The sequence below is a fragment of the Leucopleurus acutus genome (genome assembly GCF_964270905.1).
Source record: "Leucopleurus acutus genome assembly, chromosome: 1".
Lineage (NCBI taxonomy): Eukaryota > Metazoa > Chordata > Mammalia > Artiodactyla > Delphinidae > Leucopleurus > Leucopleurus acutus.
The window spans coordinates 47,145,402-47,281,970 of record NC_139142.1 but is presented as its reverse complement, the minus strand read 5'-3'; the positions used below and the strand labels follow the sequence as shown (position 1 = coordinate 47,281,970).

General features: G+C 39.8%; 1 protein-coding gene across 1 annotated transcript; it reads right to left on the bottom strand.

Annotated features, from left to right (window-relative positions):
- Positions 1–25,807: 25,807 nt before the first annotated feature.
- FERMT2 (FERM domain containing kindlin 2) lies at positions 25,808–97,252 on the bottom strand. The gene is made up of 15 exons (XM_082848976.1): positions 97,087–97,252; positions 96,529–96,694; positions 75,764–75,997; positions 56,503–56,637; positions 46,467–46,692; positions 45,834–45,936; positions 44,356–44,463; positions 40,630–40,764; positions 39,869–39,918; positions 38,571–38,695; positions 32,306–32,412; positions 31,947–32,168; positions 28,571–28,695; positions 28,101–28,242; positions 25,808–27,099 (listed from the first exon to the last, which is right to left on the bottom strand). The coding sequence occupies exons 2-15, from the start codon at positions 96,683–96,685 to the stop codon at positions 26,926–26,928; spliced, it is 2,043 nt and encodes a 680-aa protein (XP_082705102.1). The 5' UTR covers positions 96,686–96,694; positions 97,087–97,252; the 3' UTR covers positions 25,808–26,925.
- Between the last annotated feature and the right edge of the window lie 39,317 nt (positions 97,253–136,569).

Here is a 136,569-nt window from a genome sequence, read left to right as displayed (position 1 = left end):
GCTTGACTTTCTTTGCACATGCAAAATAATATAAGAAGACTCCTCCATGAGTCCATTGACTTATTAAGTAGCTGCAGATTTTAATGCGGGTTTTTTTTTTTAACATCTTTATTGGAGTATAATTGCTTTACAATGGTGTGTTAGTTTCTGCTTTATAACAAAGTGAATCAGTTATACATATACATATGTTCCCATATCTCTTCCCTCTTGCGTCTCCCTGCCTCCCACCCTCCCTATCCCACCCCTCTAGGTGGTCACAAAGCACCAAGCTGATCTCCCTGTGCTATGCGGCTGCTTCCCACTAGCTATCTGTTTTACGTTTGGTAGTGTATGTATGTCCATGCCACTCTCTCGCTTTGTCACAGCTTACCCTTCCCCCGCCCCATATCCTCAAGTCCATTGTCTAGTAGGTCTGTGCTTTATTCCTGTCTTACCCCTAGGTTCTTCGTGACATTTTTTTTTTCTTAAATTCCATATATATGTGTTAGCATACGGTATTTGAATTTCTCTTTCTGACTTACTTCACTCTGTATGACAGACTCTAGGTCCATCCACCTCATTACAAATAGCTCAATTTCGTTTCTTTTTATGGCTGAGTAAAATATTCAATATTCCATGGTATATATGTGCCACATCTTCTTTATCCATTTATCCAATGATGGACACTTAGGTTGTTTCCATCTCTGGGCTATTGTAAATAGAGCTGCAATGAACATTTTGGTACATGAGTCTTTTTGAATTATGGTTTTCTCAGGGTATATGCCCAGTAGTGGGATTGCTGGGTCATATGGTAGTTCTATTTGTAGTTTTTTAAGGAACCTCCATACTGTTCTCCATAGTGGCTGTACCAATTCACATTCCCACCAGCAGTGCAAGAGTGTTCCCTTTTCTCCACACCCTCTCCAGCATTTATTGTTTCTAGATTTTTTGATGTTGGCCATTCTGACTGGTGTGAGATGATATCTCATTGTAGTTTTGATTTGCATTTCTCTACTGATTAATGATGTTGAGCATTCTTTCATGTGTTTGTTGGCAGTCTGTATATCTTCTTTGGAGAAATGTCTATTTAGGTCTTCTGCCCATTTTTGGATTGGGTTGTTTGTTTTTTTTGTTATTGAGCTGCATGAGCTACTTATACATTTTGGAGATTAATCCTTTGTCAGTTGCTTCATTTGCAACTATTTTCTCCCATTCTGAGGGTTGTCTTTTCGTCTTGTTTATGGTTTCCTTTGCTGTGCAAAAGATTTGAAGTTTCATTAGGTCCCATTTGTTTATTTTTGTTTTTATTTCCATTTCTCTAGGAGGTGGGTCAAAAAGGATCTTGCTGTGATTTATGTCATAGAGTGTTCTGCCTATGTTTTCCTCTAAGAGTTTGATAGTTTCTGGCCTTACATTTAGGTCTTTAATCCATTTTGAGTTTATTTTTGTGTATGGTGTTAGGGAGTGATCTAATCTCATACTTTTACATGTAGCTGTCCAGTTTTCCCAGCACCACTTATTGAAGAGGCTGTCCTTTCTCCACTGTACATTCCTGCCTCCTTTATCAAAGATAAGGTGACCATATGTGCGTGGGTTTATCTCTGGGCTTTATATCCTGTTCCATTGATCTATCTTTCTGGTTTTGTGCCAGTACCATACTTTCTTGATTACTGTAGCTTTGTAGTATAATCTGAAGTCAGGGAGCCTGATTCCTCCAGCTCCGTTTTTCGTTCTCAAGATTGCTTTGGCTCTTCGGGGTCTTTTGTGTTTCCATACAAATTGTGAAATTTTTTGTTCTAGTTCTGTGAAAAATGCCAGTGGTAGTTTGATAGGGATTGCATTGAATCTGTAGATTGCTTTGTGTAGTATAGTCATTTTCACAATGTTGATTCTTCCAATCCAAGAACATGGTATATCTCTCCATCTCTTTGTATCATCCTTAATTTCTTTCATCACTGTCTTATAATTTTCTGCATACAGGTCTTTTGTCTCCTTAGGTAGGTTTATTCCTAGATATTTTATTCTTTTTGTTGCAATGGTAAATGGGAGTGTTTTCTTGATTTCACTTTCAGATTTTTCATCATTAGTGTATAGGAATGCCAGAGATTTCTGTGTATTAATTTTGTATCCTGCTACTTTACCAAATTCATTGATTAGCTCTAGTAGTTTTCTGGTAGCATCTTTAGGATTCTCTATGTATAGTATCATGTCATCTGCAAAGAGTGACAGCTTTACTTCTTCTTTTCCGATTTGGATTCCTTTTATTTCCTTTTCTCCTCTGATTGCTGTGGCTAAAACTTCCAAAACTATGTTGAATAAGAGTGGTGAGAGTGGGCAACCTTGTCTTGTTCCTGATCTTAGTGGAAATGCTTTCAGTTTTTCACCATTGAGGATGATGTTGGCTGTGGGTTTGTCATATATGACCTTTATTATGTTGAGGAAAGTTCCCTCTATGCCTACGTTCTGCAGGGTTTTTATCATAAATGGATGTTGAATTTTGTCAAAAGCTTTCTCTGCATCTATTGAGATGATCATATGGTTTTTCTCCTTCAATTTGTTAATATGGTGTATCACGTTGATTGATTTGTGTATATTGAAGAATCCTTGCATACCTGGAATAAACCCCACTTGATCATGGTGTATAATCCTTTTTTTTTTTTGATCCTTTTAATGTGCTGTTGGATTCTGTTTGGTAGTATTTTGTTGAGGATTTTTGCATCTATGTTCATCAGTGATATTGGCCTGTAGTTTTCTTTCTTTGTGACATCCTTGTCTGGTTTTGGTATCAGGGTGATGGTGGCCTTGTAGAATGAGTTTGGGAGTGTTCCTCCCTCTGCTATATTTTGGAAGAGTTTGAGAAGGCTAGGTGTTAGCTCTTCTCTAAATGTTTGATAGAATTCACCTGTGAAGCCATCTGGTCCTGGGCTTTTGTTTGTTGGAAGATTTTTAATCACAGTTTCTGTTCATATTTTCTATTTTTTCCTGATTCAGTGTTGGCAGGTTCTCCATTTCTAAGAATTTTAGTGAGGGTTTGATGTCTCCTATAGAGTCAAAAAATTTTGTTTCTGTTGTGGAAGAGCTATTTGTGTTAATAACAACAGAAAAAGGAGTCAAAGGCCACTCTGAAATTTTTCCTGATATTTAACGACTGCGTTTACGAAGGTATTCTGGAAAGTTAACATGGCTTATTAAGCTGAAATTTTAAAAAGGGTTTCTTTAATGACATAAGCTTCTTTCAACTCCAGCTGTTCTAAATGGCAGCTTCCTGTCCAGAGTCATTATTTTTAAAAGTCATATTTAAGGTAACTGAAATAAAACTCTTTTAGTAATTAGATATAGTGATTAGATTCTCTTTTAAAATTATGCTTGGATTTTCTATTAGGAAAACCATGGCAAAGTCATAAAATCATAGATCCATAATAAAGTTTCAAAGGTCTGAAAACTTTTATGGGCTAAAAAACACTGAATTTTCAAAATTGAATTCTGTGGCTTTCATATTAAAGGCAAGCAGAAGTTTCCCACATCTTTAAATAATTAAGACAATTAGAAAACTGTAAACCAAACTTTGAATTCTATAGCCCTTCAGAGTATGAAACCTCAGTTGTAAATCTGGTGGATTTATTAACTGGGGATGCTCATTGAGTAGGGCATAAGCCATATCACATAATGCTACCTACTGAAGGCTTGTTTTGTTCCTTTGTTGAAACACTTCCCCAAAGTAAAAAGACTGGGAAGAGAAAAGAGTTAATTGAGTTCATCTGAAAGAACCTCCCTTCCCATCCCCAATCAAAAACTTCTCACCCTTAAATCCAGCCTCCTTTGACTCTGAGCCCTGCCCCTTTCCAGGCCCTTCTCACCTGCTTTGAATCCCTGTGCTCTGTACCTTGGCATGGAGCCTTTCATTCTATCATTTTTTAATTATTCTACAGTGATTTCTGGGGTACTTAGTACAGGTTTGTCCCTACAGTTTACTCTTCTTGAAGACAGGGTCCACTCTATGCTTTGTCTCCATTTTCTCACAGGAGTTTAACCTATGCTGATCACTGAACTCTCTGTTTCCAGAACTGTGATGGTTAATTTCATGTCAACTTGGCTAGGCTGTGGTGGCCAGTTGTTCGGTCAAACACTGGTCAAGATGTTTCTGTGAAGAAATTTTTTTTAGACGTGATTAACTCTTAAATCAGTGGACATTGAGTAAAGCAGATTGCTCTCCACAGTGTGAATGGGCCTCATCTAATTAGTTGAAGGCCTTAAGGGCAAAGACTGAAGCTCCCTGAAATAGAGCGCATTCTCCTCAAGACTGCAGCCTAGAAACCCTGCCTGAATTTCCAGCCCACTGCCCTATGGATCACACTCCAGATGCAATATCCACTCTCCCCTGAATTTCGACTTCAGACTTGCCAGCCCCTGCAGTCACATGAGCCAATTCCTTAAAATGGCATTCTCTCCTAGTGGTTCCGCTTCTCTGGAGAGCCCTGACTGACACAAGAATTAAAAACCTACATTAAACAATAGATACAATTATAAGAGATTTCAGTGGGCTGTATCATTTTTATAGTAATTCTCTGAAGAAAGTACCTTCTGGCTCTCAGTTTACAAAAGTGATACGTCTTGAAGGAGCCTTAAAAACGTAGCCACTCAACATTGTCCCTGTCCCCAAATCATGCTACCCTCATGCCTCATTGATGTTTTTTAACTTTTGATTTGGAAGTAATTTCAAATTTACAGAAGTGTTGCAAGAGTAGGAAGAGTGCAAAGAAAACTCACATATACTCTCCCTGACTTCATCTAGTTGACCCATTTACTTTATCACTGTGCATACACTGTCTTTCCCCGTATGCGCGTGCGTGCACACACATTTGAGTGTAAGTTATATATAACATAACTCTTTACTTCTAAATGCTTCAGTGTGTGTTTCCTAAGAAGAGGGACACTCTTACTAACTCAGTACAGTTATCAACTAAGAGAAATTTATTACTGATATAATACTTATATCTATTCCATTATCTGTATTCCAGTTGTATCCATTGGTCTGACATTGTCCTTTAAAGCATTTTAAAATTCTTTCCCATTATAGAGTATTACAAGGTATTGAATATAATTCCCTGTGCTATACAGTAGGATCTTGTTGTTTATCTATTTTATATAGAGTAGCTTGCATCTGCCAATCCCAAACTCCTCATTTATCCCTCCTCTCCCCCAGCATTCTGCTTTGGTATCCATAAGTTTGCTTTCTACGTCCATGAGTCTGTTTTCATGTTGTAAGTAGGTTCATTTGTATCATATTTGAGACTCCACATATAAGTGATATCGTATGATAGTTGTCTTCCTCTATCTGACTTAACTTCATGTAGTATGATTAGGTCCGTCCATGTTGCTGCAAATGGCATTATTTCATTCTTTTTTATGGCTGAGTAATATTCCATTACACACACACACACACACACACACACACACACACACACACTGCATCTTCTTTATCCATTCATCCGTCGAAGGACACTTAGGTTGCTTCCATGTCTTGGCTATTGTAAATAGCACTGCTGTGAACATTGAGGTGCATGTATCTTTTCAAATAAGAGTTTCGTCCAGATATATGCCCAGGGGTGGGATTGCTAGATCATATTGTAACTCTAGTTTTTTAAGGAACCTCCATACTGTTTTCCATAGTGGCTGCACCAATTTACATTCCCACTAACAGTGTAGGAGGGTTCCCTTTTCTCCACACCCTCTGCAGCATTTATTATTTGTAGACTTTTTAATGATGGCCATTCTGACTGGTGTGAGGTGATACCTCTTTGTAGTTTTGGTTTGCATTTCTCTAATAATTAGCAAAGTTGAGCATCTTTTCATGTGCTTATTGGCCCTCTGTATGTCTTCTTTGGAGAATTTCTATTTAGTTCTTCTGCCCATTTTTGATTGGGTTGTTTTTTTGTTTGTTTGATATTGAGTTGTATGAGCCGTTTGTATGTTTTGGAAATTAAGCCCTTGCCAGTTGCATTGTTTGCAAATATTTTCTCCCATTCTGTGGGTTGTCTTTTTGTTTTGTTTATGGTTTCCTTTGCTGTGCAAAAGCTTAAAGCATTTTTTTTCTTTACTATAGGATCCAGTCTCTAATCTGGAACATTTCCACAGCCTTTCTTTGTCTCGTATGACATAGTAGCCATCAATTTTGATGCAAAATTTCCAGGGAAATTGATTGTTTAGCTAATGCTAGTTTTAGCAAAACTCAGAGTCAGAGATAAATGAATTTAAGATGTAATTTTCCTCTTAGGAGTTCATAAGGATCACACAGAATTCTGGATATGAAACACATACCCTAGTAATGCCTGACTAAATCACTTGATGTCCCATTGCTCTCTATTACACTTTCCTAACCTAGGTTTTCCTCTGCCCTGGGCGCAGTCAGTGGGTAAGGCAGACTTTGTGCCTGAAGTCCTATGCCTAAAAGCTTATTCTCAATTAGATCTGGGTTTGGAAATTAGAACCAGATCTGGTTTTCAGTTAATTAATTCATAAGAGAAAACTAAGGGCTTGAGATTAAAAAAAAAAATTAATGAGAAAACATTGAAGTCACCGGGAATAGGCTTTTCCAAAATCTGCTCCCTTCAGCTTTATTTAATATATTTTATAAACAAACTAATATAATTAAGCTAGATTTAGCCCATAACAAGCTCTGGCTTCTTTCTTTCTTTCTTTTTAAACAGAGGGGAACATTTGATTAAATTACTATTCATCTGAAAATATTATTCGATGGGAAAAACCCATTAGATGTATAAAGACAGATAACATTAAACAGTTAATTGTGAATAAAGACTCATGTGATTTAACATAGATGACTGAGAAAAAAGAGTTCTTGGTTTTGAAATACATTTTTATGCAATGTCATATAGTTAAAATCACTGTCATGCTACCTTCTGCTCCAAAACTGGAAGCCATACAGTACATCATGTAACATCCTCATTCTGGCTGACTCGCTGTCTTGGCATGGTTTTTGCTGCAGATGAGTATAGAGACGTTTCTTGTCATACTTTAGAGAAATGTCATTGTTTAGTAGAGTAGAAGCACAAGTGAGTAAACTTCTGAATTGTTAGATATTTTAAAATAGAGAATTTAAAGATATATTCTTATGACAAGTGAAAACTATTGTTTTTAAACAGGAAAAATATTAAATTAGAATTTGATGGGGGGGAGTGGGGCAGAGTGGAGAGGGTCGTGCATGTTTTAGGTGGTTAACAGCTAGCTGACTATCAGTCAGAAATCCCCCCCAGAGTAGATATTACTTTTGTGAAGAAAGCTTTTTTGTTTGTTTTATTTATAGAACTTGATAAATAAGATGATGGCCATTAAAAAAAAACCGAATACCATTCTCATTTAGAGACCAACTAATTGTGGGACCTATAACCAAGGTCAGGAAGTTAGTAATAAAGTTTAAGACAGATGGCTCAGTTACCTAATTCAGTGAACACCCCTTGCTCTGGAAACCAGAATGGCCTTGGGCCTAAGGAAGATCTTCCCATACTAAGTATAAAGCATCTCTGATGAAGCAAAGGTTTCCAGACGCATTTCTACAACATTTTCCATTATTTACCACACAGGAGGTTAGGTGTGATGCAGATGAAAGGTAGTTATTTTCTGTTTGTGAGAGCCACCCACACTTCCCTGGGACACCTTGACAAAGGACAAAGACACTGGTTTCTCATCATGTAAAGGGAATAAATTGTTTTGGTCTGAATGGGTCTGTACCCATTTGGCTCAATGCAGAAGCAGTCCTGTGCCCAGGGATGAGTTCTGGCCTTTGCCTTCCAGCTTCTTCAAGTGGTTTTCCACCGCTTAATGTACCTAAATGGAATACAGGGAGGCTGCTCCCTACTCCCTCCCAGAGAGACAGCTCCTCCAGTGAGTCATGCAGACAGACACGCTCCAGCGTCCTGGGCGTTTTCTCTCTAAGCAGACTGGCTTGCGTCGCACCAGCATCCCGTGTTGCCTACAGCGTCAGCTGTTTCCCAGACGACACTGCCGACTCTGCCTAATGCCACCGCCCTGAGAAACCAAGGCCTGGGTCTAAGGATCCTACAGAGTGGGAGGGAAAGGGGGTAACTGATGCCCATTTCACAGGAGCAGCAAGGGCTGAGGTGGACTGGTGGACATAGTAAATGGGTCCAGACTTTGGAGTGCCTGCAACAGTATTTCAAGCCCTAGGCACTGCTTTTTAAATCACCATGAATAATTTTTTTCCATTCTCCCAAGAGAGCTCAGATGTGAGCATTAAATTTTCCTCGCTTTTAGAAGATTATGAACCTCTGGGCTCAACCACTGTTGTGTTTTATTTACCAGCACACAATTAGATGATTGAATAAATTATTGGTTACTTTGCCAGTAACTGTGACCCCCATGGGATTATTGCTTTTGAAATGCTAAAATGTTTTTAAACTTCCAAGATTCCTGCTGATATGTGTTAAAGAAAAAATTATTCTGATACTTGTTAAATCAGTAAGGAAAACTTTTCCAGGACTCTTGTAAATCAGAGCATTGCAGTAGGGGAGAGAGAAGAGGCTCAACTCCAAACACAATAGACAGCCGGGGATTACAGCCAAACAGCAGAGGGAGCGGGGTCAGTGGATGGAAAACTACTAAGAGGATCAAGGGTAGGGAGATTTGCTAAACCTACTTAACAGGATTCTTGCTGAAGGCAGGTCAAGGACACGTATGTCAAATGTGAGGGATGAGGAACTTGATCCCAGCAAGGATGAGGGCCGAGGTCGAGGCCTGGTAGACCGGAGTCTGACCCAAGTTTGGTCAAGGAGAGTATGTTTGTGATGTGTACTGAATCAGGGTTTCTACTGCAGAGAGGGGAGGAGGGGCTCTGGTGCAGTTGACCTGAGAGGGGAAAGGCCCTTCTCAGACTTGTGCTTGGCAGGTAATACACACAGGGTTGCTCTGCCCAGGACTTCCGTTCTGGGCCAGCAGGGTCACCAGTTGGGCCGATGGTTCTCAGGGCCAGACAGAGCTTCCAGGCCGCTGCCCCCTATGCCCCATCCCCACCCAGTCCAGCCAAGCAATCTACTGTTAAACTGGGTCCAGGGAGACTTAGAAGTTTTTATTGTGCTATGTTCCAGAGTCAAAATGGAAGAATCAGATCACCTTTTATTAGTTTTATGTATTAAAAATATTGGAAACACACTTTTATTTGTTTATTTATTTATTTTTATTTATTTATTTATTTTTGGCTGTGTTGGGTCTTCGTTGCTGCGCACGGACTTTCTCTAGTTGTGGCGAGCGGGGCTACTCTTCGTGGAGGTGCATGGGCTTCTCATTGCAGTGGCTTCTCTTGTTGCAGAGCATGGGCTCTAGGCACGTGGGCTTCAGTAATTGTGGTACACGGTCTCAGTAGTTGTGGCTTGTGGGCTCTAGAACTCAGGCTCAGTAGTTGTGGCTCGTGGGCTTAGCTGCTCCGCAGCATGTGGGATCTTCCCAGACCAGGGCTCGAACCCATGTCCCCTGCATTGGCAGGCGGATTCTTAGCTACTGCGCCACAAGGGAAGCCCTGGAAACACAATTTTAGATTATAAACTTGACCTTGTCAAGTACAGTTTATTCAGTTTTTTAAAGTTGGGGTAAAATAGACATAGAATAAAATTTACCATTTTAACCCTTTTTGAGTGTACAAGTCAGTGGCATTAAAGTATGTTCACATTCATCGCTATCCATTTCCAGAAGTTTTCCATTATCCCAAACTGAAACTCTATCCCCATTAAACACTAATTCCCCGTCCCCTCCCTCCCCTTAGTCCTGGGCGAACATTGTTCTACTTTTTGTGTCTATGAGTTTCTGTCCTCTGTGAGTGCCTCTAGGTACCTCATGTAAATGAAATCATACAATATTTGTCCTTTTGTGACTAGCTTATTTCTTATTTCACTTAGCATAATGTCTTCAAGTTTCCTCCATGTTGTAGCATACGTCAGAATTTCCTTCCTTTTAAAGGCTGAATAATATTCCATTGTATGTATATACCACATTTTGTTTATCCACTTATCTGTCAATGGACACTTGGGTTGCTTCCAACTTTTGGCTACTGTGAATAATGCTGTTATGAGCATGGGTGTACAAATATCTGTTTGAGTCCCTGCTTTCAATTCTTTTGGGTGTATACTAGATCATTTGGTAATTCCATTGTTAATTTTTTGAGGAACCATCATACTGTTTTCCACAGCGGCTATACCATTTACATTCCCACCAGCAATGCACAAGAATTCCAAATTCTCCATATCCTCGCCAACATTTATCTTCTGTTTTCTTTTATAGTAGCCTTCCTAACGGGTATGAAGTGGTATTTCATTGTGGTTTTGATTTGCATTTCCCTCAAAATTGATGATATAAAGCATCTTTTCATGTGACTGTGGCCATTTGTATATCTTCTTTGGAGAAATGTGTATTCAAATCCTTTGCCTATTTTTAAATTGGGTCATTTGTTTTTTCGTTGTTGAGTTGTTAAGAGTTCCTTATATTTTCTGGATATTAATGGCTTATCAGATATATGATTTGTAAATATTTTCTCCCATTCTGTAGACTACCTTTTCACTCTGTTAATAGCGTCCTTTGATACAGACAAGTTTTGAATTTTGACAAGGTCCAATTTATTTATTTGTCTTTTGTGGTCTGTGTTTTGGTGTCATACCTAAGAATTCATTGCCAAATCCAGTGTCATGAAGCTTTTCTCCTATGTTTTCTTCTAAGAGTTTTATAGTTTTTAGCTCTCACATTTAGGTCTTTGACCCATTTAGAGTTAATTTTTATGGATGGTGTAAGGCGTGGGTCCAGTTTCATTCTTTTGCATGTGGTTATTCAGTTTGCAAGCACCATTTATTGAAAAGACTGTCCTTTCCCCATTGAATGGTCTTGGCACCCTCGTTGATCATTCACTTTTATTTTACATTGAGAAGAGGAAACTGTTAGAATTACATTTCATCTTTTAGATTTACATTTCACTTTTTGATAGGTTTTCAAAATCTATCCATCTGCCACATTTTTTTTACCAGCCCTTTGCACGAGAGTCAATGCGGGTAGTGACTTTACCTCAATTAGGGACAACAAAACTCTGCCAGTCTGATGGTACTTGGATGGTTTGGGGAATCCGGACTGCTCCACATTTTCTCTGTTGGGTATCCTACAGATTGAGCTCTCCTCCTAAGGAACGTATTAACAAACTTCTGGAATGCCAGTGCACATGGGAGGAATAAAAAGTCTTAGTCACTCACATGCAAGTGTGAATTCATTTATATTACTTGCCTCCCAGTTGATTACTGAGAAGAAGGCAATTTTCACTTTAACTTGATTAGAGGGTTGGGGAGAAGTAGGAGAGGGAGAAACACTATTTTAAGGACAAGGCAACATTTCAAGAAGGGCAGGCCCAGGTGTGGTGCTACCCCAGACAAATGAGGCATCGAGCACTGTGGATGGACCCACAGAGAGGACCATGGCCCAGACAGGGAAGTAGGAGACTTATCTAAAGATAAATTCTGCATACTCCACAGCTGTGCCAGGGAGGGACTGTGGGAGTGAGCATGAGTAACCCAGAGATGTGCAGAGCCAAGGCCCAGCTCCTTCATCGTTATTTTAAGGCAGTAGCCCATATTTCTCTAGGCCTGGAGACATTTCTTTTAGGTATTGTCTGTCTAATCCTACTTTTAAGGGAAAAATGAAAAGAGCGCAGTGCTGAAGAACATCTTACTGGGGGAGTGGGAGCTCTCAGACAGCTAATGTGTCTGTGACCCTCGCCTCCACCTCCAAAACACACACACACACACACACACACACACACACACACACACACACACACACACACACCTCTCGGGAATCTGTGCTCATTTTGTAATGATTCTAATTTGAGTTGATTGCACATATTTACATAACAGATATTTAAAATGTGGACTATATTGTTGATGCTGGTGTACCTCTGGTGGGTACTGGGTATTTTATTTAATTTATTTATTTATTTTTAAAAATAAATTTATTTATTTATTTATTTTTGGCTGTGTTGGGTCTTCGTTTCTGTGCGAGAGCTTTTCCAGTTGCAGCGAGCGGGGGGCCACTCTTCATCGCGGTGCACAGGCCTCTCACTGTTGCGGCCTCTCTCGTTGCGGAGCACAGGCTTCAGACGCGCAGACTCAGTAGTTGTGGCTCACGGGCCTAGTTGCTCCGCAGCGTGTGGGATCTTCCCAGACCAGGGCTCGAACCCGTGTCCCCTGCACTGGCAGGCAGATTCTCAACCACTGCGCCACCAGGGAAGCCCACTGGGTATTTTAAAAGTTCCATTCGTACGTTTCGAGAATTAGGATGATTTGTAAATTATTAAAGGTCCACAGTTTGTCCTGTAAGCTCCTGTTTCTAGTCAAAATCACCCCTGCTACACAGTAGAGAAAAGTAGTTTTACAATTTGGTTCTGTTATCTTTAAAGCATCTTTTATTCACAAAGGGAAAGATGTATCTAGATCACATTCAAAATTTCACTAATGCCTCATGGATCTAATTAATTTGGCCACATAAGACTTGACCATTGCTGGGAGTTAGTCCCATAGAAAAGTATCACAAAGGTCACACCCTTAGCAGGGAGCTAAGGGTTTTCCCTTTTCTATTACAGAACTACTTATCTCTCACTTCTTGATCTTTGTACTGTTACAAGAGAGTTGACTTGTGACACTAGAGTGCAGGATATCACAAAGCACTCCAGCCAATGCTTTTTCTCTTTAACAAATCACACTTGACCGTTAAGTTAACAAGAGAGGCTATCTTATGCTATCATTAGGAAGCTGGGGCTTCCACTTTCCATTATCTTTCCATCAGCATCTACTTTCTTTTTTTTTTTTTTCCACTTATGTTGTCCAACAGTTCAGGCCCTCAAATTGTGTGACTAATTTCCCCTACTTTCAGGTAGACTATGTGACCATCCCCTTAGCTGCAAATATATATATACGCCAAACAAACAAAAATATATTTTAACACAGTAGTAGATATCTTGCTTGATTAGCTCTTATATATTTCCTTTATTTACATTTTGGGGAACACATTTTTTTCCTATTTGGAATTATTACTATTATTTGAGGTAATCTCTGACTAAAATAGCTAGAAAGTTGTTTTGTTTTGTTTTGTTTTTGCAGTACGCGAGCCTCTCACTGTTGTGGCCTCTCCCGTTGCGGAGCACAGGCTCCGGACGCGCAGGCTCAGCAGCCATGGCTCACGGGCCCAGCCGCTCCGCGGCACGTGGGATCTTTCCGGACCGGGGCACGAACCCGTGTCCCCTGCATCGGCAGGCGGACTCTTAACCACTGCGCCATCAGGGAAACCCCTAGAAAGCTTTTGAATAGGGTAGAATAGAATAGAAAGCACCTTTAACCTTGGAATAAGATTTTTCTGATAACAATTTTTTCTTTTAACGATTCCAGTGTGGGGACTTCCCTGGTGGCACAGTGGTTAAGAACCCGCCTGCCAATGCAGGGGACACGGGTTCGAGCCCTGGTCTGGGAAGATCCCACATGCGGCGGAGCAACTAAGCCCGTGTGCCACAACTACTGAGCCTGTGCTCTAGAGCCCACGAGCCACAACTACTGAGCCCATGTGCCACAACTACTGAAGCCCGTGTGCCTGGAGCCCGTGCTCCGCAACAAGAGAAGCCACTGCAATGAGAAGCCCACGCACTGCATTGAAGAGTAGCCCTCGCTTGTCACAACTAGACAAAGCCCACACACAACAACAAAGATCGAACGCAGCCAAAAATAAATAAATAGATAGATAGATAAATAAATAAATAAATATTTTTTAAAATAAAAAAATAAAAATAAAGATTCCAGTGTGGTATCATGGGTGTATGCATATGTCCAAACTCATCAAATTGCAACATTAAATATGTACAGGGTTTTTTGTCTATCATTTATGTATCAATTAAGCTGCTTTAAAAAAAATAGCTTTGTTTCTGTCAGGTAAATAGAGACTCAGTCTTGCCAAAAAAAAAAAAAGTTTCCAATAAATGGAAAGAGATACCATATTAATTGATTGGAAGACTCAATATTGTTAAAATGTCAGTTCTCTCCAACGTAGTGTAAAGATTCAATGTAATCTCAGTAGGCTTTTTAATGTGTTAGAAATTAACAAGATAATTGTAAAATCTATATGGAAATGCAAAGGACCTAGACTTGTCAAAACAGTCTTTAAGAAGAATAAAGCTAGGAAATAAAGAGGAAAGTATGGAGTAAGGACATAACAGAAAGCCCAGAAATAGATCCTCACTTATGTGGTCAGCTGATTTTTGTCAAAGGGTCAAGGTAATTCAATCCAGGAAACAATAGTGTTTTCAACAAATGGTGCAGGAATAACTGGACAACCGCATGTATAAAAATGAACCTCAACCAGTACCTCACAGCATATACAAAACTTAAGATGGATCCTAGACATAAATATAAAAGCTAAAACTATAAAGCGCTAGAAAGAGAACATAAGAGAAAGCATTCATGAAGTGGGGGTAGGCAACTATTCAGACAGGACTCAGAAAGCAATAACCATGAAAGAAAAAATTTATAGATCAGATTTCTTCCAAATTAAGTATTTGTTTATTAGAAACACTATTAAGAAAATAAGCAATCCATGGCCTGGAAGAAGACAGTGGCAAATGTATATCTAATTAAGGAGTTGTATCCAGAAGATACAAGGAACTCCACAATTCAATAATAAAGACAACCCACTTCTTCTTTTAACCTCATCAACATTTATTGAATTGTGAACCGTTGCAAATACTGCTGAAATCTCAGACTCACTCACTCCAATCCCTCTCTCAGTTTCCGCTTGAAAAGGAAGCCTAGAGAAGGCACCCCAAACACCAGAGGGTAGAAGGGAGACATGGGGGAATGCAGGGAGATGGGACATAGGGGGAAGAGGAAGGAAGGAGCAGGACCAGCCTGCATGGTTAGCCTCCTGGGACACACACACACACACACACACACACACACACACACACACACACACACACACAGGCAAAGACCAGGGGTGTCCATCTACGCCCCACCCGGTGGCCGTGAGGACATCAGGGAAGGATCAGGCATCTGTGAGACATTTCAGTCCTTCCTGTCATGAAGCAAAAGCCCACCTTTTAAAAGATGGACAGAAATCTTAAACCCATACTTCACAAAGGAAGATACATGAATGGTCAGCAAACACATGGAAAGATGCTCAACATAATTAGTCATCAGAGAAATGCAAATTCAAACCACAATGAACTAGGACTACACACCCATTAAAATGGCTAAAATTAAGAAGACTGACAACATCAAATGTTGGTGAGGCTGTAAGCAACTCCTGTGCAATGCTAGTAGAAATATAGAAGAGTATATCCACTTTGGGAAAAGGTTTAGCAGTTTCAGATAAAAATCAAACATACACTACGCTTTGACTTGGAAATTCCACTCCCAGAGAGAAATGAAACACATGTTCACAAAAAGGCTTGTACAAGAATGTTCATAGGAGCTTTATTCATAATAGCTCGAGAATGGACACATCCCACACGTGCCTCAGTAGGAGAACGGAGAGACAAATTGTGGTGTATTCATACAAAGAATGAACTACTGATATATCCAACAGCATTGGATAAATCTCAGAAACACACGGAGCAAAGGAAGCCAGACACAAGAGGACGTGCTGTGTGATTCCATTTATGGAAATTCTAGAAGAGGCAAACTAAGGTGGGAAAAACAACAGCAACAAAGCAGCGGTTGCCTCTGAGGGTGGGGAGGAACTGGGAAGACATAGAGGCACTTTCTGGGGAGACGGAATGTTCTGAATCGAATGAGGAGTGTGGATTACAGGTGTGTATCCATTTGTCAAGTTGTACAGCTGAGATCTGTGCATGTCAGTGGATGTAATTTTTACCTCAAAAAAGCTGCAAAAACATAATAACTGAGTGAGGAGTAGGAAGACATAAAGGTGATGCAAGAATGTCAGGATAGGGCTTCCCTGGTGGTGCAGTGGTTGAGAGTCCGCCTGCCGATGCAGGGGACACGGGTTCATACCCCGGTCTGGGAAGATCCCACATGCCGCGGAGCGGCTGGGCCCGTGAGCCATGGCCACTGAGCCTGCACGTCCGGAGCCTGTGCTCCGTAACGGGAGAGGCCACAACAGTGAGAGGCCCGCGTACCACAAAAAAAAAAAAAAAAGAATGTCAGGATATTGGTAATTGTTAAATGTGTGTGATGGATACGTGGAGGTTCATTATACGGTTCTCTTTATATGTGTTTGAAATTTTCCATAATAAGTTTTGAAAGTGTGTATGAAATTAAAAAGTGAATTGATGGATGGATCATGGGTTGCTCTGGTTGCCATACTTTTCTGGGCAATGTTCAGTTATCCATATTAATGGGGGAGGACAGTGGTTGAAGATTACAAGCTTTGGAACCATTTACTAGCTCCATGACTTGGAGAAAACTTGATTTCTCCATAGTTCAGGTCTGCCATAGGGCTTTGTGCGGTTTAAATGAGACGAAATATGTGTAAAGTGCTTTGCTAAGTCCTTGCTCAATAAATATTAGCTATCACGATTAGCGGAGGGAAGATGCGGCAGAGATCACTTTAAAAATTTATTTTTACCTGGCTTTGAAGAAATCCTTTTCTGTGTTATTTGAGTGTGACTGTTTCTGATATTTGAGGGATCGATATGATGGGATCCCACTGGGGAAGGTTTGGCTGAGAAGAAATTAGAAAAGCGCTCCTGCCCTTGCAGTGAACTTGGAAATTAACACCTAAACTTTATCTCCATGAGGTTGTCTTCAAATTCCTAACATGAAACGATGACGTAGACAATCGCAAAATCTTTTTTTCTTATTTGTTCGCTTTTCGAATTTGAACTTTTTTTTTCTTTTCTTTTGGTAGCACCTGTCTCTGGGATGTTTTGCTTGGGCCAGTATTTAAATTGGCCGTTTTGTAACTTCAGAACAGCTAGTGGTAGGGAGAGAAGGCTAAGATGTTGGGACCTAAAAATAGCAAAATAAATAATCCCCAGCTGGCTGATAAAAAACCAAGTATATAACCGTATTCACTCTCCGACCTGGAGAACACTTGATTCAGCGTCTTTGGTTAGCAGCTTCTAACTCCAAGCCTTCACATTGTTATAGGAAATCGTTTCCTTTATAGCTGGAATTCGTAACCTCATTCATTCAGGGAAAACATTTTGAGCACCTTGTTCATCCCGGCCGTCAGGCGCTGGGGAGGCGAGGCCGAGCACGGCCCTTGGCTCTAAGGCTGGGACACACTCAGTAAATAAGGATGATCTCACAGGGACACAGGAAGGGTTGTCAGGGAAGGTGTCTCCGAGACTCATGGGTGCACGTCCTGTCGGATGAGAAGGGCTCTGTTGGTCTCTTTTTCTTGCTTTACATACTGTTGGGTTTTGGTGTCATTTTTCTTTAAAGGACCTAAATGGAATTTGCCAGACAGAGCTGGCTTTGAAGACTGATTTGTGGTGACCCTCTTTCCACGTCACATTAGTTTCTCTGAGTACCACACATATTTCGTTGTAGAAAAGCAGATTTCAGCCCATCTGCTCAGGGTCAAAGTTCTCCACACACCCTCACGTGTAGCAGAGAGGTTCCCACGCTTGGGCTCTGGGCGCCGGCCTGTGATTCCCTCCTTCCCTCGGCCCCTGAGGATGCTCACACGCTCTGATTCGTTTCCGCCATCTCCCTCCTTGTCCTGAAATGGAAGGAGCGTCTTTGCAAATGGAATTTGGCCTTCCCAGGAGTCTTCTCCAGGACATCTTGTTTTGGAAGCTTCAGTGTGCTATCCCCCTTTATCTTGCATTTTTATAAAACGTCTTTTGTTGTTGCTTTGTCATCTTTTTTCCTCCGCTTTTTAAAAATAGAGGCATTTATACTAATTAAGGTTATAGCTGTGGCTTTACGTGTGTGTATTCTTTTCCACGTTTCTTCAGGATGATTTTGAAGGGCTTGTCTCCCTCACATTCTGGTTTCCCCAGCTGTACTTCTGAAATAATTGGCTAAATTTAGCTTCGTTTGAATAACTCAAACACATATCACATTACTCCACACGATTTCTCTGAGTATTTTAATCAGTTATTGTTTTTTTTAATCCCTCTTTTAGGTTTTCACAAATATTTATTGAGCACCTACCATTTCCTCATGTCAGGATCGGGATTTTCTCAGTAACCTCGACCCTTGCTTCTCACTCTCCTGCCTTCAGACACCCCCCAACACATACACACACACACACACACACACACACACACACACACACACACACACACACACACACACACACACACACACACACACACACACACACACACACACACACACACACACACACACACACACTTCTCTCCGTGTCCTTCCGGGCCTCGCCGCTCCGGTGTTCCCGCGGTCAGGCGGTGCTTCTGGGCTGCTCTGGCCCGCGGCCTTCTCTGCCTCGTGAGCGCTTATCACCTCCATCACTGGCTTGGCAGTTAGTCATAAACAGCCATGTGACATGTACCAAACTTCTCCTGTACTGTCTTCCACGATTACTAGAGTCTTTTCATCTCTGGGTCCTACATCACTTAATATAGTCCTCTCTTCCTCCTGAGTGTTCAGAATTTTAGATTTTTTTAAAAAGATGAACAGCTCCTTGCCTTCTACTTCTCCAACTTTAGCTTCAGGCACCTACTTTGGTTTTCAGATGACCGAGAAAAGTTTCTCCCTTTCTCCAAAGAACAGTCAACCAGGCAGCTTTACCTGCGTCACTGAGGAACTCATCTGAATTTATAGATGTGTTGGAACAAAATGAGCTGACTGGCCTCCAGTGATTTGTGACCTCTTACTTAGAGACAGAACTCAATTAGGTATTACACCACCAGCAACCCCCCTTTAAATAGTTGCCTAACAGATTGCAAAAGACTGTGCCCCGGGCTTTTATGGAGCACAGCTTCTTAGTGCAGTTTCTCAGAATATAAATCAAGGGCAAGGTTTATAATCAAATCTCATAGGTTTAAGAATCATTTTTGCTTAGAAATCAACATAATTTGATCTCAAACAGTTCTTGGGACTAGAGGAAATATTTTAAATTCATTTTGTCTGCCTAAAAATCAAAAGACAAAAACCCTCTAGAATTTCTACATTCCACAGATTTGTCTTAACCAGTGAAGATGAAAGGAAACATCTGTTCAGTTCCCCTCTTTAAAGATCTTCATAGGAGGAATGCTGGGCATGTGAAAGGAGTCAAGGTCACAGTATAGGCTTCCATCTACAGTACAGCCAGGTCTGGCTAGGGCGTTGCAAGGAACTCAGTTCTGGCTTCCTGCTAAGGATAAGTAGAAGGCATTTACTCTTCATTATGTGGCTGCTTTCAACAAAATTTATGAGAAAGCAAAAGGAAGTTTCTAAACTACTGCCATATGGCAAGTACTTGGAGCACTGAAATGAGACTAAAACCCAATCAGAAAGAAGCATAACCTATTTAGGACAAGACATCCAGGCCTCTTTTGAAACTGAAGCATTTCCAGACCTTCTGTAAAGACATATAGGCTGATTATACAAAGTTATTTCTTGAGTATAACATTTAGAAATAAAAGTCAAACTTGAGTGACAAAGATGACCTCAAAACAGTCTATTTGCTGTCTGTTCTTTGCTCTTGTTAAGTAAGTTTCTTCCCTGTTAAAGCTACTTTTGAAGCTTCTTTTTCCCCATCTTCTGTACAGAACAGCTGGTATCATCACCCCCTGGTACAAATGATGGCTTTTCAAAATGTACCCTTGTAAGAACACTTGATATGTATCTTGTTTAGTCCATGATTCTATGTGTCTTTTTCCATTCTCACTGAAGCCATGCTGAGCTAGTCTTACTAATCCATTATTTTTAACCTTCTGACAGTTTTACTTACTTGCATCACTCCTTATTCTGGTACTTTCTGTATGAACGGGGACATTTTTAAAACAAACAAATCAAAATAGATTCCAGCTATTTTCAAGATTGCCCTGCTCTGTAAGCAGTGGCTTTTATCTATCGTTCCTATCCTGTTGACTTTCTGTTCATATATTTATAAAGCACTTTCAAATCATGAAAGCCTAATTTCTTGAGAGTCAACATTTTGTTCAGAATTCCTCTCTTATAAAGTCAGCGTCTGTAGAAGGCTGGATCTGAAGGACACACTTTAATACTAAGGTGGGCAGCAAGGGAAGGTGTCAAATAAGTTCCCTGACTCCTCTGCTATGACCTGGATGGTTTAATGAGATCTGAGTTGACATCCTCACAAAGGCTTATAAGTAACAATGCTGTGATTTGTATATTGACCAGAGCCTTGAGCTTTTTTTAAAAATTTATTTATTTAATTAATTTATTTTTGTCTGCGTTGGGTCTTCGTTGCTGCACGCGGACTTTCTCTAGTTGTGCTGAGCAGGGGCTACTCTTCGTTGCGGTGGTTTCTCTTGTTGCGGAGCAGACTCTAGGTGTGCGGGCTCAGTAGTTGTGGCGCACAGGCTTAGCTGTCCCGCGGCATGTGGGATCTTCCCGGACCAGGGCTCAAACCCATGTCCCGTGCACTGGCAGGCGGATTCTTAACCACTGCACCACCAGGGAAGCCCTGAGCCTTGAGCTTTAAGTTGATTTTCTGATTGAGCTGATAGATCTTTTCTTATCCAGTCCTTCATGTGACTAAGCCTGCCTGTTCACAGAATAGTGGTGACGCCCGTGAGCATGAAACAGAGCAAAACCAACTGGACCACAAGGGGAATGAACCCCTGACCCTGGGCTCATTAGCTCCATTCGTAAACCAGGGCAGCCCAACAGTCAGCCAATTAGTGATTCACTTGGCAGGATGGGCCAGACCCATGTGCTGATCCAGTCCAGATCCAGGAAAGTCTATCAGAAGAATAGAGTGGCAGCTGTCAAGAGCAAGACTCGCTTACTTCCGTTTTTAATGTTAAAAAAATCTTGTACATTTTAAAACTTGAATCATACTATGTGTTCTGCAAGCTAGATTGTTGATTCATCATTAGGTTGAGATTGATCTATGTTGTTCTGTATTGGAATTTATTCACTATTTTGATTGCATTTTATGACTATTATATTTGGTCCGTTCTACCGTGATGGACACTTGATTTCCGGTTTTTTGCTATTATAAGTAGTTCTGCTGTGCATATTCACGTTTGTGTCTTCTGGATTGCACGTGCAAGAGTTTCTCCAGGTTCTATACATACCTAGGAGTGGAACTGCTGGCCTATGGGATACATCTTTCATTTTACCATTTGATATCAAAGTGTTTGTGCAGGGCTCTGTTCCAGTTTATATTCCCACCAACAAGTATTCCAGTGATTACACATCCTGGCCAATACTTGATATTGTCAGACTTTAAACATTTTTCCAGTGTGGCATGTGTGAAGCTGTATTTTAGTTGTATTTAAAATTTGTTTCTTCCTCCATTTTCTAGAATCCTGGCAGAGTTGTACAGTTTTTTGTAGATTTACTGGCCATTCAGCCTTCCTCTTTTGTGAAGTACCCGTTCCAGTCTTCTGTCCATTTTTCTTTTGGCTTCATCAGTGAGCATGTGTACCAGATGGTAATGCTCTGTCAATTATGTGTTGCAAATATCTCTCCCAGTTTGATTTGCCTTTTTACACTTTATCATATCTTTATAGTTCTCATTTGGACAGAACTGGTTTGTACTTTTTGTCTTATTAATACACAAGCTCTTTCCCCACTGTCATATAAATGCTCTCTTACGTTATCTTTGAAAAGTTTTATTCTTTCCCTATTTAAGTATTTAATCCATCTGGAGTTGACTTGGACTACTACATTCATAGATGAGGTTAGTGGTCTAAATTCCTTCCATAAAGATAAACACCAGCACCGTTTGGTGGGCAGTCCTTGTGTTTCATGCTGATGTGCAAGGCTGGCTTTTGGAAATCAAGTTTCCTTACGTGGGCGTGTTTGCTTCTGGGGTGTGTTTGGGATCTTTGATTATCCTATTTATCTCTGTGCCAACACCACACTTTCCGTCTAGTGTTAAACGACTTCTTGCTGTCTGGTAAGGCCTCACCTGTTGTTCTCTAGGAGCATCTTAGCTATTCTTGGCCCTTTGTGCTCCTGGAATAGAAGAAATGCTGTTTTCTAAATGTTCCTTCTAAGAGCTAACTGAATTTGCAGTTAGACAAGGAAGACAGAAACAAGGTTTAGATGTTCTGAACAGTAAATATCAGAGTAAATGTGTTCACTTGAATTTTACTTGGTCATAAAAATTAAGTTCATGAAATTGATTTGAGATGAGAATTTATGCTCAGAAGGTGTTTTTTTAAAAAATTGTCCAATATCTACAAACCATATTAATACAGATATGTTAAACCTGTCTGGTTGGTCGTGCTGTTTTTATCACAAATTTAATTAACATTGAACTTGGACTACTTCCCTGAGCAGTAATATAGATAGTGCTTGGCCAATGAAGCCACATGAGACTATAACTAGAGATCAGGAAATAGTGGTCTCAAATTATTTTAAGTGCTTATAATTTTTAGTAATATGCAGGCCCAGGCCCAGATATCAAAAGGGAAACTCAACTAGGGGTGTGTGTGTGTGTGTGCGTGCGTGTAAGCGTGTGAGCGTGCGCGCGTGTGTGTGCACACTCTGGTAACTGTTCAGTAAGGGAATAAATAGAGAATTTTAATGTACACATTCAGCCTGGGAAACTTTGTATTGTTTATTAAATAAAGCAGAGAAAGCAAGAGAGGAGTCAGCACAGCGGGAAATAAGGTCACCAGATAAGGCTTCTTTGCTACCGTTTCCTGTTCTGGATGGCTCCGCCGTCCACTCGGAGTTCCATTTCTCTTACCCAGCTTGACAATTTCCCATTTCCTGTCACTCTCTCTGTCACCTCCCCCATTCTTGAGCTGCCAAACCAAAGCAGTTCACACAGATGAAGACACAGTTAATTTGTTGAAGAGCTTTCAGTAAACACCTTCTTCCTGCATAGTACTGTGTAGAGATGACAGGAGCTTTATCAGCAGAATGAGAACTGGATCAACTTCGTACTGTACATGTCTATTAGGTCTACACCCAGATAGCAAGTCAGCTCACCTCTGCCTTTGTTTGCAACTGTATAGCTGCAAAAAGAGGGAATGGCTACAGTAGCCACAAAAATGTTTTGGGAGGGGGTGGCAGGATTTTTTGGAATCAGTGTCTGCATTTTTAGAGTAAAGCAGAGCATAGACGGCAGCTGTGCAGGGTCATGTGTGGAGGAGAGGCATTCAGGAAGTATCAGTGATGATACTCTGTCACAAAGGGATGGATTTCAGAAAGCCCTGTTCTTATTTTCTGAATTATCAAAGTGGTGAAGACATTACCATGTTTTGATTGATGGTCTAAGAACAGCAGCAGCCCTTGTCAAACTTAATTATAGGGGGTAGAAAGAATTATGAAAGGTATAGGATAAGGATGCATTCCAGAGAATCAAAAAAGTTTTGAGTTTAAAACAACCTAACATTTTACTAAGAAACTACTACATTCAGTGTAGGTACAGTTAACTCTGTGTGGTTTTTCCTGCATAAATTAAGAGTCAGGAATCTAGGTTGGTCTGATCCCACTACATCACTGATAACTAAAGCACCTTAATAAGACTTTTAACATTAAAAAAACAACTATGGAATACGAAATGAAATACGCACTGTCTGCTACAGTGTTGCCTTTTGTCCTGTGTAAGAGCAAGTCAAGAACTGCCAAGTGGCTTTCCTTCTACAAAGTTCATGTCTCTGGGGTTATGGATGTGTTAATTAGCTAGGTGGTGGGAATCCTTTCATAGTGTGTACCTACAGCAAATCACAATGTACACTTTAAATATCTTACAGTTTTGTCAATTATACCTCAGTAATACCGGGGAAAAATAAGTTCACGTCTCTAGGTACCTGACTTGAAGTTCAAGGTTTTGTAAAAAATAATTTGTACAAAGTGAAGATTACTGACTTAACTACATCAGGGGCTTCCAGCTGGTCTCTAACCTCCTGATTGAAGAGTCAGAAGGGAGCTTAGTCTCCCATCCCCTGAGCCTTCACGTCCACTTAAAGCTGAGTCACTGAGCAGAAACCAGAAACTGTGTTGCTGCAGGCCCTGCCAGTGTTCTTTTCATGGACTGGTATCATCTCTGTAGAGAGATCACCACCAATAGTGTTCCCCAGGATTCATGAAGGCTTTGTTTTTAATACCACTGGACAGGGAGATGGAAACCAGGGTTCCACTTCTAGCTCTGCCTTGGCACTTGTCAGTTATAGCTGTGTGACTTCAAACAGGTCACTTGGCCTCTCTGAGCTTCACCTATAAAATGAGGTTGAATTGCACGAATCTTTAGATAACGTATGTGAAAGCACTTAGCATGCCTCTTAGTGCACAGTTGGTGTGCCAAAAATGTTTGTTTCCTCCGTACTAAACTATGCCGAGGCTGAAAAATTCTAAGATGTAATAATTCCTTGATTTCCAAGATGGCCATCACTATATTCAATAAACAAATGTATGTTAACTGATCCTAGGTAGAAACCATGAGGCTCAGATCCAGTCCTCAAGGAAGTAATCATTTATTAGGGGCAATAGGATATACTCAATAAAGATGATTGCTCTTAAGTTCCAAAAAGGACCAAATTCAACGGCAGTTCAGAGTTAACGGAAAATTTTTGGCTACAGGGAAACTTGGAAGTATTCATGGAAGAAAGAACACTTGAGCTCTTTCTAAAATGCTACAGAATGCTGAGATTTGGACAGGTGGAGACTAGAAGGTTTGGGGATGAAGACATCCCAGGTTTGGGGAATGACATGGAGATGGGCAAGTGCAAAGTGTGTCTGCAGCCGCCCAGTTTGAGTGAAGTATGCAGAAGACTGTTGGGAGATAAGGGTGAAAAAATGTGACCTGGGAAACAGGCCACAGAAGACCTCTGAGCACTTAACTGGGGACTTTTAGCTTTTATGCTGTAAGCAACCAAGAGTTATTAGAGCATAACCTGTTGCTGTGCTGGGGCTAAATTAATCTTGATATCACTGGGAGGGCAGTGGGGCAACCAGAGGCAGGGAAGTCAGCACAGAGGCTCCTCGCTCCCTTGTGGGGAGGCCGTGGGACCATCAACGACTCGGGCACGCCATAGACTAAATGTATTTTAGGGCTTTTAGCAAGAGACTGTACAAGTTGGTGATCTGTACTTAAGGGAACATATTATTACTTTTTTTTTTTTTAATGGGAAGGAGCTCTTAAATTTATGTTATGACCTGGCCTTAGAGTACAAAGAAAAGCCATGGAGAATGTGACACAGACCAAAGACCTGAATTCAGGGGATGGTGAGAGCAATGACAAATGAAAGACACTGGGCTGCATGAGGGAAATATCAACAGGGCTTGGCCTGATTAACTGCACGGGGTAAAGGAGAAAAGTCCAGAACTGAAGTTCTGAGTCTGAATGATGATGCGATAGCAGTAACAATAACGGAGTAAATTCATAAAAATGGTAGTTTTTGAAACTGAGTCATTTTGTTGTTTAAAACCAGTTCTGCCCAAGTCAACAGTGCAGTTCATCTGTCATATTTCTGTTTATAGCTACATGTCTAACACATAAATATTTTACAGTTCATTCCTAAGTAGTAGGAAAAATGAGGGGTTTCTATTTAAGTGGAAGACTCCATCTTAGAGATTAAGTATGTCTGTCTGGTGACACTACAGAATACTAAGCAAGCTGTTCTCACAAGATGCAGGTAGAGCACTTCCAAAAGGCAAAAGATCACTTCTACAAAGTTAATGCCATGTAAACAGTAAAAACAAGAAGTACAAAAGAAACATTAAATAAAAGATTTTGCTTTTATTTAAAATAAAATGCATTTATACAGTCTTTAAACCATGGATTATTGAACAATACTGGTAACCTACCCCCTCCCTGGCACCCTTTTGGGCTACGTGAGCTAGGAATTTTCTGACTAGCACCAATGCGGATTGTAACAGCGCAACAGACTAGAACACAGCCAGTCCAGGCATTCGAGTTAAGGACACTGTGGCAAATCATGACTATAATGAAGTCATCCTTAATTTAGCAGATATTAAAACTGCACATTAATTATATTTTAAAGAGCATTTAATTAATTGCAAAGATGCAACATCCAAGCCATTTGCTAGTTGTGAGTAGTTTTTTAAAAAACTGTACAATCTTATAAAATTTGTGTTTGTACATTAGTTACACAAAATGCATACTTCATAGACCTTTACTTCATATTGTAATGCAAAGGTTGCATATTTTAGGCAGACAGTGAATATGCTGGTGAATACTAAAAGTGTTGTAATACAATATGGTGTAAAAATAAAAACACAAGACAATATACATACATGCTTATTCAAGGACAAAAACAAACCAGGCATGACGACTAACAGCTATTCCTTCAAGATCAAACAACGACAGTATTAAATAGCAGGCACCTTCTGCAGGCCTGATTTATTTTGGGGGGGTTGGGAGCAGACAGACGACAAATGGCGACCAGAAGTATAGGCTGTTTGAAAAATACGAGGTCAAATTAAACATACATTAAAACACATGCATTAAACATGATAAATAGACTTCATATAGTTTAAGCCCTGGATAGCTTTAAAGTAGATGGCTTGAGTTTCTTACATACAGTTTGGCTAGCTTGAATCAGTGATGTTTTGTCTCTGACTTGCCCACTACTTCAGTTTTCAATTCATGGCCCTAAGGAACGTGTGCCATATTCAAGTCCATACATTGTATCATGACAGCGATTAATAGTCGTGCTTGTTAGTGCACAGATTAACTGGTCTGGTAAGGCAAAGATGTTTTCATGATAAAATAATAAATTTCAAGCTTACTTTATTAAGCAGCATATAACAAACAACAGCTTTTAAACTTAAATAACTGTTATGGCCGTGGAGCTTCATTACACAGCGTTTCTGTTCACACCCAACCACTGGTAAGTTTGTAGAACATCTCTTCATCTAAACTCTCATTTTGGTCTTTTGCACGTGTTGAGAGAAATATGTAGCCACCAATGAATTCATGAACCACTTTGCAATCTACTTCAGTACAAATGAAGGACAATCGTACTTCATCTGCAAACTCTACAGTGACCTAGAACAAAGACAGAGAACGATCAGTCCCTGCAAAACTCCAGATGGTTGGGTCCAAGTGAAGCTACTGTGCTTAAGGTCTGTCCTTATCACAAAATACTTGCCGGGTCCTCAAATACTTTTTTAATCCCAAACTAATAATGCCTTTAAGTCCAAAAGCATAACTAAAGTTTACTAGCCCCTCCCCTCCTCCTCTTTAGTTTTCTTGTTCTGAAAAGGAAGACTGAATGCAAGGGGGCTTAGGTCATTAGGTTCCCAAATGGTCTCTGGTGATTCAATTAATGAGAATGTCTCTCTTGAAGTCCTGGGAGAAAACCTACTTCCTGTGTTTAATATCTGCTTTAGATATTTAACCTTTAGGTTTCATGTTTGAATATTTCAGAAATACAAGGTTCCATGAAGTAACTGAAATCGATACAACAAACCCAGCGACCCTAAAACAGATGACTTACTAGTAAAACATCCTGTTTATTTTAAATGATAATCATGTACTCCAAGGCTAGGGGCAGCATGATGTGCCAGGCTTTAGAGCCCTAAGTATCCCAGTTTGAATCCTGATTCTGTTACTAAGTGTGTGGTCACGGACAGTGACGGCCCTCAGTCCTCTAAATTCTAGCGTCCTCATTTGTCAAGTGGGGATAATCCATCAACCTTACAGGGCTGAGGTGAGGTTTAGAATACGGTACAAACATAAAACATCTAGTATCATGCCTGGCACAGGCATTCAATAAAGAGTAGCTGCTTTTGTGAGTGGAAATATTTATTTCCACTCACAAATACTTACCTAAAGAGAAATATTTATCCGTTATAGAAAGATAACCTTAAAGATGAGGCAATGGTGTAACATATAATTATGTTCTTAGAATTTAATATCTAGGCTAGTTATGAGATAGGCAAGTTTAAGTAGGAAATGAATAGAATTTATAGGCCTTTTTCTTCTTAATTCATTCATTTTTAGCAGACGGACTACATACGCATTCAAGTAGCATAGTTACAGCTTACCATTTTTATTTCCCAGTTTACATTCCACTGTTTCATGTTGCTGAAACGCCAGGTTTTAATTGCATCTCCTGTGCTGGCGTCCATCCTAATCAGTCTGTTGTATGCAATTCCAATAAGTTCTTCTTTTTTGCCCCCTTGGAATCTACAGCATTAAAAACATAAATAAATGTTTTAAAACATGTTGGGGGTGGGAGGGGGACATGTTGGTCTGTTTTTCTTCAAGACACGTGTGTTTTAATTCTAAAAGAAGTGCTATTCTTGCACAAACAGAAATGCAATCATTTTGAATTTCTGATGAAACAATTTTAAGTATAGAAAATACATTCCAACATTCTTTAAATTTTACTGTGTAACAGGTTAATGGGTCTCAGGAGGTAGCTTTAAATGTTCAATATCTAATTATATGAAGTAGATTAAGTAAAAAGGCACAGATTATGGTTTACACATAGGTGCTTAGTAGAACCACTGACCTTGCAATAAAGTGTGTGATGCCGAATTCTGGTAATGACTGCCAAGCTTGAATAAATCTCATCTTGGCTTCAATTAGACTCATCTGAGCTACATTCTGATGGGCCTCCAAGATTCTTGCTGTTATCTAAACATGATTAAACATCATCTTTACCATTAGATATTATTCTTTCATGGTAGAATCAAGGCAAAAAAGATTAAAACATTGAATTATGTGCCCCACCCAAAATTATGTATTGCAAGAGTTGGAATTAGAAAATATCTGAAGCTACATTTGGGAATTTTAGTAAAATAATGACTTTCCAAAATAAACCTCAATATATATTTTTTCTTAATTTTAGTTTCCATATGTCAAGAAACAGTGAACTATTAGGACTGCATAACTGCCATTCTTGAGACATATTCAAGTACACATACATATGATACTGCATTATAAAACTGTATTTTCTAATCCTCATATACATGACGGGTTTTAAATTCAGCACCAGGATAATATGATCAGAATGAGGACCTGGCATACAAGTTTCTAGCAGGAATAATATATATTTTTAGCAGCTTTAAAGTACTTGAAATCACTGTAATAACTTTAAAATTTTTCTAAAGGAATCATTAGAAAGGTTAATTTTTTAATTTAAATTATACTCACTTTGGGATGACTATTCCCTCAAAGAGTAGAAGGAAATTAATCCATGAGGGGAGATTGTAGCTAGGGCTTTAAATATTTTTAGTTATTTCTTTTCTTTTTCTTTCTTTTTTTTGTAAATATGGAGAACTTACCAAATCTCTTATATAGCCTGGCTGTAGATGGCAATGCGAGGAAAAGAAAAAGGAAGCAGAAAGAAAAAAAGGCAATCAGAAAAAATGGCAATGAAGCAAAGAAAAAGTTGCGGTAACCTGCAAACCAAAATTCCAGCCAAAAACCATGCAAAAAATTACTTTAGATGGAAACCAAGCAAAGTAAATGCAAGCATGAAAATGAAAATGAGAAAGCAGCGATTACTTTCCATTTAGAATACTGAGAAACACCTCCCATTATTTTAGATTGTTAAGTGTTACTAAAATTAAGGGTAGAAGTTTGTAGGGAGAAAATTAAGAGCAAATAACCTTTCCCCCTTCACGTACCAGTTCTTACTGGTTAGGGTAAAAGCTAATTATTTTAGTAGCAAAATAAAAATTAATATTCAAAAGCCTTTAATGTTGTCTCATATTGAGTCAGATAATATGTCCATGCACCGCTTTTCAGAAATAAGCTGAAGGCATAAAATAAGTGCAGTGACCATACTGTTTTCTTATTTACACAAGAAAAGCAAATCCCTCAATTACCATCTGTTTTTTGCATCCTTTTTCCTGGAAGGGAAAATAAAAATATGCCGTACACTACAGTAGGAGTGGTGGCTATAAACATATTGGTCCATTTCAATTTGGATTAACATGGATAAGACGTAGAACAATTCTTTCCTTTAAAATGTTAAAATCCAGTTTGGGAGACATCTATGTAAAAAATATCCATAGCAAATTTAATTAATAGATAGTTTTTAGGAATTAAAGTAGATCAACTATAACAAAGGCTATATTGATGGACCCAAAGACTTCATGCCCTGGTAGGGCTGAATGACCCCATGGCCTGCACGTCTTAGACCTACCTGAGCCCGGAGCGCCACTGGATCATACAGTTTAACAAACAATTACTGAGCAATATGTCCAACGACTAGTACACACCTGACACAACTAAACTAAACTAAACTAAACTCCTGCTTATCAGCACTTACTAGGTGTCAGGGCAATAATATGACTCAACCTCCAAGTCTAGTTAGGGAAAGGAGAACTCAAAAAGAATGTGCATTTGATAAGATGCCAATGTGGAAGACAGGGCTAGAAAGATCCTTAATCTCAGACCACACACATACTGCCATCCTGCCAGTTAAAGACAGTCACACATTCTCTGTTCTCAAGAGAATTTTCAGCTGACATCTATTCAAGAACTCACCAACAGAAAAGTACCTTTTTAAAGCAAAAACTATCATTTTAAAGGCTTCTGAGAAAACAATACCTGTCTGACAACTAAACCAACATTTGGCAGTCTTCACAATTATACTTTAAGATCTTTTTTTCCTAATACCTGATAGTGAAATGAGATTGCTGAAGATCTGAAACTATTCATTGACTTTGAAGGCAAATGAATCCACTTTTAGAAACAAGTCTCTTTATAAATAATTTTTAAATGAATTAACTAAGAATAAAAAATGAAATTAGAACTCGATTCACTTTCCCTTTTTAACTTACAATCTACATTCCACAAAGCTCCCCAGGGCAGCATTTCCTCCATTCCTCACTACTCCCACTTCATATGACCGTGGGACAGACCATTTCCATGCAGTTTACACAACCTCTGCAACTTAAAGATGAATACTTGGTGATTAAAACTTCTGAACATCTCTAGCTAAGTGATTTCAGATCCATATGATAAAGACCGTATTTAAAGTTAAGAATTAGTAAATGTTCTGGATATATCATTGGGCCTTTCCAGTAATGTTTTAAAATTACTCCTTAACAAAAATAAAAATGAAACTAGATAAAAATGAAATATTTATTTCAAAGTTCTTCTTCACTCCCCTCCTAAACTGGAACCTTTTCCTTTTATGGCATGATGCTGGGTGTAGAGAATACTGGGGGCTATCCCAAGTGAAACTCCCCTGGCAAAGAACCTTTTACGTTGTACCAAAGAAACTTTTTCCTAAATAACAATCCTCTTATGGTATTAATTGTCAGGAAAGGAATTCTAGACAGACGGAACAAAAGCAGTGAGTTTCAATGAAAATTTACCAAACTTTGTCACATTACGCAAATGTTGCCTAGGTTTTGCCTGTTAATTTTAGTTAAGAAAAGACAATGTTCAACGTGGACTCTATCTACCCTCGTAAAGTTTATTTCCAAAGCTGAAAAAGTCAATTTTGACAGCAAGAAGAGTCATCACAGATTTGGTTGGGAAATGCTGGCTGTGCTTTATATCAGACTTACTTTATATAAGGAGTAAAGCTGCATGAATTAAGGAACACAATGCAGTAAGACCATATTCAATTTCCTGAAAGAACATCCTGTTAGCAGAGTGATTTCCTCAGGCTGTTTAGAATAAATATGCTCCCAATATTCCACCTCATTATCTTTCATATTAAAATAATAAGGCTTTTCTTAAACGACCAATTTAAACTGACTGAAAGCTATTTATTTCTTATGTTATGTTTTAACCACCTGATACGAAACTAAGACTACCAATTAAAATGAAAAAGTTGGGTTTAAGAGGGGGAAACTAAAGTATATGTAGAAAGTTATAAAACAAATCAGCAGAAAATAGCAGATGAAGTAGAATGAATCAAGTACCTGCTTGTTCTTGTACTTTTTTAGATAGCGAGGGGACACCAAACATTCAGGATTTATATCGGTTGTGATCTGCTCTGGTATTAACTGAGGATCTGGATTTAAATGCTGCATCTTCAGAAAGGAAAGAATATTCTGAACTTCTAAGTTATAGGAACTGTCCGCCATGGTCTTGCCTTTGGAGGCCAACCTGCAGGCTGCCATCCAGTGTGCATACTGTTTTTCCTGTTGAAAAGAAATACTGAGGTTTGAAATCTATCCCATGATGGGGTCCTTTGAGTATAAAATATAAGAATGAATGGTCAACTCACTAAGTAAGGAAGCAAAGAACACTGAGTTTTACTTTTAATCAGAAAACTTACATTGTCACAACGAAGCCAGATTTCATTCATGCCCTCTGCAACTGGAATGAGGAGTTTAATGTTAAATTTTTGGCCTGAAATGTTCACATCTGGGGTAACTTCACACCCTGTAGTAAAAAAATTATTAAAATGATCAAATTTACTCTTAAGAAATCCCAAGCCAATATATAGGTAGCCCTCATTTTATGCCATCTTAACATGTTGAATTTGCTGTCGTGGAATCTATAAATCAGGGAATAAATTCTTTATGCTCAGTAATTTTGTCTGGGGGTGGAGCAAAGAATCAGATCTATATGATATACAAGAGATTTAACTGCACAGAGTTTGTGGCCCTTGATTGAGAAGAGAAGCAAAGAGTCCTATTAAAAGGATATTTTACCAAAAACACTTGCACTCCATCCCACAAGTTTTATATGTATTGTTTTAGTATCATTCAGTTCTTTGAATCTTAAGTTATTTGGGATTTTTCCCCTAGGTTTCTAAATGTACAGGGATTTTTAAATATCTTTCTATAATTAAATTCTAACTTAATTGTGTTTGGGTCAGAATAAATGACTTTTATGATGCTTTTAAAAAAAGGCATGTTTCGGGTGGATTACCCAGTTTGAGCTAGAGTCCTATCATAAGGGCCTCCTTAGGACCCCACTGCTCCCTAACTCAACTGCTCTCCTCTCCTATTCCTGTGTGGAAGCAAGAAGCTTAATGGCACAGGGGAGGGGAGGCACAGGATCTCCTGATTCAACTGAATGCTCCTGGGCACAGGCCTCCTTCCAAAACTCCAGGGTGTTGGAATACTTAACAAGTAGTTCGATTCAGAGGGTGATCATTTGAACAAAAATAGTTTCTTAAGCATTTCTTTGTACATATGAGAGATTAACTGTAAGCACAATATATTAGGAGTCCATCTGGTATAGAAGGTAACATAAACTTATATACATGGGAAGTCAGTATGAAAATAAGTGGCATGCAGAATTTCACTCTACTGGCAAGTTTTCAGGAATACATACATTTATGGATTATAAAAATCCATGTAATCAACTCTGTTAACCATGAGCTGGTGGCTTTACAGAAGACAACACAGATTTATTGAATGTATATACCCAGTTAGATAACGGGACAATGGTCAGCATAAATTAGTAACCAGTATAATATAGTGAAGAAGAGCTCTGCAAGCAGACAGATTTGGGTTCCAGACCCTTCTCAACCACTTCATAATCATGTCCAATTTATTTATGCCAAATATCCTGACCTTAAACTCGACCTCACAGGGATGCTGTAAGGATCAATAAGATAATGAAGATGCCAAAGCTCCCTAAAGAGTATTCCAAGTGTTAGTACTTAGGTCATGTCACCCTCAATACGTGTTAAGACCATCCAGTAGGCTCTATGAGGAAGAATGTAAACTGTTAGCAGGGCCTGCTGTTGCCTTTCTCCTTGTACTGGAGCAACTTCTCCCGGCACAGAGAGTACAAGGAACAAGATAATAAACCTCTATGCATCTATCACACGAAAAGAACATATGTTTAAATTGTCATTTTTTTCCCCATCACATAAATGTTTTAAGTATCATATAAAAGAAACACAACATGTCAGATAAAGGAGAGATCCTCTCTTCTCCAGAATTAACTTCAATCATTAATTTGATGGACCTTCTCCCCTCTTTGCTTTCTTTTTAGAATATTTACTCCACATAAATAGCTACCACATTAACTCCTATACAGTCATTAGAAACAATTAGGAAGTTGTGTGGCAATATGTTTAACCTGCAAAGTTAAAACAAAGAGATGTCTGAAGATACACAATCTTTGCCACAAATTTCATTAATCATGCAAGTAGATTTAAAGTACCCAAGCCCATATTAATTAGACCTCTTTTTAAAGTAAAATGCCAAAAAAAACTTAAAAAGGAGAGACCAAGCGAGTGGTAACTCAGGCACTAGTGTAAGCACAGAGGCACTCAGTAGCCACATTTCAGACAGTATTCACCCCACGCCTCCTCCAAGCACAGGCTACCTGCTTCCACGGTAACATGCTGGACCTCACTGTAACCCAATTACTAGTTCTCTGAAGCATTAAATGCAAACAGCCCACTGTGATCACAATCTTCCATTGAGAGACCCAATCCTGTGACCCCATCACTTTCTCCCCATCATGTTTCCACCTCTTCCTTCTCTGCAGTCCAGCCTGGACCCCGCTGCACCAGCTGTCACCTCCAGCTCCCCAGACTCACTGTCCTTCCATTACACACACTCAGCAAACCCTTAACCCTAGCTCAACCCAGCCATCCACCACTTACTTGCCTCTGCTCTGGCTGCTGAGCACTCTATGAGGGAAAGGGGGAGAAAAAAAAAAAATCACAAAACTGAGCAGATAAGTTTCACCAGAAATTCGCAAATTCCCAACCTTAGCCTGCCCCTTGACACTGGCAAGCCTTCTGTGTTAGCAGACATTCTCAACAATGTTTATTTCACATCTTCTCAGGCCTCCTATGCCACTCACTCTCAGGGGACAACCTCACATGTTACTTTCCCAAGAAGACGAAAGCCATCAAAAGTGAGGTGCCCCAACTTCCTGCCACCAAAGCAGATAAACCTGGCTGCCCTTGCTTCCACACAGTGGAAGAGGTGTCTCTCCTCCCAAGGCTCTTACGTCCGAGTGGGCTGAATTTTCTACCACCCGTCAGGAGCCTTGCTCCATCACAGAGATCTTCTCCTCCCACCTCCCTTCCTTTCCTTCTACTGTGACGTTTCCATCAGCATTTAACTTCCTTGAGTCTCTCATCTTAAACCATAAAACGCCTCTCTCCTCTACCTTATACCTCTCTCTTCTATTACTGCCCTCTTTCCTCCTTCTCTGTCACAGATAAGGTTCATCAAAAAGCTATCTTTGTTTCCTATTTACCTCTCAATGACTGTACTTTGGCGCCCATTGAAATCTGCTGAATCTGTTCTTAATCACGGTTACTAACCACCTCCATGTAGCTAAATCCTATGGAAGCTTAATCTTACTTTTCTGTAGCATCTGACACTATTGACTACACTGTCCTTTTCGAAACACCTTTTACCTTAACTTGCATCATGCCTCATTTCCATGGTCTTCCTATATATTATTTTTTTGTGGTTTATTTCCCTTGCAAGTTCCTCCTCCTCTAATCTGCCCTGTCCCTTAAACATGGGTGTCCTGCAAGGTTCTGCTCTTAGCCTTTTCATATTGTAGACAACTATTCCAATGGCTACATCTACCATTAATACTAACTGCTACCACATTGCTATCTGCAGCATGGATCTCGCCCATGCTCCAAACAGATATCCCACCGGCACCTCAAATTTAAAATAACCCAGTTAAATTAAGCTCATCTTCCTCCCCAAACTCATCTCTTCTATAGTCTCAATCTCAATACCACCCTATCCACCCAGCTATACAAGCCAGAATCAAGTCCCTCCCCGAGCCTCTCCCAGGTCAATCACCCAGTCTGTTGATCGAACTTCCTCAGAATCTGATGAAGTTGCGCCCTTTTCTCCACCCATGTTGATAAACGTGATTTGGATCACTATCACTGCTCTAAAATTACTCCTCTACACTGTAGCCAATATAAGTATGATAGATCCCATCATTTTCATAATAATCTTTCAGTGTCACTTCATTGCTGCCAGTTTAAAAAACGTAACCATTTTATCCTCCAATTCCTGCCAATTTCTTCTGCTATTACCTCTCATAGCTAGCAGGAATGGACTCGACAGCTAATAAGGAAGGGTTCATCCTCCCCGCTTGAACTCCATATTCCGGAAGCACAACCGCCCTGTGGCTGCGGAGGCTTCTCTCCCCGCATCTGCACACCAGTCTCTTTTACCAGCTCTCCTCCTTCCTTCCACAGATCACAATTTTCTCCTTTGGATCGTAACTGTGACATTATTTCCCCCATGAAGTCTCTCCTAATTGTCTCCAATGTCACTGAAGACTAACTGGTACAGCACCCTTTCCTCTTTGCTCCTCTAATCTATTGCTTACTTTTTAAAGTACTATTTACTGCCCGAATTGTAGCTGTTTATCTCCTGACATGCTCTAAAACATCTTGAAGGATGCGACTGTAATCTGTTCTTGCTCCTGTCTCTACCTGGCACAGTTCATGGCAGGAGATCAATCAGCATCTGCTGAACTGCACTTTTTAGAACTGTGCATTTTAGATATCTTAGGGGCCTTAGAGAGCATCCAGTTCAACACTCTTATTACTCAGAGGAAGACACTAAGGTCCAGATAGGCTACTTTTCCAAAATCACAGAGCAGAACAGAATCTAGGCCATTTGATTTAGTTTACTGGCAGAGCAGAATCTAGGCCGTTTGATTCTTAGTCTAGTGTTACCTTCACCAGTGTGATGTGCTAGAAAAGTGCTCCTTGGGAGGACTTGGGAGAAGTGCGATTAGGACACCCTGTAGGCTGTTCTCCATACCGGGACTTAACTTCTCAGTTATAGAAGGAGAAGACTAAGGATGTAATAGGGACAGAGAAGACAGGGCCCAGAAAACAGATTAAGTCTCTAAATCAAGAGTGGACAATTGCAGCTGGTCCTGAGCAGCTACAAAGGAAAGCAAGAGGACAGCTGCAATAGATTTTGAGAGTAAAAAATAATGGTAAAGACTCAAAAGTTAAACTCGTGACTTAGAGAAAAAGACAGTGAGTCCAACTAAAAGTTTTAGGAAAATTACAGAATTTCAACACATGGGCACAGCAATCATCTACCCAGGGCAGAGGTCCTTCTATTTATTAAAATGTGTGTAACTACACAGCAATAGTTCGGATGACTACTGGGCAGAATAGAGATAGGGGAGAGATTTGGACATCGTGTTGAAATATACTAAAAATATACTAATGCACAATTTACTAAGAAAAATTAAGAATACAGATCTACAGATGTAACTCCAGAGCCCGGAAGCACCTAACTCCTTTCTTAACTGCCTCTCCAACCCCTTAACTCAGGAATTCAATTCTCACAAGAATGCATCTGGCTGGAATCTAAATCCCACTGGAAATGAGTCTGGAAGATGTATTTCAGTCTTGCAGCTTTGCTGTAAGGGAAGGCACAGTAGAAGGAGTGTGGAGCAGCGAGAAGCCAACCTGCTGCGTCCCCCACCAAGCATGCTGGGTGCCCGGGGCAGCGAGTGCTGGGGAGCCTGTGGGGAGCAGGCTTCCTGGAGGAAGTGGTATCTACACCGGAAGTGAGCTGGCAGTTTTAAGTAACGTCACCGCGAGTGAGAGGCTCATGAACAATCTGCAAGACCAGATGAAGGCTGCAGAGAATCACAGAAAGAGGCAGCAGGATGTCCTCCAGCCACAGAAGAACGAGACCAACCTGGAGAGGGAACTCTCCTACCACCTGAACCACTGCATCCAACAGATGAGAGTGGTGAAGGAGCAGTGTGAAGGACCAACAGAACTCACTAAAACCAAATGAAGCTGTAACTCCACAGACCTGAACAGAAAAAAAAAAAAGACCAAAACCAGCAGCTCTGACCCTTGGCCAGGCTCAGTCTGGGCCACAGGAAGCAAGCCCACCACAGCTGCCACAGGACCGCAGAAACAGGTCCAGCAATGTGTGCCTCAAGTACCAGCCCCTGTTCTGAGACAGCTTTGGATCTGAAGAAATAAGAGGAAACCAATGAGATTCAGGTTGTCAGCTAGGAGGAGCCTCAGAGGGGTGTCCTGGGGCTGCCCCAGGGGCCAGGACGAGAGCAGTGTTGAAGATGACGAAAATGTGCAGGGAAGAGGTGTTGGGAAAGGGAAAGAACTCAGCTAAACCCTGCAGGTGGCTAACCCACTGGTGAGCCAGAAAACCAAGAGACTGGGGGCCTGAGCTGGACCAGCTTGTGAGCAGTGAAGGTCAGGAGGATGCTGATGAGGAAGGGAGACCCCAGCAAAAACTGGGAGGAGGTGTGACTACAGCACAGGTGAGAATGAGGCAGACCCTGAAAATTAAGTGGGCAGCTCCTGCAGAATGAGGAAAACCTAAATGTCCTAATACTGAAGAACAGAAAAGAGACATCATACATTTACTTGGGATAAAAGTAGAATCACACACTTCAAGTGAGGACTGCACAGAGATTACCACAAAACATTCATGTGAAATTGAATACTAAACATAAAAAAGTACCTAAAGCAGTTAAGAAACTAAAAAACTAAACAACTTTATCCCCCAGCAAAACAAAGTTTATTGAATATTAGCTAACAGATATTCCACCATCAATATTGGTCATTCCAAGGCTTTCCTTACCTCTTAGGTTCATCTGATGAGCTGGTGTGCCACTGGATTCTTCTTTGCTCTTATAGCAAGAAATAGATGTGTCTTTAAAGGTGCACCAGTACTGCTTGTAACCTTTTAGAGTCAGCTTTTTTGGCCTATGTGTCAAACAGAATTAGAAGGAAAAAAAAAACTTTTGAAATAACTTTATCAATGCTATGTTTTAGCAGCAAAGTTTCACAATGTTAAAAGTCTGAGACCAAGTTTTACATATGCTGAATTCAGTTCCCTTTTGGCCAGTGTGTTATATTCAATGTTGCTCTTACTGCATTTGCCCCTCCTTTCTCAATCTACTCAGGGAGATCTTACAGTGAGTGGGCAGAGGAAGACAGTAAGGCAAACATTCCAGTATTTCTGTCAGTTGTAGCTGTCCCTATCACTAGCAGGTCACATGGGAAGCATAGGAAAATAAAGGTGAAGTAAATGTCAATGATTGGAAGGCTCCTAGGTCCTGTAATTACCTGCAAGTTCATGATGTCCATAGGGCTGCCTTTGGAGCCTCTCTAAACAAGCAAGTTTACCTGGCAAGACTAAAGTGAGGGAAGTGCTTATCTCTCAGGCATGTATTTCAGTGGTGGCTTTAACTTGTCACTCCAATGTCAAACAGGAAGCATGAGGAAGAGAGGATAAGGAAAAGTGCAGGTAGGTAAAAAAGGTGTGTGAAGGGAGAACAAAGTAGGGTAGGGAGCAGCATTTGAAACTGTGCCATTAGCTCAGAAATGTTACATATGTGGAGCTGTTATATGTTCACCTACAGTAAATGGTTTATTCCAAAATGGCTTTATATCTTATATTGCACATCACCTCCTTTCCTCTTTCTGCCTTAATGCCTAGCGCTCGATTCTGTGGAGTATGACTAGATCGACAGTTCAAAAGTCTAGATAAGATACACTGGAACCTTGTTATAAAATGTCCCATCACCAAATAAATAGAATTCAATAGATTCTGGGGCTCTAAACAAAGAAACAGCCACTGCCAACAGCAGTTCATCATGCACTGCTTTCACCCAGACGGGATGCTTTATACTGATACGCCACTGTATGTTTCAGAATCTGTATGATGCAATCCATCTAGGTTTACACAATCTCCTCCCCCACCTTAAGGAAAATGTTTATCAGATAAAACAACTTAGTAAGTACTGCAATTTTAATTTGGTAAAGATGGTTATTTTCCCTCATTTGCCAGTCAGAGTAAATTTCAAAAATGTGAACGTGGCTATAAAACTGACATTTATTCATTAATATTTGGAATTCCTCCCCTTCTGTACTTACTTGAAAACTTTAATATAGTCAGCAAGTTCAGGAATGGAAGTGATGTCCCCCTAGGAAAAGAATTAAATCATTTTTTTCTCATGAAAAAAAATCTGAAACTCTACTGTTTAGTATCTGATATCAAGAACCAGCTTATTCAGTAAACAAGGAAAATTACATAAAATACAGATTATAAAGATTTTAAAGGTACAATCATATTATATGGTCACATAGTACAATGGTATTTTCAAATGGCATAAAAAGCTATTAAAAATTTGATCAAAATAGAAATTTATACAACCCACAAGAATATACTGTTGATTTTAATATAGCTAAAACTGCTTATAGCTGCATATGGAACTTTTGTAACTTGTAACAGTCCATAAAATAGTGTTTCTTCTGTAATAACTAACACCTAAGCATTTAAAAATTTTCCTGAGATCTATTTTTCTCTTCTTTTTGTCATATTGCAAATTTGGAGATCACTAAATGGATTCTACCATGACTTGAGATTAATTTTTCCTCTGAAGAAATATTCTCCCACTACTTGTATGAGAATGTGCAGACTGTCAAGATCTATCTTTACTGTGTTGGAAGCACTAGACACTAGAACAATATTAATGTTAAAAATTTCCCTGAAAGTTTCTGGAAAATTGATGTCTGTATTTTCTAAAGCACTAAGTATTTCTCTGTATCCCCCAAACACTGCATGAAAACCTAATTCCACAGAAAGGTATAAACATCAGTTCAAACTAAATCAGTAGGTAAAAGATTCACCCTACCAAAATTGTTGATGTTTTACCCCCTTCCAAAGTGATCTCCAGGTCTGAAAGGGCAGCATCAACTTCATCCACTTCTTTGTCACTGTTGTTCAAATGATTCTCTGATGTCATGATCGACAGCTTATTGATATGATACTGAAACCAGAAGTGATATTTTATTTAAATGATTGTTCTAACTATAAATTTTAAAATGAGATATTATCTGTATCTATACTGAATGTCTTTCATCACCTAATCTGAAAAGCTAAATGTCTCTAAGGATTAGAAGGATAGGAAAATAATGGGCATGGCACCTGAAATCAATGTCCTAAACCTGCTAATAAATGTTTACTCAAAAAAGTAGGGTCCCTGGACAAATACAAATGAATTCAGTTTGGGTGTCCCTAGGATTTAGAGAGCTAACACCTCTCCCACTGAACTCTACATGAGCAGAGACTTTTTTAAAAAAAGAATAAATTTATTTATTTATTTTTGGCTGCACTGGGTCTTTGTTGCTGTGCACGGGCTTTCTCTAGTTGTGGCAAGCGGGGGCTACTCTTCGTTGTGGTGCACAGGCTGCTCATTGCAGTGGCTTTTCTTGTTGCAGAGCACGGGCTCTAGGCACGCGGGCTTCAGTAGTTGTGGCTCGTGGGCTCTAGAGCGCAGGCTCAGTAGTTGTGGCGCACAGGCTTAGTTGCTCTGTGGCACGTAGGATCTTCCCGGACTAGGGCTCAAACCTGTGTCCCCTGCACTGGCAGGTGGATTCATAACCATTGCGCCACCAGGGAAGTCCACGAGCAGAGACTTTTAAGTGTCTTTTTTCCCCCACTGCAGTATTCCACATCTAAAACGCAGGCTAGAACCAACAAGTATTGGATGAATGAACAGAATATGCATAAAGTCTTCTGTAGAAATGGATTAACATTGGTTACCTTATATTACTACTATTATCCAGCAGAGGAAATTTAGTTATCACTATTATGTTGAAAACTAAAGTTCCACTTTCCCCCATCCTCAATTCAATGCTGAAAACCTGATCAGAGAGAGATGACATTTACCTTCTCATTCATACATTAGAATAAGGTAGAATATGTTTATATGGGAATACATATACCACCACTGACACACGTGAATACTCCCATATATATATATATGTATATATATAATGAGTAGTGATAACTCCTCCTATATGTAGATAGAAAGATCTTTGGGTATAGAAGTAGTCATGATTTTAAATACACTTAGGTAAGTGGTTTAGAACAAATATTAATGATTAGATTTTGATGCTAAACTTTAGAGAGGTTTTATACAAAGTTAAGCAGAACTTTTAAATCACTTAATCAGTTACCTTTCAAAGCACTAAGTAGCAATACATATTTCTGAAGGATTCATTCACTGAATACAGTCTATTCATGGGAACATTTAGTGAACTAATCCTGAGGCCAGATATCAACGTTCCTCTGTATTTTAAGATGTAGTGAATTAGTAATGACTACTCTCTGGCTATATCTTCAGTTGTGCTGAAATGAGATCCTTACAGTGGTAGAAATTTTCATATTCACAAATCATGAAGAAAAAGGCAGGGTGAGGCCCCCAGGCAGTGGCCGCAAATATCAGAGCATATTAAGAAGCATATGGAGAGCTGGTTAAAAATACAGATGCTTAGGTTTGTTCACCCCCAGAGATTCTGATTCAGCAAATATGGGGTCCAGCCTGGAATCTGCATTTTTTACTAAGTACCTTAGATGATTCTGATGCAAAAGGTCCTTCTGAGTTATACTGGAGAAATCCTGGCTGTGAATGGGACTGGTCATAAAATCCAGTTTTGATTTCAAAGGGGCATGGAGTATCTGTTAAATGTTACAATACATGATTGGACCTAAATACTTGAAAAACAGTGTTACTAACTTACCTAATTTAATTTTTTTTATCCACAGCTTCTTACTTTGAATTATTTTGTTTCTTTTTACTATTGTAGACTTATTTTACACAAGGAACCAGAAGCTCTAAGGAGAGAATAGTTCAGATTGTAACCTATGTCTAAAATAAAAAACCCTAGGCGTCTCCTTGCCATACTTTCAGAGTTTCCCCCTTCTTGTACTGGATGGTTTCCAAGAGGCTTTGGGTCAGTCTCTTGGAAGGCTTCCAACAACTCAGGGGATTTGTAGTCCAAAATTGTCTCAATGAATCTATATTCTAAAATGGTCCAGGAAAGCTATGCTTTGGGGCATTCAGTCTCCATGAATTAAAATCCATGGTTCTGAGGTGTTTTTCACTGAATCGAAATGGAATATCTAATGTTTATTGGGTTGGGGTGGGAGTTGGGCAAAGCTGAAGAATAATCCCATTTCTGTGATAGTATGACTGTGTGTATACTCATTCAACAAATATTTTTTGAACACCTATGTGCTGGGATACATCTGTTGGCTTTTTTAAAAAATGCATTATTTTTATAATAAAAAGATAAGAAATACTATATAAGAAAACCTGTGGTTTTCCCCACATACATTTTACATGTATTATTATTCTGTCATTAGCAAAACTTTCACTAGAAAATTATGAGCCCATACTCTAAGTGAGAAAGATGTAGAGAGAACACTATATAAAACCAAGTGAGATAACTCTGAACAAAATTGCTCCAGAATTTAATTAAAGAAATTCTTCAGGTAGTCTGAATCACCCACAAACACAATATGAGAGTCTTAACTGATTAAGCATGTCTCTAGAAAATAACTAAACTAATTCATCTGTCATTACCAATTTTCCCTGTCTGAGCTTCATTTTGAGTCCCTTCTTTCAGTGTGTAAAACTAAGGAGAAATGAGCTGCTCTTCCTCTCTAAAGGACAACTTTTTTGAGTCTTAACTGAGAAACTCTTCTGGGTACATAAAAACATTTGGAAGATTGAGGGGATTTTTATTTGTGTTCTAAGGAAAAAATTAAATCATTGTGATAGTGAAAGATATTCATAACTGAATGTCAACCTTGCTTCCAGTACTTAAATAGAATTCCACCATAATCTGAGAACACTCGCCAAAGCCTCACGCAGATATCTGAAACTATTAATCTAGAAAAATTAATCTAGTGGTCAATCAGACCTCAGTGTCTCCAAGAATGATTTGTGGATGCCACCTTAATATTACTTTACCAGTGGGAACAGCAGTAATGAAGTGGGCAATTAATTTTTAATAAGCCCTACTGTAATTCTGAAACAAGTGGTAAGCAAGAACCACATTTGGAAAAATACTAGTTTAACATTAGCTACCTACTTCTTAAGGATTACCATTCTAAAAACTTATCTATGTTTAGTTTCACTAGTCTCTTAAAATTTTATCATCTTAAAAGGTATTAATTTCTGCCATAGCCCATTTTACAAATATTACCATCCCCAGTTATTTATCAAGTTATGCAAAGCTTCATTTCAGAAATCTGATTCTTAATATAGATTTTATTTCCAGGGGAAAACTGGACAGTTTTAAGCTTATATACATCTAGGGGTGGAAGGATATTTTTCTCCTACAGGATACAGAAAAGTAACGATTAAGTATACCACTAATCTCTTACATAAGACAAAAATTAAATTAAATTCACACATATTTTGCCTTCTAAGTGTCTGTTCACTTTCTACATAGCAAAAAGTAAAACACTACCTATCAGAATGCTACTGGAATTACTATGCCTCTTTACCATTTAAATAATCCCCTACCCTTTCCCCTGAAAAGTCCCATTTACCAATACTCGCCACTACCTGCAAGGCTGCAAACATCATCATTTCTTCTTCGGTGCATTCAATTTCTTCCAAGAGAATAGCCCATTTGGCCTGCTCATAAAGCTGATTAATTCTGATTGCATCATACTGCAGCAAAAGAGATACAATTCTTTTGTAATATATTAGCTTTTACATTAACAATAAGGGAAAAAGCTACCTATAGGGTTACGTATCCCTAAATATATCCACATCTAATTTTTCATTAAAAATGGCATTAAAATATGCCATAAGATTTTTACATATTCAGTATGAGAAGCAGATTCTGTATGTTATTTTCCAGGGAAAAAAACATTAGGTATTACAGACCTTAATAAAAGGAATTTAACTTGAAGACATTAAAGTAAGGTAGAACTGACTGTTTTTCAGTATTGTTGTTGCAATTTACCACACTAACATGTCATAATCAGACAGTAAGTTAATTATTTCGGGGAACATCTTGCTCACTGTGGAAAAGCATACCCAGACAAAGTGGCAGGTCCTTGGAAACAGTAATTATTTTAAGAATCCAAAATAGAGGGCATACACAAACACACATAAGCACACACACACATTTGTAGAAAAGATTTACTTAAATGTTACTGAATTGTCCATCTAGTTACGTTAATAAAAATCAATAGTAATACTGTAACAATACTATCTTAGAATGGTAACAAAATACATAGCCCCCTCCCACCCCATGCAAATATAACTATGTTCCCAGAACAGCTTTGGCTTTACCACAATTAGGTATGATATAGCCTAAAAAGGGATTAAAATGATTTTCTGTAATTCTACTATATACATTTTACTGTTGTATGAAGAATTATTTAAGCACATAATTTAAAATGATAAATATATACATTAAAATCTAGGCTATAATCTAGCCATGAAAAGGATGAGAAGCAGACAAGAGAGGTCCCCTCACCCGCAAGGATGACATGAAAGCAAAAGACTCAAATCTCTGTGCCATGTGTTTTCTGGGGGAAAACTTTCCAGATCTCTACAGCAAATTTAAATCTTATCAGAAAGGCAAAGTACTTCAGTAGCACAGATGATGCCAACCATCTGATAGTAAAAACATATTACAGTGTTTGGCTATTAAATTGAGAGAAATATAGACTTAAAAAGAATTTTTTTTTGAAGCAAGATCTTCTGGGATATATAATTATGTACAGTTGAAGAGAGATGTTAAAAAAAAACACATAAACTAACTTTACCAATTCCGTAGTACCTAACTAGTTCCTTTAAAATACAAATCAACCAAAAATTCAATTCTTTAACAAAAAGAAAAGGGTTTAGTTATGCTTCCAACTTACTAAAACAACAGACTACTTTAAAATACAGGTGTCTTTGTCCAAAGCTTTGAGTTTTTAATATTATTCAGGACTTGCTATATATATCCAAACAATTCCTTACCCCACCAACTTCCAAAAAGCAAACAAAAAGGAACAAAAGAGATCCCTCTAAACCCTCGGTACCTTTGGATTCAAATCAAAAAAGCTGTAATACTTGAATCGGAGCAGCAAGGCCTCATTTTCCTTCACATCCTGTTCCATGAGAGATCTTGAGGAATCAAGCCACCTGGACAAATTAACAATAGTGGAACAGAGCAAGACAAAATTAATTCTACCTCTATGTGGATAAAGAAATTCTTAAATTGTATCTCTACTTTAAAACTTACTCTTGGTTGGGCGGGATAAATTAGGAGGCTGGGATCAACATATACACACTACTATTTATAAAATAGATAACCAACAAGGACCTACTATATAGCACAGGGGACTATATTCAATATTTTGTAATAACCTATAAGGGAAGAGAAACTGAAGAAGACTATATATACATATATACACACACACACACATATTTATACACACACACACATACACATACATATGCTGTATGTATATATAGCTGAACCACTGTATATGTGTGTATATATATATATACACACACACATATATATAAGTGAACCACTGTGCCGTACAATTGAAACTAACACAATAGTGTAAATTAACTATAACTTCAGTAAAACAAAACAAAAACAAAAACAAAAAAAACTTGTAAAGTAATTGGTAAACAGCAAACAAAACAAAACAAAACAAACTTACCCTTGGTTGATTTTTGCTTTGTCAAGAAGGGCTTGAGGCTTGAACATTTTGGCCAAGATTTCCGGTGATGTTATTGGCTGACTGACAGCAAGTATACCAGGGTTGCCTTCTGACAAAGCACTGTCACCGAACCAAGCAGAAGTTGGTGACAAGGGGCTTCCATCATGAGCATCGTAAGTGGGGGTCATTGTTTTACTATAAAGTCCTGGGCTTGAATATATACTTCCTAATAAATAACATGAAAAACAGGTAGTAACTATGAAGTATAGTTATCTTAGTTTTCAGTAATACATGCTATAATGATAGAAAGCATACTGAGAAACACAAGCTTCATTCTGGAAGGAAAAGCTTTAGTACATTATTTTACCTCTCTTAAAAACAAGTGAAATTAACTTTACTTGTATAACATTAAGAACATGTATAACAATAAGGTCAAAAAATATAACTAAGTTGGAAACTCTAGGGAAAAAATCAGTTCAAGAGAGTTAGAATATAAGTTAAGGATATTGCTGAAGCAGATAGACCAACACTTTTGTTTTTTAATTGTGCCAAGGCTCACCTTTCAGAGGGCCAATGTAAAGAACATCAGTGCCTATAGAAAAGGAAAGAAAGGAATTCAGAAGGTAAAGAAAGGCAATAATAGAAGACAGAAACAAAGAATGAAAATGAAAAGAAAATGGGAAGAAGAAAATACAGATTTTTTCCTAATTGTGAATCATAAACTGAAGTAAATATTCCAAGTGTATTTAAGAGTAAAGAACCTTAGAAGCTATAATCTAAGTAAAACAAGTTTTGTCCAATTCAGAACAATGAGGTTGGGCTTCCCTGGTGGCACAGTGGTTAAGAGTCCGCCTGCCAATGCAGGGGACACGGGTTTGAGTCCTGGTTTGGGAAGATCCCACATGCCGCAGAACAACTGGGCTCGTGTGCCACAGCTACTGAGCCTGCGCTCTGGAGCCCGCATGCTGCAACTACTGAAGCCCACGCACCTGGAGCCTGTGCTCCACAACAAGAGGCCACCGCAATGAGAAGCCCGTGCACCACAATGAGCAGTGGCCCCCGCTCACCGCAGCTAGAGAGCCCTTGCAGCAATGCAGCCCAATAAATAAATAAATAATTTTTTTAAAAAGTCATTTAAAAAAAAGGTTGTGCTCTAGTCATGTGTTAGTGACAAACATGTATACATTTAACTCCCTTTGAAATCACTGTACCCTGTTTTAAGATGGCTCAATGTAACTGAATAAATTCACATAAATTAAGGGAATAATTTTCTCAGTGAATAGCTAAACTGGCTCCAACAGATTTACAAATAAAGTATTCGAGCAAAGGGATATATAAATATTGCCCTAGAAAGAGGCTAACAAGGTGCATTTTACAATTAAACCCCTGAAGCTGTAGAGACACTGTCTTTTTAATCTGCTTTCTCAGTGTTAAAGGGCTAGGTATGTAGTAGAGGCAACATTAAAAAAAACTGTTGAATTAGTCCACTGATGATCTATCCTCTGTCATTTAGACTACAAAAGTTAAGAAGATTAAATTAAGACTTTAAAAAAATTCAGAACGACATTAAGTAAAAGCACCCCTTCAAAGTTCTAACTCTGTTAATATATTTTATCCTGTAGTCATAATTTTTAAAAAGAAAATGTGTAAATGGGTGTCACACTGTTAATGGATGTAACATCATTTAATGGAATGGCTGTTTTCCTTGACTAATTTAGGAATACGCTTAGGAATTTCTCTCCTTTCATCTCTAATGACATACCACCCCCAAACACACAATGATAGAAACAATTACCCATGAAAAAGTGGTGGTAATGCTAGAGATTTTTGAAGTTGTCAAGATAGAGTCTAGGAAGAGAACACAAAGTGGAAAAAAAAAAATCTCTTACTAGCCTCCGGGTATCTGATTTGATACCCCTAAATGTATTCTCCCAATGGATGCTTAAAACAACTTGTAGAATGTGAACATTGTTAAATAAGCAACAAAGAAAGCTGTGAATGCTCCTTTTCAGCCTTCAAGGAAGAACACTGGGATATTTAGTTGTACCTTTAAAAGCAAGAACCTTAAACTACAAGGGCATTTTCTGAAAGAGTTACTTATTAAAAGGGCTGAAAACATTACTCCAGCTCATCTGGGCAAAGAATAATTCTGCTATAGGGAGTATACATGTAAATACGGTGTGGAAAAATAACATTACCTTCTAGGCAGAATCTTCTCATTGTTTATTTCAAAGATCTAGCAAACAAATCTTTTACTAAACATGTCAGAATACTGACTGAAAATTCATTCCTGGTATGAACTATAATTACTATTCAGAACTGAGTAAAGTTAGAATTGATTTATAAACTTCTTTATGAAGTTTATAAAACAGAAAATATATTCCCCTACATTACACATCATTTAATAGAATCAGCCACCCAATCAATTCCCTTCCCTCTTATTTACCTATACTTTGTGTAATCTACACGTCGTATCTGATCACTTCATTTTTCCCATTTGTTCTTTTTTGTTAGGCAATCTACAGTAATAACTCATTTAATGTTCCCAACAAACCTATTATTGTCATTTCAGAGGAGCAAACTGAGGCAAGGAGAAGTTAATATACATGTCCAATATCAAGAGCTATTAAGTTGCAGAGCCAAACTGTAAATCAGCAGTCTGACTGCAGCTAAATACACTGCCTCCCAGGTACCGTAACTTATTTAAGCCATTCCCAGTTGGTGTGCATTTATTCATTTTAGACTTTTATTATTGATGTCACCACTGCTATTGCAAACAGTGCCTTCCAATAAACAGTTCTGTACCTATTCCCCAATTCTAGCGGCATTGCTGGGTCAGAGGGTATGTGTGTTTAAGTCCCAGTTCAGTGATAATCCCAACCAGCCTGTATTCGTGATTGCCCAATTTAAGCCGTATTTGAAGCAGAAAACTAATACAGGGTAGGATGAAGTAGCAATAAAATATGAGTTTGCTGAACAACATGCAATGATAACTTAAAAACTATAAGGATGAGAAACAAAGACTTCAATAAGCACTACAGTCTTGGGACACCTACTATAAATATTAAAAACCCAATGTAACCTAATAGCTCCTGAGAGTATCCCTATATTTTAATACAGTAGAATCTGCCTCATAACTTAGTGATTATATACACATATATCCTTTTCTAAAAAATACTAAAGTATTTAATACACTTAAGAAATTTTTCCATCAAGGTATCTAGCTCATACCATACTTAGAAAACACATTACAGGTGAATTAAAAATATGAATATTGATATTACAGATAAAATATATAAATATGAAATAATTATAAAGGTATTAAAAGGAAATATAGAAAATTTTCTGTAATATTTGTGAAGATTTTATTAACAGTGAAAACAGAGAACTACAAAATAAATGCCAGATTTGACTACATAAAAATGTAAGACTTTAGTATAGTAAAAAAGAGCACAGACAAACTTAAATACAGAATGCCAGTATAGGGAAAATACTTATCACATCAAAAGATTAGTATCACTAAAACAAAAATACACATAAAAGAAAATGGACAAAGTCCATAACTGAAAATTAAGAGAAGAAACAGGAATGGCTAATAAATATATGAAATATTATTCAACTATTGTTCACACTCAGTGTTTACCAGGGAAATAAAAAAGTAATTCTGAGATACCTGTCACACTGGCAAACATTTTGTAAAGATTTACAACATTCAGTATTGGGCAGAATGTCGGAAAAGGGGCACTTTCATATACTGTTGATGGGAGTGCAAAGCCGTCGCCTTCATAACTCTTTCTCGGAGTACAGTCAACCCTTGAAGAATGTGCAACCACATGTGAACTGTGTGCGTCCACTTACATGTGGATTTTTTTCAATCCTAAATACTACAGTACTACACGATCTGTGGTTGGTTGAGTCTGTGGATGTGGAACTTCGGGTATGGAGGGGTAACTACAGGTTATACACATATTTTCGATTTCGAAGAAGGTTGACCTCCCAACCCCACATTGTTCAAGGGTCAACTGTATGTCTGAATCTTGGAGAAACTTTCTGGAGTATATTTGACAGAAAAATTAGATACTAGTTAGCTAGAGAAACAGTTAAATGTAGTTCTTCTACATGGAAAAATTTGACACTATATACAAAGAAGTAGGGAGACCTCTACTCTGACACACAAAAAGATCACCAAAACATACTGGTCAATGAAAAAACTCATACTGCAGAACAAATATGTAATATATATGTCTCTCATTAATGTTATAAAAACAAAACTAGACATGCAAGTAGATATAAAACATATAGAAAAGGTACTGGCAACTTGTACTCCAACTGTTTACAATATAGTTATACACAGTGATTAAGAAATGGCTACTTCTTGGGCTTCCCTGGTGGCGCGGTGGTTGAGAGTCCGCCTGCCGATGCAGGGGACACGGGTTCGTGTCCCGGTCCGGGAAGATCCCACATGCCGTGGAGCGGCTGGGCCCGTGAGCCATGGCCGCTGAGCCTGTGCGTCCAGAGCCTCTGCTCCGCACCGGGAGAGGCCACAACACTGAGAGGCCCGTGTACCGAAAAATAAAAAAAAAAAAAAAAAAGAAATGGCTACTTCTTGATAGGGAGTACCAAGGGAATAAACTGAAGTCAAATTTTCAGCTTTGGTTTAGTACATGTCCTATACTATGGTACTTTCATTTTTTATAATGAGGCTGTACTAATGTATAACTTTTGTAATTAAAAAATGATATAGGGGCTTCCCTGGTGGTGCAGTGGTTGAGGGTCCGCCTGCCAATGCGGGGGACATGGGTTCGGCCCCTGGTCCGGGAAGATCCCACATGCCATGGAGCGGCTGGGCCCGTGTGCCACAACGACTGAGCCTGCGCTCTGGAGCCCGTGAGCCGCAACTGCTGAGCCCGTGAGCCACAGCTACTGAAGCCCACGTGCCTAGAGCATGTGCTGCACAACAAGAGAAGCCACCGCGGTGAGAAGCTGGTGCACCGCAACGAGGAGTAGCCCCCGTTTGCCGCAACTAGAGAGAGCCCCTGCGCGCAACAACAAAGACCCAACACAGCCAAAAATAATAAATAATACAATAAATTTATTTAAAAAAATGATATAAAGTCCATTAGTATGTATCACTGAGTAAAAAAAAACACAAATTATAAATCCATGTATAACACAGTCCCACTTTCATCATTAAATACAAAAACATAATTCTGTAATATTTGAATTTTTACTATGAGCATGCATTACTTTTATAATTTTTTTTTTGGCCACGTCGCACAGCTTGCAAGATCTCAATTCTCCAACCAGGGATTGAACCCAAGCCACAGCAGTTAAAGCCCAGAATCCTAACCACTAGGCCACCAGGGAACTCCCATTGCTTTTACAATTAAAGAATCGTTTTTAAAAAATTTTTTTTGTTTAAAATGGCAAATTCCAGTTGGGAAAAATGGCATCCTGCATGGTGATTTTCCTGACAGTGCCAAGCAAGTTAAGTACTGAGTACTGATCACTTTCTCTATTACTTTAGGACCCAGACTTTTCCTTTGTCTAGCTGCTTTTAAGATTTCTTAGGAAAGTTTCTAATGAAGTAATTTTCTATTTCTATTTACATAATAAATCCTGAAATTGGTAGTCTGTAAGTCAGTACTATACAGTAAAGTTAATTCTTACTTGGAAAAATTGTTTCCCCCAGACATGGGATCAGGCTACTTAAATGGTTCCCTCCTCACAGTTATTTGGAGATTAGATATTTACCTAGTTACTTACAGCTATAAAGTGGCAGAGGACTCAAGAGTGTATCAGTTGAGTACAGTCTGTAAGCAAGGTATTTAAAAACTGAGAGTTTTATCATAATTCTGTATAAGAGTTTGACTAAAGTCTGAGAATCATTAATTCACTCATGACACTTTACCTCTTGAAACATTACTTTTAAAAAAAGCTTTGTTGAGGTATAATTTACACACCAATATTTTATCAAATGTTTGTATTAGAATTCATAAAATATTTACTTTAAATGTTATAAATGGAGAGATGATGTTACATAATGGTTAGAAACATGAGTGCTAGAGCCAGAGCAACCTGGATTTGAATCCTAGCTATGTCCCTAATTAGCTTTGTGACCTTGGGCAAATTACTTAACCCTTGTAATGTTCTTTCCTTGTAAGTAAAATGGGGATAATGCCACCAGAATCACAGGTGTTCTGTGAGGATAAAATGAAAGATAATGTATGTAATAAATAATAATCATCACTTATTGAATATATACACACATATATGTAATTGTTAACCATGCTCACACTGAGATGGCTCACAATTCAAGAAGCACATGGGCACTAAGGGAAACTGAGCCTGTTTCCTCCTCAGTAAAATGAAAATTACACCTACTCCTTACCACACCCTGCAGTACAGGAACATCTGTGAAGCACTGAGCACAGTATCTGACACCCCGAAGATATCATAAACTGAGACATATGGACCTGTTGCTGGTTATTATGGGCACAACGTGCAAGTGATCATATTTCTCAGTATTTGCTCCAATACTTGACTAACATGACTGATAAATCATAAAGTCATGCAAACTAGATATTTAATATTTGTTTTAAAAATTAATCACATGTTGGGGCTTCCCTGGTGGCACAGTGGTTAAGAATCCACCTGCCAATGCAGGGGACATGGGTTCAAGCCCTGGTCCAGGAAGATCCCACATGTCGCGGAGCAACTAAGCCCGTGGGCCACAACTACTTAGCCTGTGCTCTAGAGCCCGAGAGCCACAACTACTGAGCCCGCGTGCCACAATTACTGAAGCCCGTGCGCCTAGAGCCCGTGCCCTGCAACAAGGGAAGCCACCGCAATGAGAAGCCTACGCACAGCAACGAAGAGTAGCCCGCACTTGCCACAACCAGAGAAAGCTCACACGCAGCAACAAAGACCCAATGCAGTCAAAAATAAAATAAATTAAATAAATAAATTTTAAAAAAAATTAATCACGTTACTTTTCATGTGTATATGGGACTTCTTCTCTACAGATAATCAGTCCTCTACATGTCACTATCTTTGTGTACTTTCTTAGGATTTCACATCAACTCAAATGTTTTTTTAAATTTATTTAATTTTTTTTTTTTTTTTGGCTGCATTGGGTCTTCACTGCTGCACGCAGGCTTTCTCTAGTGGCAGCAAGTGGGGGCTACTCTTAGTTAACGTGCGCAGGCTTCTCATTGCAGTGGCTTATCTTGTTGCGGAGCACGGGCTCTAGGCACGTGGGCTTCAGTAGTTGTGGCACACAGGCTCAGTAGTTGTGGCTTGCAGGCTCTAGAGCACAGGCTCAGTAGTTGTGGCGTACGAGCTTAGTTGCTCCGCGGCATGCGGGATCTTCCTGGACCAGGGCTTGAACCCAGGTCTCCTGCATTGGCAGGCGGATTCTTAACCACTGCGCTACCAGGGAAGTCCAAATGTTAATTAAACTGCTTGAGTGTAGAAATGTTTTTAATTAAACTGCTTGGGTGTAGACAAATAAAACCTTTTTTTTTTTTTAATTCTTTCACTGAAAACACAGTCACTTCACAGACACAAGAGAGCACACATAGTGTATGATTCCATTCACATGAGGTTTAAGAACTGGTAACACTATGCTGTGATGAGAGAGGCAAACAGTGGCTATTTGGGAAAAGGCATGCGAGAGGCCTTTTGGGGTGTCGGTATCATGCTATACGCTACATCAAGTTCTGGATGGTTACAAGGTATATACATCTTCAAATATTCATCTGTAATTTAAAATCTGTTCATTTTACTGTATGTAACACCAATTTAAAACAAGAAAGAAAAGAAACCCATAGTTACTTACTCTTAAAAGATTTGGAGCTTTCCCTTGTCTTAATTCATTATCTTTTGTCTTCAAATTGTATTTTCTTAAAGCACTATATAAAAGCTCTCACTTGCAATTCTAAGACCAATCCTGACTGATTTCAACCACTCCAAAATCATCCCATAAATATACTTTTCTATGTAGTTCTTTGTCTTAAGAATTAAATGAGTTTCCATTTAAACTAAAAAATAACTTAAAGCAGGGATTGTGTCTACTGTCAGATACCTTCATCTATATAGTCAAGTCTAAATCAGATTTTTTACCTTATTCTAATGACAGACACATTCTTTTATTCTCTTTCACCTCCTAATCTGTAGGCTTCTACCACTACTCTTTCCCCTCATTCCCTCCTCCACATTTTACTGGAATTAAATGTGATATTCTTTCTAAAATAACGATTTGTTCATTTTGTAACATGTTCAGAAACCAATGACTCTACAATGCACTAGCCTATATATTCCCCAGCCTGACATTAAACACCCTCCAGTGTGATCCAGAAGTTCCTTGGAGGTCTCTCTCCCATGAATTGGCTCAAATGGTTTATTTACGCGTCTTGTACTTTTCTTTTGCCAGGATGTTCTTTGTTAATATCATTCTTTCTACCAGGATTGCCTTTTCTTCCCATCAAAATCCTAGCCACTGGAATCCTAGCTAATTCACAAACTTACCTCCCCAATCCCAAAACTGAATATACCCTATTTGGAATTGCTTTGTCTTCTGAATTCTTATAACATTATTTTCTGCAACACTCATTTAACATTGATGTATTACCTCCTTAAATACAGTACCTGTAATTGTGCTTTTCAACGAGCCTATAAACTACTTAAGAGTAAGGATTGTCTTATTTCTTGGTATCTCCCAAATGTAATCAGTACATGAATAGTGACATAGAAGTTACAAGGTATGTAACCTTAGACATTCCTAAACTTACTGTGCCATAATATCTTCATCCTTATATGTGAGTAATAACATAATCCACCTCAATGGGTAGTAGTGAGAATTAAATGAGTTTCCACGAGTAAAGTGTATGAAATAGGTCTGGGCATACATAACCTCTATGTTCACTGTGTACTTTCATTACCATCATCATCACCCCAGAACTTAAAAAACCAGGAATGAACTGAATAGTAAAATTAGTTTACTTATTTGCTGCTGGGATCTATCCTAAGAAATGGATTTGTAAATGTGTGGCCAATGGAAACATGGGAAACTAATTTCCTGGGACTCTGAAGAACCATGTAATCTAATTAATTAGTCATCTAGCTTCTCAAAAGACACTGCCTTCGTTCCTATTGCATGCCATATGCTGAGTTGGGTCCTGGTAACAAAAAGGTAAGAAACAGTCTCTTCATGCAGGGGCTCACGATTATTAGGGGAGAACATGTAGTATAATACCAAACACAGAAAAGTCTGGTGACTTATGACAGAAGGATAACCTAATTCAGGTCGGGGAGGTAACAGAAGGAAATCTGAGAAAGCTTCTTAAAGGAGCAACACCTTAAAGGGAAAAGAGAGGCACTAAGAGACCAGCATATGCAAAGCATAGAGACAGTTTTAAGCAACCTGATAAAAACAATAATGTCTTAACTAAATACTGGTGGTTTTCACAAAATACCCCAAAAATGGAACTAAATGCTAAAAAAAAAAACTGTCCAATTTCCACAAAGCAAAGAACTGAGGCCAGTTAAGGTACTGTCTCCTTTTGACTCTCCCTGAGCAGAGAACCAGCTTTTCTTTTTATTGACGCGACTGCTACCACCTGACATGACGATCTGCACATAACAGACTCTGGTGATGATTTCAAGATCGAGGGAAAAGATGCTGAGGGAGAGTATTCTTTAACTTGACCACTCTCCTGGCCTACACAGTCCATTTATCCCAATATCAAAAACACAGAGGGGGACCTACTGTATAGCACAGTATATACTATACACAGTATATACTCAATATTTTTTAATAACCTATAAGGGAAAAGAATCTGTTAAAGAATATACATATTCTTTTTCTGATTTACACACACACACACGTGTATGTGTGTATAAATGAATCACTGTGCTGTACACCTGAAACTAACACTATATTGTAAATCAACTATACTTCAATTAAACACATACACACACAGAGGCATACAGTCCATGGTTCTCACACTGAGCCCATGCTTAGTCAAAGCCTTACCAGATCCGGGAGTGATAAGAGGCCCCTCTAATTCAAGTGCCTCATCTTCAGACTGGTCATCTAGCTTTTTCTTTTTTTTCTTTGTTGGATCTCTGGGTTTTTTTAATAGAGAAAGCTCTTCAGGGTGTCTGATATCTGTTAAAATAAAAAAAACATTATTTTACTAGCATAACAGAAAATTTAAACACATTACACTTGGTAAATCTGTTAATCCATTCAAGAAAAGAATTTGTAATTTCCTTCTGTGTATGTGTGTGTTTGTGTTTTGCCAGATACTAATGCTATGCAAAAGATTGGAGTATGACACTTTTAAAGACAATATACCAAAGCACTCTTAATTCATAACTATCCAATAAATGTAGTTACCTCAAAGTGGAAAGATAATAATCTACTAGGGTACAGAAAGAAAATACTGGAACTCTTATTTACATATTTTTAAATACAAAACTGTAAGAAATTAAGGTTTATATTATATGGTAGCCCTCATTCATTCTGTATGCCATAAGTTAACACAAGATATGTGAAGTAAATGTAAAGAAAATACTTTCCCATCATTACCAAATCTCAAAATTTTAGTCGACTCAAACTTTTCTACCTTGATATCAAATGGCTACAAGTTTTTGTGTTTATTCTATTCATTTTCATGTGAAGAACCTGATGAGAAGCAAAATGGTTACAGGAAAGTTAACAAAAAGAATTAAAATGACCCAAATAAGTATAAATATCACATTACATATTATATATTATATACCATGTTCATAAATTGCAAGAATGGTTAAGTCAGTTCCCCCAAAACTTAGCTAAAGATTCAATGGAATTCTAATAAAAATTCCAGCTTACTCTTTTGAACAAGTTGATTGTAGAATCGTTCTCATTTCCTTATAAATTTTATGAGTCAAAGCAATTTAAAATAAAGCTGGAAGACTTATACCACCTGATTTTAAGACATCATAAAACTACAGCAATTAAAACAGTGCAATTACTGGCTAAATGATAAGACGTATAAATTAATGGAATAGAAGAGAGGACCCAGAAACAAACCCAGATACAGGCGGTCAATTATTTTGGACAAAGGCGTCACAGCAATTCAAGGGAAAAGGGAAATCTCTTCAATAAACAGTGCTAAACAAGAGATTCATGTATTTTTCTAAAAGAACGTTAGCCCTCACCTAACACAATGTGCAAAAATTAATTCTAAGTGTATCATAGACCTAAAAGAAAATTTAAGTAGACAAAGATTTCTTAGATAGGACACCCACACCCCCCCATAAAAAAACTGCCCTTTACTACAAGAAAACACCACCACCACCACCCTGCTCCTTGAAAGACTGTTAAGAAAACAAAAGGCAAGCTGTGTATTGGGACAAAATATTCACAAAATATGCATATCTGACAAAGGAGTTGTATCCAAAATACATAAAGAACCCATACAACTCAATAATAAGCAGACCAGTGGGCTAAAGAGTTGGACAAGCACTTCACCAAAGAATACATAAGAATAAACAAGAAGCATATGCGAAGATGCTCAACATTACTGGTCAGGGAAGTGCAAATTAAAACCACAACACACATACATACCCATCAGAGTGGCCAACATTAATAAAACTGATAATACCCAGTGTTGGTGAGGATGTGGAAGAACTGGAACTCTCATAACCAGCTGTTGGGAATGTGAAATGAGAATTTTTGAAAACACTTAGGAGTTTGTTATAAAGTTAAACATATACAACTCAGACACTCCACTCCTAGTTGTTTACTTAAGACAATGAAAAGCATATTTGTAAGCTTTACTCACAAAAGCCAAAACTGGAAATAACCCAGCTGGATAAACAAAATGTGATCATTTCATATCAGTGGGATACTACTCTTACAATGTAACACAACTCATCAGTAAAAAGAAACAAACTATTAATACATGCAATAACCTGAATGCATCTCAAAATCATTATCTAAGTGGAAGAAGGCAATTAGAAAAGGGTATATACTGCATGATTCCATTCACAATATTCCAGAAAATGATAACAAATCTATAGTGACAGAGCAGAGCAATGACTGTTAGGCTAGAGTTTGAGAGCTAATGGAAATGTTCTATATCCTGATTGTGGTAGTTTCAGAGATGTAAGCATCTGTCAACTCATCCAACTGTACACTTTAAATGGGTGCAGTTTATTGTACATCAATTATACCAAAATAAAGTTAATTAAAAAATAAAGAGGGTAAGGAGAGGGAGAGCAAAGAAAAACAATAAAAGAAAAAAGCAGCAAAAAAAAGAAGCACTAGGTCGTATCTCACAGTGTTTGGCGGCACTACCCCATATGTCACAGACAACAAAATCCAAGTCGCTGCATAACTTGTAATGATGCAGACTGCTAAGTCACTGGATCAGAATTTGACAGGGGGTAGTTTGTACCTTCAGGAACCCACAGTACTCACTAGATTCAATCCAGCGTTACAAATTCAGGAAGCTTTTTATCAGTAGGGGAACTCAAACTAGGGTGGACCACACCTGCTGCAGCGCTGATGAGGCACAATTTGAGGCAGAAGCACATGGCCAAACTACCTGGATCTCAGCTCCACTATTTATGAGCTGTATGACTTGGGCAAGCTACTTATTAGCCTGCCAGCATCCAAGTTTCCTCAGCTGTAAAATGAGACTAATACTACCGCAGGAGGTTTTTTGTGAAAATTCAATGATTAATATGGGTAAAGTTTCTTGCACAGGGCCTGACAAGTACTTTGTAAGTATTAAGTATTAATGGTTTTTTCCTAATTTTAAACAGTATACAATTATGGTATAAATTTGGAAATTATGAAAAAGTATAAGACATGTAAAATCTGTTCTTGAAAAATGGAATATGACTATGTGAATCAGTGATCATTTTAATAGATGTATAAAGTTGTATTAATATAACATAATTTAACCATTCTTCTAATACTGTGCCCATTATAAATAATGGTTCTACAAACATCTATCTATATACATATTTTTCCACATTTTATTTCTTTAGAAATTCATTGGAATAGAATTACTGGATCGAAGGTTATAATAATTTTAAGGCAAAAATGGAGGAAGATGGGCACTTGTGTTATTTTTTAAAGCTTTATTTTTAAAACAGTATGTTTATCTCCTTGTTTTAATTTACATTTCTTTGATTAATACTGATGTTGTACACTTCCTCATGGGTTTTTAGCCATTTATATTATTTCCTTCCTTCACTCATTTTTCTATTAGATTTCTTCAAATCAAAGTTAAATTGCATATAAAGATTAACATGGTAGCAATCACTGCAAACCACACTGAACTTTCTTTTTAATTTTATTTTATATATATCTTGTACCATGTTTAAAAAAGAAATTCAAATAAATCTTTTAATAACTACATGGATTTTTTGTTTCTCTGTTGGTTATTTGATTTTTACTATTAGGAACACTCTGGTACACATTAGAACACATTTTTGTTTTGTTCTGTATATATTTTTTTTTATAAGTTGAGTCTTATTTTTTTAATATTAATTTATTTATTTAGGCTGCACCGGGTCTTAGTTGTGGCACACGGGATCTTCGTTTCAGCATGAGGGATCTTTAGTTGCAGCATGTGGACTCTTAGTTGCAGCATGCATGTGGGATCTAGTTCCCCGACCAGGGATCGAACCCGGGCCCCGTGCATTGGGACCACAGAGTCTTACTCACTGGACCACCAGGCAAGTCCCTTGTTCTGTATTTTACATGCAATTTTGGGGGGAATATTATTCTGAAACATGAAAATGGAATCAGCAGTAAAATTGTCCTCAACAAATACTTTAGCAGAGAATAGGTGAACATAACTGCTCCTTACTTATTAATAAATTAATAAATTTGGGCTAAGTACATCTTAGGTACTAAACAGCAGAAATCACGATAAAAATAAATTCTTAAATTCTGTCACTTTCTTAAAAGTTTCCCTGGCATGTCTTTTCCAAGTTAAAAATAGGACAGCATATTCTTTAGCTAAAGTTACAAAATTATGGGGCTTCCCTGGTGGTCCAGTGGGTAAGACTCCCCGCTCCCAATGCAGGGGGCCCAGGTTTGATCCCTGATACGGGAACTAGATCCTGCATGCATGCCACAACTAAGAGTCTGCATGTCGCAACTAAAGATCCCTCATGCCGCAACTAAGACTAGCGCTGCATGCATGCATGAATAAATAAATAAATAAAGTTACAAAATTAAAAATCACAGATTTTCTTCAGTCTTGTATATTCAAGTTGAGATAGGCTGGGACCTGGGACCCTTTACCAGAGTGCTTGCACCTGGACAAATGTCTGCTGAAGCAACAGAATACATAGAAACTATAAGGGACTAAAAATAGCTGCATGCATGTGCAGTTAGGGTAATTATGAACAATAAGATACAAAAAGGCCACAAACCAACTGCCATTCTGGAGGTGTTGGGAAGCAAAACTAGGGTACTGAGCATGATCCCTACACACAGCACCAAGGGGTGGGCAGACCATCTAAGCCACCGCTCCAGCACAGCCCACCAACCTGCCCCCACCCTCACCCCATTTAAGGGACCAGCCCGCCCTCCTCAGAGAGCCAGCAAGGGAAACTGTTGCTTGTCTCTGCTCTCTTGTGCTGCAGCACAAGTCCCAGTAAAGCCTTGCTGAATTCCTTGTCTGGCCTTTTATTGATTTCTATTGATTAAAGAGTCCAAGGGCAGAAGTCAGTAACAAAGTTAACCCATTTACCCTCAAAAGTAACTTTTGGGGTTTGAATCAGTAGCGCTAATTTCTATCATTATGTAGATTCAGAAACTCAGAAGATATTTCAAGCATGTCTTTTGAGCCATATTTATCTAATTAGCAGAAGTGAATCATCATTTCCTAGACTACTTTTAAAAGAAACAAGATTTAACATGCTAAGAGACCTAATGATTTACGGGTTGTACTTTCAATTCTCAGCGTACCCTCAGCTTTGCTATCACTGCCATGTTGGGAGAAAATAAAGGCTTTAGAAAATTCCTAGCTTCTGAATAATCATTCGTGCCCTCTGCTTCGGTATTAAGTGTGGGCAGGGTGGTAATCTCTCTCTCCACCCATTCATTTCCCCAAAGTAAATCATAAACTGGTACAGGGTGAAAAATCTAAAAAGTATGTAGGGACATAAAACTAATCACGCCTGAGAGATACGACACGCTTCTATCACAATTTGCCATTAACAAGTTTAGTGGGCGAGGGGAAAGCAAGCATGTATAATTGGAAAAAGCCTCCTAAATGTTTCTGGTATGTCCTTTCTGCTTGAGAAACACTGCACTACATGATTCATCCTTTGAGATTTTTGTTCCTAGGTCATTTCCTGTCAGCTCACAAGCCAACTATTATTAGAAAAATGAGTATTGTTAACTAGCTTTTTGGTCAGTCATAGGCAGATGAAGCAGCTCCTAACTTGTATGTGCCCATGAGAATTGCCTGTGACGTAAAAATAATTATATTAAAAATATATGCTTACGCCACACCCCCAGATAATACTCTTAGTGACTCAGGGGTTCCAACAGCTTGTTTTATGAAAGTTCTAGTGATGGATGTTAACGAAACTTACTGTGGTGATCATGTCACAATATATACAAATACTGAATCATTATTTTGTACACCTGAAACTAATATAATGTTATATGTCAATTACATCTCTATTTTAAAGAAAGCGCTATCGGTAATTTTGATTCCAACTTTTCCTTGAGAACTAGTAGCTTAGGGAAAGGGGAGGAGGGAGAAGGACTACATCTTATTTCTCTAATTGAAGCAACGTAGCCATTGGCTACACACGAAGTCTGTGAATAAGTGGTTTTCACTTCATTACAACAATAACAGAAAAAGTGAAGTAAATCCATATAAAATACTATTTCATTGATACAGGAATTTAGGACTTATTATTTACTGTGTCTTATATCAAGGAGAAACTAAACTAGTGAATTAAGGAATCTGAATCACATGTGTAAGACTGGACTTGGGGAGGAGCATAAGTAATTAAACAAGGTTTATACTAAAATAAAACACACCTAGAGGACTATGGGTTATAAAAACTTTAAAATAGGCACACCAAAATACAGTGCTATCTTTCCTTTGTGCTAAATTATAGTTCAATAATAAAGATATACTAGCATTATGAGTCACTACACAAAGCAATGATCCAGGATCTATTTGTAACAAAAGGATAAACTACATAGCAATAAAATTTAACGTTCAAAATCAACATAATGTTATCAAGTAGCATACAAATCTAGTGGAAGACAGACTAAATAAATTATATAATTATGTAATTATATACAGTACATATATATATCTCCAAAACTATGGGGCTGAGGAAGTGGGAAACTAAGGAGCAGAGAAGGGTTCTCAGGTAAAATAATAATCATTTTAGTTTAAAATTTTCTGGAGCGTTTCCAGTTAAACATGTATGTTGAGTTTGTGCATTTACTTTTACTCCTTTCCAAAAATCATACCAAAATGTAAAGAAATAAAACATGAACCTAAAAGGACAAAAATAATAGGAGAAAAACATCAGATAAGCAACATCAGAAGAATGCTGAGACAAAAGCCAGATGGGAAAGAAGCAAATGACTTAGCAAAGTGCACAAATAGAAAATCAAGGTGTTTGCAGGAAGTACCAATGGGAAACACACTGACTCACTTGTGCCAAACATCAAGCATGTTCATGTACTGAAAACAGAGAGACAAGAAAAATGAATCCTGCCCCACATCGGATTACACCTACCCCTTAGATACGCACCCTTTAGGATTCCTTACAGGAAAATCTGAAAAGCCCGAGGCAAGAGATCTTTTAGATACTGACATTTGAAAAAGTGTGCTCAATGTCTAAATACCCTGCAAAAGGGTGACAAGCTAAACCCCATTCAACTAGAGTTTCCTATTAGGTATATGTATGAATGGACAATTAGAATGGACAATCAATGACTGACAGACATTATAGAAAGGACTCTGTGGTAGGCAGAATTCTAGAGATATCTCCTTAAAATTCCTGTCCCTGGTTATACAATCATACGCTAATCTAGGGACTGCTGTGAAGAGACTTTGCAAATGGAATTTACGTTACTGATCAACTGATTTTAGGGAGATTATCCTGAATTCTCTCAGTGGGTCCAGTGCAATCACAGGAAGCCTGCCTAACAGAAGAGAAAGGCAGAAGAGGGAAGCAGAGGAGAGGTCATATAGATTTGAGGAGTAAGAAGAGCTGGACTTGCTGTTGCTGGCTTTGACAAACGAAGAGACCACAAGTCAAAGAATTCAGAAGGCCTGTGGAAGCTAGCAGACAAGCCAAGGGGAGCGTCAGTCCTAGAGCCACAGGGAACCCAATTCTACCATGCAGAATTCTTTCTCAGCGCCTTCAGGAAGGAACAGAGCCCTGCTGACACCTTAATTTTGGCCTTATAAAATTCTAAGCAGAGGATCCAGCTGAGCCATGCTGTGCCCAGACTTTTCACACAGAAACTGTGAGATAATAAATGTGTGTTTTAGGCTGCTAAGTGTATGGCAGCAATGGAAAACTCACAGACCTTCCAATGTGAAAGAGAGCAAATGAAATGAAAAAGAACAACTTAGGGAAACAGAAATAATGCAAAGAACAGAATAGAATAAAACATAAACCTCTTAATTACAAATCTCAAAGATAAGACAATGGCATCCGTGAAAGATGGATAGGATGTTAAAAAATAACCAGAGGGACTTCCCTGGTGGTGCAGTGATTAAGAATCCACCTGCCAAATCAGGGGACACGGGTTCGAGCCCTGGTCTGGGAGGATTCCACATGCCGCGAAGCAACTAAGCCTGTGCGCCACAACTACTGAGCTTGCACCCTACAGCCAGTGCTCCGCAACAAGAGAAGCCACCACAGTGAGGAGCCCACGTACTGAAATGAAGAGTAGCCCCTGCTCGCCGCAACTAAAGCTCGCACACACAGCAACAAAGACCCAACGTGGCCAAAAATTTAAAAAAAAAAAAAAATTATTATTTTTAATTTAAAAAAAACAGAGATAAGAAGGGGCTCTTGGATATTAACAAGGGGGAGGAAGGGTCCTTTCCATTTTTAAAAAGTTTTTTTTTTTTTTTTTTTTTGTGTGGTATGTGGGCCTCTCACTGTTGTGGCCTCTCCCGTTGCAGAGCACAGGCTCCGGACGCACAGGCTCAGCAGCCATGGCTCACAGGCCCAGACGCTCGGCGGCATGTGGGATCTTCCCGGACCGGGGCACGAACCCGTGTCCCCTGCATCGGCAGGCGGACTCTCAACCACTGCACCACCACTTAACTATTTTATTAAGGTTTAACTTATATAAAGTCTACAACTCTTAAATGTATTCATGAATATCTGGGTAATAAAGATCCAGATAGAAATATAAAACACTGAAAAATAAAATTTGAGAGCCGCAACAAAAAAGCAACAGACAAAATATAAAGTCAGGTAAGAGGATCAATCCAAGAACTAATATCAGACTAATTACTAGCAACAAAAAGAAGAAAAAAAACACAGGGGAGGAATTAGGGCACATTACTATGAAATTTCAAAATGGCAGGGAAAAAATCCTAAAACATGCCAGAGAGAAAAAGCAGTCTACAAAGAAAGGATAAAAATTAAGAACACTATCAGGACTATAAATAGCAATACTGGAAGCTAAAACAACTGAACAATGAATTCCCAATTCTGAGGGAAATTAATTTTCAACCCAACAATTCCTATCAAAGGACAAAATAAAGACATTTCAAATATGACATCTCAAAAATTTACATCCCATCTACCTTTGATGATGGAGGATATAGTCCATCAAAATAAAAGAGCAAATCAACACTGAGGAAAATGCAAGGATCAAGTATGAGAGAGAAGACACTTTCCCTGGACAATGGTGGAGGGAAGTTCTGGGGCTATAACTGTACAACTTGACCTAGAAGTCACCTACTCCAGATTGGAGCAGGAGGATGGAGGGACTTCACAGTGTGTTTAGGAAGAAAAAAAAGGAGGGAGGGAGGAGATTATTATCAGATAATGTATTTGATCATGAAAATTATAGAGAATCTAGAATGCAGAAGAATCAACAACAGAGAAGTTTCAAAACTAAGTAAATGATAAACAAAAAGGCATATAAGATAGAAAAGGTAAAAGTATACACTTTGGTTCAGCAAGTAAAAATACTCACCTTGTTAAAATAATGCAAACAATGATACTGATTTAATAAAAAATTATAATAGTTATAATAAAGTGAGAAAGAAAAAGTTGAGAAAAAAGAAGTGAGCAGGTATCTAAAATGGATAAATCAAGAAATAACAGAGCTTCCCTGGTGGCGCAGTGGCTGAGAGTCCGCCTGCCGATGCAGGGGACGCGGGTTCGTGCCCCGGTCTGGGAAGATCCCACATGCCACAGAGTGGCTGGGCCCGTGAGCCATGGCCGCTGAGCCTGCGCGTCCGGAGCCTGTGCTCCGCAACGGGAGAGGCCACAACAGTGAGAGGCCCGCGTACCGCAAAAAAAAAAAAAAAAAAAGAAAAAAAAAAAGAACAGCATAAGCACTTTATTTAAATTACGGAACTAAAAGAAACAGTAAAAAAGTAGAAAGTGGTAGGGAATGTGCTTGGGGTTAGGGAGAAATAGGACAGAAAAGTCATTTTATGTTATATGCTTTTTTAGCTTTAACTCTGTTATCTATGGCTTTGATTATAAAAATAATTTCAAAATCTTTCTGCTTATTGTGTAAAGAATGAATTGGAAGGAACAAGGATGGATAAAGCAGACCACTTAGGAGGCTGCTGGAACATTCCAGAAGAGAGATGGTGGTGGTGTGGCCTATGAGAGCAGTAAGGATGGTAGAGATGGAAAGATGTGGAAATATTCAAGATATATCTTGGAGGCAAAATTAACACTTCTGGGTGATGGATGAAATGTGTGTAAGTAAGAGAGTGGTGCTAAGGACCACTCCCAAGTTTCTGACATGTATCTGGGATGGTGCTTTTACTGCTATGGAGACTTCTGAGGGGCAGAGTGGGAAGGGCAGAACACAGAGATTTGGAAAGGAATACCATGAGCTCAGTTTTGAACATGTTCAATTTGAAATTTCTGTGAAAGAAATGGTTTTGTTATTATAAATAATGCTTCAATGAGCAAATGATGGCTTTCTAAAAAAGGTACATGGCTAGAAGAAAATCAAGGATGAGTTAAGAATGGTCTCAACTAAGACGGAGTAATAAGAATTTGATTTACCCTCCTGCTTTAAACAATAAGAAAGGAAAAGAAACTTTTTCAGGTATTAGACAACAAGGAGCACAGGAGAGAAGAGAAAAAAAACAGAATGAGCTCTTTGACTGTACCAGCTTACTGCCTAGAAGTAGTTCGGGGTGGGGAGGGGGCAAACAGAGTCAGGTCTCGCTGAGTTGAGAGATCTGAGGTGGAATCCAGGCAGGTCAAGATGGCTAAAATTTGTGGGTCAGAGTACCAGAGAGAAGAGAGCTCCACAGAGAGATCTGGAGATCTGTAGTTATCCGCTGGGATATGGGTGAATACTGATCTGTGCATTTGTGAGGGGAAAGTCTTCCTAATACACAGGATATTGAGAAGAATCCCCAGAAGGAAATTAGCCCTGGACTAATGGTGGCTCTGGACCTGCCCTAACAGAGCTTAAAAGCAAGTGTCAAAAGGATCCAACTGATTCCAAGTAATATGACTGAAAAATTTGACAGAAAAAAAGCCAATGCTACTTTTTAAATTTATTTATTTATTTATTTATTTTTGGCTGTGTTGGGTCTTCGTTGCTGTGCACGGGCTTTCTCTATTTGTGGCAAGCGGGAGCTACTCTTCGCTGCGATGTGCGGGCTTCTCACGGTGGTGGCTTCTCTTGTTGTGAAGCACAGGCTCTAGGCACGCAGCCTTCAGTAGTTGTGACAAGTGGGCTCAGTAGTTGTGGCTCGCAGGCTCTAGAGCACAGGCTCAGTAGTTGTGGAGCACGGGCTTAGCTGCTCCGCAGCATGTGGGTCCTTCCCGGACCAGGGCTCAAACCCGTCTCCCCTGCGCTGGCAGGTGGATTCTTAACCACTGTGCCACCAGGCAAGTCCCAGCCAACACTACTTTAAGGAATACAAAAAGAAATCCAGCCACCAACAATGAAAAACTAACAGACTCTAGCATTCAATCAGAAATTACCAGACATAAAAGAAGCAACCCATTACCAGGAATAAAAGGGGGAAAAAAGTAGCAGAAGCAGAAATAACTACAATGATAGAATCAGTAATCAAAGATATTAAAATATCTATTATAAATACACTCCATATGTTTAAGAAAGGAGAGAAAAAGATAAAAATAAGGAAGAAAAAATTGAAGATTTATGTATTTTTTAAAAGTCCAAAATCAAACTTCTAGTGATGAAAAATACATCTGAAATGAACACTGGATGGGATTAACAGCAGATCAGCAGAAGACCAATGAACTTCAAGACAACAATGGACACTATCCAAGATGAAACATAGAGAATAAAGACCGAAGAAAGGAAGAGAGCATCAGTGATCTACGGAAGAATAACTGTTGCTCTAACATATATGAAACAAGCCCAACAAAGGATAGCTGTGGGAAGGGACGCCAAAAATTATTTGAAGAACTAGTGGTTGAAAATTACACAAATCTGACGAAAACCGTAAACCCACAAATCTAAGAAACACCATGACCCTAGAACAGAATACACCTAAAGAAAACTATGCCAGGACACATCAGAATTAAATGCTGAAAACCAGGATAAAGATAAATTCTTAAAAGGTTAACAGAGAAAACATTCAGAGGGGAAAAAAAGAGAAGAGCCATAACGGACTTTTCTGAAATTATGCAAACCAGAAGACAAGAGAAAGATATCTGAAAATTACTGAAAAGAGGAAAAATCTAGAATTCTTCACATAGCTGCAGTATCTTTCAAAAATGAAGGCAAGATTTTTGTAGACAAAAGGTAAAAAAAAAAAAAAAAAAAAATCACTAGCAGACCTGCACTATAAAAAGGTCATATGAAGTTCCTCAGCTAAAAGAAAAAGGGTATCACATGGAAAGTCTTCTTACAAAGAGCAGTGAAAAATGATAAATGCGTGGGCAATTATAAAAGACCATTTTTCTTATTTTTTAATATTTAAAAAGACAATTATTGTTTTAGGGGAAAATAACGTTGAGTTTTAGCATATTTGAAAGTAACACATATGACAATAGCACAAAGAACAGGAAAGGGGAAATGGAACTATACTGTTGTAAGATTATTATACTATGTGTGAAATGGTACTATTTGAACACAGAATGTGAATAAAGTTAACGTCATACACTGTAACCCCAGAACAACCACTAAAAAGACAAAAGTGGTAATAGCTAGTAAGTCACAGGTGACAATAAACGTAACTGTAACAAACAAACCCCCCTCAATTTAAAAGAAACGAGGGAAAAGAAAAAAAACAGAGCACATAGAAACCTTAAAATAAACACCATATAAAAAACAAATACCAAGGTGACAGATTTAAACTCAACGACACTGATAATCACATTAAAAGTAAATGCTCTGGGCTTCCCTGGTGGCGCAGTGGTTGAGAGTCCGCCTGTCAATGCAGGGGACACGGGTTCGTGCCCCAGTCCGGGAAGATCCCACATGCCGTGGAGCGGCTGGGCCCGTGAGCCATGGCCACTAAGCCTGCGCGTCCGGAGCCTGTGCTCCGCAACGGGAGTGGCCACAACAGTGAGAGGCCCGAGTACCGCAAAAAAAAAAAAAAAAAAAAGTAAATGGTCTATCAACTGTGTTGCATGCCAATTTGATATTATCACTGTAAAGCAATATTACACTTAGAAACCTAATTGTTTTCCCATAATCACTGAATTCTCTGATATCTTTTTTCCAACTTCCTAGCATTTCCTCTCTGAAGTATCTAAATTAACTGTCCTGGATGAAGTTTCCTTTAAAAGGCAATGTCTATGAAGTCCTATGGCTTCAACATATTCAATTTTGTTTTGAAAGGTAATAAAAATAGTGAATTTCTATTCCTACATCTAAACCACTGGAAAAAATAAAATAAATAATCTAATGGAAGCAACCTAAATGTCCATTGACAGATGAATGGATAAAGAAGATGTGGGGTGTGTGAGTGTACGTGTGTGTATGTAATGGAATATTACTCAGCCATAAAAAAAGAATGAAATAATGCCATTAGCAGTAACAGATGGACCTAGAGATTATCATAGGAAATGAAGTCAGACAGAGAAAGATAAATATCATATGATACCATTTATATGCAGAATCTAAAAAAATGATACAAATGAACTTTCCATTTACTCTTAAAAAGGCTTGTCATTTGTAAAGCCTGCATGTCAGAACCCACCTTACAATAAAAGAACTTAGCATGCTTTGCCAGCAGTGTTTCTTTCAAAAAGGAAAGGAAAATGTAACTAAAAACCTCATTTAATCATTACACAGAACCATCTTCTTAAGCGTTATGTTATAAAAAAAAATCAAGATACTTTTTACCAAATAAAAAACTTAGCAGTCTGCCAAAACTCACACAAGAAATAGACAATCTGAATAAGTCTATACCTATTAAAGAAATTGAATCAATAACTAATAACCTTCCAAAACAGAAAGCACTAGGGCCAGACAGGTTCACTGGTGAATTCTACCAAACATTTTTTCTAGTTTTACTGAGGTATAACTGACATACAACACTGTGTAAGTTTAAGGTGCACAGCATAATGACTTGACTTACATAATATTACCACAGTAAATTTAGTTAACATCCATTATCTCATACAGATACCCAAAAAAAGTTTATTTTCCTATGGTAAGAACTCTTATGATCTACTCTCTTAACAACTTCCAAATAAACCATACAGTAGTGTTAACTCTAGTCATCGTGCTATATACCACATCCCCAGTACTTACTTATCTTGTAACTGGAAGTTTGTACCTTTTGACTACCTTAATCCAATTCCTCCCCTTAGGTTGTTTCCATGTCTTGGCTATTATAAATAATGCTGCTATAAACATGGAGGTGCCGCTATCTCTCCGACACAGTGCTTTCATTTCCTTTGGATATATTCCCAGAAGTAGAACTGCTGGATCATATGGTAGTCCTACTTTTAGTTTTTTGAGGAACCTCCATACAGTTTTCCATAGTGGCTACATCAATTTACAATCCCACCAACAGCGCACAAGGGTTCCCCCTTTTCTCTACATCCTTGCCAGCATTTATCACTTGTCTTTTTGATAACCATTCTAACAAGTGTGAGATATATCTCATTGTGGTTTCAATTTGTATTTCCCTAATGATTAGTGATGTTAAGCACATTTCCATGTACCTTTTGAACATGTGTGTAACTTGTTTGGAAAAATGTCCGTTCAGGTCCTTTGCCCATTTTTAAAAGTGGATTATTTGGGGATTTTTTGCTATTAAGCTATATGAGCTCTTTATATATTTTGGGTATTAACTCATCAGATATATGGATTGCAGATAATTTTTCCCATTCCACAGGTTGTTTTTCATTTTGTTGGTCATTTCTTTGGCCATGCAGAAAATTTTTTTGTTTGATGTAATTCTACTTGTTTATTTTTGCTTGTGCTTTAGGTGTTATATCCAGAAAGACATTGCCAAAACCCATGTCAAGGAGCTTTTTTCTTGACATCTGAGGAAGAAATTATACTAATTCTCTATAATCTCTTTCAGAAGATAGAAGCAGAGGAAATATTTCCTAATTCATTCTATGAAGCCAGCATTACTCTAATACTAAAATCAAACAAAGCCATTGCAAGAAAAGAAAACTACAGACCAATATCTCTAATGAACGTAAATGCAAAAATCTTTAATAAACTATTAGCAAATCGAATCCAACAATGTATAAATAGAATTATATACCATGACCAAGTGGGATTTATGCCAAGTATGCAAGGCTGGTTCAACATCCAAAAATCAATATAACCCATCACATCAAAAGGCTGAAGAGGAAAAATCACATGACCATATCAATAGGCATTAAAAAAAAAAAGCATGACAAAATCCAACACTTATTCATGATAAAACACAGTAAACTAAAATAGAGGGGAACACTTCCTCAACTTTTTTTTTTTTGGCTGTGCTGTGTGGCTTGTTACGATCTCCCTGGTGGTCTAGTGGTTAGGATTCAGCGCTTTCACTGCTGCGGTCCAAGTTCAATCCGTGGCTGGGGAACACTTCCTCAACTTGATAAAGAGTATCTACAAAAAACCTTCAGCTAACAACATACGTAATGATGAGAAACTAGAAGCTTTCCCACTAAAACAGGAACAAGGCAAGGATGTCCTCTCATATCACTGCTTTTCAATATTGTACTGGAAGCCCTAGCTTATGCAATAAGACAAGAAAAGGAAATAAAAAGTGTACAGACTGGGAAGGAAGAAATCTGTCTTTGTTCACAGATAACATGATCATCTCTACAGAAAATCTAAAAGAAGTGACAAAAACTCCAGAAACAAATAAACAATTATAGCAAGGTAAAGGACACAAGGTTAATATACAAAAGTAAACTACGGGCTTCCCTGGTGGCACAGTGGTTGAGAGTCTGCCTGTCAATGCAGGGGACATGGGTTCATGCCCCAGTCCGGGAAGATCCCACATGCCACGGGGCGGCTGGGCCCGTGAGCCATGGCCGCTGAGCCTGCGCGTCCGGAGCCTGTGCTCCGCAATGGGAGAGGCCACAATAGTGAGAGCTAGGCGTACCGCAAAAAAAAAGTAAATTGCTTTCCAGCAGTGAGCATGTGGAATTTGAAATGTAAAACACAATACTATTTACATTAGCACCAAAAAATTAAATACTTACATATAAATATGACAAAATATGCACAGGATCTATACAAGGAGAACTACAAAACTGTGATGAAAGAAATTAAAGAAAGAAATAAGGGGAGAGACATTCCATGTTCATGGTCAGGAAGACTTGATCTGTCAAGATGTCAGTTCTTCTCAGCTTGATCTATAGATTCAATGCAATCCCAAACAAAATCTCAGCAAGTTATTTTATGGATACTGACAAACTAATTCTAAAGTTTATATGGAAAGGCAAGAGACCCAGGATACCCAATACAATATTGAAGGAGAAGAGCAAATTTGGAGAATTGATGCTACCTGACTTCAATCCTTACTGTAAAAAGCTCCAGTAATCAAGACAAGGTGGTATTGGCAAAAGAACAGCAAACAGATCAATGGAAAAGAATATAGAGCCCAGCAAGCGACCTATATAAATATAGTCAACTGGTCTTTGACAAAGCAGCAAAGGCAACACAATGGAGAAAAGATAACTTTTCAATAAACAGTGCTATAACAACTGGACATCCACATGCAAAAAAATGAATCTAGACCCAGACCACACACCCTTCACAAAAATGAACTCAAAATGGATCACAGACCTAAATGTAAACTGTAAAAGCCTTAAAAGATAACATAGAAAAAACTCTAGATGACCTTGGGTTTGGTGATGACTTTTTAGATATGATAACAAAGGCATGATCCATGAAAGAAATAAATGATAAGCCAGACTTTATAAAAATTAAAAATTTCTGGGCTTCCCTGGTGGCACAGTGGTTGAGAGTCCGCCTGCCGATGCAGGGGACGCGGGTTCGTGCCCCGGTCCGGGAGGATCCCACATGCCACGGAGCCGCTGGGCCCGTGAGCCATGGCCGCTGAGCCTGCGTGTCTGGAGCCTGTGCTCCGCAACGGGAGAGGCCACAACAGTGAGAGGCCCGTGTACCGCAAAAAAAAAAAAAAAAAAAAATTTAAAATTTCTGCTCTGTGAAAGAAGCTGCCAAAGATAATGAAAAGATAAGCCACTGACTGGGATAAAATATTTGCAAGACATATCTGATAAAGGACTGTTACCCAAAATATACAAAGAACTATTAAAACTCAACAGTAAAAAAACAAAAACTTGACTGAAAAATAGGCCACAGACTTTAACAGATACCTCACCAAAGAAGACGTACAGATGGCAAATAAGCGTATGAAAAGATGTTCCACATCACGGAAATGCAAAATTAAAACAATGATATACCATTACACATCTATAAGAATGGCCACAATCCAGAACACTGACAACACCAAATGCTGGTGAGAATTCAAGAGCAACAGGAATTCTCATTCACTGCTGAATGTGAATGCAAAATGGTATAGCTACTTTGGAAGACAATTTAGCAGTTTCCTACAAAACTAAGCATATTCTTACCATATGATCCAACAATCATACTCCTTAGTATTTACCCAAAGGAGTAAAAAACACATGTTCACAAAAAAAACCTGTACATGAATGTTTACAGCAGCTTTATTTATAATTGCAAAACTTGGAAATAACTAAGATATCTGTCATTAGGTGTGGAAAATAAACTGTGGCACATCCAGACAATGGGATATTATTCAGCGCTTAAAAAAAATGAGTCACCAAGCTACGAAAAGACATGAAGGAAACTTAAATGTACATTACTAAGCAAAAGACACCAATCTGAAAAGCTACATATTGTATGATTCCAATTGTATGACATTCTGTAAAAGGCAAAACTATGGAGACAGTAAACAGACTAACAATTGCCAGGGGTTGGTAGGGGAGGGATGAAAAGGCAGAGTACAGATTTTCAGGGCAGTGAAACTATTCTGTATCATATTACAATGATGGATATGTCATTATACATTTGTCCAAAGCTGTAGACTGTACAACACCAAGAGTAAACGCTAATGTAAACCATGGAGTCTGGATGATAATGATGTATCAATGAAGGTTTATCATTACAACAAATGTCCCAGTCTGGTGTGGGGTCTTGATAGTGGGGAGGTTGTATGTGTGGGAATGAGGGTAAATGGGAACACTCTGTACTTTCTGCTTAATTTTGCTGTGAACCTAAAACTGCTGTAAAAAAAAGTTAATTAAAAAAAACTGATAAATGATATAAACAGGCAATTCAAAAAAGAAACTGAAATGGCCAGTAAAGACATAAAAACATAGTTATCTTTATAAACTAAAATGAAATACTGTATTTTTTCACTCAGAGAAGCAAACACTAAAAACTGACAACGTTCAAGTGTTAGTGACAACTTGAGGCAATGGGTTTTCACACACTGACGGTTGGAATGTAAACTGGTATAACCACTTGGGAGAGCAATCTGACGGTATCTGAAATGAATTATGTGTACACTTAAAACACAGCAATTCTACTTTCTACTTCTACACAAACACAAAAGAGAAATTCCTCCACACTCGTGCAAAACGGCATTAAGAAGATACCTGCACGGCAACTGCAGGAACGTTTTGTTTTGGGATATACACACTCACAGATGTGGATACATGTATGTATGTTTACATATTTTCAAAAGTACTGGAAAGATACATATTAACCTTATGCAGTAGTTGCTTTGTGAAGGGAGATTAGAGGAGAATATGAATCAAGAACTTTACCTATATTATTTTGACTTAAAAAATAGTTTAGCAAAATGATAAAATATCAGCTATTAATTCTAGATAATAGGATTTAGGTAAATGTTACATAATTCTTTATATTTTTCTGTATTTTAATTTTTGTCTTAGGAATTCCATTAAACATAAAAAAAAAACCTTGTAATTTGAGTCATTACAACAATACAGTAACATCCTGTATCTCCCCCAAATCTATGGTACAATGGAGTTATGTACTAATGGTAATGACAATGGTTCACATTTTCTCTGATGGTTGAATATTTCCTGTCATATGACAGAACTGGGTCAGCCAAAAGTAATCTACATCTCATTTCAGAAAACATAAACAGAACTGCTACAAGAGTTTTCAAATTGTAGACTGGTTAAGGACGACAACACTCATGGTCATTTCCTTAGGAGCTGTGTCAGGCCTTCAATGAAGGAACACAATCTGCCTGAATCACTAAAATTGAATATTGACTTACGTTGAAGGAAATACTACAAAAGCTACATCACTCTGCAAATAATTGCCTGTTCTCTTCTCCTTCCCATAAAAATAAAGTCATCAGAATGAGGTATTAAATAATAATATATTTCTAATAAGGAAATACTAGACACCTCCTGTTCTACCTTGACTCAACATTTCTTTACCTTAAAGTAATATAAAAACTTTAAAGAATAAAGTAATATTTTCACAAATACACAAACGCAGATAGCTCACCCCAATCCCTACTCCTTGAGATAAACTCAATGTCAGTCATCAGTCATACACATATCATGCAACTCGTAATTTCATGAATTTATCTAATACTTACTAAAAGTCTTACAGATGTCAGAAACAGCTTTGAAGACTCTGTCAGAGAAATTCACTTTCACCTTCACATACTTCATGTTGGGAAGTTGCAGGCGGAGCAGCTTGTGCTGGGGGGTGAACTGAAGCTTAGCATCTGCCTGAACGCCATACTTGTCCAAGGTCCAATGTGTCTTGAGGAGCCAAGTTCTCTTCTTTTCCCACCACAGAGCGTGGTCAGACCAATCTTTTTTTACATCTATTAAACAAACAAACAAAACACTTCTAAAAATCATCAAGATCACCTTGAGAGAAATCATAAGCAGAAAACTAAATAACTGGGTATTTAATATGATCAACTAATTAAATACTAAGTGCCTGTTTTGTGATAGGTACAAAAGAAATACTAAATAGCTGAGAAAACATTCTGCCCTTGAAAACTAGTATAGAAGGGAGCTGAGGCAGAATACACAGGGTAACCTAGTAATGCTTAAGGCGGACACACAATGAGGAAGAGAGTAAGTACTCTCTGTAGGCTTTCCGAGAACAAAGAGAACCCTGGGGACTAGAATCAGAAGGATTAATGATGAGGCGGAGTTGGTGGATTCTGAGCCCAGCCTCGAGGAATGGACAATATTCTGATGATAAAATAAGTGAGAAGGCTGAGATATATGAGGCTGCAGAGGCATGCTGAGGTTAATGAGTGGTGAAAAGTAAGATGGAACCAAAGTGAACAAAACCCAATATCCTAGGTAAAGAAGAGACTGGAAAAGAAAACATCCATGAGCAACACTTAATAACTTATTAAGAGAAAACAAAAACAAAAAAACTACACTCCCAACCACACACCCAAATACATTCCAAGAAAAGTAACTTATAAGTCACACTGTCCGACTTTTTTCCCCCAATATATTTCGGTACAAGAGAAAACATTAATATCTGTTATACTCTTTAACATCCCTATGCAATTAAATTAAATGAAAATAAATTTATACCAAATAAAGAGTATAATTTACACAAGATTTGGCTACCCCCAGATATAGCCGATCATAACAATAAACTTGCAAATAAAAGCCAACTTTAGCGAGTTCTTAAAGTAGCAATAAAAGTAAAGACTTTTTGGATCAATTATATGATAAACTAAGAACCAAAAAAGGGGGACAGGATATTTTTTTTAAAAAACAGTATTAGCCAAACAAAGCTTTCCAGGGGAAGAAAATAAAAATGAAAAATATTATCATGATTCTGATATAAAGTTCATCTTAATACAGTTTTAAAAAGAATTGTTCAATTTTAAGAAGATAAATTTAAAAGTATACACTAACCTGAAATTTCTTTTTTAGCACCTGTCTACCAGAAAGCTTCAGAGTAAAAAATCAAACCACCACACTGATTATGAGCCTAGAAACACTTTCTATAACGGTGAAATTTACTTGATATAATTAACTTCTCCTCATTATGGAAGAAACACATCACAGGTGGGAAAAAGACTTTCAATTCCCCCAGCCATTTAAAAAAAATATTTTAATTAGTAAGTACTTTAATGGGAGAACTGTAATTACTTGTGATTATATTGCCATTTTGAAATTTCAGTATTTGTTTTGGGAAAGCCCAGTCAATTATGTCATTTGAAGTTTGGCTGCAGAAATACATATTTTACAACTACTTACTTAGTTGTGACACAATGTATATAGTACCCTGCATCTTAAACTATTTTCCAGCACAGAATTTATCAACTAACTTTTAGAAACAACAAATCTGATCTAGCTCATAAGAACACAACCAAGGTTGGGACCTTTTCATATACTATGAGGTAAATGTCACACACATTACAGATGGTTTACTTTTTTCTTCAGGAATAAAGAACCCAAGGCAGAAAAAGATAATTTGTAAAGAATGATAGTAACCAAGCAGAGCAAGGCTGAGCTGAACTGAATTAATTGTAGGTAGGTATCTAATACTTTCTTCCCCGTATCTCAATCCATTCACTTCTGCTCCCAATATCAACCATTAAGGAAGCTACAACATATATTCCCAGTGGGGGGAGAAGAGAGGAAAAAGCTGTACACCGCTAATAATAATAATAGTTTTGTAAATACTGACTTAAGTCATTTGGGTTCCCTTTGACTTACATCAAAAGACAATCCCGAAATAAGAACTTTGGCACAAGTAGCTTATTTGGGGTGGGGGTGGGGGGACCCCAGGAAGCATACCTGAGGGGATTAGGAAAAGCAAAACAGAGGGAGAAAAGTCTATTAAGGATTCATTAACTTCTGTGGATAACTGGAGTTCAGTCCTGTGAGATATCCTCCGAGGAATTACATAGAACATGACTTAGAATTATCCCCCTAAGGAAAGAGAAAGCTGGGGCATCTATCCAATTCCTTGGTTGAGGGTTGCTCCTAGGGCCATTCAATTCCCAGCATTTCCCCAGCTGCCACGCATGGGCTGGCCACCCTACACTCAAGCAGTTAACTCACCAAGGCTGAAATATTTACTACATGGACTTTTTACAGAAAGACTTTGTAGGCCCGGATGCAATAAAATCTCAACTTTGCATCAATTAGGCTTCAAACGCTGACCTCAGAAACAGGTACTTCCCGTGATCTTCCTCTTTAAAAATTTAACCCTCCCCATCAATTCCACCTTGTTTTTTTACACCAAAGGAATGGCACCCCTGCATCCAATAAGAATAAAGATTGACAAGAAGGACATATAATCCAAAGACTGTGTACTAGAAACCTATGAATAGTTTGTTTACCCACAGAAAGAGAGAAAATCTTTTACTGACTGGCAACACTGGTAAAATCAGTCTTTTTTACCCACAGAAAATAGTAGATAAGTAACAATATAGGAAAGAAAAATTACCCCAAATAAAAGCAGAAACAGGACACCAGAAAAGATCTGAAGTGTTGATAGGGCACATGCCAAGAGACAAAAACAGAGAAAAGCAGGCATTCTGACAGCAAAAGAAGTAGTCAGTGTTAGAAGATGGAATGGTTGGACTATGGGAGCCTGTAACATATGTTCAAATAGTATAATTTTTGGTAGCATTCTTGAAGACTCAAAATACCAGCAACCTAATCAGCATTAATTATAAGATAATCACTACTACAGAACAAGAACAAACAGCATCTATTAAAATATTCATTAATTCCACAAATATCTACTGAACATTTACTATGTGCCAGAAGGCACTATTTTAGTGCTAGAGATACAGTGATGAGAAGAACAAAGTGCCAGCATCTTTGAAGAAGGCCAATATGACTAGAATTGAGGAGGTGAAGCATCAGAGAGCTCAGCAGAAGCCTTGTATATTATAAAGTCGTTTAGCTTTTATTATGTGTGTGAGAGAAGCCACTAGAGCAGTGTTTTTCAGCTTGTTTGGCATTAGAATTATCTGAGCAACTTTTCAAATAGAGTAATGCCTGGACTCGGCCCAAACCACTCTGGGTGTGGGTCTAGAAATCGATTTTAAGCAGGGGAGTGATTTTTTCCTCTTCTCTCTCACATCTTCTTTTGCTCAAGACAATCCCTCCTATATGAAATGATTATGTTCCAAAGTTCCTTTAAGTCTTAGAATTTAGATTTGCCACAAAGAAACATTATAAATAGGTTCCAAATCAGACTGTTACTCAAATCTAAAATAGCCCAAAGTAAACTACTAGCAATATTACACTAAACTGATATCATAAGGCTTTTGCAGAATATATGGCTGATGTTCAACTAGAGATGTAAGGAAAACTGCTAAGTTGCACTTGAAGACTGTGGGTTGGATGGAGAGGAAGAAAGACAATGTTGCTGTTAAGTTGTGAGGGAGACAAGGGCTTCCTGCTAAAGTAGGGCACTTGGCTACTCCCTCGTCATCCTTCCATAAACTCCAGGAATTAACTGGCCTCCTTCCTCTTTCCCAGCTACAATTTGTTGTCTTAAGCCAAGGTTTCTTTCCTCTATTAAAGCTCCTAAAAACAGAAGAGCTTTACCTTCTGCGTTCCTCTCTAATTCCTGAAACACAAAACTATTCTGATGTTTCTAATGAAATGTTATTGCCAATAATGTGTAAAGACAAGGTCTACAAGTAAAATTAATGCTTAAGTAAGTTTAAAGTAAGTTTAAAAAATTATCTCTATAATGTTATCCCTAATGTTTATTGAAATGTAAAGGACATTAAATATTAATTTCGCTTTTCAATCACATCATCTTTTGTTCTTAAGAACTCCTCACTCTCACTCTTTTAGGTCTCTCTCCTCCCAAACTCCTTTTAATTTCAGAGGTGAGGCAGCTGAGGATACTGCTCCCTTGTTTTTAGGATGTGCCCTCGTGTTCTTGTTTTTAATCACTCAGACCTTCAAAAAAGGAAATAGGCAAAATGGACGAAGTGTTGCTCTTCAGGTACACAACCAATAAATGAATCAATAAACATTTTCCAAGGACCTACCATATGCCAGACACTAAACTAGGCCATGGGAATATATAATTAGTTTCGTAAGAATTCCCATCAAAGAGTCACTTACAGTCCAAGTGAGGGACGCGGACAGTGGCAGAAAGATCAGAATCCAGTTCTAACAGGTATCTAACTGATATCTCAACTGAAGAGTCAGCATGAGAAAATGGGCTCACAGACTAAATTTATGTTCACTCAGCTCTGCCCAAGGTTAACAAACTCTGTCTCCCAGGCACACAGAGACCTGGTATTTCCACTTTATTTAATAATTTCTTTACCTCCCTACAGATGTCCAATCTGTCCTCTTCCTCACTCCTAAATACCTATTTCCTATAAGACTGCTAGTTCATTAGGGTCTCAAAGAGCTACCGGGAAACAGTCACTCAAACCACTCCATTTCTCTGTTCCAATACTATCCATACTTTGGAATGTCAATTTATTTATATATAATGGACCCCAGTCCCCTCCATACACCAAGAAGCTAATCAATTCAAGATATATCCTAAGAAAGATAAGGATTACACTAGATAATTAAGGACTAGACCATGGAAACTGGGATTCAAGTGAGGGTTGGTTTCAAGAGGTCCTTCCTAGAACTGGCCAACACTACAAAGTGACTCATCAGTTCACTCTCAAAACACCAAGTGTGAAGGAATATTTATATTATGCATGTCTTTAACTGATTTAAAAATGGCAGCTACAGACAATAAAACTCAAAAAGGTTATGGTTAGTAGCTATTTTACTATTTGAAGAATGAGTATATAGTACTATGCAAAATTAAACTGAGTTCAAAATAAGTGAAGAACACAAACAGGTATCAACTGCAAAGACACAATTTAGAAAAATAATGTAATTAACCACTTTTGATTTTACATTAGAAACTAGAATTATATTATAAAATGAATACTCTATCATCTAAAAATAACTGAAATAACTTCCAAGTCATTCCTCTCTTCTTTAAGACTGTTCTACAGAGACCAGAAGTAAATTCCTCAATTATTTTTAATCTTATTGTAGAAGAGTAACCCTCCCTTCCAGACTACGCTTCATTCTAGAGGAATAATCCCCAACAGATTCTCAGCAGTGTATTCTATACTACATTACTACAAGGCTATCTATGACTGAATCAAAGTTACTATAATAGGATTATTAGTATACTAGAAAGAAGTATATTCCTGATTTTCCACAGCTATGAAAAGCAGAAACAGACTGCTTTAAAAAAAGTCCCAGAGCTAACTCAGCTGACATATACTTTTGTTAATCAATAAAATGAAAAAAGGAAACACTAGCAATGAAGCATGTAAATATTCCATAATTCAGTAACTGTCCCCCACTCACCCCGTCCATTCAACAAATTAAGGGAGACTACACCAAGATCATATAAATAGTAATTATATTAACCTAATCTTTAAATCTTTAAAATTGAAGATCTCTCTCCAAGGTCTAGTTTCTTCCTCAGTTTTTCTTTCTATCCAAGTACTATGGAATTTACCTCTCAAACAGCTGTTAAATTTGTCCCTTCCTTTCTTTTTATTACACTGCTTTAGCTTAAGTCCTCAGCATCTCTTGTCTGAACTACCATAATCCCATTTTTTACAAAACTATCTGAGTTATCTTTTAAAATGCAAATCTGATCATTTTACTTCTCTACGTAACTTTACAGGTCCTTCTGTTGCTGAAGTGTTTTATCACCTCTTAGCAGGTTACACAAACCTTAACCATCTGTGCCCCACACTGCTTGGCTATCCCCAGGTACAGCTCAGGCTCTGGCCCAGTTTGTGAAACAACTTGATGTTTTGTGCGTCCTTGATTGGATACCTTTCTCTTCCTCCCCTCATCAAGCTGACAAAATCCTACACAAAAACCAAATATTACCATCTCCAAGCCTTCACTGACCCTCCTGTTAAAGCAGTTACGTACATCTTAGCACTCTGAATAACATACCACACTTCATTATAATTGATTTTATGTAACTACCTTCTTCCACTAGATTATGGGTCTTTGATCTTATTTATCTTGTACCTCAAAGGCAGAGCCCAGGGACTTTCCTGGTGGTGCAGTGGTTAAGAATCCACCTGCCAATGCAGGAGACACGGGTTCGATCCCTGGTCCAGGAAGATCCCACATGCTGCAGAGCAACTAAGCCCGTGCGCCACAACTACTGAGCCTACACTCTAGAGCTCGCAAGCCACAACTACTGAGCCCTCATGCCACAACTACTGAAGCCCATGTGTGCCTAGAGCCCATGCTCCACAACAAGAGAAGCCACCGCAATGAGAAACACGTGCACCGCAAGGAAGAGTAGGCCCCCGTTCGCCGCAACTAGAGAAAGCCCGCGTGCAGCAATGAAGACCCAACACAGCCGAAAATAAATAAGTAAAATAAATAAATTTTTAAAAAGGCAGAGCCCAGGGCCTGGCACATGGAATTAAACCAATAAATATTTGTAATATGCAGGCAACGTGTAAACTCTTAAGTGTATACAGGCAAATGAAAAAATAATAAAACTGGTATTTACTGTACTGTAATTTAAAACACTAGAAATATTGAGAAGTGTTACACTTCTTTGTAAAAACTTACCAAGAGTAGTTTTATTCATTTATTTATTTTCGCTGCACCAGGTCTTGCTGCATGAGGGATCTTTAGTTGCAGCATGCAGACTTCTTAGTTGCGGCATGTGGACTCTTAGTTGAGGCATGCATGTGGGATCTAGTTCCCCGACCAGGGATCGAACCCGGGGCCCCTGCATTGGGAGCGTGGAGTCTTACCCACTGGACCACCAGGGAAGTCCCCAAGAATAGTTTAAATACTACTTGTCTATGCCCTGGAAAATTATCATACTCCTTTCTAGGTTTGGATCAATTTCCAACATTTTATCCTGCGTACTTTCAATGCCATGCTATATCTCCGAGAGTTCTTTTAATATGCAGTTTTTTGCTGGTGTCACTTCCTCTGAGACATCTTTGTCTTTTTTGTCATACCACTTAATCTCATTTATGTCAATAAGTTTGCCTTCACTAAATTCCTCTGGCTGTGTATCTAGAGTCTCTCAAATGGCAACAGCACCCGCATTCCCATGGTGAGCTGTTTCTTCTATAACTCCATTTAGTCTTGATTCAAATTTCAGTTCTGGCATCACCACTTTTTGGATTTTTCTGCTGCACATTTATCTTTGTTGGCCAATTCCCTCTTTCAGTTATCGATTAAAAAAAATCTCATGAGTTTATTGGGGAGAAAAAGAAGCAACACAACTACATATGCTGTCTTATGCATGAACACAAATATACAGTAACCAATCATGGACAGACTGAAATATGTGATATGACTGGTCACTGATCATGATACACATGTTACTGACACAGTGAATTGTAGACTGAAGAGCTAGAAGCAAAGTTGGTACTTTATGCAGTTACTCAAAGTATGGTGGTAACTAAAATGTGAACCATGTTGTTGGATAACTGGTGTTAACTAAACCATGATAACTGAAACATGTGCATACTGAAACTGTGCAAAATACTGATGGTTTCCAAAAATATGATATGTCCTTTTCTTAAAAAAAAGTTTTTCATCTGTTAGCATAAGTAGTAAACTGCTTCAAACTTTACATATCATTCAAATTGCCAAATTATTTCAATTAAAGTACCCCATTCAATTTTAGCTTAAGAAAATTATTGGTTTACATTAAGACTTCAATGACTGGCTAAAGCAGATGCATCACCCAGTTTTCAAAAACTCCTGATTAAAAAGTGACTCACTGATGTTTCTTTGACATAGCTAACTTGATTGAAAATTAGGAATTCACTCATCAAAACAAAACAAAATCAACTAAGTTTACAAATGGCCTTCTGAAGTTACTCACAAACCCAAAATAATGTTTATCAATTTCAGTATCAATTATTTCCTATTATAAAATATACTAACGCAAAGTAGTTGAGGAGCTTTACCAGATGACATACATGTATGCAATTACAGAGTGCGCACAAACAGAAGTCATGTCAATTATTCATTTCCAGAGGGTGGGTAACTTTCTATCCAATCCAACGGCTTACTACTAATTTGGTTCAACTTGACTTAGTTCCTAGAAGACTGGACTCAGAGTCCATGCAATGTCAACATGTAACAAATTCTAAGAGAGTTAACATCAAGGCTGAATGTATCAGTTAGTATTTGACTCACAGAGGTAATATAACTGGATTTGTCTTTTAAAGTTGGTCAAAGGCACTAGCTATTCTATAGTTCAAAAAAGAAGTAACTTAAGAATATTTTATTGGCTTCGACATTTAAAATTTATCTCAGAAACAAATTCTAATACAGGACTGGAGTGCAGACTACTGAAAAAATATTTCTTGGAATCCAAGAGGCTTACTACTGCTTGTATCTTATGTTACTGACACATATGTACATGATGAACTCCAAATTTGTAAAGATCTAATGTCTCTTCCAATTTAAAATCTATTATTGGTACCTCACAGCTCTTAGTACAAGTGTTTTAAACCTGGTTTACAACCCACTTCAAGTACTTGCTTATTTCTTAAGCCTGTCAAGTCACGGGTTCCCCAGGACCATTCCTCCATCATCATTAGACTTCTTTCAGTTCCTCAAATGGCAGCCTTCCCTTGTTCCCATGCTCTCATGCTGGGACTTCTCATCTTCTCCCAACCTGTTGTTCTTTTATCCCATGCCCCCATGCTAAGATCCTCTGTCACTCTTCTGGCTAATTCCTACTCCACCGTCAGCCCTCCTTTTAAAAGTAATTTCCTCCAGAAACCCTTCCCCATTGACTAGGTCAGATTCCCCAGTACATACTCTCAGAACTATTTCAATTATCCTAACACTCATCACATTATAGCAATTACTTATTTAAAGACTGTCTTGCCCCTAAGACTACAAGTTGAATGAGTGTAAGGAATAAGCTAATTTCGTTCACTTCTTGTCTCTCTCATTCATAGTATGGTATCTAGCATTCAGCAGGTTCTCATTTAAAACATTAAGTGGGTGCGTGAAGGAATAATAGAACAGAATATCATTTCCTCACTTACTTAACTATATCTTTCCTCTCTATAATTATTATCTTCTACTTCTCTAAGCTAGTCTCCAGAACACCATAAACACCGCAATCCTCAATCCAGAATGCCTTTCTTCCTAACTTTTCACCCTGGCCCTCTTTAAATAAAGCCAGTCTCTGTTCATCCTTCTAAATCTCCACCACCTTCCTGTACCACTTATTTGGCACTTCACAACCAGACTGTCAACTCAAAGCAATCTTCTGTTTCCATTTTGGTACTAGAAAGCTGCTCACGTTTTGAGTGGGAACTATGTCCCATTACCTAATATAATGGTTGCCCCTCCATAAATGTTTTGCTTGCTGCTACTACTGATGAGGTCAAGTTCATGTACCTCTTTAATCCCCACAAAAGTCTCATGTTATAAACCTCTCTAACCTATTGAAAACAGAATATGAGTGTACAGACTTTAGGTAGGAATATTTACATGCGAATGTCTCCTCTTGCTCTAAAGCCCCTCTTTCCTAGTCTAAGTTCTTTAAGGCATTTATTCCCCAAACTCATAAGGTGAGATATTTAATAGTGAGATATCCCAGAGGTCCACTAGGACCCTCAATAAAATAACACCAGTTACTCTAACAGAACTTACTATGTGCCACTGTGTGCTTTACACATAGGTATTCATTTAATCCTCACAACAACCCTATGAGGTAAGTATACCATTATCTCCATTTTACTTGTAAGGAAACTAAGTCACAGCAATGCTAAATAACTTGACACAAGGTCACAAAGCTTATAGGGAGTGAAGCCAGTATTTAAACCCAAGGCAGTGTGGCTTCGGGGAATATATTCAGAGTTCAGAACCATTAAACAAAACTTCCAACAGCAAGAAAATAAGAAGGGGTTTCTGGTTAAGTACTACATAAATACAATGAAAATGAATTAGCCTACTTCAATCCACAGTTCAAATTTATGTTTTAGGTTTACATAGTATTTGAAGGATAACTGAGGATAACATTTTTTTGAGCTCTTAATATAGGCAGTCTACTTATTACCAGGGATTCTGTTAATACTTTTAACACCATACTCAGTTGGTTAACTGAGTAACTCCAAGAAACAGGGAAGTAAACTAAGGTTAAGGTTAAATGAGACTAATAATCAGGAGAGGTTAAAATAACATGCCAAGGTCATATATAACTCGAAGTGGCATGTCTTTAGACTTAAGTTCTTAAACACTAACGAAGTTCACCTTTTAAAGAAGGCACTTGCCTAAACAAGAACATTAAATTTATTGGAAATACCCTCCATTTAAGCATAGTTTATCTATAATTTTGTACATATTGAAGCATAAAATCTACTGCTTCTAAAACATGTTATACTTTTTAAAAATATTACCCATAGTGATGCAAGTTAGCATAATAAAGTTAAAATGCATTCCTAATATGGTAGAGGATAAATCAGTACTATTTGGCTTACCTTTATAAATGACACTTTCTCAATCTTTTATAAAATATTATTTCTCTAGCTCAGTAAAAGGGAACATCTTACACAGCTACATTTCATCATCAACATAGCTACACTGACAAAGGCTATTCTAAAACACTTCATATATATTAACTAACTGAATCCTTATACTAATCCTAGGATAAAGATACTATTATTATTCCCATTTTACAGATGAGCAAGCAGAGGCACAGACAGGTAGGTCACAGAGCTGCACAGCTAGAATATGGTAAAGTCAGGACTGTGACACAGTCGGGAGGCCCTCCCACAGTCTGTGGTCCACAACAAGGGCATTCTATCACAGCAACGGATTTCATCAACACCTTGCATAAAACCTTAAAATGATACAGCAATTGTTTGCTTTCTTCAAGTTATTTTTAATTTCAAAGGTTATGAAATTCAGGAGCTGCATTAAGGAACAATAAGCCGGGAGGCACTTATCCAACAGACATCTTCATCTACAATAAATAATGCTGGCACTTGACTGGTGTTTTATTCATAACCTTGAGCGTTCCATTAAGAAAAGATATCAAAACCATCAACACACTGATGCTTTAACATCACAATTGACCTTTAAAATACTTAATGTAGTTTTTAGTTACAGCACAATATAAGATAGGTAAGTATCTCAGAAAAGATTCACTACCAATTCCAAAGCAAATGTCACCTCCTCTGGGCCGAAGGTTATCGGCTCCATAACCTTGAAAACTGTATAAGGGTTGCCCAAGGATACACTGAAACTGGATGGTCCTTATACAACTAAATAGTAGATAATCGAGTCTGAAAACTGAATCGTGAAAGGAAAGGAAACTGAAATGTAAACTCCACATTTCAATGATTTATTGCTTATCTTCTTCTCTTAAGAACACTGATTCACTTAGAAGCAAAATTATTGAAACTGAGAGAAAATATCAGAAAATAAATTTTCAAAACATTTTACCACGTAACTCTGAGTCACTATGAATAAATAGTGTAGTATTCTCAATGAAGGAAGGTAGACCAGGATTCGAATAATGACCCTTTATACACAACAGTACTGTTTTAGCTTATCTTCTTTTCTAGTTTAGAGAGAGATCATATTTGAAAATTTTTCAAAGAACTCTAATAACATTACAAAGGTAAGGGAACAAACATAAATGAAGGCGTATTCTGTGTTTATCTATATTGTACAAATAAGGAAACTGAGATCCTTAACGTGAAAACCCTGACTTAAAAATTTTTTTAAATCACACAGCTATTAAGTGGGATGGTCAGGATTGGAATCCAGACTTAATTCTTTCTATAACATTAAACCCTAAAACGTTTATTATTCAATGATGCTTTACTATAGATCTATTTTTATGACTAAAGTTCTAAAAAATCTAACTTTTCTAGTAGATCGATGGTAAATCAGTTTTCATTGGACTATTATTTTACACCTCAGATTCTACCAAATTAAAGTTGTAATTACATTATTTTAAATTGATATGATGCAATTATTTCCTTTCTAATACATTATCACTACTTTACCTCACATATTCCTCCTTATTAACATACAAATAGACAGAAGCTATACAACTTACAGGACAAAATCTTTGAGACCTTGCCTAGGCCAATTTCCTTGCATGAGACAATTTTTTAAAAGTTCAATCCAGAAAAGAAAAAACTTGATAAAATGGACTTCCTCTAAATTTTGCTCTTTGAAAGATACGGTTAAGAAAATAAAAAGACAAGCCATAGACTGGGAGGAAATACTGCAAAACACATATCTGATAAAGTACTTGTATCTAGAATAAAGAACTCTTAAAACTCAGTAAGAAAACAAACACCACAATTTTAAAAAATAGGCAAAAGATATGAAAACTGTTCACTAAGATATACAGATGACATATAAGCATGTGAAAAGCTTCCCATCGTTAGTCATTAGGGAAATGTGAATTAAAATCATAATGAGATACCACTACATACTTTATTAGACTGACTAAACAAAAATAAAAACATAAACACCTGACAATACCAAGTGCTAAGGGAGGACTGAGAGCAACTGGAACTCTCAAAAAAATTTTTTTCAATTCTTATACCATGCTGATAGGCATGCAAAATGATATGGTCACTTTGGAAAAGCTGGGCAGTTTCCTAAAAAATTTAAGCATGGGGGATGGTGGGGGTGGGGGTGGTGGGATGAACTGGGAGATTGGGATTGACATGTATACACTAACATGCATAAAATAGATAACTAATGAGAACCTGCTGCATAAAAAATAAAATAAAATTCAAAAACTAAATTTAAGCATATACTTAGGAAACTACCCACCAATCCCTCTCCTTGGTAGTTATCCAAGAGAAATGAAAATACACATTCATGGAAATGTTTACAACAGCCCAATTCATAATCTCCCCAAACTGGAAACAACACTGGTAGACTGGAAACACTGGAAACAAGTGGTAGATGGACAAACTGTGGTACACATCCATACAATGAACTACAACTCAACAACAACGAAAAAAAACTACTGATACACACAAATCTAAAATGTATTATGCTAAAACTATTTTTTAAATAAAATAAAATGTATTATACTAAGCAAAAGAAACCACCCTCAAAGCTACGTGGTTCCATTTATATGACATTCTAGAAAAGGCATTCAGCGGTTTTTAGAAGCTGGGGTTGAGGGGATGGGCTGATTATAAAGGAACACAACGACATTTTTTGTAGTGTTGGGAAAGTTCTATATCTTGATTGTGATTGTTTTACATGACTGCATGGGTTTGTCAAAACTCAGCACATTATACTAAAAAGTATGAATTTTACTATATGTAAATTAGTAAGCTTGACATTAAGAAAAAATTAACAAGCAAAAAATGCAATAATTATGCAAAATTTTGTTACAAATGAATTATACTGGATATGAATTTGTAACCACAAACGCAAGTGTAGAATGTCACATCTCATTTAAAAAATTATTTTATAATATTCTTTTAGAATATTTGTTTACCTCACACTGGGCATATACCATTTTGTAATGTACAGTGGCATCAGCATTATTAATTTTTATTTCAGTAATATAATTATTTAAATAAAAATACTGAATATGGGGCTTCCCTGGTGGCGCAGTGGTTGAGAGTCCGCCTGCCGATGCAGGGGACACGGGTTTGTGCCCCGGTCCAGGAAGATCCCACGTGCCGCGGAGCAGCTGGGCCCATGAGCCATGGCCGCTGAGCCTGCGCGTCCAGAGCCTGTGCGCCGCAATGGGAGAAGCCACAACAGTGAGAGGCCCGCGTACCGCAAAAAATAAACCAAAAAACTGAATATGTTAGCTTTTTTCTTAAACCACTTTCCTTAGTTTCTAAATGGGCTTAATGTTTTCATATGCCAAGACACAATTTTGTATCATTCCTTTGTTATAAGTGAATAAAAAACATACTACTGAGGCCCTCGTGGTTATAAATTTTTCAAATCTCTGGAATACCATCGTCCACTTGTTGGTCCATTCCATTTCAGAAATCTCATGAAAACAGTAGTTAAATAGCTCTTTGCTACATTACAGGAGCAGGTGTGTTTGGAAGTGAGCGAAAGAGCGGAATGATAGCTATTTTCCTTGTTGTTTAGGGGGTGAGAGCACAAAGCAGTCCCAAACTAGGCTCCTTCTGAGGAGTACAGTTCTCCACGATTAAAGCTAGAACCTATTAAACAGTCTAGATTATATCTTAACTCCTTTCAAAAGGAGTCCCTCCCTGATCCCCACCCCCAGTTCAGGGTATTCAGGGACTTTCAATGCCACTCTCATTTGTATAGCACAAAGAGTCCATGTAATGCATTTTCACATGTAGTATCTCTTTTCCCACCAAGACCTATGAGAAAGTTTTCTTAAATTTGCATTTTACAGATGTCAAAACCCACTCAGCAGACTGGATTAGCTGTCCAGTGATCACACAAACCATGTGGCAGAGACAGAATATTGTTTATGATTCTATGGATGCATTAACATTTACTACAGTCTAAAGACAACCAACACTATGGGAAATCTATACCCAATGATGTCTAAAACTATTATCTATACCTTATCCGATAGAAAGCTAAGAAGAAAACTGAACTTTAAAGATAAAAGTATATGAAAAAGAACCTATAAAAATATCATTCTAGGGCTTCCCTGGTGGCGCAGTGGTTGAGGATCCGCCTGCCTTTGCAGGGGATGCGGGTTCGTGCCCCGGTCCGGGAAGATCCTACATGCCGCAGAGTGGCTGGGCCCGTGAGCCATGGCCCCTGAGCCTGCGCATCTGGAGCCTGTGCGCCACAACAGGAGAGGCCACAACAGTGAGAGGCCCGCGTACTGGAAAAAAAAAAAAGCTAAGGAACTGTTCCACAGGGTGGCTATGAAGTCTGAAAACAGGTACAATTGCTTTAGACGTACCTTAATGTAATATTAATAGGCCACATATTACATATTCTCCTATGGTTCCAAACTTGGTAGCCATTGTGTATATTAAAGGAAACTAAGTAAAGAGGTCAATTTAGTGACAGTTAAATGTAGAATGAAATCCTGGATGGAAAAGACAAAGGCCAATACTGGAACAACTGGCAAATCTGAAATATGGATGCATGTCAGACAATTAGTATTGAACATGTTAGACATGTTAATACTGAATCAATGTTACATTTCCTGAATTTGATAACTGTAATGTAATACCTAAGAGAAAGTCCTTGTTCTTAGGTGATACATATTTTAAGTACTTAGGGATGAAGGGTTATGATGTGTGCAAATACCTCAAATGGTTCCCAAAAAATGTGTATGTGTTTACGTGTACAGAGAAATCAAATGACAAAATGTTAACTGATAGTCTAGATGAAGATTATAGTGTTCACAGTTATTATTCTTGAACTTATAAGTTTGAAATTTCAAAAAATAATTAGTTGAAGGTAAAAAGCAAAACTTTAAATTTTCTTTCAATTTTCTTCAATAGCTAATAGACGTTTCCGACAAGATCTTTTCTAAGAAACTGAATAAAAAAGATATATTCTTCCTAGTGCCTCTATAAACAAGTTAACTCTAGTTGGAATCAAACAGTATTTGTTGATCTTTTAAAAACTGTGTATAAAACACGGGAGCAAACCACACATAATGTATCCAAGGAATAGCTTATACTTTATTAGGTGCTATGAGAATTTCAGTAAAATTTACACACTGCCCTTTATTTTAAGGAGCTTAAGATGTGCTGAGAAACATAAAATTCAATGTCCAGCTCCTGTGCATCATTAACAGTACTCTAAACACTTATAAGACAGTACATATTTAACGAAAATTTTCCTCACTCTAATATATATGATTTCACCATTAGGTGTTTCTCCCACCCCACTCCAAAAGATTTTCAAATTTATTTTTATCTTAATATATTTCACTACAAATGCAGTGAGGCTGCATCATGTAGACATTTTACTTCCATGAATTCAACCATAAGCTCTCAGGGGGAAAAACTGAGGATTTCAACAGCACAGCACCATTCCACGAAATAAGCATACCTTCCCCAAGGAGCACTAAGCAGGAGTATAAGGGAGCTGTCCAGTACCATATGTGTCTCTCCCTGTGTGCATCTTGCCAAGCTCTGATCCTAGTATTCGAAGTATTTTTGTGTAACAAAGCCCCTAATGCAAGCCGATTTCTTCATCTGGGGCTCAACTAAAGAAATTTATCTTTGGAGTTTCTGAAGGAAAAACTAGCTATTTTGCACTCCTGTGAAATGAATGTATGGAAACCATACTTCATGATGACTTTAAGGGATTTTTAAGGTCATTTGAACCAAAATCTTTTTTTTTGGGGGGGGCAGTCATCACGTGTGCTAAATTCACAGTTTAACTCAATCCTAACATGCAACTCCAACGCAAATGTACTCTATTCCATTATTATAGCAAGAACATGACACACTTTAAAGCAAGGATGACTTCTTTCCAAAGGCTACATCCAGAAACATATTCCTCAAATTTTCTAAGTCAACTCCATATATTTTTTTAGATGCTCCTGAGTTTGCCAATTTACATTTTTTCCTCTGGATTATCATTTAATCTGATTTAACCCAACTTCTACATTCTTCCTACCCATAGAATCAGAGTTAGAAGAAACTTAGAAATCACATAGCCTATTCCTCCCTCCAACCTCATAGAGCTGTTGGCTGGAGATTTCCATTCACTAAGTTCCATGTTATAATAAATTCCTTACTCTCTAACTACCATAAATTTTTCTAGAAAATTAAAGATCTAATTGTACACAATTCTAAAAAGACAATTTTTACAAAGTGATACTAAAATGCAGTGAAACAAAGCATCTCTCTGGCATTTTGAATCCTCAACACGTACTAACCTCTGAATCCTATGGAGTAGAACAGTTTTAATAATTCTCAATGATCTCCAGAGGAACGTCAGGGAATCCCATAAAATTGGGCCTCTTCCTTACAACATTTGTTTTTGAATACAATTATTTTATAATTTTATCCTCTGATGTCTTATTTTTATAATCCTTAACCCTGATGTCTTATATTTTAACTCTTTTCTTAAAAAAAAAAAAACCAGGGACTTCCCTGGAGATCCAGTGGTTAAGATGCCGTGTTTCCACTGTAGGGGGCGTGGGTTCCATCTCTGGTCAGGGAACTAGATCCCACATCCCGCCTGGTGCGCCCCCCCCCCCCAAAAAAAAACAACTATAAGCTTTCAAAACTTTTTAACAAAAAGTACAATAAATTTTAAAAATTCTATTTAAAGCTTCTAATCTGGATTTTTTAAAAAATAAAGTGAAGTAACTTTTCGTTTTCAGAATGAGGTCGAAATTATTTGTCTAGTAGCAACCTAAAGTCACAGATGCAAAAAGTTTCTGTGACATCAGGATATAATTCCCTAAAGCCCACCTTTTCATGGTATACACTCTTTATTTTCTTGTAAAAGGTTAGTGCAGAATGACAAATGTGTTATGTACTAAAATTTAAAAGGGATCGTTCAGATCTTTGAATGAAAGTCATAAATCTAAGAATCATGGTTGAATGACCTTAGCTGAAGACGCACACAAGTTCTTATATAAAATTCTAACTAAATACAAAGATGTTGTTGACATTCTAAGGAACCATTACTTACTTTTACAGCTTGCTTAATTAAAGTGCCTAAGTCTGGGATGAACACTGTACCTTCAAAATAAGGCTGACCTTCAAGGGCCAAACCTTAGTGTTGTATCATAACCCTTTTCTTGATCACAGACCTCTTCGTGAATCTAATGAAAGCTAAAAAGCCTCTTCCCAGAAAATTTCACATGTGCACATACACACAAAATTTTAACACAATGTTGAGTGAAGGAGTCATCATGGACTCTATCCATCCCAGAGAAATAATTGCTATCGCTGATTATATGGAAGACAGCCTTAAAACATAATGCTTTGGTATTCATACACACTCTGATGAGAATAAGAAGGGTATCAAACACGCATCCGGAGTTTGAAAACGTAGGTGAAGGCTGTTCTGCGGCACCGTAAGTGTTCTGAGACCAGAGCACCCTGGTCCTGCTAACTGTCCATCCCTGCTCCGCAATCCCCTCCAACATGACACCCTGTCTCATCCCTACCATGACCTCCACCTCTTATCTACACTCGGCAAGCTGCTCTGATCTACTTCGTTGACAAGTACCCATCCAGTCTGCCCTTTAATACCTTCAGTAACACAACTTAGGGCTTCAGAAGGCAGGCCATTCCAGTTTTAGGCAACTCTGAAGCATTATAAAGTTCTTTTCTAACCTGATTAGACTGGTTTGTAAATTTTAAATGCTGTCCTGAATTTCTCCTCTATTTATTTGCCAATAGGTAACAAAATAGCTTGCCATTCATAGTATCTAATCCTAAAACCAGGAGCAAAAAATCATTTAGCCTTACTTTTTCCCAAACAGGAGAGTCAGAATTAAGCTGAAAAACACTTTCTATTTGAAAGTCAAAACCTAAGAGGATCAGTATTGGCTCAGTTCAAGAAAGATGTAAGGCTTTCACGTACACAACATCTCCTACCTTGTTGGGCTTCTTTTCACTGCATAAAATATTTAAAATGCATCAACATTAAAAGATTAAAATTATAATCACTGCAAATTAACATCAGTTCTGTCTAAAAATAGTTTCTTCTCTGTATTTCTATTTATGCCTGTGATTCTGTAATAAACAGCTCTAATCAATGCAATATAAATATAGAAGTTATTACTTATTCATTAGATAAAGCCTGGCTTTCAAGAACTACAAGTTATCTCAGTCACCTTCAACAGGTCCTTTTTCACAATAAGAAATATCTCTTATTGAAACCGGAGTATTAATAAGGTCCATTTATCATATATAAAGCAATATCTGAAGAAAATGCTTGATTCCTTTGAAAACAAAGGAAATACAAACAATTATATTTGAAATTTTCTTCCTTAAACTAACCCCTCACTAGTGAACAAAAAAGGTTCAGAAATATTCTGCACAGTGATTGATTAGTCAGATAAGAACAATGCTAACCAACAGTTAAGTGGATAAACACGCAGCAAAATCTCATTTTCAAAGGGCCATGGGGGGGGGGGGGTGCTCTGTCCTGGGTTTTGTCTCAGAGAACCAAACAATGCACAGTCCTAAGGAGGAGGCTACCCTGCAAGGAGCTTCTTTATGGTCCTTCAATAATTAAACTTCCTGCAGGAATCCAAAGAAGACCCATCTAAATGAACGCTGTCTTACACTGCAAATTACACTGGAGCACTATTTTGGTAAGTTTATGTGGTAGGTATACACTAATCCCTTGGTAAGAAATACATTTCCTGATAAATAACCACTTCTCTACTTTTCCAGAATGGCCAGAAGAAGGAATGCTGTGTTTTAAAGACACACACACACAAAGCCTAAAAAGATAATGCCATGCATTTCCACTTTTCAGAACCTGTATTACAAACAAATGGCACATTAAAGCTCAGGAACAGTCCTTCAAGCATTTCTCTTGTAATAAAAGCATCTATTGAATCATTTTAGTTGATTCTTCCAGCTGAAAATGTTTTCATCCATCACAAATGTGTACTGAAAAATTTTCTTACACTTCACATTGTTGGATACCCTATTATTTAAGACTGAGTCAGTTTTAAATCAATCAACACTTTAAAATCAATATATTTGTACCTAAGCAAATATGTCAATCTCGAGTAAGTTCAATAATGTCTGCTTTTTAATACAAAATTCTTTCACCAGCTTGTTATTCATATAAAATCGAACGCGGGAAATAACTTACTTAAAGCACGGACTACTATAGGTAGTCAAACACTGCCCTACCCCTTGTAAGAGTGGATGACTGCAACATTTTGATATACTCCATCACGTAGTAGTACAGCTACAAGACCTTCACATCAGCGCCAGAAGTTGAACAATTTCCAGTAGAATTTATTCTTAAATAGATTTTGCATCATCCTCAATACCAAACGTCACCAACGTCCAGGTACACTGAAGATAAGTAATTGATAACCACAAACCCTGTAATATAACCCTCTCAATATTCACTTGCGCACTCTTTCATTTCTTTTAATGTGAAATCGCTAAGTGTAAAGAATTAAGGAATCTTCTCCGTTTACTACGCAGTTGAGCGTATTAATCGGGAGGCTGGAATCACCAAATTATGAAAATTTCAGAGTAACGATACAAAACAAGATTCAAAGGGAAAAAGGTCTATTTGCTTAAATACTTAGAGAGCTTACATTTTTTAAAAAAGTATTTGCGGGATGCCAAGCAAGATTTCCAAAATCCACCCGTCCTCCCGCCTTAAGTCACCCCCCCAACCCCGCGCCCAGCCTGGGTAGTCGTTACTTTGACGCGGCCGGGATGCTACTCACCGAGTTTTTCCACCAACTTGAGCATCACCCCTCCAATGTGCACCTCCCCGGTCACTCTTAGGGTGACATCGCGGTTCAGGTCCGTCACATGAACGCTCAATTCCCACGTCCCATCCGCATAGCAGCCATCTGGCATCCTTATCCCGTCTAGAGCCATGGCTCCTTCCTGCAAGCACGGAGGAAATGGCTCTCGTCAGCGTCACTCCCCCAAAGGCAGGCAAATCCCGACTGAACTCGCAGAGTCGGCCGCGAGGTGAGAGAAGGTGGAGAACGCGAGGGTTTCCGCACGAACCCAAGTTCGGGAGAGAGACGGCGAGACCAGCTGCAGGCAGGATCCTGCGCCCCTTCCCAGCGGCTGCCCCGCGGCGGCCCTCGGCGGACACGGCGCCGCCCGCCCCGCGCGGCCCCAGCCTAGCGGCCCTCGCCTAGCGGACCGCGGCGGGCTTCACCTGCCCGCCTGCTGGCCGCACCCAGGCTCGGGAGACGCCGCCTGCGGGCTCCACAGTCCTCCTCCCCGCCCACGCTACCCCTCGGTCCCCTCCGGGCCCGGCCCCTCACCGCGCGCTTCTCGCGCTCCCGGCCCGGGGCTCCCGCGGCAACAGGCGCGGGGCGAAGGCTCGCCCGGCGGCGGCGGCGGCTGTGGCTGCGGGTACCCTCCTCTGCGGGCGAAACGCTGCGTCCCGGCCGGAGCGACTAATGGAGTCCGGTCGTCGCGGCCCCTCGCCTCTCCCTCCGCGCTCCACCCCTCTCTCCCCGCCCCCTCAGTCCGAGTCCGGCTCCCTCCCCCTCGCCCCGCTAAGGCGCACGCAGCGGGTCTAGCCGCCTCGCCCCTCCCCCCGCGTCCCCTGCGGCCGCACTCGGGGCCGAGGCCGTGCGGACTCCCGGGCTGGGGGCGGGGCGGCGCGCGGCGGGAGAGCGAGCAGTGCGGGGGAGGCGGGGGCGCCGTCGGCGGCAGTAATCTCTGCCCCGCCGTGCCGCTGCCCTTTTATGGAAATGAAGGACCCGGCGTAGGGATTGAATCCAACATCCGGGCTCTCGGCGGCGGGACCTGAGGAGGGGGAGCCACGGGAGCGCAGCTGCCTCGCACCGGGGCGCTGGTGGGCGCCGGGCGCTGCGTTCCGCGCTCGCTTCTCTCGCTCAGCGAGGGCCCGCGACGGTGGGTGTCGGCGCTTCCAGCCGGCGGAGGGGGCTCGTCCGTGAGAAACGGCCACAGGAAATTCCCAGGGCAATGTCGTTTGCAGGGAACAAAGTCCCCCGCCCCCTTCCCGTGCCTGGAGTGAGCCCAAAAGTCTCAGGGCGGTGAGAGGGGCCGCGCTCTGGGAGCTGGAGACAGAAGGTTGGGGACGTAAAAACTTTAAAAAGTAAATGCCCAGGCCAGCTCCGTGAACCTCCAACAAAAGAATGAGAAAACCCGGAGGGAGGTGAACCACAAAAATTGCTTTGCAAGCAATGTCCGGCACAATCAGCAACTCCTACTGGACTCCCAAGAGTTTGCTTGCGCTCTTAACCCATTCGGAAGCTCCAACCAGAAGTGAGTCACTTAGGTCTTACGATGCGCTTGTTAGAGGGGAAAAAAAATCAGGGCAGTGAGTTTTACTCGGAAACTGTTTTTTCCAGCCTTTTCAACTCTTTGTACGTATTTGTGTATTTTTATATGCAATTTAGCACTAACAGCCTACTAAGGCATTTAGATGGATATACATCCTCAACCGCACCCTGAGCCACACCTTGAAGGAATTTTAATAGCTCTGGACCGGTGCCAGCAGGTACGGGCAGAACTAAAGAATGTTACCTGTGGAGACTGACCAGTGATGGAGAACGGTCCTCCTGCTTCCCACTTTACTTCCACTTCCCCCTTTTACTGGCGTACTCTGTGGAGAGGGCTCCGGTCAGAAACAGCTAGCCGGGGAAATTGCCTCGCTGGCAAATGCATGGCTCGACGAATTTAGGTCAGGAAGATGCAGATAAGATATCCCAGATCCCACAAAAGACCCCAGTTTTAAAAGTATCAAAGTCTTCTTGAACTGTGTCAAAAAGACGGACCTCACCACCACCACCCCCCACCCCGCAAATAACCCTGTGTTCAGCAACACAATTGGGAAACGAGGTTAGAGGCCTCAAGTAAGGGGTGGGACCCATAAAGGAGTGAAAGAAAAGCAGCGAAATTTAGTCAGATGCCAGAGGTTTGGCACCAAAAATAGGGAAAACCACTACAGTATTTTCAGCTAGTCATCATGGAGAAATTGATGCCTCGAGTCTGCAGTCTCTCCACTCTCCAATCATTTCTACTCATGGAGGGTCTAAATAGTGCACTTGGAAGCAGTATGAACTTCCTGAGAGGAGGGAATGTTTTTGTAAATTATGGTGTTGGAAATATATAGGAAAATGTTTTTAATAAAATAGAGAATAGCTTGTTAGGGTAAAAAAAAAAAACTGTACAGAACTGTACATGCCGCTGTAAAATCACAAGCGTATCTAGTCCTAAATATTCAGAGAAAAAATACTGAAAGGAAATACACCAAAATGTTAAGAAGCTCTCTGGGTGTTGAGATCAGGAGATTTTTTTTTTTTTTTCCCCTCTATTCTTTATTTTCCGAAAGCTCCAAAGCTTTGCATTCAGGACTTGTCTGTTGCCGGCTTTAATTGCATCCAGCATCTCGATTTCTCTGGGCATGCCATTACCTTCACAATGATAGACACAACTGATAGAGCAGCTGCTGGACACCTGGACAGGACTTTCAGAGGTTTCCTTTTGTGTTTTTTAATATTCCCAAATAAAACATGAGTACTTTGAGAGCAGGGACTTCAAATTCTTTGCGTTGCCCACAGATTCACAAATAGCTTGGCACAAAGAAAACGGAAAACGTGCTGGTACCAAATCAACACAAATGTCAAGGAAACACTAGGTCTGCCCCAGGGAGAGATTTCATTTTGGGGGAAATCCTGGCTTTTAAATCTATGTGGTTTATTTCCACACCTTATCCTCTAAAGACTTATGGCAACGTATAAGATGCATAAACTGTGAGATAGCATACATTATAAAAGGCACAAAACAACAGGAAAAAAGGTGGGAAGGGGAGGGTTAGAAATTTCAAATAGAGCCAGGAATGAGCTAAGAACTGTACCTTAACAACCTTCGCAAGTGCTCCAGTAAGCTCTGAATGACTATGGCTTCTCAAACATGCCTTCATAGAACCAAAAATATCCATGTCCTGTCTGAATATTCCCTTTTGTCGAAGCCAACTGTCGTGTCTCAGAAACCCTCTTAATGCTCAGTTTCCACATTCTAGTTCTTGTTTTCTCACTCTCCAGTGAGTTACTTTCTGAACAACCTCCCACCACATTGCCCACTACTCTGACTGCTGCCCACTTCTGTGAATGATCCCTATATAAGGGACGGGGAGCTGGAAGGGGAGATGTTAATATTGCAAATTACCAGCCCCATTTCTTAGCATTGGAAACAGCTTGATTATATCTTTATAAGAGACTTTACTAGCTTTAGAAAGTCAGCAGTTTGTGTTTGAGCAGTATAAAGCAAAGGAAGGCAGTGACCCTCTGAAGGAACCACTGGAGGAATAGTTAGGCTGAGATGGGTGCAGTTGGTCCCTTTAGGCCTTCTTTTTTGAGTATTTCAAGCTGTTGATTGCTTTGAAGATTAAAGAAGAGTCAGACTTGAATCTCTGAAACTGGGGATTTTTTTCTAGATTATCGAGTGAGACCTTCAAGTGCATTTCTTAGATGTTTACTTCCACCTAACGTTTCCCAGTATGTTCAGATGTGGAATCTTATCTGAAATCCCCCACTAGAACCTCTAAGACAATGCAATACTTCTGGTACTTACATCATACTGAAAAGTAGCCGAGAACTCCAGTGTTTGGAAGAACAGCTCAAGCATTGAAAGCAGCAATATCCAAATAAGGTACCAAGCACTGGGCTTAGGTTTAGACCAAATGATACCTCACAGATCGGCCGTCTAATGCAGCCCTCCCTCCGGCTTGGTTATCCACAGGTTGACTTCAGCTTTTTCTCTGAGCCTACTTAAACTGTGCTTTATATTCTTAAAAGGTTAATACAAAATATAACCACTGAGTTTGAAAGAAAGAGAGGTTGGGGGAGAGGAGAACATAAGGGAAGGTTTGTGTGAGTGTGAATGTGTAAGGGTAGTTTAAAATGCATGTAAAAATGCCATATGAGGCCAGCAAGATGAAATGTAATGAATTATTCCTGTCAAATACCAGGTGAGCAGGATTCCTGTTTGTCTCAGGGATTACCAAAAATGGAGCCCACTGGTAAAGCTACTAAGGGGGTAGAAATCAAGGAGCATGGAGTGTGAACTAAGAATGGGAAGGAAGGTTGCAGGAGCCACTTTTCTGATAGAAGTGGATACTCACGGTAAACAACAAGAAAAGGCCTGGCAAACTGAGCAGCAAGGAAGACTTGCTTCGGAGTGGGGCTGTTTTGACACAGATCTAAAGAAAGCCTCTCAGATAACAATGAAATCTCTACTTCAAGGGGAAAGAAACGCACTGCTTGCATTTACTGGTCTAGATTATAGAAAGCTTTTCATAGAAAACCATGCTGGGTGATACTTAGAAAACAATTTTTGAGCACCACGTCATCTTGTGAAATGTTCTGCCTCTGACAAAAATATGAACGATTCACACAAACAAGGCAGCTCACTGTGTGTGTAGCACAGTGCAGGGCGCTGAGACACACGTGTCGATGTATAGCACACGCCACAAGCGCTTAAGGAACATCTGTCTAATACAGGAGACATATTTAAAACACCAGAAAGGATGTCCATATGCAAAAAGTGTTAAATTACACCGCTGCCTTACACCATATACAAAAATCAACTCAAAACGGATTGTAGACCTAAATGTAAGATCTAAACTATAAAATTCTTAGAAGAAAACATAGAAGTAAATCTTTGTGACCTTGGATTAAACAATGGCTTCTTAGGACATCAAAGCCAAAATGATGAAAGAAAAACTAAGTTGGATTTTATCAAAGTCAAAAATGCCTGTATTTCAAAGGACAGCATCAAAAATGTGAAAAGAAGGAGGGAATTCCCTAGCAGTCCAGTGATTAGGATGCCACACTTCCACTTCAGGGGGCCCCAGGTTTGATTCCCTGGTCGGGGAACTAAGATCCCATAAGTCAAGTAGTGTGGAAAAAAAAAAAAATGTGAAAAGACCCACAGAATAGGAAAAAATATTTGCAAATCATTTATCTTTTAAGGGACTTATATCTAGACTATATAAAGAGCTATTACAACTCAACAGCAAGAAGAAAAACAAGCTGATTAAAAATGGGCAAATGATCTGAATAGGCAGTTCTCCAAAGAAGATGTGCAAGAGGCCAATAAGCACATAATAAGATGCTCAACGTCATTAGGCGTCAGGGAAATGCAAATCAAAACTGCAATGAACTAACACTTCACACCCACTAAAATGATATGATAAAAAAAAAGATGACAGTAACAAATATTGGCTAGGATGTAGAGAAATTAGAACCCTCATACATTGCTGATGGGAATGCAAAATGGTCAGCTGTCTTCAAGAAACAATTTGGCAGCTCCTTAGAACACTAAACATAGAGTTACCATGTAACCTAGCAATCCTACTCCTAGGTATATACCCAGGAGAATTGGAAACATATGTCCACATGAATACTTATATGCAAATATTAATAATAGCCAAAAGGTGGAAACAACCCAAGTGTATTTCAAGAGATGAATGAAAGACATTTGGGTTATTTCCATCTTTTGACTATTACTAATATTCATATAGAGGTATTTTTTTAGCGATTCATTAAAAAATCAGAAGGGAGAAAAACTCTGTTACTCTAAGGACTAAATTGTGAAGTACAGACCCACTTTGAAGACTGTGATAACCTAGCCTCTGAAAGAAAGTCATCAATGCAGTCATGGAACGTTTTTTGAAGAAGATAAATCTAAGCAGATATGAAGTAGATGGAGTTTGGCCTTTCCAGGGGAGTGATATGTGAAATCAGGAGGCAGAAGTGAGCATGGCATGATCACCAGCCAGGGAGAAGAAAGGAAGAAACGTCAAGGAGATGCTCTGAGGAAGAGTGAGCATGGAGTGAGGCTGACGAGGGAGGACAGAAATTTAGAGTCTGAGATAGAAAATGGGGAGCCATTAAAAAGTTGGCATATAGTAATAGCATCACGAAAGCAATGTTCAAATAAGATTAATCCAAGAAAAATATGCGTGATGGATTGGAAGAGCAAGGGACTAGAATTCAGAAGGTAGGCTTGGAATGTGTTCATAACTTAGATGTAAGAAAAAGCCTTTGGCTGATGAGGTAAGTAATAGGGGGTGGGAGATGGAGGAAATTTCAAAAAAATTACTATTATCAAAAGCTTTTGTGCATTTTTGACGTTCTAAGTGCTATGCAGGGCACTTTACTTGTTCCTCACAACAACCTTGAGTTTTTATTATTATCTTTATTTAATGTGAGTTAACTGATAGGCAGAGTGATTATCTGGTTGTATAACTTGTTCTAAACCACACAGTTGGTACATAGAAGAAGTGGAATTAAAACCGAGGTCTGAAAACAGAAGGTCATAAATCCTTCAAAGTCTTCACGTTTGGGTGACCAGGAAAAACAGTGGAGTTACGGAACTGGGAAAGGGAAATTGGGAGGAGCTGATTTCAGGGACCAAGGGAAAGATGAGGCTTTTAAAAAAAGAAATATTGAACTTGGGGTGAAAGCTGTATATCGCAGTGGAAACATTTAGATAAATAAGCCTGGCAATCTTGTGAGAGGATCAGATCACACAGAGAAAAATCATTAACAAAGAGGTGAGCCTTCATGGATGGCTCAACCCCCCAAATGAGACTGACCCTTGGGGAACTGCTCCCCAAAGGCAGAAGCTGGAAGAAGAGGCATCTAAGGCAACAGAGAAGAAAGGATCAGAGGTGGGAAAACAATCAGGTAAGTACAGTGTCAGACAAGCCAAAACAAAGAAAGAAACCATTTCAAGAAGGAAAGGTGGTCAGTAGTATCAAACGATGCCGAGAAGTCCAGGAGAAGAGAAGTGCTTAAGAACACGAGGCTGGTGAAAATCATTGTTCACCTTGCAGAGACCACTTTATAGCTGACCGACCAAAGACAGAGTTCAAAGAGCTAAAGAAAAGGGAAGTTTATCCATGAAAGGAAAGCGAGAAATAGGATGGTGATTTGGAGGTGCCACAGGAGCACAGACGCTTTTTTGAAACAAAGGAGACCTAAGCATTCGTAAAGACTATGGAAGATATAAGGGGGAAATTGTTGCTTAACACTGAAACCGAGATTCCCTCCAGGATTATCTGGGATCATGCCAAAGATTCAGGGGGAATAGGAGCAGCCCTTGCCAGGACAGAAGAAATACACCCCAGGTTGCAAGGATAGAATTGGGTTATTGGAAGGCTGGAACCATCTTATAAGTGTGGAAACACACCATAGGATACAACAAATCAGCACATAAACATATTTAAATAAATAATGTTTATATTAGGCAATAAGAGGGTGGGGCTGGCTGAGTTATTGTGCTGCTCGGATGGACACCCTCCCAGGAGGTCAGATTAGGGCCAGGATGTAAGAAAGGAAGGATGTGATTAAGAGATTATTTCAGTACAACGAGGACAGAGATTCAGAGGCTCACAAGGGAAAACCAGTGTTAACAGAACAGATGCCAACTTGCCTGGCCCATAGGTGCTGCTGGGGATCAGCTGGCCTGGAGACAGTACAGCCATCCCTTGTAAATCACTGGAAGGCCACAGGCCAACGAGGCCAACCCCCAGAGCTGCCTTCATGCAGTCAATTCCTGCAACACAGCAGAAACTCCCACTAGATTAGTGTTTCCTTGTTAATGAACACACTAGACTCCTCCCAGATTTTCAGTGTTATTTACAGTCTAGCAAGTTCCTCCCTGTTTTTCCTGGCTGGTAAACTGCTTACTCCCAGCCCTCATTCTGAGAAAGGCTCCCTATCCTTTGTGCTTTGTATCACAATGTCCTCTTCAAATGCATAAACCCTGTATTCTTCCCAAACCAGTAGTTGCAATTCCACTAAAAGAGCCAAACCAGAAAGTCACCTACAATTCCAGTTGCCCTAAGGCCAACTCAGTTCAACCTGGAAGGACAAAAGTGCCTTTTATCAGCTTGCTCCTAGGCAGGTACTCAGGTGACAGAGGATTGACCTCAGCTGAACATCACCACCTGGTGCCTGGGAGGTGTCACTGCAAATCTTTTCTCTCCCTTGGCCTGGGAGGTGTCACTGCAAATCTTTTCTCTCCCTTGAACCAAATTCAACATAAATTTCAATGTGAACTTAATGAGCAAATGGAAAAAATGCATCTATTAAAAGATAAACTCTTCATTTTGGGATCCCATCCTTTCTTTAGGACAGCGCTCTTGGAGATATCCACCTATTCCTGCATCAGCAGTTTTTCCCGCTTCATATAATTTTCCCCTTGCTTTCTAGATCATTGCCATCACCATATAAACAGACTCTACCATCTCCCATTTAAAGAAAGAAAGAAAAATGTCTTTCTTGATGACATACATCCCTGCACTACCCATTACTGCTATGGTCCCTTTGAACTTAAAACCACTCAAATGAAATACCTATATGCACCATCTCTACTTCTTCAAGTCTAAATTTCTTTTTAACTCACCCCCAAATTGGTCTCTGTTTCCACCACTCCACAGAAACGAATGGCCTCCCTGTTGCAAAACCCACAGCGCTTTTTCCATCCTCTTCTCACTCGACCTCTCAGCAGCATTTTTTTTTTTTTTTTTTTTTGCGGTACGCGGGCCTCTCACTGTTGTGGCCTCTCCCGTTGCGGAGCACAGGCTCCGGACGCGCAGGCTCAGCGGCCATGGCTCACGGGCCCAGCCGCTCCGCGGCACGTGGGATCTTCTCGGACCGGGGCACGAACCCGTGTCCCCTGCATCGGCAGGTGGACTCTCAACCACTGCGCCACCAGCGAAGCCCATCTCAGCAGCGTTTGATGCTGTCTGCTCTTTCTAAATGCTCGCTGCTCTTGGACTCTTTCTTCTACCTCTCTGTCCTCTTTTTTCCGTCTCCCTTGCTGGATCCTTTGCCCCTAGCCAATCTCTAAATTCAGCATGGTAGGTAGGGGACCCAGCTTGGGACCTCTTTTCTTCTCTATATGCATTCTCTCTCTAGCCTACCTCCCTCTGCCTCAAGACTTTAAATACTGTCTCTATGCTGATGATTCCAAGTCTCTAGCCCAGACCTGTCCTTGGAGCTCCAGACCTGGAGATCCACGTGTAATAGATATTTCAAACTAACCTGTGCAACATGAGTCTGACTATCCTACAATATCTATTCCCACTCCAGTGTTTTCCATCTCAGTAAATGACACCATCATGCATCCACTGGCTCAGCCTAAAAATCTGGAAGTCAGCCTTGTTTTCCCACATTCCTTCACCACCCCTCCTCCAGTGACTCAGTTCATGCTAAGTCTGTCTCTACAGTATATCCCAAATTCACCCACTTCTTTACATCTCCACCATCACCCGCCTGGTCCTGGCCACTGTCTTCTCACTTGGATTATTTATTCAATAGCGGCATAAATTGTCTCTCTGCTCTTCCCCTCTCCAGTCCATTTCCTACACAGTACCTACAGTGATCCTTTATATATGTAAATCACAACATTTACTCTTTTTTCTTTAAATTTAATTAATTTATTTTTGGCTGCATTGGGTCTTTATTGCTGTGCGCGGGCTTTCTCTAGTTGTGGCGAGTGGGGGCTACTCTTCTTTGCAGTGCGCTGGCTTCTCATTGTGGTGGCTTCTCTTGTTGCGGGGCACCTGCTCTAGGCGCCCAGGCTTCAGCAGTTGCGGCGCGCAGGCTTCAGTAGTTGTGGCTCGCGGGCTCTGGAGCGCAGGCTCAGTAGTTGTGGCGCATGGGCTTAGTTGCTCTGCGGCATGTGCGATCTTCCTGGACCAGGGCTCGAACCCGCGTCCCCTGCATTGGCAGGCGGGTTCTTAACCACTGTGCCACCAGGGAAGCCCCTACTCTTCTCTTAGAAATATCAACAGCTTTCCATTGTGCTTAGAATAAAATCGAAACTCCTTACGGTGTCTTAAAAGGCTTCACCAGACCAAGACCAACCTACCTTGCTGACCTCCCACTCACTGTCTCCAGTCAGTCAGGCCTCCTGGCTCTCCTGTCTTAGTGTTTGCCACTCCCCTGCCCCCAGGCTTTTCCCTGGCTCTTTCCATGACTCTGTCTTTCTCAGCCTCAATGTCATCAACTCAGAAAAGCTTTCCCTGGCCACACAATTAAAGTAGCCTTTGCCCCCGCCCTCTACTGCCCAGTTACTTTCTAATTCCTCATCTGCTTTTTCTCTTCAGTAAAATTTATCAAAAATTTGAAATTATCTTGTTTGTTTGCTTATTTGTCTCCTTCCCACCCAGCCTGCCCCTCTGCCATTAGAATGTAACCTCCTTGAAGGGCGGAAACTTCCAACTGCATCGCGATGCACGTGGGCACCATTCGTGTTGTAGTCCGTGGGAATGGAGGTCCCTGTGGCCACCTGCCCTCCTCTGCCTTGTGCACAGCCATAGCCCCCCAGCACCTAGCACAGTGCCTGGCACATGGCAAGTGCTCAATAAAAGGTTGTGGAACCAATGAAAGAGTGAAATGTAGTGAACCAGACGATCCCAGATGTACATCTCAGATCCAAGCCTCCAAGAAACGTACACTCTAGAAGACCATTAGAACCAAAAGTGTAAACATCACATGTAAATACTGATGGGTTTCTTGGAGACACATGCATATTTAGTAGCATGGTGCCTCTGGTCTTTGAGCTATAAACAAGTGTATCAATGTAGATAGATGCTGTCCTCATCCTCACACAAGGAGAGTCCACTTGAGAAAATCAGTTTGAATTCAAGCAATAATTCTTTTCTCCAGTGTTTAAAAAAAAGTCATTCTCCAATCTTCTCCACTGTCCTTGAATAGTCAGCACTGGCCCCTTCCGTCCCAGCCTCCCTCCTCACTCTCCCACGTCTTCATCTCCTATCTCAGAGTGAATGTTGAAGCCATCAGGGTAGAACTGCCTTGACTTACATTACAAATCTTCCATCCTGCCTGCAGCAGCACAAGGTGCCCTCTCCTCTTTTGTTGCCATTAGGCAGAAGAGACATCATGTTCTTATCAAAAGCTAATCCACCTGTGTCCCGCATCCCACTTCCTCCTATTCTTAATTCATCAATTCTCAATTATGCCTCTCCAGGGTCTTCAAACTCTCTCCTTAAACCGGAGACTTCTCATCAGCATTTTAATACACTCAAGTCTTTCGCAACATTTGAAAGGCCGGTGGAGAACAGGTCAGGAAGCCTTCCTGGACCTCACAGTCTCCCTAGCTGCTCTCCTCCCCTTCATAGAGAGCAAAACTTCTCAAAAGCATGTTGAACATTGTCTATATACTCACTGTCTCCCTTTCCTTACTACTCTCTTACTATGGAACCCATTTCATCCTAGTTTCTACCTCCACTGAAGTGGCTCATGTTGGGGGCACAATTATCTCCAGGTCATTAAACTCAAAGGCAGGTTTTTTTAATTAATTAATTAATTTGTTTATTTATTTATGGCTGTGTTGGGTCTTCGTTTCTGTGCGAGGGCTTTCTCCAGTTGCGGCGAGTGGGGGACACTCTTCATCGCGGTGGGCGGGCCTCTCACTATTGTGGCCTCTCTTGTTGCGGAGCACAGGTTCCAGACGTGCAGGCTCAGCAGTTGTGGCTCACGGGCCCAGCTGCTCTGTGGCATGTGGGATCCTCCCAGACCAGGGCTCGAACCCGTGTCCCATGCACTGGCAGGCAGACTCCCAACCACTGCACCACCAGGGAAGCCCTCAAAGGCATTTTTAACCCTCATCTTACTTGATTTCTTGGCCACTCTTTTTTTTCTTTTTAATAAATTTATTTATTTTATCTTATTTATTTATTTATTTTGGCTGCATTAGGTCTTCGTTGCAGTGCGCAGGCTTCTCATTGCAGTGGCTTCTCTTGTGGAGCACAGGCTCTAGGCGCGTGGGCTTCAGTAGTTGTGGCACGCAGGCTCAGTAGTTGTGGCTCGCTGGCTCTAGAGCTCAGGCTCAGTGGTTGTGGTGCACGGGTTAGTTGCTCCACAGCATGTGGGATCTTCCTGGACCAGGGCTCAAACCCATGTCCCCTGCATTGGCAGGCAGATTCTTAACCACCGTGCCACCAGGGAAGCCCTCCTGGCCACTCTTAACACTGGCAATCACCTCTGCCTGCAACACTTCCCTTGCCTCCTGTCACACCATGTTTTCCTGGCCCGCCCTTGCTTCTTCTGAGACCCCTTGGCCGGCTTATGTTCCTCATCGTGTTCATGATTTGTTGGAGCCCTTGAGGTTCTTTCTGAACCCCTTTCTCTTCTCATGCAAGGATCTCTTTCTGGGGTCTCACCCTGGCCCACGGCTTCAAACACCAGCTCCATGTTAATAACTCCCAAATTAAATCACCAGCCCAGAGTGCTCTCTGAGCACCAGTGTTCTATACCTAATTGCTCATTCCAGATCTCTACTTGGATGTGCCACATGGACCTCAAACTGAACATGCACACAAGTGAAACCTGGGTCTTCTCTTGCCAGTGAGATTCATCAATTCAACTGTATAGACCAGACACTTTGGAAACATCTTTTATGCATTCTTCACCTCTTTCCTCTCCTTTTTTTTTAACTTTTAAAATTAATTTTTATTGGAGTATAGTTGCTTTACAGTGTTGTGTTAGTTTCTACTGCACAGCAAAGTGAATCAGCTATACGTATATGTATATCCCCTCTTCTTTTGGATTTCCTTCCCATTTAGGTCACCCCAGAGCATTGAGTAGAGTTCCCTGAGCTATACAGTAGGTTCTCATTAGTTATCTATTTTATACATAGTATCAGTAGTGTATATATGTCAACCCAGTATCCCAATTCATCCCACCCCCGACCTTCCCCCCTTGGGGTCCATACGTTTGTTCTCTAAGCCTGTGTCTCTATTTCTGCTTTGCAAATAACTTCATCTGTACCATCTTTCTAGATTCCACATATATGCATTAATATACGATATTTGTTTTTCTCTTTCTGACTTACTTCACTCTGTACGACAGTCTCTAGACCCATCCACGTCTCTACAAATGACCGTTTCATTCCTTTTCTCTTTCCTCTTCTTAATCCATCACCAAGTTCTGTGGACTTTTTTCTCCTACGTATTTATTAGATGCACCTACCTCTCTCCATCTTCACCGCCACCACATTAATCCAAGCCACCATCGTGTCCCATCTGGATTTGCAATAGGAGCTTACAGGGGTCCTCACACCCGCCTTTACTCCTTCTCATGTTCTCAGCGCTGTAGCCAGAATGCACATCTGATGGGCTCACTCCCCTGTTTAAAACCACTCGAAGCCTTTGACTTTCTCTTAGGAAGAAGAACAAAATCCTTCCCACGCCCCAGGCCCTGACTCATCTGACCCCCGCACACTTTGCCAGCCTCATCTTGTTCTGCTCTCTCCCTTTTGGCACTACCTTCCAGTGGTCTAGCCACACCGACTCCCTCCAGCCTCAGGGTCTTTGTAGAGGGGTTTCTCTACCTGAACAACCCTAGCTTCCCTCTCACCCTTTGTCTGCTTAGCGCCTAGGATCCCTTAGTTCTTAGTATGTGGCGGATACTCCTGATGCTCTGCCCCATAGCTGGTCTGGAGCAGTGGTTCTCAACGTGTCATCCCTGAACAAGCAGCGTCAGCATCGCCTGGGAATCTGTCAGAAACGCACATTCTCCAGCCCCACCCCACACCTACTGAATCAGAAGCTCTGCGGTGCGGCCCTGCAATTTGTGTTTTATTCAGTCCTCGAGGTGATTCGGATGATTTGAGAACCACTGGCTTGTAGTGTCTGTATAAGCTTCCTACGTCCCTCTGCTTAAGGGGGTGGCTGCGAGCGCTGAGAATTGAACACCCCTGGAGTGACCCTTAACGAATGAGGAACGGGAGTGGGTGGATAACTATCCCAGCCTCATACCCCTTCATGAGACGTTCTTAAGGATGTTCCGCAAAGTCTTGCAGAGGGTCCCCAGGAGAACTGAACCCTGGTTACTCATAGTGGCAACTTGCTCATTAATGGTTTTCCTTCCTTTCCTTACTCATTCACAGAGCTTTCCGGAATCAACTCTTAAATAAGTCACCTGTGCCCAGATCTTTGTCTTAGGGTCTGCTTTTGGGGAAATGCAAACTAGGATACACAGTGCAGATACCCCATGTGAGGGAAGCTTTCCTTTACTCCCAAACTAAATCAGTTCACTCTGCCACATGCTCTTTTTAAGCCCTCTTCTTTTGCATCATAGCACTTTCCAGTTTATGCTTAGATATTTGTGTGATTCTTTGGTTAACGTATGCATCCCCACCTTGAAGGAACAGTGTCTATCCCACCCTGTTTTATCCTCAACACCGGCCAGTACCAGGCACAAAAATAGACACCCGGTAAATGTCTGTCGAATGAATGACAATGAATGGATAGTACCCTTTCATTCATAACTTGCTGAAGGGCTAGCTGAGAAATTCTCAGGTTTTCTGTCACCTACATTTCAACATATTTTTCTTTTACATTCTTTCTAGTCTCCTTCTCTCTCCTTTCATAAAATTCAATATTTTTCATTTCATATTTAGGACAATGACGTTCTCCACATAATACTATGACTCTCCCTTAGTTTGGTCCAAGTTTATCTTTCAAAGTATTTCCTTTCCAACCAAAACACTTGTCCTCCTATTCTAACTATAGAAACGACTCCTTCTGTAATAAGACTTTAAATTTCAAATCACGATATTCCCAGGCGCCCATCCTCAAAGCCTATAAAGGCTTTTCATTGAAGGCTTCCATGGGTTTTCACACTTCTACAGGAGGTGAACATATGAATACATACTAAATAATTTTGCATTCCTGAGAATCAGCCTTCATAAATAAAATGGGAAAGGACACATCCCCCTTCTCCCCACAGCTTTAGGTCTTTGCCCACCTCTGTTTAGATTATGAGTTGGGGCAGTTTTGTTAACAGGCAAGTTTACTGGATGTTAAAGTTGGAACCTATATCCAGCATCTTTTGCATGGTAGGTATCCTCCTCCCGGGGCAGGCTCCGTGTCTCCTCTCTTCCATTCTATATGGCTTCCAGAGACTCAGTTCCTCCTATTTGGGAGAAAGAAATGAGACCTCACCTAGGCCTTAAGCAGAAGCTACATTCTCCAATCCAGCCAGAGACTCCCTCCCTCTCTGTGGGAGTATGAAGTGCTTCCTCAGATATTAATGAAGGAGAACTTCACTTTGCTCTTTGTTTTCATGTGGTCGAACCAACTGAGCATGAAGGATGCTTGGCAGTGCAGGATCTGGGCACGCCTAGGTCTCTAGACTAATACACTCAAAAAAGGACTCAAACCCTACCTCCAACCTCTACGAAAATACTTGTTTTTTTCAGGAACTCTGAATAGCAATTTCAGAGCTTATGCCTGAAACTGAGCACGTGGGGTTTGCTTCTTGGCAGAACCTTTCAAATGAATAATAGAAAAGCCCCAACAAGTCTTCCAGTCTGTCTCCCCAAAACCAGAAGAGGATCTTTTCCTACATTAGGCCTATCTAATGTTTTATCTGATTTAATTTTTAATATTTTGGATGATGACTTTCACAATTTCCCTGAGGAGACCATTTCATAATTCAATATTTATCTCCTAGACAGGGAGCGTTTCCAGTAATCAACCCAAATTTTTAAATTTCATCTTGTTCTCATGGAGATTATTTCCTCTCTGTGAGAAGATAAAATTTTCAAATATGGTATAAGTATACCCACAATTTCCCAGTAGGCAAGCTATTCCTTCAGTCTCTTCAATGAAATTAATACCTCTAACCATTTGTTTTATGAACACCTATCATTTTTTTCTATCCTTATCTATATGAACTTATTTTCTACTTGTAGTCTCATTCTTTTTTAAAATTAACTCTTTTGTTTTTTTGCGGTACGCGGGCCTCTCACTGTTGTGGCCTCTCCCGTTGCGGAGCACAGGCTCCGGACGCGCAGGCCCAGCGGCCATGGCTCACGGGCCCAGCCGCTCCGCGGCATGTGGGATCTTCCCGGACCGGGGCACGAACCCGTGTCCCCTGCATCGGCAGGCGGACTCTCAACCACTGCGCCACCAGGGAAGCCCCAAATTAACTCTTTTTAGTAGTGACTTCTTGGTGGTAAAATATACATAAGATAAAATTTACCATTTTAGCCAATTTCCAGCACACAGTTTAGTAGCATTAAGTACATACACATTGTTGTGCAACTATCACCACATCTGTCTCCAGAACTTTTTCATTTTCCCAGAGTGAAACTCTGTACTGTTAAGCATTAACTTGCCATCCCCCCCAACCCCAGTCCCTAGTAACTGTTGTGCTTTCTGTCTCTATGAATTTGACTATTGTAGGCACTTCATAGAAGTTCATTCTTATTTTTTAAAGGAAGTAACACCTCTAAACTCTAACAACTATGCTTTTAAGTGATGACAAAAATAACAATAACCTTATTACAGCTGTATTAATTCAAGGGTGACATTCAAAATATGTAACAACTGGCATGGCAGGGGCGCTGGGCAATAAGAACAAAGCTCAGCCCAGGCAGCGTGGATGACGGATGTAAAGAACAGCACAGCCTGGCCAGTTCCTACACCTGCACGGCAACTTTTTCTCTCATATAACTCATGCTAATGTTGCTGTTTGTATTGTAGTTTTAGATATTTTCTTTTCATGTAATATAGTTGTGCAGCTGATTTTATTGACTGCCTAGATTTTTTTTTTTTTTTTTGGCAGGCCTAGTGGAGTTTTAGGTCCCCTAAAGTACTTGGGGGAGAGGACTAAACTACATGTGTCAAGGAGAATGCTGTCAGTGGTAAGGCACAGAAAACTCCCTCAGAGTCATCCCATGGAGGACAGGGTTGAAGCCTTGGTGTAAAAGAGCATTCTGATCTATAAATTCTAATAAGAGAATTTATGGCGATAAGCAAAAGGAATGCATTTTTTACAAAGGATACTAGGAGATGGCAGTCTGTGGGAAGTCACAGTATAATCTTCAAAAACATGGATTTTATATAAATGTATAATAAGCATATGTCAAAAATTTATTTAACTTATTAATGAAGGAAACAGTACAATGGTGAAATTGATCCAGAGGGGATCTAGGAAGCTGATATATAGGATTGGTGAAAAAAAGAATGCTGGAATAAGATGGCAAAATTAGATACAAAACTGGTAGATGTCCTAAGGGCAGTAAAACCATAATCTTTGAGGTTATCTTATTGACTGGGCAAAAATCATTATCAATTTTCTATGTTAACATTTAACTTTACAGAGCCTAGGCTCTGATCAACAGTAAATGGTCAACCAAACAAAATTACATTTCCTACACAATCAGCCTTGTTAGGCAGTCTCATTAGAGATAACGCTCTAGTAGAATACTGAAAGGGCACACAGTACTTTCTGTTTTACTTGTTAAGTTTTGGGTATTTTTCTTTACAATGATGTGCAGAGAGCCAGTCTTCTCAAATTTCCCCACTATCCTTTTACTAAAGGCATGTCTGTGTTGGTGGAAAATTCTTCCTAACCAGAATGAGGTCTGAAAGTTGGGAGAAGACCTGAGGGGGCGCTCACCAAGTTTTTTGTACTCCCCAGTCATGTCACCATGAAACTCTAGCATAATTACCTTAGACAGTTATAAAATCTGCCTTTAACAAGTCATGTCACCTAGTTCTAGCATTTGGGTTCCAGGTACAAGCTCTTATACTATGTCACCTATACCATAGAAAAATTGCAAGAACAGTACTATGAATACGCATATATCTTTTGCTTAGATTCACTAATTGTTAGCACCTTGTAAGTTTGCTTTATCTCTTTCTCTTTATCATACTCCCACAAATATATTTTCTGGAACCATTTGAAAGTTAACTATACATATTATGAAATTTCACTCCTAAATACTGTGGCATATAGTCTTAGAAATAAGAACTTCTGGGCTTCCCTGGTGGCGCAGTGGTTGAGAGTCTGCCTGCCAATGCGGGGGACACAGGTTCGAGCCCTGGTCTGGGAAGATCCCACATGCCGCGGAGCAACTGGGCCCATGAGCCACAACTACTGAGCCTGCGCGTCTGGAGCCTGTGCTCCCAACAAGAGAGGCCGCGATAGTGAGAGGCCCACGCACCGCGATGAAGAGTGGCCCCCCGCTTGCCGCAACTAGAGAAAGCGCTTGCACAGAAACAAAGACCCAACACAGCCAAAAATAAATTAATTAATTAAAAAAAAAAAAAAAAGAAAGAAGAACTTCTTTTTTTTAATAGTAGATATTATGATGCTTTCCCCAGATGCCCTTTCAGGGATGAAGAAATTATTCCTCCCTAATTTGGGAGTGCCACTGGCAGATAGCCCTTAGCTGTCCACCGTCCCTGGAAATTGTCTTAGCTGGGGAGACCATGTAAACCATGGCCACACCCTCCCCAGGGCCATCTGAATTCCATGAATGATTGATGTGAGTTATAAAGGCCTGGACTCCTTCCTGAATGAGGACAACTTGGAAAGGCCATTCCAGCTTCAGCCCCCCAAGGGGACATGAGGCCTTAGCTGAGACTGCATTGCAGCCCAAACTTTCTCTCTGTTCATTTCTGCTTTTTTCCCTCTTCCTTTCTCTTCCATAGGTGTTGATTCCAAGAGCACTTCCCAGTGAAATTCCTGCATATTAATCTCTGTTTCAGAGTCAGCTTCTCAGGAACGTCAACCAGAGTGGTGCCGGAAGTGGCTTGAGAGAGCTGAAACTAATATTATCAGTTTTAGTGACCCATTCCAGAATTTTATCATCATGGCAGCTAAAAAGTACTTTCTCATGTTAGACTTAAAACTCTCCTGTTTCAACAGTCTCCAAGATATATTAATTGAAAAAAATTAAGATACAGAGTGTTGTATGTTATGAGCTTCCATATGTAAACAAAAGAGAGAATACGAAAAAGGGAGAATACATTTACATATAGGCTTATACGTGCATAGAATATCTTTGTAAGGGAATACAAGAAACCTGTAATAGAGGTTGCCTCGGAAGTGAAGGTCAGAGGTCTGGGGGCAGGTGACTTACTTTTTACTGTAAGCCCTTTGATATTATTCTAATTTCTGTCATGCACTGTATGACTTTTTTTTTTAAGGCTGGAAACAAAATAAGACAAAATAGTAATGGTTACTAATTCTGGGTGGTAGGGATATGGGTTTTGTTGTAGCGGTTGTAATTTTCTGTAGTTTTTAAAAATTAACATTTCTAACACCAAAACTCATCTGTTTAAAGTGATTTCTTCTTGTGGATCTAGAGACCATCCTACTTACTGAAACATGTCATTTATTTGAATGTGTTCGGTGAATGAATGAATGAATGAGAGTTCATCAATTATTATACAAAGAGGGAAATACCCTATCATCGGAAATACCCTATCATCATCAGGGCCACTGAAATTGGGCCCCCTGCCAGTGACACAAATGTGAAATGTCATGAAGCGCTTGTTAAAGCTGGCTGGATCCTCTCCCTTCTGCTTCCTGTTTGCTGAGCGTGCAGAAGGCAGGGCTTGATGAACTCCTCCACTGATGAGAAGGCCGGACATCAAACCACAGAAAGGGAAGAGCTGGCACAGCTTTGCACTCAGTAGATACTCAGTACACGTTTTTGACTCACTGATGACTATGTGGACACTATCAATGTATTTGAGTCTCCGGGAAGGGCCTGATGGTTTGCCTCCTGGGACACATCATGAATTAGTTAAGGTCACAGTGGTGCTGCTTTGCTTGCAGCGGCTCCTGAGGACTAATACATTCCTGAAAACTGGAAAAAGGCCAACTTCATGTCTTTCTGAATGAGGGATGAAAGGGATGACCTTGAAAACTATTAAGCTTGCGGCAATACCCTGAAAAGTAGTGCAATAAATCAGCCAAATATCAATTTAGAAATGTTGAGAAGAGAACAAAGCAGAAGGTATGGTTTTATAATAAATGATCCTTGTCTGACTTGTTTAATTTCCTTCTAGGCAGAGGGATAAGCCTGGATGAAGGAAAAGAAACAATAAATTAAACAATTTTTAACCTATCAAAAAATTTCATTTTGCCTTGTGTAACAAATTAAAATGAGAAAACTATTCTAGGCAGATATACTGGTAAGCGGATTAAACTCTAAGAAGAATCATTGTCAACCTTACAACAAATGTGTTCCAAAGGGATTTCAAAGGGATCGAGTAGATACTGGCTCTACATTCATTTTAAGGAAGACATATTTATTGAACACTTACTACTTTCCAGCCTCTGTTCTAGATGCTGGGGACACAATATTGAACAAAGCAGACTAAAATTCTTGCCCCCGTGGAGCTTATATCCTAGGGGGAAAGAAAATATATACAGACACTATGTTAGATAAAGTTAAGAGCTAAAAAGTAAAAAAAAAAGCAGGGATAGGGGATAGGAAGTGTGGGGTAAAGCCTTACAATTTTAGATAGAATAGCTATTGGAAGGCCTTATGAGAAAATGATGTTTGTATAAAGATTTGAATAAGGTGAGAGAGAGTCATGCAGACATTTGGGAAAGAGCACTTTAGATGTGAAAATAGCATGTACAAATGCCCTGAGGCAGGAGCATGCTTGGTGTTTTGCATTGAGGCTACAGCAGAGTGAATAGGGGTTGAGGTCAGATCAGGACAATTTATTGACCCTCAGCCCCAACCTTTGAAGTGTAAAGGACCCTCTCCCCACTTCCTGGTCAATGAGGGAGCAAATAGACTGGGCAATTGATTGTTCTTAGGACTTGGAGCCATAAGAGAAAGAATCAAAGCCTTTGGCACAGGCATGGTGGCAGTAAGAGCCCCATGGCAGCCGTGTCCACTGTGCAGTGTGTGCAGTGCCAGCAGTGGTGCCCCGCCCAGAATGTCATGGTGAAGTCACTGTGGATATGCCTTCCACCCAGTCTTCCTTAGGTTCTGTCCATGTTGTGAGTCTAGTTCTTCAACCTTCCTATCTTCTATGAACTAACTGGTAAACCAACAAAAATTCCCTTCTGCTAAAGCTAGCCAGAATCACTTCCTGTGCCTTGGAACTGAAAATACTGATGGACACTCATGAAACTCAGGATTATCGTTCAAAACCTCCTTTAGAGCTGAGGTACTGATTAGTAAAAAGCAGACAGACACAGAGAGAAAACAAATAAACTAATACTAGATTCATTACTACTGCCCACAACTATGGTTTATAGTGGATTAACAGCTAACATAAAACAGGTCTGTACAGTAGTTCATGGTTCCAAAGATTGCTGCAATGATATCACCCCTCCCACATGCTCTTCTGCATCGTGACCTTGCCATTCCCCCAATAAGAAGTGGTGTATGTTTCCTCTGTCTTTGAATCTGTGCTGGCTCTGTGAGCTATTTTGACCAATGAAATGTGACAGAAGTGATATGTAATTCTCAAGGCTGGTCTTCCATCTTGGAAGTCAGCTGCCATGTAAGAAGTTTCCTTGCTCTGCTGGAGACCAGTGGAGAGAGGCCTGAAGACACCTTGAACACTCCAGCACCAACCAAACTCCCAGCTGAACACAGTCCCATGAGTGAGCACAGCCAAAGTTATATGAAGCGGGACCACCAGCTGAGTCCAGGCCAAATTCCTGATCCACAGACTCCTGAGCAAATAAAATGGCTGTTATGTTAAGCCTCTTCATCATGGGGCTGTTTGTTACACAGCAATAGATAACTGAAACATACAAATATTGTCACAATACAAAATTTTAATTAATCAGTTGCATGAGGGTTCAGTCAGGAAGTTTACAAAGACAGGTGTGTGTGTGTATTTGTGTGTGTGTGTGTGTGTGTGTGTGTGTGTGTGTGTGTGTGTGTGTGTTGGGGGAAGGTCAAGGAGATGTCTAGGAAAATTGAAGGAGGAGGAAGAAGAAAAGGGAAAGCAGTTAACAGAAGGGCTCACCTTTCAGGACCATATTTTAACTTGAGAAGCACTGGAAACCAGTTTATTAAACTGACTTGCGTTCAACTATTGATCATAAAAAACCATTTATCTACCACCTCACCCTTCCGTGGAGAAATTGGTAGAGACATGATTTCACTGGTTTTGCTCGCTGATGCATCCCCAGGTGACTGGAAGGGGAACTCATAAGTGCTCACTGAGGACTTGTGGCAGGAGATAAACACACATGGAAACCATAATATAATTAAAAATTCTTACCTAATAAATATCAGAAATGGAATAGAGTAGTTCATCCAAGTTAGGGTTTCCAAGCTGACGACTGGTGAGATGGGAAGAGGCAGAATGAGTTACTGGGAGAGAGTTCCAGAAACCTATAAAAGAGATATAATACCATTTACCAGAGGCTCAAAAGAGTTAGGAAGGCTCACAGTCAAAATAAAGCCAAGGTTTGTGAAAACTATTCATAAAAAGCCTTTAAAGCTATATTTTTCAGCAGTTGTTCTCTCTAATTTAGACCTCTGATTTTACTTTCATCTTTTTCTTTTGTTTCATTTTCTTAAATCAGAAAAAGACCTTCCCTTTGGAAAGTATAAAATATACACGTACAGAGATAAAGGAGGTGGAGCACTGCTTTAGATGAGTTTAGGTCTCTAGGCCCCAAAGCAAGGTTTGGCAGAGGGTGGTGTGGCCCCACTGAGTGTCCTCAGTTGGTTCTGTCTCAGAGGGCCTGGAGGTCCAGCCTTCTTGAAGGGAGATGTGTCTCGTATTGAGGTTGGGTCTAAAGCTCAGACATTGTTTAGGCTGAGTAGCTTCATAAGACCCACGGTCCTTCTCTTTGAGGAAACGAGCTCCTACAAGCCTTTGGTAAGTTCTAGTAATACTCAGTTGGCCCTTTCCAGCCCATCACTGCCCTCCAGCAGATGTAGCATGTGCCATGCCTGAGGGCTCGCCTCATTAATCAACCCTGCCAACCAGCCACATAGGAGGGAGCCACTGGATGTAATGCCCTGTGGCCAAGTGGGACACCAGTCTGTACAGGAGCAGGTATGTACAGGATAAACATACAGAATCCCACACATGTCTATTCTGTACTGGGCAGTAGACAGGGAACCCACAACTGACCTCAGCCTTTGGAATGAGCATGGTTTGACACTCATGCATTACGCCTTCCTACAATGACTTATGGTGCTCTGGACGGACACACTGAGTCCTTCCTCTTTTTGTAACTTCTGCTGAATACAACACATTAGCATCCCAAGTAATATTAAAATATTACTGATCATCAGAAGTACAAGAATGATTAAGATTTTTCCCAAGGGGAATCCCAGAATGCTCCTTTGTCCAAATGACCTTGGCAGAAACTGCAAAGCTTACACATGCGCTGCCTGCTCCATTAAAATGAACTCATACTCTGCTATGTTGTCCAACATTCTTATGGATAAATGCCCAGAAATGAACTCATAAAGTTAAATAACTTTTTCAGGTCATTGATTTGTGGTTTAACCTTAATGTATTCTTTAGCAAATGTCATGTATTGATGGGCCCACAGATGAAAAGTTTCTTGAAATAAAGTATAAAGTCAAAATGTTAAAAGAATTATACATTGAATAGTATAGCATCATGTCTAGATTAAATGTGCATCATTATCGTAGAAAACAAACTCATGTTTACCAAAGGGAAAGCAGGGGAGGGATAAATTGGGAGTATGGGATTAACAGGTGCATACTACTATAAATAAAATAGATAAACAAGGATTTACTGTATAGCACAGGGAACTATATTCATTATCTTATAATAAACTATAATGGAAAAAAATGAAAAAGAGTATAGATATAGATATAGATATATGTATAACCAAATCACTTTGCTGTACACCTGAAACAAATACAGGATTGTAAATCAACTATACTTCAATACAAAAAAATAAATTAAAAAAATTTGTAATGTGCATCATTATAGGTGTTACAAAAAAAGACTAGAAGCAACTCAAACGTCTATCAATAAAGGTTTAGTTAAGTAAATTATGATGCATTCACATACTGGAATATTGTTCAGCTGTACAAAAGAATGAGGAAACAAGTTATGAACAGGTAAGGAAAGGTTTCCAAAACCTGTTAAGTAAAAAACAAAACAAAACACAGTTCAAAAAAGTATGGCATGCCTTGGTAAAGAAGTGAGAAATATAAGAATGTATATTTGAAATTTGCTTGTATTTGCACTAAACAATTCTGGAACTAAGTATATGTGAGAAATTAAGAAGAGTGGTTACATATGGAGGGTAGGAACGGGGTTAATGGAAACATTGGTTGGATGAGGGGAGACATTTCACTATATAACTTTTTATACGTTTTGGTTTTGACTCATGAGGACGTATTACCTATTCAGAAAGTTAAATTAAAAAAAAAAACAACCCTAAAAGTGTGTAACAGCAAAACTTGAGTAACTCAGGTCCTACTCAGGGAATCTGCGGTGAGTTGAACATGTTAAAGGCAGGGGTGGTGAGTTTTGTCTTCATTCCATGGGGAGGAGGGAAGTGCAGAGATGCTGGAAGAGAAACAGACTTCTCTCCCAAGTCTCCAGCTCTTGTAGCAGATGAATGGGGAGAGAAGAGGAACATGCCTCTATCTTGGTCCCAGCTTTATCCAGGTCCCCTACAGGAAGTCCAGTGCGCATGCAAGTTTTTAACAAAAGCCTAAAACCATTGGAGACATGCATTCAACAAACATGAAGTACCTACTATGGGCATATAGACGTTAATAACAGTCAACTCTAGTCCTTAAAAGAATCATGATCCAGGAGTCAGGGGGCAGGAAAGTAAAGTGGTGTGAGACAGCATGAGAGGCGTGTCCTCCAGCCTAGGAAGACATGCACGTGTGTGGATGGGGAGAGGTGTGGGTGTAGGTGTCAGGATTGCCCCAGCAGGAGAGAGGTGAGCTGAGTTCTAAAAGACTACCAGGAGTTAAGTGAAGAGGAAGATGGGAGGGGATTCAGAGAGAGAGCTTGTGATGTGCAGAATCACAGAGGAATGATTCTCCCAGCTCATGGTATGGGGGCAGGGGGTGAGAGGGAAGGAAATGGCGATGATAATGCTGGAGAGGAGACAGGACCAGATTATGAAGGGCTTTGAATGCTGGGCTAAGGTTCAGATTCTGGAGTAAAGGCTAAGGGGACTGACATATTAGGTTGGGGTTGTGGAGAGAGTTCCGCTGCCACTAAAGATGGAGATGGAATACTTTGCCTGGGAATTACTGCTTGTGATGGTTATTGTCCTAAAATGTACAATTGCCTTACTAGGTTCTGGTAATATGTACAGTATTTGCTACTATCATTTTTTGTGGTACGCGGGCCTCTCACTGTTGTGGTCTCTCCCGTTGAGGAGCACAGGCTCCGGACGTGCAGGCTCAGCGGCCATGGCTCACGGGCCCAGCCGCTCCGTGGCATGTGGGATCCTCCTGGACCGGGGCACAAACCTGTGTCCCCTGCATCGGCAGGCGGACTCTCAACCACTGCGCCACCAGGGAAGCCCATGCTACTATCATTTTTGAGAGTTAAAACAAAGCAATATGGTCTCAGTCAGAGTGCTAACAGGAAACAGATGGCACATTCAAAGGATGATTCTAGGAGGGTTTATTTACAGAGGGACAACACACAGGTGTGGGTGTAGGCTAGGTGTGGGCAAGGGATGCCATGCTGACCTGGGTCTCATAGCAGTCTGGCTGACAACACACGCCTAGGCCTGTTATGGACTAAATGTCTGTGACCTCCCTACCCTTCTGCAGCCCCTAACCTCCCAGTGTGATGGCATCAGAGTTAATTAGGCCTTTGGGAGGTAATTAGGTTTACATGAGGTTATGCAGGTGGGGTCCCCGTGATGGGATTACTGCTTTTATGAGAAGGGACCAGAGAGTTTCTCTCTCTCTCTCTCTGTCTCTCTCTGTCTCTCTCTCTCTTTCCCCACCATGTGAGGAGGATAAGGCAAGAAGGCAGCTGTCTGCAAGCCAGGAAGTTGGCTTTCACAAGAAGCTCACCATGCTGGCACCCTGATCTCAGACTTCCCAGCTTCTAGACTATGAGAAATAAATGTCTGTTGTTGAAGCCACCCAGTCTATGGTACTTTGTTGCGGCAGCCGAAGCTGACTAAGCTGGGATGACCAATGCAAAGCCCACGTGGACGAGGGCAGGGAACTGCTACTTGAATTCGGAAGCAGTGAGACAGTCATGTGAAACAGCCAGATTGAGAGGAGTAGTGAACTCCGGTTAGGACCTCACAGGGAGCAAACCAGGGCCAGAAATATCCTGACCTCCCTACCCTCGCTCCCACTCATCTCCCAGGCACTCAGAGGGCCGAGAGGCCCAGAGATGGAAGTCAGTCTTCAGGGACTGAAAGCAGGGTACGGAAGGATGGAGCATGGGTTTAAAGGGGCAAATGACAGAGGCTCTGCACAAACATTATAATTAAATTTCCCTCAACTTGTCCCTTCTTGTGTGTCTCCTCCCTCCCCCAAAAAAGTAAGAGGGAAGAATTTTGCTAGGCAAGTGTATGACTTAGAAAAGGCTAACTACTGCAACAGACTGACCCTAAAATATATCATGTCTGAAATACCATAGAGTTATTTCTTGTTCACAGAACAGGACTGGGTAAACTGCATGGGTCAGTGGGGCTCCTCCTTGTGTATCATTTGGGCAGCCGAGCTGATAGAGGCTCTGCTGTCTTTAACAGGTGGCTTCCAAGGTGGTCCTGGGGGTCATCTGCCTTCCAGACAGCTGCAAGGGGCAAAGAGCAAGAAGGGTCAGCACGAGGTTTTCACGGGTCAGGCCTGGCAGTGGCACACACCAGTTTAACTCCTCCCACTGGCTGGGACTCAGTCACAGGGCTACTCCTGTCGGCAAGAGGGGAGCTGGGCCATGTGGTCTAGCCACGTACCCAAGAAGAAGAGGAGAAGCAGTTAGCTTCTCTGCCATAGAATGGAAATGATGTCCTTTTGCAAAACTGGTTTGTACTAAAATATTTTTTAATTTAAAAAAATTTTTCTAATTCTAAAATCAAGACTAAACTTTTGATAGAACCACACTATTCAAAACAGTTTTATAAAGTTTCTGTCTAGCTCCTAACAGTGAGAATTGCAAAGTGTAGTGCAGTGCATGGACCAAATCACTACAGTTCTGAATTAGCCAACAATGTCAAATTTTAATTGCAAAATGTATAGCGCCTTCATTTTATTTTCCTTACAGAGAAATCTCTCTCTGCTTCCAATTTATACCTCTTGTTTGATGGTCATCATCCTCCCATGACGTATGTGATTGAGCCCAGTGAAGTTCTTGAAATTTGCTAAGAGCACATCAGGAATATACACTGCCAAGAGTCACAGACATTCAGTGCTCACTTCGGCAGCACATACACCCGAATTGGAACGACACAGAGAAGATTAGCATGGCCCCTGCGCAAGGATGACACAAAAATTCGTGAAGCGTTTAAAAAAAAAAGAAAAAAAAAGAATCACAGACATTCATAATATAAGACAAATAAACAATTCTGTTCAGATGGCCTGGTATTACAGTTATAGTATAGTAATATAGTCCATCCTGGAGCCATTAACAAAATTAATCATCGCTATGACTTTTACTGTCTGAGGTCTCCTCTTTAAGCTCCTCGCGGGCCCCTGGCATGGCAATGCACTCCTTTCATGTGGGCTGCTGTGTGCTATTACTGTACCCATCGTAGTGAATCATGCATACTCAGCTACAAGTCTGTCACCATCTTGAGAGCAGATTCCCTGCCTCATTGCTTTTGTCCTCAGCCTCTAACACATTACAAGGCACAGGCAGGCAATACATTTGAATGAAAGAAAGAAGAAATGAATATCAATGACTGCAGTTTTATTTTGGATCTCCCAAAATGCTTACTTATGGACAGACACAATGATCATTATCCTTAAATTTAACATTCACACAGAAGCCTGTCTCAGCTCTCTGTATGGGAAAAAAAAACACCCAAAACAAAAAATGGCCTATGTTCTGGGGTTGCTTTTCTTTTTTAAAGAGAATCCAGTGGTAACAATCATCCAGCATGCCCTCACTTTTATCTAACCGTATTGTGGAAGGTGTAAACATACCCGAACAGTCCAAAGCTACAACAAAGAAATTAAATAAGTGGAGGAAGACAAGTTTGACTTGCCAACAGATTTCAGGCAGCAGCAATGTAACAAAGCACCAAAATCTCACAACTGTGCGCCAAACTGTTATCAGTAATATCAGTGTCCTTCTAAACAATATTTTTAAATTCAGTATGCTTGATATACAAAGAAAGCTGTACATATTTACCTGGATGAGTTTGAAAGTAAGTATAAGGCCATGAAACTGTCACCACAATAAACACTGCCATAAACATAACTATCACCTCTAAACATCTCCTCCTCCCCTCTTTTTTGTGATTAGAACATTTAATACAAGATCTACATTCTTAACAAGTTTTGGAATATGCAGAACAGTATTAACTATATGCACTATAGTGTAGAGTGGGTTTTCTAGAACTTACTCAACTTGCATAACTGAAACTATGTACCCTTCGGCCAACACCTCCCGATTCTCCCTCCTCTCCACCGCCCCCCATAACCAACCTGCTTCTATCGCTGGTTTTTTTTTTTTTTTTTTTTTTTGCGGTACGCGGGCCTCTCACCGTTGTGGCCTCTCCCGTTGCGGAGCACAGGCTCCGGACGCGCAGGCTCAGCGCCCATGGCTCATGGGCCCAGTCGCTCCGTCGCATGCGGGATCCTCCCGGACCGGGGCACGAACCCACGTCCCCTGCACCGGCAAGCCGACCACTGCGCCACCAGGGAAGCCCTTGATCGCTGTTTTTTATGTAAACAAATGAATAGTTTGATAGTTGTTTGTTTTTGATTAAGCAATTGTTGGCTAAAAGGTATTCTTACATAACTCTGTGAAAACTACATCCTAGTTTATAGAAGCAATAGGAATACTATGCTATTTTTTTCTTAACGGTGCGTTTGTATGTTAGGGAAAGGAAGGTGCAAGATAAAACCTCAAGTAGCACAAAAGGGTATACACTTCAAAATGTCTCCTTCAGTAGAGGCATCAAATGATACCATTTCTTATATATCCCGAAGTTAGAATTCTAAGCATATATAAGAAACGAGTTGTTTTTAAAAAGTTATATATGTAGTTGGCAATATGATTTTAAAGGGTTTTTATTTGGCATGTAAGTTATGAAAAATGATCTGAGTCATACATTTTTATGTAAGTCTTGGAGATGATTCTTCTTAATCACTTATAATCAGAGGCCCAAGGAAGAGGGTCTCAGAGAAGTGCTTAAATCCTGTATTAATTTCCTAGGGCTGCCCTAACAAATGACCACAAACTGGGTGGCATTAACCAATAGAAATGTATTCTCCCATGGTTGTGGAGGCTCGAGAAGTCTGAAATGAAGGTGTTGGCAGGGCTGCGCTCCCTCTGAAGGACCAAAGGGAAAATCCTGCCTTTCTCCTTCTGGCTTCTGGTGGCTTCAGGCGTTCCTTGGCTCACGGCAGCATAAATACAGTGTCTGCCTCTGTCTTCACTTGGCCTTCTTCTCCCTGTGTCTTTGTGCTTCAGATCTCCCTTTCCTCTTATAAGGACACCAGCCGTTGAATTTAGGGCCCACCCTAACTCCAGGATGATCTCATCTTGAGATCTTTAACTTAATTGCATCTGGAGATGCAATTGTGGCTGGGGGTGGGGGGTGTCACTGAAATGCTGACTCCTTCTCTCATTCAGGTCTCTTACTGAATGTGACAATAAGGTCACATTCACAGGTAGTAGGGATTAGTACTCGGACATATCTTTTTTTGTGACATAATTTAACCTATTACAAATTCCCATGGGTATTGGAAGGTATCCAAAGGAATCCACTGGTTCCTTTCTGACCTGCCATCCGGCACCTGGGATTCCTCTAGACCCAAGGGGCTGGGTTGGATGGATAGTTGACTCAAGACATGAACCAGGTCTCCATCTGGAAGACATTAAAGACAGGGACCCCTTTTCTGGGATTCCCTTCTCCCCTTTCTCCTCTCTCCCTACAAGTATTTACTGAATGCTTACTATATGCCAGTCATAATTCTAGGGTACTGGGGATTTAACAGCAAGCAAAGCAAAGTTCCTACACTTATCAAGCTAATATTCTAGTGGGAAGACAAATTATAAACAAATAAAACCTAACATGTCAGATGATGAGGGCTATGAAAAATAAACAGAGGAAGGGAACAGGGAATGATGCTGTTTTAGACAGGAAGGTCATAGGAAGCCTCTACGATGAGCAGAGACCTGAATGAGAGAAGGAGTCAGCATTTCAGTGACACCCCCCACCCCCAGCCACAGCAGATGTAATGGGTGCAAAGTTCTTGTGATGGTTACAAAAAATATGTCCATGAATGCTTGGTGCTCTTTAAGAGGTGGAGCTTCACTCCCCTCTCCTGGAGTGTATGCTGAATTTGAAATAAACAGAATATGGTAAAACTGATGATACGTTACTTCTGAGATTAGGTTTTAAAAAGATTACAGCTTCCACTCCGGGTGCTCATTTTCTCTCAGGTCACTCTCCCTGGGGAAGCAAGCTGCCAGGAGAGCTGCCCTCTGCTCTACAGAGAGGCTCACGCAGCAAGAAATTGAGGGCTGTGTCTGGCCAGCAGTCGGGGAGGAAAGGAAGCTCTCAGTCCCCAAATCCACGAGGACCTGAGGCTTGCCAACAACCTCGAGAATGAGCTTAGAAGTAGCACCTCCCCCAGTTGAGCCTTCAGATGACACTGTAGCCACAGACAAAAGCTTGACAGCAACCTTATCAGAGACCTTGATTCAGAACCCTCCTGGCTTTCTGACCCTCAAAAACTGAGAAATAATAAAGCTTTGTTATCTCAAGATGCTAAGTGTTGGGATAATTTGTTATGCATAAAAGTATAATTCATTAAGGCCCCAAGGCTGCAGCTTGCTTGCCAAGTTGGAACAGCTGGAACAAAGTGAACAGGAGGGAGCATGGTAGGTGATGAGGTCAGAGAGCAAACAGGGAGCCAGCTCCCATGGAGAGAAACAGTAACACTCTGGCTTCTAAGCTGAATGAGGTAAGGATCCAGAGTGCAGAGTTTGGAGTAGCTGAGTGACATGATGAAAGGACAGGCTTGACGGGACAGACTATACAGGGGAGTGTAGAATGCGGGAGACCAACTGGAAGGCTACTGTCATAGGTGACTGCTTGGATTAGAGGAGAAGACCTGGGATATAGAGGTAGTGGTGACAGTGCTGAGAGGGGACTGGACTCCAGATAGATTCTGATGGTAGAACCAGTCATGGAGGAAAGAATGGCGGAAACATTTCTGAAGAGGCTGCCCTCTTTGCTAGAATTAGGATAATTTTATGAAAGTTTAGGGAAAAAGATGAAGTAATAAAATTGGTTTCCAAAGCATCTGGCAGCCTGTCCTTTTGGCTTCTTGAAGAGCCTCTTGTCCTCACATGTATCTTCATGTTCTTTTTCCTTTCCCCTTTTACCTACTAAAATCTCTCCCAGGGAAAAATCTATGGAACCTGTCCCCAGTAAGGTATAAATAATTGATGAGACAAAAATCAATAGCATTTCTTTACACTAGCAATAATAAACTAGAAAATATATAATAGAAAAATAAGACGTATTTCACAGTAGCAACAGACTATTAGAATATCTAGGAATTAACAAAGAATACACTAGAGCTCTATAAGAAAAAATTTTAAACTCTATTAAAAGACATAAAAGATCTGAATAAATGAAGAGGTATTCCACACTCATGAACAGAATGGCATAATATGAAAATGCAGATTCTCTCCAAATTAATCTATAAATTAAATTCAATCTCTGTCAAAATGGCAGGGTTGGCTTGTTTGTTTTTTGAGAAACACTGAAAATTTATCCTAAAATTTATTTGGAAACACAAGTCCATGATTTAGCTAAGTCTACCTTGAGAAAGAAAGGCAAAGAGTATTTAAGAATACTGCTAAGCTATATGATTCAAACATTATGGTACTGGTTCAAGAACAGACAAAATGGACAACTGGAACAGAACGACAGAACTCAGAGATAGAACTGTGTTTAGATTGGAACTTGGTCCCCACATATAAGTCTGGGAAAGGATGGACTGTTTACTAGATAGGAAAACTGGCTCACTATATTGAGAAAAATTAAACCAAATCCCTATCAATTACATAAACAAATGTTGGCTCCAAAAGGGTTAAAGACATATGTTCAAAGCTATCATGAAGCTAATAGAAAAATATATATATATACTTGTGACCTATGCGTGGGAAAGGACTTCTTAAAATGCACAAACCATGAGTGGAAACAAGATTTTCTTGACATTGTTGAGGTTGCCCTTTCTGCTCACTGTGGCAGCTGTTGAGTGCTGGGCCTCCAGGGTCACCCATTAAGACAATTTTACCTGAGCCAACCTGATAGCTCTTCAGAGTTGTCCACTCTGCTGATGGGTAAACTCACTCCCAGAGACACAGGCATTCCCTCAATCCCTTACCTGAGACACTGTGCAAATGGAGTCCCATTCCTCTCACTTCCTGGAAACCTGTAAAAGCCACCCTTTCCCAGCTACCCAAGTTTGGGGAAATGCCTAGTTCTTTTTTTTTATAAACTTATCTATTTATTTATTTTTATTTTTGGCTGCGTTGGGTCTTCTTTGCTGCACATGGGCTTTCTCTAGTCGCAGTGAGTGCGGCTTACTCTTCGTTGCGGTGCGCGGGCTTCTCATTGCGGTGGCTTCTCTTGTTGTGGAGCACGGGCTCTAGGTGTGCGGGCTTCAGTAGTTGTGGCTTGCGGGCCCAGTAGTTGTGCATGGGCTCAGTAGTTGTGGCTCGTGGGCTCAGTAGTTGTGCATGGGCTCAGTAGTTGTGGCTCACGGGCTCAGTAGTTGTGGCTCACAGGCTCTAGAGCTCAGGCTCAGTAGTTGTGGTGCACAGGCTCAGTTGCTCCACAGCATGTGAGATCTTCCTGGACCAGGGCTCAAACCCGTGTCCACTGCATTGGCAGGTGGATTCTTAACCACTGCACCACCAGGGAAGCCCCGAAATGCCTAGCTCTAAGCTCAGCCTTATCCCATCCTCCTCTACACTCAGATCAATCCTCCATGCTGGGCTTGAAGTACAAAAACTCTTTCCTTTTCTCTGGGAGAAGAAGAGTAGTAAGGACCACTCAGACACAATATACAACAAATTTAGCACAAACAACACAATGAGTAATTGAGGAAGAAAAACCCTGATGTAACATTTCCTCCTGCACTCCACCATAGTTACAGGTTCTGAAAATTCAGAGAAGTTCTGATTTCGGTTTTTATACCTGGGGCATCCTAAGGGCTTTTGGAATTACTCTGAGATTTGGAAATGAACATTGGAGTGTTTTGTGCCTGGCACTCATTCTTAAGTTGCAGGTCCTATACAAAGACATTGGACAAGGAGAACCCAATCCCTGCCTCAAGCACCCCACACCCCACAGTGCGGGTGACTGGCATATAGAGAGAAAAATACAGTGGGAAGTGGGAAGTCTAAGGAGGCCTCACGTGTAATGCTGTGGGATGCCCCCTGCTTCCTTGAGTATGACAATTACTGCAAAGCTGAGCTTCCTTTGCTGCTCTGTGTTTTGAAGCTGATCATACTTTTCGATAGTTTAAAATTCTGATTGAACTAGTACAGTTCATGAAGGTAATTGAACTCCTGTTAGTTTTGAACATCCTCAAAAATAAGTGAAAAAGCTAAAACAATAAAAATACAAGATATATGTTTGACCAAACTAGGCAACTTCTTTAATTCTGTACTAATTAGGAAGCTTTTGACTGCAAGGAGCAGAAAGTCTGACTAAGACTGGCTTAAAAAATAGGGAAATGTATTAAGTCATATAACAGGAACTCCAAAGATATGTCAGGCTGGACAATATCATCAGTCACCCAGATTTTTTCTGATTCTTTTTGCTGTTGTCCATAGGATTCATCTGAAGGCTGGTTCCCCTTGTGTTCCTCTTGTGGCTGCCCATAGCAATTTGGGCTACCTGATTTCTTGTTCACATCCTCTAGGTGAGAAAGTCATAAAAGTCTTGATGGGCCAACTTAGTTCACATGTCTGCCTCTGGATCAATAACTGTCACCAAAGGGATTGCCACGTGCTATTTGGCTCAAACCTCGGTCACTGAACCAAACACAGGTGAAGGAGGGGGAAGAATTACTGAAATCGGTTTAGGCCAACCACAGCCCATTTCTTGACTGAGAATCGAGGGATGGAGCTCTCTTCCCCTGAATCTCCTGGGCTGTGTGTGGGCATGTTGGATGCTTGAAAAAAGTTGGGGTTTTATTAGAAGGAGAGAAAAGGGGAATGGTACTGAATGGGCAACCAAAGTGAAACTACAAGCCCTGATCTACAACAAAGAGGAAGTGATGCCAGATGCAGTGAGGATCAGTGAGGGCTGGTGCAGGTGCCAGGCAGAGGCCCGTTAGTGTGGATCCCAGACAGATTCCTCCGCGTGGCGTGCCTACGCCACGAGGGAGAATTCCACACTCCCTTGTCGGAGAGGGACGCAAACAGGCTGGCTTAGGCGGCTGCAGGAGTGCCCAGGTGGCACTGAGGAGCGGCAGGGTTGGGAGGGGTAAAAGAAGAAACACACACCCTTGCTGTATTTGCTGGAAACAGCCTGTCAGTGAAATAAGGTAGGAAAAAAGTACCTATGAATCGTGAATAGTCCCGCAGCTGTTGATCGGTACTGACTGGGGAACAGAAAGGGCTAAAGTGTCACACACACGCACACACACATGCGCGCACACGTACAACTTTGTGTTACAAGGAACAGGGAAGAACTTTTGCCAGCTGACAACACCGGTTCAGTTCCTCCTTCCCTCAAACCTCCTGTAAATTATTCTTCCAGGAATACTCATCTTATGTCTCTCTCTGCCACTTACTACCTGCACGCTCTTGGAAAGTTATTTAACCTCTCGGTACTTCATTCTGCTCTTAGGTAAAATAAGGATAACAATAGTACTTACCCTCATCGGGCTGTTAAATAAGGGTTAAATAAGTTAATATGTGTAAAGCACTTAGAAAAGTACTTGGAATTAGTAAGCACGATGTAAGTGATAATGATGAAGGTGGTGACGAAAAGAGGAGTAATAAAAAATAAACGATATGTATTTATAAAGAAAGGAGCAGGAAAAAACAAATGCACGAAATAGAATAATATTGCTATTGAGCTATGGAAATTTTGAACAAACCCAAACCTGTGAGTTGCTATGGACAGTGACTCCTTTGCACACCCCAGTTTTCTCCCTTTTTGAATGGGAGTGGCTCTGGCTGTCATCCTTTGCCATCCCACCTCTGCATGTCGGATATTTGGGCAGATGACTTGTCTCATTAGTCTCACAGGTTCACAGGCAGAGGAGTTGTGCTCTGGGGGCTGGACTTAATGAACCACACCTGAGGCGCTTCAGCCCCACCTGGGACTGATTTAGACGTTGAGATTCTGGACCTCAAAGTGATGCTGTAATGCGATGAGACTTCTAGAGAACTTTAAAAGGTGGGTGCATTTTGCATGTGGGAGGGACACCAATCATTGGGGCCCAGAAGCAGACAGACTCTAGGTTGGCACCCAATTAATCCCTTGTGTAATCCTCTCCCCTTGCATGTGAGCGGGGCCTGTGGCTTTCTTCTAACCAACAGGTTACGGCATGGCTGATGGAATGTGGCTTCTGTATACTGTACGTCCACCTTGCTAGTGGACTCTGCTGACATTGCCCCTTGCTGGCACTGATGAAGATTCCTGCCATAGGAGAGGCCCACGTGGCAAGAAACTTAGAGTGGCCTCCTCCAGCCAGCCAGCAAGAAGCTGAGGCCCTCAATGTGACATCCGCTCAATGAACTGAATCCTGCCAACAGCCACGTGAGCTTGGAAGCAAATCCTTCCTCAGGCCAGCCTCAGATGAGACCCTAGCGCTGGCTGACACTTTACAGCTTTGTGAGAGACCCTGAAGCAGAAGACCCAGGTAAACGTGTGCCTGGATTTCTGACCCACAGAAACTGTGTGGTAATAAATGTGTGTTATTTTGTTCCTAAATTTCTCGTGATTTTTTATGTAGCAATAAAAAACTACTGCACAAATTTATATGGAAACTTAGTTTCTGATAGAGGTAGCATGGGTGAGGATTGGATTATTCAGTACATGGTGCTGGAACAACTGGAGAGCCACCTGAGGAAGATAGAGATGGAGCCCTACTTATCCTGCCACTACAATAAATCCCGGCTGGATCAGATTAAAATGCTAAACATAGAATAACAAATCTTCAAGGAAATGATATGGGGGGAAATTTTGTCATTTCAGGGGACATACAATCTAAATGCTAAACTTTCTGGGTGCCAAGAATAAAAAGATAACTTCAACAACATAAAACTAAAGAGAGTTCAGTATGAAATAAACAATGTAAGTACAAAGGGAAGAGAAGAATCAAGTGGAAAAAAATTGTCCTGTATATACATTGACAAAGGACTATCTTCCTTAACATACAGAGTCCAGTGAATCAGAACAAACGATGCCATAGAGAATGGGCAGAGAACATAGTTCACGGAACAGAAAATGCCAGCAGCTCTCAAACGTAGGTAAAGATGCTCAGCCTCATTTGTTAAAGAAGAAACTAAATGAAAATTACAACGAGATACCATCTTTTAACTTATCAATTGGCAAACGTAAAAAAGTTGAATAGGGGAAACTCTCATGGATGTGCACATACATTTGTATAATCTCTATGGAGGGAAATTTGACAAAATATCTATCAAAATGTCAAAATGCGACACCCCACCTCTAGAAATCTGACCTACATGTATACCTGTGCATGATATATGTTCAAAGATATTCAATGAAGCACAGTTTGGAATAGGGAAAGATTGAAAACAACCAACATGCGTATTAACAGGCTATTGTTTAAATATCTAGTTAAAAATCAACAAATGAACAGGGGAGTTCTATTTGTACTGATATGAAACAGTTTTCTAAGTTTATTAAAAACAAAGAATGGAATATTGTGTAACATATACTCTTTGTACAAAAATGTACATATACCAGACATGCTGGTACATGCAAAAAACACTTCTCGAAAAATATGCAAAAAACAAATAACAGTGCTTGCTTCCAGGATGGAGAACTAGGTGACTGGGGTGAACACAAGTGAGAGGGGCACTTACTTCTCATTTTACAGTTTTTCAAATATTTTGCATGGATATTACAAATGTATTCTCTATTCATAATTATCAATAAAAACACTTAAAAGAGGGTAGTGTTTTGACACCAAAGGCTCTCTCCAGGACTTAAAAGGGAGGAGTGCTTTCAGGCAGGAAGAAAGAGCCAGTGAATGCCCCCTCTGTTGGCATTAAAGGAGAGAACGCCTACTGCATTTTTAAAGAGCTTCTTAAAATAGTGTACTGCAAAGCTCAGTGGGCTCAGCCCTTTCTGGTTGCTGGTTAGAGAACTGTCAGGATCATTCTCCTCCAGCTACCTTGCAATCCTCTATATTCCAGGTTGTTTTTCCTGTGAAAATGTTTGGGGCTTAGAGGATGTGTCTGTTAAGAGCCCACAGCTCCATGCAGTGCAGGCGGGGATGCTTCAGACGAGTGGTCCCTACACAGCTTTCCCCTGGTTGTTTTCTTTCATTTCAGCCAGCGCTGCCGCTCCTCTTTCCCGGTCTGGCCTTTGACACAAGCTCTGCAGTTGCTGCCACCGACCCCTCCTCCCTCGTTCCCTCTCTCAGTCTGGAACAACCCTTGCTGGCACCTCTGCAGCTGTGACTCATTGCAAATGCTTTGCATTCCGGGAGGTTCTGCGGGATTTGGGGTCTCCCCTGCTGCTCAAAGCATTAGGCAAGTTGAAAGGGAGGAGCAAAAGAGGTCCCCCAGCTGCCAAAACATTGCAAGGATGAGGGGAAAAATTGTTAGGGAAACTGCAAACGTTTTGTGAGAGCAGGACCCTGGCCAGCCGCTCCCTGGTGTGGGCCTGCTGGTAATTTGATCAGGGCTGGGGGAAGCCATAGAGGTCGAGTTGTAGGGAGTGGTTGTCCAAGACCCGGTGAGGCCCAATCACACATGCAAAAGCACCACAGGCCATCTGGAGACCACCTCCATCTGCCCAGGAAGGACCTGGGTTGAAGCCACTCTGGAAAGCGGAAGTGTGTGTCTCATCCAGAAATGTTTGCTTCCAATATGTTTACCTTTAATTCACTGGAATTACTATGTTAGCTTATTTCTCCTACCCACCACCTACAACTGTACACAATTTATGTTTATATTCAGGTCAACTGATACCTACTTTTAAAACAGTTGTGTTCCTTTTTTTTTCTTCCTTAAAGCTATGGAACCCTGTGTTGAAGTCTTTGTGTAAAAGAAAGAAATTCTAAAATGCCCAGATTAATTAAAAAGACATGGGTGGGGGCTTCCCTGATGGCGCAGTGGTTGAGAGTCCGCCTGCCGATGCAGGGGACAGGGGTTCGTGCCCGGGTCCGGGAAGATCCCACATGCCGCGGAGTGGCTGGGCCCGTGAGCCATGGCTGCTGAGCTTGCGCATCCGGAGCCTATGCTCCGCAACGGGAGAGGCCACAACAGTAAGAGGCCCGCGTACCGCAAAAAAAAAAAAAAAAAAAAAAAAAAAAAGACATGGGTGGGAGCTGGGGGAGGGGAAAGCCTTCCCCAGTGACCTTTACCTTCATTTCTTACCTGCTCCTCTATGCAGGCTCCAATAGGGCATAATTTAAACAAATCTTTTAAATAAACTTCATCAAGGTAAATTTGCATACAATAAAATACACCCATTTTAAGTGTACAGTTTGATAAGTTTTGGCAAATTGTATATACCCGTGTGAGGTATAATTTGAAACCATTGGCTTAGTAGATACGAACACAATGAAATAAATGTACATTTTTTAAAGGGGAGATAAACTGTATTTAATATTCACCTGTATCGTCCTAACCCCACGGGCATAACATCATCTCATGTTAAGTCTCCTTTACTATCAAACAAATAATAGTATTTGATTTAGTTTCACTTGTATTTCATAGATGAAAACAACTTGGATTTCTTAGAAAACAAAATTTAAGTGCAAAGAATTGCTGAATTTCCAATAACTTTTTCTTCTTTATAAGAAATATTAGCTCCTAAAAGATCTCTTTAAGATTAAGAAGAGAGGGACTTCCCCGGCAGTCCAGTGGTTGAGACTCCACCTTCCAATGCAGGAGGCGTGGGTTCAATCCCTGGTCGGGGAACTAAGATCCCTCATGCCATGGGGTGCAGCCAAAAAAAACTTTAAAAAAAAGATTAAGAAGAGATTTTGGAAGTCACTAAGCACATTTGAGTCACGTGTTTCAAATTCATACATTAGTTGACCCCTTCTATGAAAGATGGGGATAACATGCTCACATGGTCCCCCATCTTCACACCCTCTCTCCCCAACTTTTATAGTACTATCTTTATATGTTTGCAACAGTAATGTTCTCTTCAGTGGCAGTGCAACAGTTTGTACTGGTCTATATTTAAATAGATTTGGTGTTCACCGAAAGCCCTTTATATGGTTTCTCTGTTCCTTTTTTTCTTAAATTTGTCTCTTAACTCCTAGGATATCACCAAGTAGTTTTTTTGAGAGGCTCATGGGTGCTGTGTTTCCTGATTTTTTGCATGTTTAGGAAAGTCCATTTTGCCTATGTACTGGAATGACAGTTTATTTGGATAAGACACTCTTGGTTAACGTTACTTTAGTCATTGTTCCTGTTTTCTGACATTAAATTCTGAGGTCAGTTCGTCCCCTGCAGATAATTTGATATGGTTTGTCTGAATGCCCAAAGAATTCTTTCTTACTTTTGAGTTTCAGTAGGTAAGTCATGATATGTCTCAGTATTGAATGTTCCATGTTGAAGTTTTCTGAAACACAATGTATTTTTTAATTCTGCAGATTCACTT

Excerpts from the sequence above, each read along its gene's own strand:
- FERMT2 (XM_082848976.1), bottom strand. The coding sequence starts at position 96,685 with ATGGCTCTAGACGGGATAAGGATGCCAGATGGCTGCTATGCGGATGGG. Across the intron at positions 40,765-44,355 it reads TGATGTTTGCAGCCTTGCAG|TATCATATCAATAAGCTGTC; the intron begins GTAGTGGCGAGT and ends TTCTGGTTTCAG. Across the intron at positions 39,919-40,629 it reads GTAAAACATCAACAATTTTG|GGGGACATCACTTCCATTCC; the intron begins GTAGGGTGAATC and ends TTCTTTTCCTAG.